The 144,179-nt window shown below is 36.8% G+C and overlaps 2 protein-coding genes and 1 pseudogene across 2 annotated transcripts; all 3 read right to left on the bottom strand.

Moving 5' to 3' along the window:
* Positions 1-21,937: 21,937 nt before the first annotated feature.
* On the bottom strand, positions 21,938-22,717 carry LOC149140351 (F-box/kelch-repeat protein At1g67480-like; annotated as a pseudogene).
* A 10,467-nt stretch (positions 22,718-33,184) lies between these two features.
* Positions 33,185-89,222, bottom strand: LOC149140352 (uncharacterized). The gene is made up of 9 exons (XM_089450960.1): positions 86,747-89,222; positions 85,976-86,506; positions 85,612-85,856; positions 66,463-66,567; positions 65,089-65,178; positions 43,627-43,722; positions 43,389-43,529; positions 33,619-33,634; positions 33,185-33,273 (listed from the first exon to the last, which is right to left on the bottom strand). The coding sequence occupies exons 1-9, from the start codon at positions 89,220-89,222 to the stop codon at positions 33,185-33,187; spliced, it is 3,789 nt and encodes a 1,262-aa protein (XP_089307086.1).
* Positions 89,223-94,537: 5,315 nt separating this feature from the next.
* LOC149140353 (alcohol dehydrogenase 3-like) lies at positions 94,538-97,629 on the bottom strand. Its single transcript, XM_089447344.1, has 10 exons — positions 97,479-97,629; positions 97,179-97,315; positions 96,640-96,686; positions 96,168-96,493; positions 95,875-95,957; positions 95,687-95,762; positions 95,514-95,575; positions 95,240-95,335; positions 94,973-95,134; positions 94,538-94,798 (listed from the first exon to the last, which is right to left on the bottom strand). The coding sequence occupies exons 1-10, from the start codon at positions 97,603-97,605 to the stop codon at positions 94,679-94,681; spliced, it is 1,236 nt and encodes a 411-aa protein (XP_089303470.1). The 5' UTR covers positions 97,606-97,629; the 3' UTR covers positions 94,538-94,678.
* Positions 97,630-144,179: the final 46,550 nt, after the last annotated feature.

Consider the following 144,179-nt stretch of genomic DNA (forward strand, 5'->3'; position numbering starts at 1 on the left):
TAAGAAAAAACAACATTCTAAATAAAGCTACTTATGAATCAGATCTTTAAAGCTGCATGTATTCATCATGGGTTTGAGGAGAGTCAGCTGGTTGACTTCTGCTTTGAGCTGGGCTGAGAAAACAGAATCTATGAGAGTTGGCACCACTTTCTCGGCCACATTTATGATACATTTCACAGTCATCTGCTGACTATGCGGCTTCACCAAGTATGCCCAGTAACACTCCCAATTTAACCTGTTTAGTGCTTGGACCTCTTTTTTCTTTTCTTGCGCCTTCTGCTTCCATTCTGCTTGTTTTGCCTCCCTGATTTGATCGTCCCACTCGTTGAAGAGCAACGCTGAGCCCACTTCTTGTGCTACCTGTGTATTGCTCACAGGTGTTTTTGGGGCTTGTCCTTCAAGATTGATCAGTTCGTTGAAGGTTTCCCATTCCTTATCTAATTCTGTTGTGACGGGTGGTGCTTCAATGACGAGAGGGGGGACATCTCTTGACGAGGAGGCGATAACTTGCTGCTGTGGAAATTCCATTGACTGAGCGGTGTCCTTAGCTGACTCTTCGCCTCTATCTTGGTTGTTTTCGGATCTTTTAGAATGCTCAGGCATCCCTTGTCCAGTCTTAGATTTAGATCCGGAAGCGCTTGAATTCCCACTAAGGCTAATGCTTGGAGTAGGTTCTCTGGCAGGTGGTTGCAGCTTTTCTAGAGGAACACTGGCTAGTCTTCTTTCCCTGTATACCATGAATCTTTGGAGGTCATCTGGAGACAAACGCGATTGAGCTTCCCGCAAAATTTCCTGGAGTGAGCTTTTACTCTGAAATAAATCATCAAATAAATCTTTCTTTCCAACGAACACTTTTATCTTGACTGTCGTTGTGAAATCCTGGGCAACCTCATTTGGGTCAAATGGCCTTGCCGGGAATTTAAATAATTGTAGACACGTCATATTCTCTACTTCGGTGAACGCATGACCTACATCGAACAATGAAAAGGCCCCACAAGTATCCGACGAAGGAATGAGCACGCTAGCTCTTCTAAGGATGCTTCGGAAGAGCCCTGTGAATCTGCGACAGTGGTAACCTTCATTATCCTGGGGTTTTCTTCTTCAAGCAGTCTGTACATGCTTTTCCACGTCAATATCCCTGCGTATGGCTTGGTATCGCCCTTTGTTCTTCGTTCCTGCAGCTCATAAATGGAAATGACTGATCAAGAAAGGTGATGGGAGAGTCTTAAATGCAGCAGATATATCAAATATGCCACCTTACGTGAAGTAATTCTTTGCAAAAGCACGCGTCTACATTTAATAGATGACAACTAATTCTTTTATTATCATTAAAAGCGCATGATCTTGAGTCAGATTATGGTAAGTGGCTTTTCTTGAATAGCGTGCCTGAAAGATTCGTGATGGAGTGATTTTGCGATTTGGTTCACAATCGTCGCAGATCGCGACATCGCATTATCGCACCATCGCGCTCTCGTACCAACTCACAAATATAACATTGCAGAGTTGATTTGGCTTAATTTCGCAACCATTGCTTTATCACGATATCACAACATCGCAGATCGCAGAAGTTTTATGCTTGCCATATTTTGTTAGCCCATTCCCTGCGATATGCGATCTTGCGATTGGGGTTATCACAAATCGGAAAATCTTGAAGTCTTTCTCATTGGCATTACCTTATTGCGATGTGATATACTGCTTAGCACGAGAATTTTTGCACATATCAGGATTATACCCAAAAGGAGGTGTTTTTCTATCATTTTATGATGCAATTTTTTAAAGATTTTTCTTATCATAAACTTAGGTTTTAAAGTATTCAAAAGATCTTCCTAAGTTTACGATGGTGTTGTGGTGAAAACACAACCCCCCCATTATTGATTTTCTCAACTCAAATAATGGGGACCCTTTCTATAAAAATTTTGGCTAAACACCTTTTTGGATTTTTATTTAGTTGATTACCCTACGCTTTCGTTAATTTTTCATTTTCTTTGGATTATTGTTTTGATTGCTTTGTTAAAATCGATTTTTTATAAGCTTCCCATTGATGCTTGTTTCCCCTCATTTGGTCAACCGGTTTGAAAATGATACTCCTTTGAAGTCTCGTCATTTATCTAGCCTGGGTTAAAATGCATAAAATGTAGAATATTGCAGTTTGTAAATAAATTAGCTCAATAATGCATTTATTTTAAATATTAACCCCTAGTTAGTTCTTATTAACATTTTTTTTTTTTTTTACTTATACAGCCAAATTATTAAGCATCGGGATTTAAGAAATTCACTTCAATTTCCGAATCAAATCCTAATCTTGAAAACCCAAACATTCAAGTGACTGTAGTTTATTTTTATTATTTTTATTTGTTTTTCAAGTGGCTGTAGTTTAGATAATTTCACAACTTAATTAAATTTCATTAAAATAAAATCAAAATAAAAAATGATATTAGATTTTAATTTAATTAAATTAAAATTTAATATATCATATATATATATATATATATATAAAACTTATTTCGCAATCGAGAGATCGCATCGGGAATTTTGACTTGACACATTTTAAAAAAAGCCTCGACACTTCAATCCTCCCGATCCGATCATAAAAAATGCACACATCGCATCGGAGGTTTTTCACTTGACATATTTTTCAAACCCCGATGGATTCATGTCCCCGATCACCGATTAACCAAAGGGCAATGCGGCATTAACCAATGTTTAAAATTCATTTGAATCGCATCAGAAGTCTTTATTTGATATAAGTTTTATGCCCCCGACACCACTCCTCCTCCGATCCGATAAGTCAAGGTTTGACTTTCAAGTTAATATCTCCATTCATGGTTTTAAAGTGGTTTATGTAATAACATATGGTGATAATAGCTTTAGTTTAAAATGTTTAAATATTTAATGGTGAGAATAGGTTTAGTTTAAAATGTTTAAATATTTAATATATTAAATTTTAAATTAAATAAATAAATTAATATTTAGAATTTAATTAATTTAATTTAATTAAAATTTAATTATTATTTTGATTAATGTTAATAATTAATTATATTAGTTATTTAGATTAATTTTAATTAATAAATAGTTTGTTAAATGAATAGTTTAATTCATAATTAATAATTAATTTATAATTAATTATTAATTAGAATTCTTATTGAGGATTAGATTTTTAATTAAAAATTATGATTTTTAGCCCAACAATAGAATTTCCAGATTTATGCCAGATATGATTCATCAGCTTTGGAAGCTCATAGAATGAGTTTTACTCAGCCAAACAAGGTCCAAGACAACTCATTGGAAAGATAAAATCAAGGAGAACATTTCTGAGGAGGTTTCATTAACAGATTTGGTCATTTATTGGGTCGAAAATCAAGCAGAAGATCAAGCTCAAAATTTCTAAAACAAAATCAATTTTTTGAGTTATTTTCTGCGTTTTCATTTGTCCAAGCTTCTTCTATTTGTAGATCCATTCGTCAATAATATCTTTGGCCAATTAAATCATCCCAGGCATCAAAGAGAAAGCTTATATTTTATTTTCAATTATTTATTTAAATATAATTTGATTGGATTTGATGATATTTTGATTGCATCTTGATTTATTTTGATTTCTTTTTGCAGGAAAACAGTGGAAGAAATATGGAGAAAAGGATCTCAATCAATGAGAATGCTCCAGCAGTTGAAGATCAGAATTTTGAGCAAGTAAAATTGGATTTAGCATATTTCTCTTCAACAAACTCTTCTCTCAAGAATTCCTTCACAAATATTATAAATAACAGATTGCAGAATGTTATTAGAGGCTGCTCTCCTTTGCAATTCTAGACTTCTAAAAAGCACTACTGTAATAGGAATTTAGAGTTGTAGGAGAGAGGAGAGAAAATCTCAGATCTGGGGATTATTGAGGTTTTTCCTTTGTATCTTGAATTATGTATGAGGGGCAGAGTTTGTACTATTGTGGCTTTAGTTTTGAAGGCAGAAGTTCAAGCAATGTAAAGGACTGTTGGAGACCAAGGTCAGAGAAATGGGAGCAATAAATTGGTATTTTTAATACTACTATTTCAAATATCAGTTTCATTTTTATGGTAACAAGAATGTGTCATTTTATTCATGCTTGTGCACTATTGTCAATATGGGTAATTTGTCTCAATGTTGTTATTATGTATCTCTGTTCTTATGGAATAAATCCTGATTTCTGAGTAACTATTTACTCAGAAATCTCTCTTATTAAAACTGATTTATTGAATGGAAATATGTTGTGAACTATTTCCACATATTATTGTTTAATTATTGGATTTATTGATTTGATAATTAATATCATTTATGTGAACTATTTCCTAGGTATTGTTGGTTTATTATTTCAAGTTAAAAGGTCTCAATAGGATGTGTTTTGATATCCATAATGTCAGTTAATTGAACTACCTCATTAACTGGATATTCATTATAAACAAGACATATTTAAATTCCAATACTTTAATTATCTTGCTCTTAGTTGGGTTAGATCTATATCTGTCTAATTAAGATAGGATTTAGATTAGTTTCTTTTGCTTGCATTATAGAATAAGCTTGCATTTAGAGTAAATTCTACATTCTTTTAAGTCCTCTCCTTAAAGAGGCAAAATTTTAGTTGTGGCTTGGCTGAACCCAAATCAGCTTAAGGGTCATTCTTTTACCTGATCAGCAAGAAGAAGTGATCTGATATCCCTTTCTATTGGTAGTTAAAGATACATTATAAACCAATAGCAATAGGGAGAAGGTAATTGGACCTAGTTAAACCAGTCGGAGCCACCACACCAAACGGAAAAGGAGCTGCTTTAAGGTCCGGACCGGGTGGTTATCCCCCAATGTTGTTGCAGCGATTTTCGAGGCATCAACATTTTTGGCGCTAGAAGGAGGGCCTGAGACTTTTTGTCTATTGGAGTCTTTTCAATTTTGATATTTTAAATCACGATGGCTCCTCTTAAGCTTCCAATTTGGAGTTGTATCCATGGACGTGCATCTTACAATACTCCACCCAAAGTGGTAAGACTCTTGTCTCAGGTAAAGTTTAATGGTCAGAGAAATTCTTCTGCTTTTAATCATGTCTTTCAATTTATTTAAAATGTTTCAAATTATGATTTTCAAGGAATTGATGAAGGCATTTTATGTAGAATTTTTACTCTCACATTTGCGGCAAAAGCCAGAAGCTGGTGTAGAACTCTTCCAGTTGCTTCAATCCACAGCTGGGATCAATTTGTTACAATTTTTCTTTGTAAATTTGACGGCTACGATTATGAACAGGTATGTGACGAAATTGAATATCTACGAAGATTTGAAAATGAGTCTGTTAATGATTTTAATATTCGATTTCATTTGAATTGCTTAAGATTTAAAGACGAAGATAAACCTACGGAAGAAGAATCATTAAATTGGTTTGAATATATTTGTTCTCTTCCAACCATTCCCAATCCATATGAAATTAATTCAAGCTTTGTTCCATCTCCTTCCAATATAAATGAGAATCCCAATTTGGATGTGCAAATAAATTGTGATGAAGTGGTTTCACAAAGCTTGAAAAATATTTCTATTCAAATGCAAAAAGGCAACATCAGCGATTTTGGAGAAAGAGCCGCATTGAAATCTGAAAATTACTCTGCGGTCAATTCGGAAAATCAAATCGCAAATCAACAAGTACAAGCAACAGTCAAAGTAAATAATAAAATGCAAACTGCTGTACAAATTTCTGAATTTTTCCATGATGAGCAAAAAAACAGCCTTCGTCAAGAAAGCATAAGCACGCAAAGGAATGATCCGCAATCTGAAATTTACAATGAGCATAATGCACAAGGGTTCTCAAACAGAGATAGTTTTAAATGCATTGTTTCAGGTTCACATTTTTCCCTTTATCCTGATATTTTTAATGATGGTAATTTTTCCCCTCTTGGTATTAATGATATTTTAGAAAATACAGAGGCTGATCTAAATGAATTACCATTAAGTTTTTATCAAGATAGAGAAGCAATTAATGATCATTCTTTTACCATTAATGAACATGAAATTCTTGTTCCTCCTTGTTTTGATATATTGGATAAGATCGAAGGGAATTCTAGAGAATCTTGTGAGGTCGTTTATGATAATTACTCTGATATTAAGGATGTTGATTTCAATTTTTCTAAAGAAAATCCTCATGGTAAAATTCAAATAACATTTGAGAATGAGGAACATTTCAATTTAGAAATTATTCCAACCTATCCTCATTTTAGAGTAACAAATTATCTTCATGATTTCACCATTCAAGAAAACATTCCAATCTATGATTCATATCATAATCAAACTCTTATTCCTACTCATAATCATAATTCGTTTTCTAGTTCACAAGTTGGAATTCGAAATTACTCAAATTCCATAATTTTGGCCAATCCTTGTGAAAAAGAAATCATTTCAAAACAATCCCAATTGTGCTGTAACATTAGTTGTACAAATAGTGATTTCATTTTAGTTTTTCTTTCACAGTTATTTTGTTTAAATTTAGATTTATTTTCTGATTTTATTTTGCAAAATTTTCACACTTTTCGTTGGCATATTGAACACCTTACTATCAAACACTCAATTGATGCATTGCCCGATTGGGAAATTGAAGTTTCATATTATAATCATGAGCATCAAAAGATATTAATATTTCAATTTCAATCAATGCTAATGTTTCATCAAAAGCTTCTATTTTTTCAAAGGCAATGTCAACAGGAGTGTATTTTTGCAATCTGGCCAGCAATTCAATTCAATTAATAATTTTCCATTTCATTTGAAAGATTTCCATCCATTTTTCATTAATTCATTTGAAAAATATTTGGAAATTTTTCTCTCAAAGGAGATTGTTAATAGCTTAACATTTGTACATAACACTAACAATTTTTTCCAGGCCTTTGAATTTGAAAGCTCATATCCACAATTCGGCCTATCATCTCCTCTTTTAAACGTTTCCCAATCATTAATGGAAATCCATCCAGATTTTTGTGATCCAATTGGTAAAGAATTGGAAAGCAAATTTCAAGAGAAAGAGATTTTAATCAACTTGCTAACATTTGAACTGTACATACATGCAGCAATTAAAATGAGAAAATGGCTCCACTGGAAATATGACTATACCTAGTCATTTTCATGTATATGATTAGAATAGGAGTAGAATTAGTTTAGTTTGTTTGTTTTATGTAGTTAATTTATTTTTAATAGTTCTGTAGATTAAAAAATAAAACAAAGCAATCAACCATTTTCATACATGTTCAGTGAAAACATTTTCTCCTTATCAGAAAGTTTTAATTATTGTTTTCCTTTTTTTTAATTTCTTACAGCAATACCTCTACTCTACCTATTCTGAATAATATCTTGATTAAATTCAATTAAGGTTGCACTTGGCATCGATCGCCTCAAAGCCACTTTTCTTTATTTCGAGATTTCCTTCTAAGATTTTCTTTTGAAATTTATATGATAAAGGTTGAGGATATAAAAGCTTCATGATCTCATTATCCCATGAAATGTATGATTGTCTATGATCAGATTAATTCTAATTCAATCATTATTAGTCAGTCAAACCTTTCACGACAATCATATGAAGTTCATATTATCTTCCTCGAAATTTGCTAAGGATGTTCATTCTACTGTGTGCACACATTCAAATCTGTTTTGACATTTTTCCTCAATTAGTGGCTTTATCCCATTCTGATCTTTAGTTTATTATTTGAAGCTACAATACGCATCATATTTATTTACTAAAGGCATTATTAAACATTCACTATAGCAATACAGATTTTTTTCAAGCTAATTCGGAATGAGCAGAGGTAATAAATTGTTGTTTCAATTCAAAAGAGAAGACTATTTTCATATTTATTATTGGTAAATTTATATTTCCTGAGCATGAATAAACAGATTTTATTTAAGCTGATTGCACACTTAGATTTAGAATAAATGATGAGATGATTTTGAACAAAGTCAAAATTTTGATAAATCAAAGGAAGAATTTGAAGATTCATAAGGTAAAATTTGCAGACAATTTCCTTCCAGGTATGCATTTGCAAGTTCGTTCTCATCTCTTATTAGTTTCTCTTTTCCTTAGTTTATTTTTTATTTGTGTTCTGTTTTATTTACAGGTTTTCATTTGTTTTCAAAACTTGAAGTAAGCAGCAAACCCATTTCAAATTTGCAACAGGTTCAGGGAAATTTTATTTCTGATTCATTAGAATTTAAGCATTTTTGTAGCTTTGCTTTCATTCATTAGAAAACCCAAGTGAGATTTAAAACATTATCGTAAGATTCACGTCTGAAATGTTTCAACCTGATTTTCATATTGCTAATAAAAGATCTCCGATGTATTACCTCACTCATATGCCATATCGCATTTCGCATATCGGAGGTTTGCAAGTGAAGTATACTTCCATGATCATGAATCGCTGATCTCCGATAAACGACTTTACCGATATTGCGATGACCACATAATTCCGGACCCGATATGAAATTCAAATCAAATTCATAAAAATATCACGTCCGTTCAATCGCAATAATGGTAGGAGCATAACTTTAAAAGGACCGATGTTTCGGATCCGATATGTTATCAAATTTTCATCATAAAATTATCGGGTCCGCTCTTCATCACATATCGGCATCGCAAGAATCATATTGTGTTACATTGGGTACCCAAAGTTTGCCGATTGCCGATTAGCTACGTCATCCATCGCATCGCCGATATTGCAATCGTTTCATCACATTTTTTAGGCTCACGTCACTTCTCTGAATCTACGATGTGCGTTTTGCGATATGGGAAGCACAATGTAAATATTCTCCGATCCCCGATATAATATTTCTTTAATGATGCGATCGCTTCATTTCATTGCACATGTTCTTATCAGCAATTTGCCATTGCAATCTCCGATGCGATAGCTTCCAATGCATGCCTTTGAGCCATTAACATTTAATCGATATATGGCATAGCAACAAAAGTGAAGTCTTGCAAATTAAAATTCAAGCATGGTGAAGAGACATGTGATGCGAATCATCCGATACAGCGATGTGTTATTTTAAAAGTGAGCTTGGGTAACCACTATGGTAAGAAAGTAGTTAATGACTAATTTGCAGCATATTTAAACCATTTTAATTTCTCATACATTTCAGTTTTAAATATATAATTCCATAATTAAAAATGGAATTCAAGACCTCTCTATCTTCATATTTAAATTTTATTATTTTGGATTTGGTCTTGATTCTGGACAATTTATAAAATCATGGAATTTATATGAAACTTATAATATTTTGAGAAACATTCATTACTGCAAATTCTCATTCTCATTTCTGATGCATTTGTTTTAATTTCAACTCCCCTGAGCACTAAGCATTCCATTTTTACATTTTACTGGTTGCTTTAGTTTAAATAAAATAAATAATGATTTTGGGTTATAGGATTTTGGTTAGTTTGACTTCTTCATGTTTTTAATGTTAATTAAAATAAGAAGTCAGCTAGTTTGGAGAAACTGATACCTTTCAGGTAAGATCAAAAGCAATTATCCAATGGTAAGATTCATGTACCCACTTTCATTAATTTCCATTTCGTTACTTTAGTTTCAGTTTTGTTTTTCTGATATATAAATCTGTTTTGCAGCTCTTCATAAAAAACTTTCAACCCTCCGCCAGATCATATTTTCGAAGTCCATACTCTTCTCCTGGCTTAATTTCAAGAAGCAACGATAGTCTTCATCGAAATAGCTACACCAGGGAATTTCTGAACCTTTAGTTTGTTTCTTTGAGCATTCATGTTATTAAAAAATGATCAAGACGATGCTTTGAAACAAGAAGATTGATATCAGATAGAAAATTTTCATTGTGGCTGAATTTTATCGTCGCTGCTATCCAAAAAATCCTAAAACACTTACAACCCTGCAAAGTATGATTTTTCTAAATCTCAACATAAGAAGGAATGATTACATGCTTATTTTCTTTTTCTTCATATTGTTGAAGAGATTGGTATAAACATTCTTGTTGGAGTTTATCTTTTGAAACTTGGATTTTCCTTCATTTTTCAAATTTCTTCATTTTAATTTTGTTTGCTGATTTATTTTCTCACTTTAGCATAAGAATTCTTTTCTTTTGGTTTTCAGTTTTGATTTTGGTGACTTTGCCATAATTTATATGGAAGGCCTACTTGTTATCTAACAATGGTCAGCGTACATAGAAAAAAATAGTTAATAGTCACCTATTAGCTTTTTCTTAAATCTCTTGGTAAAGTTTGATTTTCTTATTATAAAGGTAGACATACTTAAGGAAGATATTACCAATCAAGAGAAGTTGGCAAAGTATCATAAAATCTGAAAAATTTCTTTTTCATCAAATTGTAATCATCTTGAGATTTCAAAATTTTATTAAGATCTTTCAAAGTTTTATTATCAGTCAAGAAAAGTTATTTTTTTTTCCTCTGGAAAAGTCACTGTATATTTCATTAAATAGTGTCAAAAATATTTACATATAGAGTCTGAATATATTCAGATGCATCATCAACTAAAAACAGTTTTGTCGCACTACCACGCAGGGTATGCTATCTGTTCGCTGCACTTGCTGTTCATTTAAGATTTATAACAAAAATTTGCAGAGATATTTCTATAGAGTGCTATCAATAAGCTGTCAAAAATGTTAAGTCTAGTGATCTATATGCTGATCCAGGGTTGGGTATCCTGGATCTATATAAGGTCTGTGATAAAACTTTTGCTCCTGCTGATCAGTGATCTCTGTAATCTCCCATAGACCTCTATCCATCAACGATGCCTCCTTGGAAAGTTTGTCGGCACCCTCATTATGTTCCCTGTATATATGAGAGATGTTAATATGATTAAAAGCTGCTTTGAAATGGAGTGCTTCTTGTAATATAGCGCTGAGAGTGTGTGTGTGACAAGTAGCAGTGCCATTTATCCAATTTACAATAATCTGTGAGTCTCCAAAAATATTTATGCTCATGCAGTGATGCCTCAGTGCAAAATGAAGAAGGTGACGGAGTGTAATTAGCTCAGCGAAATTATTGGTGCCAACCCCCAGGCCAGCCTTGATTTTGTATAGGTGATTTTCAGATGTATGAAGTATGAAACCGCCTCCACAACTTTGCTGAGTTGCGGCTCCGTCAAAATATGCCCACGGCATGCTAGTGTCTATGGGAGGATGCGGAGTAGGCTGTCTTGTAGATGGCGGGGGAGGGTCGGGCAATTCCTGGAGGGCCGTCACAATACTAGTTTCAAGCAGCGTCCAGTGGATTGGCTCCTCTTTGAAGATGGCTTTATTTCGGGATTTCCATAATGCCCAGTTTACTATGATTGGTAGATTTATGATTTTCGTTCCCCTGTGTTTCTTATCCCATGCTGTCCAGGCATATTTGATGTTTGGTCCCTCCCAGGCTCCTTCGAAGTTGATGTGTGTTTTTATATTCCGCCACAGTTCTACAGTAGCTCGACAGTTCAGAAATATATGCTCAATAGATTCCGAATCCTCCTTACAAAAGACACATCGGGATGGTCCGTGGATGGCTCTTGTCAAGAAAAGTTATTTATAACCAAGTAAAGACACTTTACAGCAAAGCACCTTTAACTCTGAGATTGTCATTCTTAACTCTTAAGGAGTCAATGATTCTCCCTGTCCTAGAAAGTCTTATTTTTCTAGAGTGTGATCCAGAAGTATATTTAAACTTAAAAGATAAGAGGTCTCATCATGAGCCTGCTTACCATGATCATAGGGGAAAAATAGGCTGACATTACCAACACTGCTAAACAAACCAGGGTAATGGCTTATGATTGCCAACAATTATAAGACAAGGGGTCTCATCACGAGCCAGCTTGTTCAGTCCAATTATAACCAGTGAATGGCATTGTCAACTATCTGGCCACCAAACCAGGACAATGGCTTTTAAGATTTATAACAAAAAATTAAAAATAATAATAATAATAATACATATATAAATGGATTTATCTCTAGAGATGGGATTCTGAATCACTGATGATTAAAAGGTAACCCTGTCGAGACTATAGATGTTTGCTGGCAGCAGTGGCTCTACCTGTGGCAAATGAGTATATTTTAAAAGCTAAGCTGTAAAGTGACCCCTGCTTTATCTCTACAACTAATTAAGGACTGATATAGAGTTTTGAAATATTTTAATTTATGAGAAATTTTAAGAAAATTTACAGTTAGATGATTCTGGCTTTTATTCAGATTAATGAACCTAGTCGAACATTTCAAACATAATTCTCTCTTCTTTAATTATTTTTACTTTAATTTTAAGAAAATCTCATTCATATCAAACAGAGATAACTGGTTCTTCTCCCGTGTGTCGCCATTGTTGTGGTGAAAACACAACCCCCCCATTATTGATTTGCTCAACTCAAATAATGGGGACCCTTTCTAAAAAAAAATTTGGCTAAACACCTTTTTGGATTTTTATTTAGTTGATTACCCTACGCTTTCGTTAATTTTTCATTTTCTTTGGATTCTTGTTTTGATTGCTTTGTTAAAATCAATTTTTTATAAGCTTCCCATTGACGCTTGTTTCGCCTCATTTGGTCAACCGGTTTGAAAATGGTACTCCTTTGAAGTCTCGTCATTTATCTAGCCTGGGTTAAAATGCATAAAATGTAGAATATTGCAGTTTGTAAATAAATTAGCTCAATAATGCATTTATTTTAAATATTAACCCCTAGTTAGTTCTTACTAACATTTTTATTTTTTTTTACTTATACAGCCAAATTATTAAGCATCGGGATTTAAGAAATTCACTTCAATTTCCGAATCAAATCCTAATCTCGAAAACCCAAACATTCAAGTGGCTGTAGTTTATTTTTATTATTTTTATTTATTTTTCAAGTGGTTGTAGTTTAGATAATTTCACAACTTAATTAAATTTCATTAAAATAAAATCAAAATAAAAAATGATATTAGATCTTAATTTAATTAAATTAAATTAATATATAATTAATTTAATTAAATTAAAATTTAATATATATATAAAATATATATATATAAAACTTATTTCGCAATCGGGAGATCGCATCGGGAGTTTTGACTTGACACATTTTAAAAAAAGCCCCGACACTTCAATCCTCCCGATCCGATCATAAAAAATGCACACATCGCATCGGGGGTTTTTCACTTGACATATTTTTCAAACCCCGATGGATTCATGTCCCCAATCGCCGATTAACCAAAGGGCAATGGGGCATTAACCAATGTTTAAAATTCATTTGAATCGCATCGGGAGTCTTTATTTGATATAAGTTTTATGCCCCCGACACCACTCCTCCTCCGATCCGATAAGTCAAGGTTTGACTTTTAAGTTAATATCTCCATTCATGGTTTTAAAGTGGCTTATGTAATAACGTATGGTGATAATAGCTTTAGTTTAAAATGTTTAAATATTTAATATATTAAATTTTAAATTAAATAAATTAATTAATATTTAGAATTTAATTAATTTAATTTAATTAAAATTTAATTATTATTTTGATTAATGTTAATAATTAATTATATTAGTTATTTAGATTAATTTTAATTAATAAATAGTTTGTTAAATGAATAGTTTAATTCATAATTAATAATTAATTTAGAATTAATTATTAATTAGAATTCTTATTTAGGATTAGATTTTTAATTAAAAATTATGATTTTTAGCCCAGCAATAGAATTTCCAAATTTATGCCAGATATGACTCATCAGCTTTGGAAGCTCATAGAATGAGTTTTACTCGGCCAAACAAGGCCCAAGACAGCTCATTGGAAAGATAAAATCAAGGAGAACATTTCTGAGGAGGTTTCATTAACAGATTTGGTCATTTATTGGGTCGAAAATCAAGCAGAAGATCAAGCTCCGAATTTCTAAAACAAAATCAATTTTCTGAGTTATTTTCTGCATTTTCATTTGTCCAAGCTTCTTCTATTTGTAGATCCATTCGTCAATAATATCCTTGGCCAATTAAATCATCCCAGGCATCAAAGAGAAAGCTTATATTTTATTTTCAATTATTTATTTAAATATAATTTGATTGGATTTGATGATATTTTGATTGCATCTTAATTTATTTTGATTTCTTTTTGCAGGAAAACAGTAGAAGAAATATGGAGAAAAGGATCTCAATCAATGAGAATGCTCCAACAATTGAAGATCAGAATTTTGAGCAAGTAAAATTGGATTTAGTAGATTTCTCTTCAACAAACTCTTCTCTCAAGAATTCCTTCACAAATATTATAAATAACAGATTGCAGAATGTTATTAGAGGCTGCTCTCCTCTGCAATTCTAGACTTCTAAAAAGCATTACTGTAATAGGAATTTAGAGTTGTAGGAGAGAGGAGAGAAAATCTCAGATCTGGGGATTATTGAGGATTTTTCTTTTGTATCTTGAATTATGTATGAGGGGCAGAGTTTGCACTATTGTGGCTTTAGTTTTGAAGGCAGAAGTTCAAGCAATGTAAAGGACTGTTGGAGACCAAGGTCAGAGAAATGGGAGCAATAAATTGGTATTTTTAATACTACTGTTTCAAATATCAGTTTCATTTTTATGGTAACAAGAATGTGTCATTTTATTCATGTTTGTGCACTATTGTCAATATGGGTAATTTGTCTCAATGTTGTTATTATGTATCTCTGTTCTTATGGAATAAATCCTGATTTCTGAGTAACTATTTACTCAGAAATCTGTCTTATTAAAACTGATTTATTGAATGGTAATATGTTGTGAACTATTTCCACATATTATTGTTTAATTATTGGATTTACTGATTTGATAATCAATATCATTTATGTGAACTATTTTCTAAGTATTGTTGGTTTATTATTTCAAGTTAAAAGGTCTCAATAGGATGTGTTTTGATATCCATAATGTCAGTTAATTGAACTACTTCATTAACTGGATATTCATTATAAACAAGACATATTTAAATCCCAATACTTTAATTATCTTGCTCTTAGTTGGGTTAGATCTATATCTGCCTAATTAAGATAGGATTTAGATTAGTTTCTTTTGCTTGCATCATAGAATAAGCTTGCATTTAGAGTAAATTCTACATTCTTTTAAGTCCTCTCCTTAAAGAGGCAAAATTTTAGTTGTGGCTTGGCTGAACCCAAATCAGCTTAAGGGTCATTCTCTTGCCTGATCAGCAAGAAGAAGTGATCTGATATCCCTGTCTATTGGTAGTTAAAGATACATTATAAACCAATAGCAATAGGGAGAAGGTAACTGGACCTAGTTAAACTAGTCGGAGCCACCACACCAAACGGAAAAGGAGCTGCTTTAAGGTCCGAACCGGGTGGTTATCCCCCAATGTTGTTGCAGCGATTTTCGAGGCATCAACAGATGGTAACCTTATTTTGAAGAAAGGAAACTCTTGCTTTTCCTAAATTTTAACTAAGGGTCCCCATTCATTTAGTATTTTGGACAACACTTAAATGAAAAAGGGGGGGTTGTTGCTGGCCACAACAGAAGGAATGGAGAATTTGATCCTTTTTCTCTACCCTATCTTCAAATAATATTTGTGTTCTACTTTTTGATGTCTTCAGAAAGTTTGGGAGGGACACATCCCCTATAACAATGTCGAAATGTTAGGCACGATCCAGGGTTTGAAATACTTCACTCAAATCCCACCTAGAAACTTGTCAACAAGTCGAATCTGATCAGACTTTTGACCACTCTTTCAACCCTTCAACTCTTCAAAGGCAGTGTTGAATTTTTTTTGGTATTTTCTAATCTATTATTGTTAAAACTCTAAAATTAACAATATACTTCAAAAAAAGAAATGCCACTATCTTCCAACTTCATACATTTAAGAGCGAAAACATCAATTGAATACTTGTGAAAACTTGAAGAAAATACTAAAAATAAAGAAAACCCAAGGGGTGGGCTCTTCTGTCATGATAGGGGATGGTCCAATTAATGATAAACCCAAATACATCTACAAAAAGACAAATTTATCCACACTCAGATTGTTTTAAGCCATAAAAATATGTATCCAACAGTTTCCTTCCTTGCCTTCTATGGTGAAAGGTAGGGTTAAACAATACATAATGTTCAAAAGAAAATAAATAAACTCCTTGAATTCTATAGGCCAAAACACTCATTTTTAGATGCAAATCTGCCTTTATAAGCACATACTAGGAAAGAAAATAAACAAACTCGTGAAACTATGCAACAGAGGGAAAAATAGATAAAAGTCTCTAACTTCTAAACCAACTATCCAAGATGATGCACATAATTTAGATTTTTAAATTTTAAACCAGAAATGAAGACATGGTTTTCAAATTTTAAACCGAGAAAGAAGACATAGTTTTCAAATTCCAGAATAAAAATTTTAAATATCTAAATTATACCAAATTTTGTGTTTCACATTAGGAAGCAATATCTACACTATACAATATGTGTTTCACAAAAAAAGGCAACCACATTTCATTTTTAAATTCATTCAACATTAAGATATAAGTAGAAGGAGGAGTTACTTGGGGTTATCTCAGGTGGTTAGGTGGAACAATTATTATCGTTCTTGCCCAGGTTCAAATCCCTGCTAGTGACATGATGAGCTTTGATGTTTTTTTTTTTTGGTTATGATTATGATGTAATGGCTTTAAACCTGAGGAAAACACTCTTAAGTGAGCATAACTGTAGGTTGGCTTGGTACCAACAACCTCACTCTTGCCTTCAGGTTGAGAGCAAGGCCGATTTCTTTATAAGAAAGGAAATAAGTAGCAGAAGGAATCTGAACTAGTAATAGGCCCAATATATAATTATAGCACTCATTCACAGTCATGGCCATTCTTTGCATATTTATAACCATGAATTAGAACTCATAATGCCACAATTAGTTGCTAATTTTCCATGGATGACAACATGTGTGAGTTGCCTCATTTTGCCAAAATATGCTTACTTGACAACCACATTGTCCAAACTTAAGTTGTAAACAAAATAAAACAGTTGCACACACCTACCAGGTGCTCTTCAGACTGTTACATCATACCTGCAACCAAAAATAGGTAACCAAGTCTAAGCAGAAAAACATATGTGCATTTTGTAAACCATTTAAGTGCTCATCCAATTCATGCTAATACTTTTTATGATCAGAAGGTTTCAAATACACATACTTATATCAGTCTTCTAAGCAATGAAACTATTTGACATTTAAACCGATGCATATTTAATCTCTAATCAATGCTTATCAAAATTATAAACCATGATATCCAAAGCAATGAAGACCAATGCATATTTATCAAAATTATATTCTGTTTACTTATTTATGTTAGTCTTTAAGGTGACGAGAATATCAGATATTTGAACTCATGCATTTTTAATCTCTTATAGCTTCTCAATAAGCCAGTCTTTTTAATCTCTAATCAATACTCATCAATGTTATAAAACATGATATCCATAGCTTAAAGATCAATGCAAATTAATCAAAACTTATATTCTCTATGTAGTTCTTTTGCAAAAGGCATGAAGCACACAGATTGAATACGTATCCTAAATAACATTGATCGAAACACACAATCATGGACGTTCAAACCATCAAGTAAAATCCAAGAAGAAATCATCAAGCAAGTATTTTGGTGCATGTTATAAAATCATTAAATTGATCCAAAAATCTGATTATATGTCTGTACACAGAATATCATTGCTCAATAGAGAGCCATCAATCCTTCCAAGCCTATTCAAATGTACCAAGTCCAATGTCATATATTCTGGGGATGAATATGAGTTCAAATATCAAAAGGCACACTATAGCTACAGTAAGAAAACGATCAAGCCATTCAAGTAAACACATGCACAGAAAAGGACTGCTATGGGCAGGAAATTTAAGACCCAAAAGGCATAAAGTCCAGAAATTCGAACATATATCTCAAAGAACATTGATCTAAACTCGTAATCATAAACATTTAGAACATCCATGTAAAATTCCTACATCTGATCGAGCAAATGTCCTAGTGCAGGCTCTGAAATTATTAAATTGATCTAAAAAACTCAACACGTCCATAGACAGAGTATCATGACTGATAAGCGAGTCATCAATCCTTTCTACCCAAATGTACCAAATTCAATGTCATATACTTTGGAGATGAATATGAACTTGAATACCCAAATGGGCATAACTATAGGTGTTGTAAGCAAATGATTAATATATTCAAATGCATACATGCACAAAAAAAGGGTTGCAAAGGGGTGGGAGGTCCCAAAATAAAGAGTGAAGTTGAGTGAGGTAATTATTTATCTGGATGCAAACCCATTTTTAGGATAATAATAGCTTGTAATATTTGGATCCAACTTTGTTTGGCGTTGGCGTTGGCTAGATCCTTGATTAAGATAGATCTATACTAATAATAATAATTATACAAACCAGAGAAATGCCACACAGCAGGTAAACAACAACCCTACAGCCTACTGCCTATAACAAATCACATAGATAACAACCTCAACAAGAAGGAGCATGCTTAGCATGACACCAATTCCTAGAATGGAGAGTGTCATCAGGCATTGAGGCTTTTATATGGTTAAGACTCAAGAATCAAGAAGCTAGAAATTGTGCACCACAATAAATTTCTTCTTGAAACTATTGGGGATGTTCTTTTCTATCTAAAACCTTCGTTGTTATAGATTTTAGTTGTCACAGTTGCTTCTTTTAAACTGATGGTTGTTTGGTTGTTGTAGTTACTTCATTTAAACTGATCGGTGTCAGCATCATAATTATTTTAATAAGGTTGGTAATATGGTCAGGCCTTTTAGAGATGAATTTGAAGTATTTGGTGAACAACTACAAATTGCATAGGTACGAAAATGATTCTCAATATGTTTTGAAGAGTTATTGAAAACCATTTCCTTGAAGGAAGCACAATTTAATTAGATAAATTATTTTAGATTACAACAAATCATGTTTTTCATCTTCACTAATTTATCAGGCAGCCACTTAATGCGTTCAATTCTTTATGGGAAACCCTATACATGAGTTTGGGGAGATAGGGATTGGATAAGACTTATTGTTTCAAAAATTGATTAGGAAATTGTTACTTCTCAAACTCTTACTATGTGGAAAACTCTAACCATAAAGGATGAGAGCCTAGAGGCAATTAGTAGGCAAACCGCCCAATGTTGGCTCAGTGGATTTTTTCCTCACTTTAGACTAAGGAAATGGAAATTTGAGCCCAGTGGGATGTCCCTAAAGGTTCAATCTAGCCAATTCATTAGTGTGGGTGTGATCTTAGCTTAGGTTGATAACATATATGATCGACACAGTCAATTGATTTTCCTTTAAGAGATGTGAAGGAAGTGTGATATAATGTGCAGATAAATTATTAGACTATCCACAAGCATGAGTGAAAATCAAATACAACAAAGTCTGACATAGAACTTCAAGCTCCAAGATTTTTTTTATTACTAGCAATTGAAATGTGAAAGGATGAGTGTGTTTGAGATATAACAAGTGAGAATCATACACACAATATGTTGGAAATATAAAGTGAATTATGACAACTTTGGCATGAATTTCAATCACAAGATAGTGCTTCAAGGCTAAATGATAAATTACAGTAATACAATTCATTCATAATCAAGTTTTATTAACAAATGTAGCACTGGGTCAAGAGAGTCATCTACGTGACTGTAAAGTCAATTCCAGATTGCAAATTTCAAATTATTATGTATCCATAACTGTATGATTTGTGTGAAAAGGAAAGCATTCACATCAATGAGTCAAGTATGCCATGAACACATCAAAGATGTTACAAATGAAAACTCTGTTCCTTAGAGAAATGATGTCATTCACTATACTCATAAAGTTGCAGTGCTACCAGCAATATGAACAAAGAAAGATAGTGCACATTCCCATGATCAATCACATCAAAGAGATAATAACTTGGACAAAGAACATATATGATTATTAAGTGGGTTCATTTCTTGCTTAAACTGGTGATATGAAAACTACAAGATGAGTACTCAATGAAATTAGACGTTTCTTCCAAACATTGCAATATACAGTGGGACAAGTAGATAGTGAAGGCACAAGCCATTCAGTTGGATATGATTTTGATCAAACTAGAGGACACGATGACATGATTGATTGCCTTCCCTCTTGGCATTAAGAAGATGTAGCAGAATCAATGGAGAAGCGAGCAATTTGTTTAAGTTTGTACAAGCATAATCCACTCATAAGCAGGAATAGAGAATAGCTGACCATAGCTTACCTTCTTATAATATGATCTTCTTTGAGATGCTTCCAAAATCTAGTGCATGATCAGACCATCATATATAATTCCCTGATTTGGCTTTAAAATATTTTTTTTCGTCTTAACAGAAAACAGAGATTTCCACTCAACAAAAGATTCAACAACTTGTGACTTCACATTGCCCCAAGAAACTCAATTTATTCTGTAGGGGAGAACCCATGTCAATTAAAACAACTATAATCAGAAAGTAAGATTTAACTTTAACAAGAACTGAACTGCCACAAGTGAAACTCACAAAATTTCAGCGCTTCGTGTTAATAATTGACAGTGCTATTAATGTAGATAATGATCTTGTAATTAGTAGATATTTTTATTTTTTTGTTGAGTTAAAAGCGTTTGAGGAGCTCGTGCTCTAACTGAAATTGATAGTTGAAGGACTGTTTTCGTAGAATTGTGAGAGAGCTCAAACTTTGCAGCAAAATAACACTAGATGCCTAACATCATTCTAGCATGAAAAATCCATACCTATTGCCAACTTAGCTCAAAGGGATTCATCACTTGCAAAGGGAACATATACTCCAAAATCATGAGAATATAACCCTCATACAAGGAACATTCTAGCCTACCTAATTCCCTTGTACCTACTTGAGTCAAACTAAAATAGAAGCTTGAAAAGAGTAGCATATTAGGTAAGCAAACAATAACCCATAAGCATGGAGGAAATGAAACAAAAAAATTATAAAAGATACAATCAAATCCCAAATGATATTTAACAACTAAGGCCCAATGAGAATTTACTCATCTATACTAATGTTTTCAAATTAAACATTAGGACCCCAGGGGACTGGAAGGTCCAGTGGAGTCATCACTTGCACAGTGGGTAGATAACCCTTACCCCAGATGCATTATAGTAAGTAGAATTTCCTTGAGCATAGTGGGTTCTAAATAAAATAAAAGCTTTAGTGACATTGTATAGTACTTAAGTAGATAATAGAAAAACATGGAGGAAATGAAGAAAAAACTTTATTGAAGATACCGATCAAAATCCAAATGGAATTTTAACACTAAACCCCTAAAGAAAATTTCTTCATCCATGCCAATGGTGTCAAGTCATAATAATAGAAGAGGAGAGTTAATGTTTAGCCTAATGGCATGCTAGTGACTATGATTTTGCATGAGTCTTGCAAAGGCCGCGACCCTGCTTATGAGTGAGTCTTGCAGAGAGGTGCTCCCTATCAAGAGTGAGAACCATTTAAATGATTCCTGTGCCCTCATTTGTAAACACGATGAAGTGATGGAGTTAATAATATCTTATTCCCTTTTATATTCTATTTATACCATTCGTCAATACCAATCCGGCAATGGTCTAATCGCTCAATGGAGTGTTAAGCTCTTAACCAAGATTCTTCTCTTGTGTTCAATCATTTGCATATTGCATGAGTTTGAAAGAGATGAAGCTGGGTACCAAGTCCAAGTGAAATTTCCACCCCTCGAACTTGGCAACTACCGCTCTTTGTAAACTCAAAAGGAACTCGTATGAATGGCACACAGTAGTGAAATGTATAGTAATGTTTTGCATAAAACCAATGCACCCATTAAGAACAAAAACGGGTGAAAAAACATGAATAATATAAACTGTCATTTTAGCTTGCATGTATAACTAAAACCTAATACTAAAGGACCATGTTCTTAGCCCACCACAGTTCGAACTCTCGACCACCCATACACTATACCAACTAGTTACCAAATGCACTCTCAGTGTGCCTTATACTAATATTCTGGGGCCAACCACTGGGGCCATTGCAACCCACCTAGGATCCCACGTGTGAGGATCCCTCCTACAACATAGACCATATAATTCAATATGAAGGCAAAACAGAGATCCCTAGCCTTAATCATGTCAGGAAGGGTTTCCCACCCGTTCTTTTCAATGCTAATCTTTCAATTGTTTTGAGATTATTTTTAATGAAATCCTTGCCACCAGTGACATAGACAAAGTTTCCCAGAGTAGCACAGGCGAAGAAACACCGATTGGTGTCCAGATGAGGCAACACACTCCAATATTCAATGCAATTGTTATAACAGAGAGAATTGTAGACCTCATCGAAGAATCCAAGGCCTAACACGAAGAGATTTTTGCGGAGAGAAATTATCTAGACTCCATATTTCCCCCACTGAGAAACGGTAGATGACAGGCGGCGGTATCAGAGTTTTGTTGCGGGTTCTCTTTGGATTGAACAAGAGCCATCTGTAATCGTCCTTCCAAATGCATCCTTGAATTGCCCAGGTCTTATTGAGCACAGAAATGCAAAGCCATTCTTCTTCTTTTTGGTCATAGGTTACTGAAGAGCAAAGGAGGGCATCTCTCCAAGAACAACACACTCAAGAAGCAACAACGCGGCCATAGCGAGGCAGCTTGCACAAGATCTTCGCCGAAATATGGTTCGGAAGATTCAGGAATACCAGAGGATTGGAAGAATGGGGGGAGGAAGATCCACATGAAATTGTCACGGTTAAGTTACTCCGTTTCTTTGGTTCATCATCCTCCATTTCACCTCAAACAACAATAGCCATAAAAATTGTTGCTGCAATGGATCTCAATTAATATTTGTTCATTGTGTTGTAACTCAGAGGTACTCATATTTCAGGCAAGATGCCCAGCATCATCGCTGGAATACTAAGAGTCGGAATGTGGATTATTGTTTTGAAAGAAATAATCAGAAATTTACTTTACCCTTGGATTAATCCTACTGGTGTCAACTCTCGAAGTGTAAAGCCTGGCATTCCATATCAAGCACAAGCTATGAAACAATTTTGGATATTTTGTTTTCTTTTGCAAAAGATATATATATATATATATATATATATATATATATATATATATATATATATATATATATATATATATATATATAGATATATATATATATATTCATTTAAATTTATGGTCAATGTCATTTAATAATTTAATAATTCAATTTATTTTGGTTTCTAATATAATTAAATTTGTTTACAATAATTATTTTTTTTAGTAGGTAGGCTTCAAGGTCCATTTTGAACCTAGGCTTTGATACCACGTGTGAGGCTCCCTCCTAGGGTCCTCTAACTAAAAACTAAATTTCCCTAATTTTAAACACAATAAGATGGGAAATAACTTATTTCTATCTAAACATTTATTTCATGATAATATACCATTAAAATTTATTTACCACAAATTAATTAAGCAAGAATTTCATTGTAACCATTTAAATAAGTAATCAATAAATGAAGGAATGCCTGTTCCAATAGCTTAGTTGAGATGCTCCTGAGCTCCTGACTCTGTTGGGATGCTCCTCTTGACTACCTGACTGGATTTGCCTCCCAGCCAACTAGGAAGTATTTCCTAGCCCAGGGAACCTCCATAGGTTCCCTAGCCCTCCGAGCCCAAGTCCAACCAGATGTAGTGTGTCCAAGTTTAACCAACACTCTCCAGATCCAAGTTTGATCTCCCTCCTCTTTCTCCACATCCCTCCTCCAAAACAGAACCAAACCAAAACCAAGACCAAGGATCCCCCCTCTCCTCTCATCATCCTTCCCCTTTTATGCCTCTTCCTCCCATCCACCTCAACCACCTATCATTAATGTCATGACTACCCCCTCATCCTTTTATTTAGTATCCTTGACTTTTCTTACCATATCTTCTCCAAAGTAGATTTGAGAAGACATTTTGGGGATAAAATATGGATATTTAATTTTGAAATTAATTGAAGAAGACCATATCTTCTCCCAAGTAGATTTTTAGATGACACCTTGGGATATGGATATTTAAATTGGAATAAATGGAAGGAGACCATATCCTATCCAAAAATAAATTTGAGAAGACAAGTTGGGAATTGAATAATAACAATAATAAAATTTATATCAGTAAATAAATTTACAGTTTCACAAATGTAGGTTTGTACCAATATTTCTTGATAATTATAAGTCAATATTTTTAGGTAATTTAAACACTAATAAAATTTTCATGATAAGATTAAGTAGGGCATTACAATCACACTCATACCTCAATGTATCTTAGGGGAGGCTATCGCATCTGCACAAGTCAGTCTAGATTAGTATGACACAATATCACAAGTATATAGACTCATACCTGAATATTATAACCATAACTATCTGCACAAACCAATCCAAAGTAGAACGATACATAGTAGCATCAAAATCTTAAATGCAATGACCATAATCATCATACATATGACCGCAATGCATACAACAACAAGTTACTACCATTTATGACTATTCAATGCATGTTCATATGACCACACTGATCAACTAGAATTTATCATGCATGTAACCACAACAATAATAGAATGATAGACATGTACATAAGCATAATGCTTATAACAACCATTAACCAAAATACATGCATGCCAAACATACAACATGTATGACGATTTGCGCTTACCTCGAGGTCTAATGCTGCAACCTCGCTTTGATGATCTACATCTCCTTCTCTATCTTAGCAAAAATGTTAGCCTCATAACATACCAACAACATCATAAAAATCATAATGACCACCATGATGCATGCACAACAAACACATAACATGCATGCATGGCAAACACATTTTTCCCATCTAGTCCAAGTGTTGAACCAGGAATCTCTAATACCATCCTCGTATCATAGATCACTCAAAGAGAATGAAACTAACTCTGATACCAACATGTAATACCATCCTGGTATCATAGATCACCCAAAGAGAATGAAACTAACTATGATACCAACATGTAACACCACCCTCCCACATTTACCCACTTTCATAGATCTTCTGAGGTAAGCATGAGATGGAGAGATACTATGATATGACCCAACCTCCTAAGTCCTCCTAAGGAATTGGCATCGACTAATGACCACTAACTAGCCACTTGAAACCTCCTACAAGAGCTACATTTCACTCAGGGGATGAACAACCACCCTAGGTGGCTAAACCCTGCATCCTATTCGTCTCATGGGTGGGCCAGTGTACGTTCCGAACCTATTCATATAAGAGCTTCCTCCCAAAATATATTCGAATTGCAGATGACTAGGTCTACCTCTAGCCATCGTATCATGGATGCTGTTGGGCGCCCAGGGACTAATGATTCTGATGTGAACTTCCACAGGTCGTTCATAATCATGGATGTGTATACCCTTTAGTATTGATCATGGTTTTTCCTACCCGAAAATAAATAGGTGTTCCTACTATCTATTAATAAGGTCGATATCAATCATGGCTTTAGGGCCCAATCTCAGAGTATAACGGTATATTTCCAACCCGCCCAACACATTTCTATCTCGGACTAGTCAATCTCAACGGCTACCCCTGCTATTAAACAGATCTTGCCTTACCGTGATGGGACATATTGATCCGGCCTAGTCGCAATGTATCTTTTTTTGTAGGATGTTTGTCGAATCTGTATTGATAGGGGGAGGAGTCTATTCTAGATAGCACTCTTCATTGGGCGAGTCTATATGAATTCTCTCTTCAAATTATATCCCCTACCATTAATAACACTCACTTTCTAACCATCGGCGGTTAAGGCTCTCAACCGCTCCCACAGAAAGTTATCCATGTAGTTTGAAGCCTCCAACCGCTCCCACAATCCTGCATCCTAGTGGTTGCAGCCTAAAAATTTCAGTTCATAGCATGCTATCTCGAATTTTGAGCCTAAATTCTACGTCAGCCTCCATACCACTACCCAAAACTCAATGAGACTTTCCATAATGATAAATGAAGTCAATACAAATATATCCATATAGAATTTTCTCAAAGATTTGACCTAACAAGGCCTAACCATGACAGTCATTTCGTCAAACACATTGTGAACATGTAATCTACACGTCATGAATGCATATCTGAACATAGGGGTATGATACTTATTTGAGAATCATAAAGAAGGTCTAATGCCCTATCATAATAGTTGTAATAACAGCTATTAGGTGTAATGTCCCTTAATAATAAATAATAAATAATAAATAATAAATAATAAATAATATAATATAATATTAAAATACAAGAAAAAATAGTAATAGTAAATAAATAATAAATAATAATAAAATAATAAAAAACAATACTAAATCTCTAAATAAATATAAATATAAATAAAACAAGAAAGCAGTAAAGTTGCATGTTGACACATGGAGTGTGTGCATGTGGTTTTCCTTCCAATGTTTGCTCTATTTAATAGATGGTGAGGAAGATGAGAGGCATTCCATCATTCCATGATTCCATCATCCATTCTCTTGGGAGAGACAAAAGATCCCTGGCAGTAGTACGTTGATTGAGGGCTCGGGGGTGGCCAGTTGTAGCAATATTTTGTGCAATTGAGCCTATGGTTGGGTGGAGAGTCGTCCCCAAGACTTTGTTGCAGTTAGCAGAATTCAACTAGCATTCAACCCTGAAATCACAAGTGAGAAACATCATCACCACAAGTAAGTTGTTTCTACTCATATTTTTGAAATTTGATGTTAATTAATTGATAAATTGCGTGTTGATTTTAAATCGCTTGATTAATCTAATTAATTACATGTTTTTATTTCGAGGTTGTTACATTAGGTCATGCCTTCAATAACCATTCATTTACTAATCAAAACATGATAAGAGCCATAACTACAATCTGTCATGAAACCATGCTTATAATCGGAATAATAACAATGATAGAACAACCATCAAAGCCACATAATAGAAAGTATAAATAATGATGATATACAAGAGGAAAATAGCTCTTATTAACATATGCAAAATCCAACCAAGTCAAGGACTTCCACGTACCACCGGACCATAGATTGGGCTAAACCAAATATTTCTTTCAACCAATCACCCTCGTTCCATATTCCAAGCATGACTGTGGGATTCACAACAAAACAACCAAAGATTCCTCAGGCTTACTGCAATCCCGCCAAAATTGGTCAAGGGACTCCTAATCCCAAAACAATCACCTAAACAATCAATATTTACTGCAATCCTGCCAACACCGGTCAAAGGATTCCTAGGCCCAAACAAGAACATACACTATCAGGATTTATCGCAATCCTGCCAACACTGGTCAAGGGATTCCTAGGCCCAAACAAGCTTGTCTTCCTCTAGATTTCTTCACCAATACCTTGAGGAATTTGCATGTCTCCACCCTTAGGCTTTACAGTAATCCTGCCAAAACCAGTCAAGGGATTCCTAGGCCCTTGGGAATTTTCCTGAGACCACCTCAATTGGATCCAAAACCATCTGGAAATCCAAATCTCAACCAAATGAAAGAACCCCATCACACCATGGTTATTCGAAAATGGAAAGGCAAGGTTGAAACCACTATCGCACCTGGAAAAACACATGCCAATGACAACAAGAGAACCAAATACGTACATGCATTTACCATGCATTCACCAACCAACAAGGAAATCACACATGCAACCTATTACCTACAAGTATTCCTGTTGAAGATGCTTGATCCAAATTTTCCTTGCTTAATCCTTGCTTTCCTTTGTTTTCTTGTCCTTCCTTTGTCTTCCTTTCTCTAATGCTAGAGTGCTCTAAGAATGCTCTAAGTGTGCAAGCGTATGACAAAATATAGAGAGCTCTGAGCTAAAAATGAAAAAAGGCTAACCAACAAAATTTGTGAACTGATCCTTAGAAGTCTTTTTATTATTGAGGCTTCTATTTTCTTCAATTTTCTTTAATTTTTCTTCAATCTCCTCGTCACATGCAATTATGTGACCTTTCACCTTCCTTTTCTCCTATTTTCCATTATTTTCATAAATAAAATGTTAATTAATGCCTCTTTTCATTTTCAATGCCTTTGCCAATGTCTTTGCCAATCTACTTAGCCATAATAAAAACCGAAATGAACACCCACTAGGATGTTTTGACCAACATTTAGTGTGGAATACATGTCTAGTGACCTTGGTCTTATTTTGACTTTATTAACTTTTTACAAGAACTTTTAACCCAGGGCTGTTACAAATCCTTTCCTGTGTCTCAATTATCCTATTATTATTTTCCTTGCAACTTTTTATGCATGCCTTCAAACTTCTCAATATATTTTCTATATTAGGAGAATATTCATCTCCTTGCAGTTAAACTAATTTGTATGTAGAGTCACATGAACTATAGCCCACAATTCTACTCGTTCTCTCTGATCTTCTTCTTCCTGCAAGCATACTATGTTAGATAAACCAAATAGAAACATGATCAAACCATACCTTAGTGAAGTTCAGGGGAGGCTATCACATCTGCACAAATCAGTCCATATTAGCATGATACATATACATACATCATGATATCAACAAATAAACACCATGAATTATGACACAAGAATGCAATAATAACCTTATGCATGATAACCATAACCATCACAATGCATGTATGACGATATACATTTATCCCATCCAGTCCACGTGTTTGAACCTGAAAGCTCTGATACCAACCTGTGGTATCAAATATCACTCAAAGAGAATTATACCCGCTATGATACCACCCTGTAACGACCCCTCCCACATTTACTCGCTTTTATAAGCTCTCCAGGGTAAACATGAGCTGAGTGCTACTATGACATGACCCGACCTCCAAATTCTAGTGATGGTAGTGGGGCCTACAAACCAACAGCTTACTGGCATCCATCAGAGACTTCAAACCACTCAGGAGCCCAACAACCACCCTTGGTGATCAATCCCTGAGCTGAAACTATTTTCACTGACTTAACACCCCAACCGCACCTTTGACACACTACGCGTGTGGTTATGAGGCTCCAACCGCACCCATAAGCTTGCTTGCATGTTGTTATGACAAAAAATCCCATGTGATGTGCATGCGGTCGCAATATCTATGCCACTTTTTCATGAAAGCCTTCAGACTACTACCCAAAACTGCCTGTAAGTTTCCATAAACATAAATAACATGATAACAAAGCTAACCATTCAAAACTTGAACACAATATTGATTGGAACATGCCTAATACATGATAGACATTTCATCAAACATATAGTAAACATGAAAGCTATAGGTTATGAATGCATATTTGATCATAAACTTCTAAACTTCATCTGGTAATCACCAAGAAGGCTCAATGCCCTCTCAAGCTAGCTACAACAACACTTGTTAGCCCATTCATTCATCAACCATTCCATAAACTATCAAATCATGAATAAGATCGCGAGCTAGAGTATATCATAGAACCATGCTTATAACCAGCATATAACCATAATAGAAACCATGACTAAACAACCTTAAAATACACATAATAACAAGTACATGTACTCATTAATTACATTAGAAGAATAGCTCATATTAGCATATGAAAAACCCAACCAAGTTAAGGACTTTCACATACCACCTGACCATAGATTTGGCTGAACAAAATCTTTCTTTTAGCCACCCCTGTGCCATATTCCAAGCATGAATGTGGGATCTCATGGGATAAACCAAGACATAAGAAAACAAGGACTCCAGAGGCTAAACCACCTCCACCCTCAAGCTACTGTGATCTCACCTAAACCAGTCCTGAGATCAAAAAAACAAACCAAGTTTGGATGCCTCAAAATTTATTCAACATACCTTGAGGAATTTTCCTGTCTCCACCCACATGTCAAGGGTTTCCCGGAGAAAACCATCTCTACCCCCAACCTTTAGGATTTTCTTGAGACCACCTCACCCGGTTCCAAAACCTTTCAGCAATCCAAAGCTCAACCAAGAATGAATCCCATCACACCATGGTTATCCAAGAAATGGCAAGGCAAGGCTAAAACCATTGTCAAACTAGGAAAAACCCATGCCAATGACAACAAATGAACCAAATAAACAAATGCATGTACCATGCATTCACATCCCAACAAGGAAATCACACATGCAACCTATTATAAAATATTCTTGATTAAGTTTTTGATCCAACTTTATCCATGTTTTCCTTTGCTTTCCTCTACTTGTCCTTTCCTTTCCTTTGTTTTCCATTGTTTGCTTGCTTGCTCTCACTCTCCCTCTCTATAAAATTGATCCAAGCCAACACTGACCAAAATATGTGAAAACCTGCGATACCCATAGTATGCATATCAAATGCATAATATTGTCTTCCCCAGGAATTTCAACGACCTACCTAGTCAAAAATTCATTACTTAAGGTTTAAGGCCCCTTAATCGCAGAACGATTTAATAACTAACCCAGTCTGACCCTTTGGTAATCCTTCTCTGTGGAACCTTATAACTCACTCCTTTAACCTTTATAACAACTGTGGTTAACTCTTTAACCGTGCATATTAACCAAACCCCACCTTTACATGCCAACTCGTCCTTTATCACAATCGCGGAGTTCAAAGGACTCAATAGAATGTGCATTCAGAACTCTTGACTTGTGACATGCGATTACCTTTTCCACCATTGATTTCGTCCATCAGATTAATGACTATCGCAATATCACATCACATGACTTCATCACATTTCTCTCCTCTGGCATACGATATGCGATAACACAACCTGACTTCAAATAGCATGAAACCGTGCCTATAACCTTCTCGGGTCCGCTCCTTTCCAATTCGTCATTTGAACAACAACTGAACAACAATTGAACAGCAACTGAATAGCACTTGGTATTGAACAACACTCAGGATTGAATAGCAATCCATAATTGAACAGTGCTCGGGATTGAACAACAATCTGTAATTGAACAGCACTTCATCAATTGAACAACAATTCACCAATTGAACAACACTTCTCTGATTGAACATCAATTCACCAATTGAACAGTAGTTCCATCCCATGTTGACTTTCACTCTCCATCATTGATCTTCTCTCTCCAGATCTATCAGTCACCACTTGTCCCAATCACCAAAACAATCTGATCGCCATCCTCCACCGATTGATCAAGACATGCTTGATCTAATCATTCGATCCGACGGTCTGCGGGTCTTCAACAAGCACGCGGATTATCAAGCTCTCAACCCCCGTAGTTGATTATGATGTAAGCATTTGGATTTGTGATCGATGGCCAAAATCGATTGCGGGCCTTCAACTGCGATTAGGACATCCCGTACTCTATACCCCTGTTACGGTTACTAATCACCGTCAATCTACCAGATCTATCGATCCGACGGTCCAGATCGATTCCCGCCTTTCTCCTTCCGCAAATACTTAGATTTAATCTCTGTCGTTCATTTATTTTATTTATGTGGCATGACTTAATTTTGGTCACCCATCACCTTCAACCTCGTTCTTTGATCTATAGATCCAACGACTCCTATGCATCATTCCTCATTTCTTCGTCTTCTCTTTACTTCTCTTTTATGCCATTCTTTCAATATTCCTCGATGTTTCTGATTTTCTTCAGAGTTCTGGTCCTTTGCTCTTCTGCATCATGACTTCTGCCTAAGCTTAGTTCCGCTCACGCCTTTAGGCTTTCTTCACCTTCACTGATACATTAAAGGATTTCTCTTGTACTTTCGCCTCTGATTTTGCACATGCAACTCCTTTACATAGAACTTACTTCTAGTTCACACATAGGTTACAATTATATTACTCCATACACACGCATGCATTCAAAATTGAGTTGTTTGTATAAATGAAAATGTATTCACACAATTTATTCTCTCAGACCTGATTTCCAATATCAGTGGCCTTTGTTTCACAATCTTCCCATAGGATTACAATCAAACCTCTAACTACTAACTTGACTTGCCTAACTAGCTAACCAACCCTTGACTATGCCTTTTAGGCTTACATTTATATAAAAGGGATTCTACAAACAATTTCTGGTTTAGATCCATAATCTTCTCAACAAAATCCTAAAATCTCTTCCTTATCTCTAAGTATCCTCTCTAATCCACAAAATCATGAATTAGCTCCTAATCTAAGATTTACAATTAATTCTCAAATCTCTCAATCTCTCAACTATCCTGATTCTCTCATGTTCCCCTACATTAGAAAATATTTGCTAATATGCCTCACAATACTTAATTAAATCCCTATTCTAACTTTTCTCATTAAAATCACTCAAAACCTTAATAATTACATTAATTCAAAACATAGGAAACCAACTTCCTTGAAAACACAAGACCCCCTATGTCTACTAAGATACAATGACATTGTTGAGCTGAATGCTCCTACATCAGACTCTCAAGGTTGAAAATAATCATGATATCCTAATCATGTGCTTCTTATTTGCATCCTCCTGGATCCCATATTTTATTTTGTAGGTTGTCCTTGGTTGATGTTGTTGTTTGTTGTTGTTCTCCAAGTCTCCACACTTTATGTTGCATTTCCCCACTAGTTATGCTCTCACAGTCTGTTGTTGTCTTTTTCTTGTTGTTGCTTTGCTTTCTTTCCGTTGTCTTCTTTCTTTGAGACTCTTTTCTCATCAATTCAATTTCTATGTCCAATTCACTTCTTTGCTGGACTCTTTCCTCTTCCTCTCTTGCATATCCTTTGCAATCTTCATCAAGTTCTTTCTTCCCTACTAGTGCTTTCAGCCATTTCTCCAGTAGGTCCAATTCTTTCTCCCATTCATTGATCCTTTGATGAGAGTTTAGTCCTTCTTATTTATTTACTGCTTCAACAGTTTCCCTGGTTATCTCCACTATGCCTATCATCATGATGGAATGATGATCCCTTACTATGTTTTCAGCTAACATAGTCTCTTCTTTAAATTTGCCTTTAATCTTTTGTTGGCTACCTTCACTTTCTAGTTGTTCTTTCCTTACTGCCACCCTTACATCCTTACCCTCTGGTTTCTTTTGAACTTCCATTTCATCTCCAAATAACTTCTATTCAGTTTCTTCGATCACAGCATCACACTCATTCATTCTATTCTCTGTTCCTGCAAACAAACTATTGGTTTGTGAACCAAAACATTCTTCTGTCTCCATGTTTTTTAAAGACCCTCTGCTACTATTAAGTACTGTTGTAACCACTTCTTTTCTAATTCCATTTCCTCCTAACAACTTTTCCAGCCATTCAATTTCCTCCTTACATTTAGCAAGCATCTTATCACAATGCTCTTCATTCCCAGCTTTATCCTTTACACAGTCACTATTTCCCAATGGTTGGACTGCCTTCCATAGACAATTTTGTCTCATTCATCTCCACAGAAATAAGTTCCTGTTCAACACTTATAATCCCTGTATTCACACAACAATTGTCAATTTGAAAAATGTATGGCTCAACAGCCTCAACTAATGTTTCACATATCAGCTTTTCAGACTGATCTTCATCTCCTTCTTCCACAAGGAATTGTCCTTTTTTTTATAACAGTTCCAAATATCAATTCATCAATAATTTCTTTCTGCTGCAACAATTCAAAATTTTCCTCATTCAAGAGGCATTCTTCATCATACTCTGCTCTAGAATACTTATCCTCTGAAAGGTATTCTTCATCCTCTGTCAGTACATCAGTATGCTGATCCAAGTTCTCCTCTGAACTCTGGTAGTTCTTATCAAGTTTTGTGATAGCTTCATAAGGCTACCAATCCTCTGCAAAACCTGCACTCACAAAACAATAATTATAATTAAAAACATAATACTTCAATTTCTCTTCTTCCTTTGGCAACACTTCAATATGTTGCTCTGAACTATCCCAATACTTCACTGATTTCCATTCTTCATCTTCACCACGAATTTCACCCTATTCTGGTTCACAAATGGAAACTTCCATTTCTAACTCTTCTTCTCTGAGTTTTCCCATCAGCCACTTTACTTGCCTCTATTATATCCTTCTCTGTATCTTATGCCACTTTACTGACTTCTTCATTAATACCCAACCTAATCTCTGGTTTACCTCAAGTATCCTTCTTAATGCATCGAGTTTTTCTTTCATCTCTACGATTTCCTTGTCAAATTCCTCTTGACTCATTCTCTTGCCATTTGCCTTGGCATCCTCCTTCTTCACTTTTCTTTTGTTGTGGTCTTCCTCAGAACCTCTGCTATTACTATCAGTAGTCATTTTCTCCTCCATCTCTATGAGTTCCTCACTCATTCACTATGAGCCGCATTAAAGCCTCTGCAATAGCAAGTCCTCCCTGCTACCACTTACGTCACCAAGCTTTCCTCTATACTTGGTCTTTTGGCAAGCTCTTGGTTCTCTATCTCTGGAACCTCTTTTGAGCAATTCTCTCTACTCCTTTTAGGCTTCAACTCATTTGCAACTTCTAAGAACACAATTGTCCTCTCATATTTCAATCACAATGAAATACTTGGTTCTGACCACTTTTTCTTTCACTTAGAAAGTCTTATCAGCTTCCTTCATTACTTAGCAATTCTACTCACATCATCTATGGAATTTCCCTTATGATATTCTAATGAGTTGCAACAATACCTCCGTAGTAACAAGTCTCCTTCTTTCTACATATGCCTTACTAAGCTTCTCTCCTCTGAGCTCAGTCTTTTAGCATCTCTCTCGTTTTTTCCTTTGGAACCAATTGAGCACTCCTTGCTCTAGGTTGCTACAAACTTCTCACCTTCTTTTGTTGTTACCTGTGTATCAATATAAAGACCACACACTATCCAATCTTCAAACCAAATTAAAATAAAAACATACCATCTCACCTTCAAGACTTCTGCACGATCTTGTTCTACCATTCACCTGCACTTTGAATGGATTCTCCTATCTTTCTTTGCATCTCCAATTCTCCCAATATTCGGCTATACTTTATCTATGTGTGCTTACTATCTGTCAGATTAGAATCTAATATCCTCTTGCCTGATTTCATCATCATTTGCCTATATACACACCTTTAGAACATAACTTTGTTCTAAATTCTTTTCAAAGAAATTTTCATACAGAATTTCTTTGTGCTTTAATATCAAATGTTTCAATCACAATTCGGCTCTGATACCAAATGACGCAGGGAAAACCTGCGTTACCCACAGTATGCATAATCTTATCTTCCTCAGGAATTTCAATGACCTACCTGGTCAAACCTTCATTACTTAAGGTTTAAGGCCCCTTAATCAAATCTCATGCGGAACAATTTAATAACTAACCCAGTCTGACCCTTTGGTAATCCTTCTTTGCGGAACCTTATAACTCATCCCTTTAACCTTTATAACAACTGTGGTTGACTCTTTAACCATTCATATTAACCAAACCTCGCCTTTACATGCCAACTCGTCCTTTATTGCAATCGCGGAGTTCAAAGGACTCAATAGAATGTGCATTCAGAACTCCTGACTTGCAACATGCAATTGCCTTTTCCACCATTGATTTCGTCCATCAGATCAACGGCTACCGCAATATCACATCACACGACTTCGTCACATTTCTCTCCTCTCGCATGCGATATGCAATAACATAACCGGACTTCAAATAGCATGAAACCACACCTATAACCTTCTTGGGTCCACTCCTTTCCAATTTTTCAAGTGAACAGCAACTGAACAGAAATTGAACATCAATTGAACAGCAACTGAACAACACTCAGGATTGAACAACAATCTGTAATTAAACAACACTTGGGATTGAACAATAATCCGTAATTGAACAGTGCTCAGGATTGAACAACAATCTGTAAATGAATAACACTTTGTCTATTGAACAACAATTCACCAATTGAACAACACTTCGCCGATTGAACAACAATTCACCAATTGAACAGCAGTTCCGTCCCATGTTGACTTTCACTCTTCGCCGTTGATCTTCTCTCTCCAGATCTAACGGTCATCACTTGTCCCGATCACCAAAACAATCTGATCGCCATCCTCCACCGATTGATCAAGGCATGCTTGATCTAATCATTCAATCCGATGGTCTGCGGGTCTTCAACAAGCATGAGGATTATCAAGCTCTCAACCCCCATAGTTGATTATGAAGTAAGCATTTGGATTTGTGATCGACGACCAAAATTTATTGCAGGCCTTGAACTGCGATCAGGACATCCCGTACTCTCTACCCCCGCTGCGGTTACTAATCACCGTTAATCTACTAGATCTATCGATTCAACGGTCTAGATTGATTCTCGCCTTTCTCCTTCCACAAATATTTTAATCTTCATCGTTCATTTATTTTATTTATGTGGCACGACTTAATCTTGGTAGCCCATCACCTTCAGCCTCGTTCATTGATCTATAGATCCAACAACTCCTGTGCATCATTCCTCATTTCTTCGCCTTCTCTTTACTTCGCTTTTATGTCATTCTTTCAATGTTCCTCGGTGTTTCCGGTTTTCTTCAGAGTTCTGGTCCTTCACTCTTTTGCATCACGACTTCCTCCTGAGCTTAGTTCCGCTCACGCCTTTAGGCTTCCTTCACCTTCATTGATACATTAAAGGCTTTCTCCTATACTTTCGCCTCTGATTCTGCACATGCAACTCCGTTACATAGAACTTACTTCTAGTTCACACAGGTTACAATTATATTACTCCATACACACACATGCACTCGGAATTGAGTTGTTTGTATAAATGAACATGTATTTACACAGTTTCTTCTCTCAGGCCTGATTTCCAATATCAATGGCCTCTGTTTCAAAATCTTCCCGTAGGCTTACAATCAAACCTCTAACTACTAACCTGACTTGCCTAACTAACTAACCAACCTCTGACTATGCCTTTTAGGCTTACATTTATACAAAAGGGATTCTACAACCAATTCTTGGTTTAGATCCATAATCTTCTCAACAAAATCCTAAAATCTCTTCCTTATCTCTAAGGATCCTCTCTAATCCACAAAATCATGAATTAGCTCCTAATCTAAGATTTACAATTAATTCTCAAATTTCTCAATCTCTCAACTATTCTGATTCTCTCATGTTCTCCCACATTTGAGAATATTTGCTAATAAGCCTCACTATACTTAATTAAATCCTTATTCTAACTTTTCTCATTAAAATCACTCAAAACCTTAATAATTACATTAATTCAAAACATAGGAAACCAACTTCCTTGAAAACACAAGACCCCCTAGGTTTACTAAGATACAATGACATTGTTGAGCTGAATGCTCCTGCATCACTAAACCACCTCCACCCTCAAGCTACTGTGATCTCACCTAAACCAATCCTGAGATCAAAAAAACAAGCTTGGATGCCTCAGAATTTCTTCAACATACCTTGAGGAATTTTCTTCTCTCCACCAACCTGTCAAGGGTTTCCTAGAGAAAACCATGTCTAAACACAACCTTTAGGATTTTCCTGAGACCACCTCACCTGGTTCCAAAACCTTTCGGCAATCCAAAGCTCAACCAAGAATGAATCCCATCACACCATGGTTATCCAGGAATGGCAAGGAAAGGCTAAAACCATTGTCAAACCAGGATAAACCCATGCCAATGACAACAAATGAACCAAATAAACAAATACATGTACCATGCATTGGCATCCCAACAAGGAAATCACACATGCAACCTATTACTTATAAAATATTCCTTATTAAGTTTTTGATCCAAATTTCTCCATGTTTTCCTTTGCTTTCCTCTACTTGTCCTTTCCCTTCCTTTGTTTTCCATTATTTTCTTGCTTGCTCTCATTCTCTCTCTTTATAAAATTGATCCAAGCCAACACTGACCAAAATATGTGAATTGTTTCTCAGGTGCCTTTTTATCATTGATGTCTCCTTTCTCTTCATTTTCCTTCATTTTCTTTAATTTCCTTTGCATGCATATTTGTGTCTCTTCACCTTCATTTTCTCCTTCTTCTTCTTTTATTTCCTTAATTAAATGTCATTTATTAACTCTTTGCCTTTGCCAATGCCTTTGTCAGTTTCCATAGTCGTTATTGAACCACAAGTGATGACCACTAAAGTGTTTGCTCAATATTCAACTTGGAATATGTGTCCCATGACCTTGGTCTTATTTTTCCTTTATTATCCTTTATTAAATGAAACTTTAACCCTGGGTCGTTACAATCCATGCATCCCTATGAGGCATGGAATGGGAGGAAGCCAAGCAATTTATGTGTGGAGGTGTCTCGGCACCATGTTTATCTCCATGTACAATATGGGAAGGAGAGGCATTGGGTGAGAAAGTATGAAGTGGATTTATGGTAAAATATGATGGTTATTCAAGTATTTATAGAGTCTAAGATCTAGTAAACAAGAAGCTTATCAAAAGTAGGGAAATTGTATTTGATGAACCTACATTATTGGTTAAAGGAGTGGAAGATGTGACATGGAAAGTGATACTAAGAAACGAATGCAAATATTGGAATTTAGGGGTGACAGCATTGGTGTTAGTTCTTTTAAAACCATCAACATTGTAAGGGGAGTCAATTCCCATATGAGACACAATGGAGGAATCTATGGATACGGAGGATATTAATGGTGTAGAGGAGTTAAAACTAGGGCTTATGAGCATTGAGGAAAAGGAAAATATTAATAGTGAATCACTAATAATTAAAATAAATTTCAAAGGCCGTCACAATGGTTCCATGATTATTCTATAATGTCAAGCATACTTATTTCATTACTATCAAAGAAGCCTCGTAAGTGATGGTATAAGGCGTTGGAACAATGGCATGTATAAAAAGTTTGAATCATTGTTTAGAAAAATTAAGTTTGGAGATTTGTAGAATTGCTTCTCAAAATAAAACAATTGGATGAAAGTATATAATTAAGATGGTTCAATGATTTTGGATAAAGCACACTTTATGGAAAATAGTATGCTCAAGCTAAAGGAGTCAACTACCAAAAAAATATTTCACTCGTGGTGCAAATGTCATCAATTAAGGTGTGCTCATACTTGCTAAATTACATGGTATAAATGTGTATTAACTTTATGTAAATGCAAATTTCCCCAATGGAGAGTTAGAGAAGATATACACGTTGTAGCCTAAAGCATATGTGAAATCCTCAAGATGGCGTTTGGTTCGCAGATTGTAGGAGATTTCGTGTCGTTTAAAGCAATCTTCCAAAGTGTGTTGCAAAAGGATTGATGTGTACGTAAAGGGACAAGTATTTAATAGAATTCACCTATTGATTCAAATACTTACTTCAAGTATACATGTTAAATCTTCTAAATTCTAGCAATGATGCAATTTTTTTTGCAAACATTTGTTAATATTAAAAGTTGAAACATCACAATTAAATTTCATATGGTCAACTATCTAAAGACATGAGTCCAAAGATGTAGGTTGAGTTGCAAGAAATGAAAAAGTGTTATTTGTGAATGCAAATTCCATCATGATGTATATTATGGTATGTACAAGACTAGACATCATTTTTGTTTAATTTGATTGAGCCAATTTTCTTTAGGTCCGGGCTAACACCATTAGTAATCAATCAAGAGAGTTTTAAGATATTTTTAGGGTACATAAAACAAATATCCTACCAAGTTACTAGTGTATGGAAATGCAAAACACAAAAATGCATCAATGGATATGCTAAGACATCCCTTGCATTTTAAGATTTTAGGTTGAGTGTCCCCAGTCGGAAACTTTTCGCACCATAAGTTTTCTTTTAGGGAGAGAATGTGAAACCTTCAACATGGATTTTTTCCATCTTGAAATGGTGAGGAACACAACCCCATGTAGCACTTCTTAAAACATGGACATTACTTTTGATGGAAATTGATACATTAAATTTAGTAGAATTTTGTGATGGAGATTTGAGCAATGGATGTGGATGATCAAAGATTTAGGTCCTAAAAATGTTTCAAACTGATTAGAGGAATAATATCATGAGAAACTAAGTAGCCAAACATCTAATTATTGAAGTAGAGTGTCTCAAACAACAATGCAACCAAGGAATTGATTTGGTTTAGGAGATTAACAAATTAATTTTATAAATTGACCGGAGAAATAATATCATGAACAACCAAGAATCCAAGCATCTAAGTAGAGTATCTCATGTGCAATTCAACCAAGGAATTAATCTGGTTTAATAGATTTAATAGACAACATTGCAACACATCAAGGGTTATTATCTAGTATCAAAATAAATAAAGTTTCGTTTGAGAACGAATGACATATAATTACATTGAGAGGTGCTCTATAGCCCAATATGAGGGAGATGTTGTAAAGTCATGTAACATCATGTAATGTTATGTCTGATCAAAATTTATAATTAAAATAATAATTATAATTATTAATTAGGAAAAATGAAATTATCAAATTAAGAATTATAATAATTAAATATTAAAATTTGAAATGTTAAATATTGTGCTCACACCTCTTCATAGAATCACAACTATAATGAAAATCAACTTCTCACTTCTCAAAATGCAACAATAGTAATAACAAAGTCAACTTTTCTCTTCACGAACAATCTAGAAGGGCTTCCAAACATCCAATGATATTAGGAAAATTATCAACGACAAGGAATTTGTGTTAAGGTTTGTCCTATGTTGAGGTATTCCCTGTATTTTTTGTGTTTCTTCAAATCTACACGTGTGAATGCCAAAATTATCATATGTGTTTCTTTAAATCTATACGTGTGAATCCCAAAATTATCATAAGCATATACGTGTAATTTATCAATGTATTCTAGAGAAAATTTTAGAGTTGAAACTCTCGAGGTTTCACCTACATGGGGTGATTTGGTTTAGGAGATTAACAAATTAATTTTATAAATTCATTGAAGGAATAATATCATGAAGAACCAAGCAACCAAGCATCTAAGTAGAGTATATCTATAAAAAATGCTACCAAGGAATTGATTTGGTTTAAGAGATTAATAAACAACATTGCAACACATCAAGGGTTATTCTCTGGTAACAAAATAAATAAATATTCTTTTGAGAACGAATGACATATAATTGCACTGAGAGGTGCTCTATAGCCCAATATGAGGGAGATGTTTTAAAGTCATGTAACGTCATATAATGTTATGTGGGCTCAATAATTAAGAAAAGTGGAAATATCAAATTTCAAATTATAATAATTAAAAAATAAAATATTAAGTATTAAATGTCAACTCACACCTCTTTGGAGAATCACAACTACAATGAAAATCAACTTCTCACTTCTCAAAATGCAACAATACAATGAAAATCAACTTCTCACTTCTCAAAATGCAACGATAGTAATAAAAAAGTCAACTTTTCTCTTCATGTACAATCTAGAATGGCTTCCAAACATCCAATGATATTAGGAAAATTATCGACCACAAGGAATTTGTGTTAAGGTTTGTCCTTTGTCATTGTGTTAAGGTATTTCCTGTATGTTTTGTGTTTCTTTAAATCTACATGTGTGAATGCCAAAAGTATCATAAGAACAAAGCCAACTTTTCTCTTCACATACAATCCAGAATGGCTTCCAAACATCCAATGATATTAGGAAAATTATCAACCACAAGGAATTTGTGTTAAGGTTTGTCCTCCGTCATTGTGTTAAGGTATTTCCTTGTATGTTTTGTGTTTCTTTAAATCTACATGTGTGAATGCCAAAGGTATCATAAGAACAAAGTCAACTTTTCTCTTCACATACAATCTAGAATGGCTTCCAAACATCCAATGATATTAGGCAAATTATCAACCACAAGGAATTTGTGTTAAGGTTTGTCCTCCTTCATTTTGTTAAGGTATTTCCTGTATGTTTTGTGTTTCTTTAAATCTACATGTGTGAATGCCAAAAGTAACATAAGCATGTACGTGTAATTTATCAATGTAATGTAGAGAAAATTTTAGAGTTGAAACTCTCAAGGTTTCACCTACATAGGGTGTGATTGCTTTTTCATGCTCCACAACCAACCTGAAACTATTATTATTAGCAAGTGAAAATTAAAAATTTCTTATAGTTAAAACAATTTATTAATGTGTTATTCAAAACTAACATATATCCATCTAATTCCTCTTTGGCCTTAGTAGTAAATCAAAAGTTAAATTGAATCTAGTAGTATACTAGTTGTAATATTATTGAACCAACATAAAAAAGACTTGCTTTCCCAAATAATAGATGAGAGGTACATTCAGAAATAATTTATTTTAAAATTTATAAAAATAAAAAATAAAAATTTCTTTACCTAACAATCAACTACTCTACTTTGATTTAAAAAGCATCACAAACTTGATACCTCAAATTTACCCAATCACAGATAAATTTAGTGATTTTTATTCTATTCTTACCCAATATCTTCTGCTTATACAATCGGGGTTCATAGCTTTCAATACTAAAGTCTGTGTAATACCTAAAACAAGTGTGGATAACCACTTCGGTTCCAACGTCCGCTAAAACGTGTATATGGCAAAAAAGTGTTACTGTAGTTTTTTTTTTTAATCCATACAACTTTGGTATGCAATTTACAGTGACCTCTAGTTTATAATATTTTTTTTTTCGAGTAAGTGTCTAAACTGAACTCAACTTCAAAGACCAAGAAAGCCTAGCCCATCAAAGCATTTGGGAAGAGGATTTTTTTACTTAATGCAGCAAATTTGAATATTCCAAAGAGTGCACATCAACATTAAAATTGAACCCAGAGAATGTTGTTGAATTCAAACCTAGAGTGAAATGTGAAGCGCAATAAAAAAGAGTGCAATTCTTTGTAAATGAATTTTTGATGTTATATGTGGAATTGATAGACATGAGAAGACATTATTACAACGATTTTGACTTTGATTTCCTATAAAAGCACTTTCAAATTTTCACAAAGCCTATTTTGGTTTTTCATAACCATATGCATTAATCATAATTCCACTTTTAAATTAACAACATTTTTCAAATTTCCACATCCATTCAGACTTTCACTATATTTTTTTTATAAAGACAATTTTCAAAATTTGCACCGATTAATTTGTTATAACCAAGTTAATTATTCAAGATCAGACAATTTCAACATAGATTCTTCGTAACAATAACACTTATTCAAAGTTCAAAACTTTTAAAATTCAAAATTGTAACAATTTTTACAATACTAAAATTCTAACGTATTTCTCCAAACCCTTTCATGTATTGAATTCAGGGAACCTCTATATGTCAAGGAATTTAACTTCAAAGAAACTTAGGAGACTTAAATCAGTAGGAAACTTGGGAAAACTTAAGATATTACTGTTGACTTCCTCCCAAACGTTTAATTGCTAATCACGTTTATCACACATCTCAGACTCTCACATTTAATCATGTAATCAAATGCCTTGTTGATATCAGCAAATGAAACCTCATGTGTGATAAATTTCTCCAATTCAAGCTTCTCCAAAAAAATAAAGAAGTTAGCTTGAAAGAATAATTACATGGAGATCAAAGTGGAGTGATGTTTGCCAGGAAAGGAAAGTAGCCAGCATGGCCTGAGAGAGCCATTTCTATCCTAAAATCTAAGCAAATGAATTAATCTTCTTAGAATAAAAAGTGAAAGAAAGTCCTAAAATATAATTCTACAAGGCCTGGCAAATCGGTACGGGGCTTGTAGTTTCCAAAGAAAGTTCCTTTCAATGTCCTTTCGTTTAGAAAATTCACGGGGCTGGTTGCAAATACTGTGTCTGAATGAGGGACACCCACTAAAATGGATACACCCCAACCCTGAACAAACACATGCCCATATGATCAGCATATGCATAGTTGCTAAAACTGAGCGCATATTTGCAATTTCAAAAGAAAGGGGAGGCAGAGAAAATACGTCATGGCAGGATTCGAAGGCTTGAATCATGGCCTTGACATTCCATGTGCACTCGTTGCTGTAATCCACCCCTCCATCAGTTTTCTCGGCAATAACCTAATAAGCTCCCAAAATTTAGTTTTAGTTTAAAACATTTCTCCAAATACAACACAAAATTGAATTGAGCTTTAACATAAATTCTTTTACACATCTATTAAGCACCAACAAAGAGAAATAAATTTGAAAGAGACAAAGGAAAAGAGAAGTTGAAATCATTTTAGGCAACTCAACCAACCTCTTGAATAGGCTTCTTGTAGTCCAGTGGGTTTATAAATTCCGTTACACCAAAGAGCTTTTCTCAAGAGATGGATTCGTCAAGGGAATTGAAGCCCCTTAAGAGATGGCATGGACGTGTTCAGTTACAAGGCAATGTTATTGGCACAACAGGGTAAGGTAACTAGTTTGTTGTTATGTTTAGTTATCCACTGCCAATTATGCATTCATGGAAATATGATGCAAGGGATTGCATGAAAAGAGACTGCCATGAAATCATGAAGAAGGCTGAGGTTGAGCTTTCCTTTGGAAGCACTAGGAACCATGGGGGTTGAGTCATGGTTTCTATTGTTAGTATTGTGCTTTTGGTCTTTTGTGATTTGCTTGTGCTTGATTTTTTAGTTTTGTTATGTCTAGTGCATGATCATGCCACTTTGTTTGTGGTGTCATATTGTTAGTAGTTTTCATGGTTTTCTACTTGTTTGTTTCTTGTTCTTTCCTTTTAAGTTTTGAGTCTTGGAAATTGGTTGTGAAAGAGGAAATTTAGTGGAGCTCACAGAGAGATTAATGAAATCCAGTAGGCAATGTAAGACTTAGATGAAGTCGATGCATGTGTAGAGGAAGTTGAACGCAAGAGTATGACAACCAGTTGGACTAGTTGGGTCGATTGGTGTAAATGGATGATGGCAGGAGAGTTATTGGAAAGGTAATCAAGAAAGGGTAAGGTGAATGGATTTGAGGTGGAATATGCCCTGGCTATGTTGGGAATTGTTGTTCTCAATGTTGTGCTTGTTGTGAACAGATAAAGGGAGTTCTCTTAACCTTGACCTTATGATATCTGGTAATTATGTTAGGATCATGATTATGTTGATGTTTATATATGTATAGATGTATGCATGTATGTATGTTGTTCTCTGACATGGTCATCTTGGATCATGGTTGTTTAATGCTAATTTATATATGTATAAATGTGTGTGTATGTTGTTGTCTCACATGATCATGATTGTTTTATGCTAGTGTTTATGTATATTTATATATGTATCCATGTATCTATGTCACTATCTGACAGGATTATCAGGGATCACTCATGTGGAGGAATGATTTCTTATGTAGGTGAATGGCATGAAGAGGTTCCTGGTATTAAATTGGGAGGAGTAGCCCTGACAAATCTATGAGGTCAGTATGATCTGGTTATATGTTGATATTATGTGATTATATTATGTCTATATTATGGACAAGCTATACCAAGGGATACATCAGTGAAATGAAAGCAATATGATCTGTGACATGCTAGAATAACCATGGATGGCAGAGAGACACTCGAAGCAAGGTTGCTTGGTAGAGACAGTGTAGATTTGAATGTGTAGTGCTACTATTGTGCATATGTTGTATATGTTGTACATGTTTCATCTGTGATGTTGTGCACATGCGGTGCTATGTATATATAGTGTGTGTGTCCATGTTGTTTATGCAATGTTATGTACGGGGTGTACAAATAAGGTTGTGTGAATATTTCACATTCAGTGATGGGTATAGATAATGCTATGTACTTGTTAGATACGTGGTGATGTGTGCATATGGTGTTGTGCGCCTATTGGATATGCATTGTTGTGTACAGATGATGTTATATACATGTTGGATATGCAGTGCTATGTACATGTGGTGTTGCGTGCATGTTGTACATATGGTGCTATTTACGTATGTTGTTGTGTGCATGTTGTACATATGGTGCTATTTACATATGTTGTTGTGTGCATGTTTGTACAAGTGGTGTTGTGTACATGTTGTACAAGTGGCACTGTGTGTGGGTGCTGTTGTGTACATGTCATGCATGTGATGTTGTGTACATTTGGTGTCGTGTACATGTCATGCATATGGTACTATGTACATGTGGTATTGTGTACACGTTGTATAGATGGTGCGATGTACATGTGGCATTATGTACACGTTGTGCAGGTGGTGTCGTCTACATGTGATGTTGTGTACACGTTGTGCAGGTGGTATGGTGTACCAGTGGTACTGTGTACATGTGGTATTATGTGCATGTCATACATGTTGTGTTGTGTACGTGCGGTACTATTTAAGTGCATTGTGTAGTTTTGGTATCGTGACATGTGTACTCGTTATGTTGTACTCGGTACGTGTACTCATTATGTGTACTTTACGTAATACATGTAATGTGTTGTGTGTCAGGAGTAGATGCATGTATTTCATGGTGTTGTATGTCGTGTGTGGTTGTATATGTGTGATGCACACTAGGTGTATGTGCACATGGTTGAGGAGAAGCCACTGGGTGTTTGTCGGGTGTGGCAACCGATTCGGTGTGCGTACAAAATAAGGACAAAGGTAGAAGCTAAGAGTTGACTAAAGGATAAGTATCTATATTTTATTTCAGCTTTATTATGCATGTGATTTATGGTTCTAGTCTATGATTATTACAGGTGATCTATGATTCTGGTTTATGATGGTTACATGTGATTTATGATTTTGATCTATGATGGTTGTGTTTTGAGCTAACCTAATGTGATATGTTTATACATAATAATTGATCAAAGATGCTAGTTTGACTTGTTGTGATAGGAAGTAAACACGATTACAAGTGTATCTTATTAACGAGCTACAAATGAGGTATGATGTGAATTTATTTCAATTTATTTTGAATCTAATGGAAGTTATGTGCTTGGTACAGGAAGCATGAAATGCCTGGTTGGGTGGTTGAAACTACCTACAATAATTAGCAACAACATCAAAAGAAATTGGAACAAGCAGCAGTATGTTGATAAAGCACTTTAGGAGTAGGGCCATTGTGGGACATTGGTATCCAATAGTGTCCATTGATTTCCATGAGCATGTTATGACCGGTATGATGGTTTTGAGACAAGTATATGCCTTGGTTGTTTAACCTTCCAATGTGAGGAAGCCTTGCCAAGGGATGGATCGCTCGAGATAGAGGATATTGGGAAACTTGGAAGGTGAATGACTGCACGGAAGGGGGTGACCGGATTGCCCGAGGGACTGTGTAGATGTCCCTTCCTAAATTATTTCGGAACATGAATAATTTCTATATTTTGGGGTCAATTTTGGAGGTGATGGGGCCCATTCGTTTTTTATTATGAGAAGTTATTTTGTTGTGGTTAAGTTAGACATGGTGGCCATCCACACTAAGGAAAGACACACTTCCTAGTTCGGTTTGCATGAAGGTGGTTAAGTTTTGCATTTAGGTGGTTAAGTGAGGGCCCACGATGGAGATAAAATTGGAGGGAAAAGTGTTCCACGAAATCTATATAAGGAAGGTAGCTCTCCTCATTTCTTTCATCTTATTGGAGTATATTGATTTCTCTTTGGTTGCTCGAGCTGCTTAGCCAAGTCACTGGTTGTTTAACACAAGTTCCTTAGGTGAAGAGCTCACCCTTTCTTCGGGGAAATTCGAGTGCCACCCTAGGAAGGTTTTCTTCATTTCTTTAGGAGGAGGATCACATTGTGATTCCCAGCAGTAGAATTCCCTTCCAGGCTGTGCATATTACTAGGGGATGCAGTGGAGAGGAGGTTGAGTTCATTGGTGGTGCTTAGCTGTGGAGATTTGACGTGAGATTTTCCGGATAGGAGGCTAGGGATGATTTTCAGCATCTAGGAGAGTTTGGGAGCTGATTGAGCTTTTGGCTTGGCACTGTGACTTTCGCACTACCTGGGCTAGTGCAGAGGTAGTGTGGGAGCTCATTTGGTGGGTAGAGTATCAGTCCTTGAGACTGAGATTTGCTATGGAGGTTAGAGGAGATATTTGGAGTGGTGTTTTCTTCCATTTCAAAGCTTAGAAGAGGACTTTGTGGTCATTCGTTGCAAGCCATATTTCTAGAGTTGTTTGGAGGGTGTGAGCCATAGAAGAGGTCGACTTTGGGAGGTCAAAATATTGCCAAACCATTTCTAGGTTTTTCTGGATTTTTGACAAGGATCCCAGATATAAAGTTTTAGAATTTTTGAGCACCAAAAGTGGGGTTTTCAACCATATCTTTGCAGCAGACAATGTAGAATTGTTGGGGATTGCACAGTGCCTTTGGGGGTCGATTTTGGGAGGTCAAAATCAGGCCAAACCATTTCTGGGTTTTTGTGGGTTTTGACCAAGGAGTTTGTGGTTGAATTTTCAACACTTTTTGAGCATCTGAGGTAGGGTTTTTGTAGATCCTTTCCAACCAACAATTGTAGTTAGTAGGAGACAATGCAGATCATTAGAGCAGTTCTTTCCAAAATTGAGATTACGGTTTGACACTTGAGTTCTGTCAAGCTTGCCCTTGAGGTAAGCCCAGGTACATTTTCCACACTATTGTACTTGCTCCACTCTATTAATAAAATGGCTCAGCTGGTTCACATTTCTATTGTGTTTTGAGCATTTGTTGTTCATTTAATTTTTCTATGTATGAATCACATTTTCTTTCCTATATCACTATTTGTTCCAAATTTTCTACATTTGGGACATTACAGGGGATGTTGGGGAACGTGGAAGGTGAGTGACTGCACAGAAAGGGGTGACCGGATTGCCTAAGGGATTGTGTAACAGAGAAGGGAAGGTTTCCTGTTTTGGTTATTAGCATTGCTATATGGAATCATATGCACATTGGGTGTGCGCCATGGAACAATGAGTCAGTAATTGTTCGCTGTGAAGAATGTGGCGCAGTATTGTAGCACTGGACATTGGATGTAGACTTTGACTTTTGTAGTGGATTTTGGACTTCTTAGGAAGGAGGTGAATCCTGGTACTACTTTGAGGGTGGAGGTGTGAGCCTCTGGATTCCCTTGTTGTGGATGCAAGCATCATATCCTTTTATTTGTTGGTTGAGAAAATGTGCATATGTGTATATTATTGTAAATATTGTATCGAGCTGGTTTATAAATCTCCATAGATAGTATGGTTATTTGTTGGTTGAAGCAAATGTGCTTAATTATATGTGGTTGTTAATATAAATAATGTAATGAGATGTGTTATAAATCTCCAGTAAATGGCATGTTTTTCATGTTCTAGTAGATGGTCATTGTAAATAGTGCAACGAGATATGTTATAAAGCTCCATGGGTAGTATGTTTTGTTTTCAGTGGTCTTGCTAGTTATAGGTGTCATTAAACATCGAGGACGGTGTTTCCCCAAGGGGGAGGGTTTTGTAACATCCCTGGTTAAAAATCCATGTAAAATATGCAAGACCACGGTCATGTGACACGTATTCCAAGCTGAATGTTGGGCAAAAAATCCTAGTGGGTGTACATTCGGTTTATTATGGCTAAGGAAATTAGCAAAGGCTTTGGAAAGGCATGAAGCATTAATTGGCATATTATTTATGAAATAAAGAAAATTAGCAGAAAAGGAAGGTGAAAGTTCACATGTTGCATGTGAGGAGGAAAATGAAGGAAAGTAATGGGAAATGAAGAAAATAGAGGCCTCATTAATAAAAAGGCTTTTGAGGATTAGTGGTCAGACTTGGTCAGCGTAAGCTTGGGCAGTTCAGTTTTGGAGCTCTCTCTCTATTCTCTCTCTCTCATACTCTTGGATACTTAGAGTTTTCTTGGAGAATTCTTGGATGGTGTGCCATACTTTTTTTAGAGCAAGAAGGCAAAGGAAGAGCAAGAAAGTGCAAGAGGACATCAGGATCAACAACTATAGCGGGATTTTCTTGCAGGTACCGAGTTGAATGTATGTTTTTCTCACCAGTTTTGGCATGCATGACATATGCATGTGGTTTCTTGGTTATGATTTGTCATGGGCATGGAGGATTTATTGGATTGAGAGTGGATTTTCCTAGCCTTTCCATTTCCTAGATAGCCATGGAGATTGTTGGTTTATTTCCTTGTTTTGTTTTGGTTGGTTCTCATGTTTCCTTAGCTTGGGTTGAGTTATTAGTTCCTGGAAGCCCTGGTTGGACAAACACTCTAGAAGCCCTGTAACAAATTGGGTTGAGTTACTAGTCCTGGAAGCCTTGGTTGGACAAACGCTCTAGAAGCCCATGGTGGGTTCAGTTACTAGTCATGGAAGCCTTGGTTGGACAAACACTCTGGAAGCCCGACGACAACTGTGGGTTGACTTACTAGTCCTGGAAGCCTTGGTTGGAACAAATGCTCTAGAAGCCTTGGAAGGCTTGTATGGAGACCAATCTAATGAAGGTTTTGTGATGTTCAACCATGAGGTGGAATCATTGTTTGATGGGTTGAGGTGGTTTGGCCTCTAGAAGCCCTGGATGGTTTTGATTGGTGAGTTTTATGAGATCCCACATTCATGTTTGGAATATGGCATGGGGGTGAATGAATGAAGAGAGAATTGGTTTAGCCATTCTACGGTCGGGTAGAACATGCTAGTCCCATACCAGGTTGGATCTTGCATCCTTAATATGAGGTTATTTCTCATTTTTATCTCATAAGTATTACACTGGTTTATATGTGGATTCTATGGCTATTGTCTCCTTGGTATTTCTGTTATTATTATGTTGGTTATGAATATGTATTATGATTGTGGCTATGTATGGCTTCCATCATGTTTTTACTTGTATATGGATGAACAATGTAACTATGGCATAATGTATGAAATTGCAGCTAAAATGATAAGGAAACAATGCCTCATAGCGAATCTCAAATAAGTAAGACCCCTATGCTTATATATGTTGTTTACACCTGTAGATTACATATTTATGATATGTTTGACAAAATGCTTGTCATGGCTAGTAGGGGTCCATTTAAGGTCTTATTCAAGTAATTGCATTAGTACTATTATTTCCATGTTATCTTATTGTTATGAAGATATCATTCAATTTTGGGTAGTGACCTGGACTCTGGTCCTGAAAAAGTGGCTCAAATCTTGGGGATGCTGTCATAGCACTGTACAAAATAGTCTCTAGACGCTGGCTTGTAGGAATGTGAGAGCATTCAGAGGTCTATGGACGCTGGCATGCCCATAGCATGAGAGCGTTTAGAGGTCAAGTGGTCAAAAATCTTAGTGGGACCCAGGGGCTGGCTGGCAGAAAGGTTGGGTTGGTTCCTGAGGGTCCTAATGTTGATGTTGAATGTTTGTATGGTGTGTTTTCATCGGTTCCACTTCTTAACGTGACTTAGGAGGTCGAATCATATCATAGTGGCCTCTCGTCACATGTTTACCTTGGCTGGCCGGTTGCTTGGGTAGATGTAGGAGGAGGGTGTTGCATTAGAGCTCTGGGATTGGGCGGGACCCACACATGTTTAGAAAGGCTCATACATTATAATACATAAATGGGGATTCTTGTTGTGTTTGATAATATGAATACATATCATCCATACCACATATGGTGAGTGGGGTTGAGTCATTTGATTCTCACGTCACATGGTGAACAATCATCCGAGCAATCATGCAAGTGTACACTTGTACACATGCCCCATCGCTACTCGCCTTGGTTGGTGCGCTATTCTAGTTTGAAATTTGAATTACATTGAGTGGATGTGATGCCTTTTTCTATTTGTTTGCTTTCACTATAATTGAGAGTTGTGTTCTCACCTTTATTTAGAAAACGAGCAAATAATAACTTCTTTGTGGCTATACCCCAGCGCACTCACTGCCATGGAACTCGCTCACAGAGTGTGAAGTTCTGAAAATGGAGTTAGTGGAAATCATAAGTGTAATGACAAATGTCACGAGAATAGAGCTAGAGCTATTATATAGGTTTCACGAGCTAGTAAAAATGGTAGACGAAATTGCCAGGTTAACGAATTCAAAAGAAAGGCCTATCAACCTAAATATAAACATGATCTCATCATTCAAATGATGAAGCTTAAAATACAGAAAAATAAAAATCATTAATACTTTGGCTAAAATATTTATGATAATCGTTGTCATGCTCTTCACACCTTCTCGCAGTTACTGTTTCTTCTCTTTTGAATTAGATGTAGTGCACACTGAAACCTTTTGAATTTTGACTTGTACTCAATATAATATATTTCCACATATATGCTAAAATGATGATGTCATTGCTCAGAAATGGAACCGATGTAATGCTTTGGTATTTTTGGCTAATTATTGTAAATAAACCAACAAATATTAACCAAGTCCATTCAATAATAAAAACTAGTAAGAGAAAAATATGAAGAAAATCACCAAAGGAGAAATCATTGTAATAAAATAAATAAATTTTTAAAAAACTAATTATTATAACAAACTATTTATTCAACTTTAAATTTATACTCATCTAAATTCAACAAGAAATAAATACTTTATGGCAGAATTTCTATGTCGAATATTCAAATTGATATGAAGTATCTTGTGTCATCTTAGTCATGTGGCTAAAAATTCAAATGTACTAAAATATGTCTAGTTAAAAAAAAAAAAAAATAGTTACACAAATGCTTAAGTGTGAGTGCAAAAAATTCCTGAAATTTATTTTATATTTTTAAATAATGATTAAAATTGTGAAGAAAAAAGAGAAAATCTTATTTATTGTAGTGTTGAATTAGATTTTATTTTTTATATTGCATCATGAGTTAAAATTGAATTGTGAAAATATATAATATAGGTAAGGTTTATTGAGGAAAATGATTGAACCAAGTCCATTTAATAACAAAAATGAGCAAGGGAAAAAATTAAGGAAAATCAACAAGGATAAATCAGTATAATATGCAAGTTGTTGCTTTTGTTTTTCAAATTGGTCATGGTTATTAAAAGCTTGAAACATAATGGCAACAAATTATTATTTTTTGAAAAGAAAATGTTAATTATGGAAAAATCTGTAAATTTGGATTTGTTTTTTGAAAATTAATTTATGAGGACACTTGTCAATTGGAGATTTTTTTTTAAAAACAATTTTTAATTATGAAATTTTTATTTTAAACCACATAAAATTAGAAATCCACCAATCAAAAATTAGAAATTCAAATTTTAAATTTTCAAAAAATAATTTTCAATTTCTAAAAAAATAAGTTGAATATTTATTTTTACAAAAACTTTAATAAACTTTGGAAATAGTTTCTAAAGAATTGCAAATTAATTAAGAGTCAAAGCATTTTGACCCAAACTGATTACAATATACCTATTTTTAAAAATATATTTTAAATATATTCGATAAAAAATTATTTCAAAATTATATTTCCATAAGAATTTTTATAATACAATGTTGTTCATGATGATGATTAATGTCCATTAAGACTAATATGGTTTATCGGACCTTAAGAAAGTAAGTGATTAACTAAGACTCTTTCATTTTTTATTTCTATGATAAAAAAAAAGGAAGAGAAGCATCCTAAGATCGTTATAGTTTTGTTGACTTAATAGGTCAAGAATATTGGTAGTATGGAAAATGTTTTGAAAAGAATGGATGAGTCATAGTCAGGCAATCGAAGAGAAAGTGTTTTTAACCTTCAACTCTCTTAGCATCGCAAAGGGGGGAGATTCTATTGTCATGAGGTGTTTTAGGAATAGACCAACACTCTATTTGACTTCAAAGCTCATGAGAATTAGTTCTTATCTTTACAATGGTCATTTTATTCTTAGCATTGATCAATAGAAAAAGATAATTATAGTTAGCAAGAGTGGGGTTAATCAACTCCTTATAATACCTTAGCTTCGATTTTCCCTCTAGCTCTTTATCATCCCACAACTTATCCTTAAATTTGGAAAAAATAGTGTTTTTAATATTATCCTTATTTTCCAAGATGATCTCCTCCTTTATCCCCCAATGGTTGAGCCAGAATTGAGCATCCTTATGCCAATCTCGCTTGAGTCCGATGGGGGGGTTTTGGCAAGAGTTATAAGAAATTTTGGGGAACTTCTTGGCTTCCATGTTGTAAAACTTCTCATACATCAAATACCTAAATATAGTCATGCTTTCAATAGGGGAAATGCTAGCTTCTATCAAGAGAATAGGGTAGGGAGTATTTCATTTAATCTTGAGGTTGTAAGTTATAAATTGTTTTTGGATCAGCTCATTCTTCCTCCACGATTCTCTAGATATGCTACAACCCCAAACCTCATATTCATATAAAATAGCGAGGGTGACGAAAGTCTTAAAGATGAACATTTTTTATTCCATACCCAAATATCAGTCGACTTACAATTGTTCTCATGATCATAGTAAGATTTCTAGCCTCCTAAAATTCTTTTCTCAATGCTACAGTGCTGATTGAGCTTGTTGTCCCTTAAGAAACCAATTTCTTGGTTGTGTAGAAATTGTGCTTAAGACATTAATGTTTATTATTCTTGTCACTTATTTGTATGATGTATCCTCAAGTGAAGGACCTGAAGGGCCTGACTTTTAACCCTTAATTCTTAGCTGATATGAAAGTCTCAGAATGCCATATGATTGCTGGATATAATGCTAAGTGAAGAATTCTTTGAGAAGTTAGAGACAATATGCTGTTTTCCACAAAAACTATTATCTGTAATGCTTTGAGAAGTTAGAGACAATATGTTGTTTTTTCATAGAAACTATTATCTGTAACTTAGAAGAAATGTAGAAGTAATAACTTTAAGTACAGGAGCACTCTTTTAAGGAATTTTAACTTCATTCACATAAGTAAACACAGACCTACAGCTTCATTACCATACTTAAAGAAAGGAAGACACGTGATGGCACATAACATAGAATTTACGAAATCATACCCAACAATGTGTGGAAAAGTCTTGATTCTTTCATTAATCATCAATTTTATCAAGAATACAATAGCATAGCCTCTAGGCACTTCAAAATTCGGACCCTTTTTCTATAATTTTGCCTGTTCTTATACATCATGGGACAGTTGGTAACCACCAAAACTGTCAAACTTCTTAACTATCTCCTAACTGTCTAAAATAATAGTCTTTACAGAACATTACATTGGAGGGTAAAAGAGACCTCATTCTTCTCAAGAAAACAAAATAACAGGAAGTAACAGAAATTAGAATATGAGTGGTGATGGTTTCTCACTTTTCGAATCTATGACTTGAGTATGTGGTCTTGTATTCTACAAACTGTAATCCTGTAGATGTCCTGATGACAGCTAAACTGCTTTAATGTAGCAAAGCTGCACCTTTACAAAATTTTGTACGTAGACCTATGGGTTATGGGCCCACATATATATCAAAAGTGTTTTGATTGGCAGAAACACAAAGAAATCCTTATGGCCCACGTATATATCGGAAGCATTCTAATTGGTGGAATCACAAAGAAACCCGACCAATCACCGTTGATCCATTCTTAAACGCTTATGGCAGGAACCCCAAAAAAAAAAAATCCGATTCAAAACATATCGGGTCTGCCTTTTCCACAAACCTTTACCTTCCCCACGGAAATGAAAGGAAACAAAGTTGCAGTTCATATACTTCTCGGGTCCGAAATTTATAATAAAACCCATGCACTTTTTGACGCAATATCCGTTGGATCTTGTCCCTTCTTGATGAGCGGCTGTGATCCATTTGGACTTCAACAGATTAAATCACATTCCATAAACCATCTTGCCCATTTTTTGGATTAAACTTCGTCCTTGTTAACCACACGATTACGTCAGATTTGAATCCTTCAAGCAGACGGCCCTGATTAACTGAGGTTTTAACTCAGTTTTATAATTTCTTGCATTCGATTTTGGAGTTATCCCCTGCGCTTGTTAGCACGTGAATACCATTAGATCTGTTGCCTGTCGATCGAATGGCTCAGATCTCCTCTTGGGTTTCTCACGTTCAAAAGCCATCAATAATATAAAATAAATCACTTCTTTTGGATTTCCACATTTTCTTTTAATTCCACTAGAACATAATATTTGATTTTTTTTATTTTTGCGATAAAACTGAAAATAAAATTAAAATGACAATGGATGCTACAACATCTGGCTCCACCTAGGGATAGTGCTTTTGCCACAGAAGCGCTAAGAATCACAGATTAGTGCCTTTACCTCAGGCATGGAGTCACATATTGCTTAGCCAATTTAAATTTTATGGAATTTGTACAATGAATTCACTCCAGTATCTACAATGATAGGATGCTTGTGCTTCAGAAATGAAAATAACGTTTGAGGTACTACCCATTGACAGGCAGCTATAAAGTTTCACCATTAAGATTCTTCAGGAAGAATGTATTATTTGCCCTTGCTTCTATAATTCTAAATGGGCCATACCAGAGAGGATCAAACTTCCCATTTTTGCCCTTATCTTCTCTTCTAGTATCCCACCTTAATACCAGGTCTATAACTTTAAAGTCAATTTCCTTGGCCTTTCTATCAAAAATACCCTTCATCTTTGATTGATACATAATCAAATTATCTCTTACCTTATCCCTACTTTCACTCAACTCCACTAAATTATGCATTCTTCTTATCAGAGCATTGGGCTCTTATTTTGCTTCCTGAATCATTGCAATCACAGGCTTCACAAACTGACTAGGAAACAGAACTTGAGTTCCATACACTAACTCAAAAGGTGATTTTCCTGTAGACCTTCTTGTAGTCACTTGAACAACCCATAGAGAAAACGTTAACTTTGAATCCCAGTCTTTCTGATGCTTTGCAATAGTTTTCTTAAGAATTCTCATCAATGTTTTGTTAGTGGATTTGGCCAATCCATTTCCCTGTGGATGATAAGTTGTTGAATGAGATAAAATAACATTATACTTCTGACAAAAAGTAAAAAACTTACTTGAATTGAACACTTGAGCATTGTCTGTTATGATTTTGACAGGGCATCTAAATCTGCTGAAAATATTTTCCTATGAAAACTTCATCACCACCTAGTCATTTACCCTTTTAGTGGGTATAGCTTCTACCCACTTGGTGAAATAATCAATAACTATAAGAACCCACTTGTGCTGTCCACTTGAAGGTGGGTTAATTTCTCCAACAAAGTCTAGTCCCCGTTGCCTGAATGGTCCTTCTATGAAGACTGGGATCAAAGGCAAGGGAGCTAACCTTTTCTTCTTAGCAAAAATCTGACACTTCTGACACCTTATGAAAAAATTTTATATATCACCAAATAGGGTGGGCCAATAAAACCCTGCCTGGAGGATTTTATGTGCAGTATCTTTCCAACTATAATGTCCACTACATAACTTCTCATGATAATCTTTAATGGTCTCTGTAGACTCATCCTATGTTAAACATAATAATAAAATTCCCACAGGATCCTTCCAATACAATCTGCCCTCTACAATCACATATGGTTGTGCTTTGATTTTTAATGCTCTATATCTTGTTCTATCCAAAGATTGAGGACAAGAGAGAAAACATAAATAATGAACTATGTGCTTGTACCATTCTGAATATAAAAAATTATATCAGATCTTCATATCTAGGCTTGATTTTTCTTCACCTTCTTTAATTATTTCCTCACTCATAGGTATTAGCAAGTTGATTCCCAGTGCTTGTAAATTTGACTCTCTGATCTGAAAATCGGGCTCTTAAGCTTCATGTTTAGCTTACAAGAACCTCTCACACTTTCAAAGCTTTAAATCTTCTCAAGTCTTATTGATTAACCAATTTGGAATTAATAAGTGCTTGATAATATGGGTGTATGCTTGTACTTGTTTTCAACTAATTACTTGCTTTAAAATCTGTTGTTTTAGCTGATATGTAAATGTGCTTGAACATAATATATAAATGCATATAACAGTAAACAATGTAGCAATAATCAATCACACGGAAACAACGATTTAATTAGGATTTCACCCACAACTCTTGGGCTACATCTCCGTGAGCTCTAGTCAACTCAACTAGGATCTTTGGGATTATGGTATAAGTCCTTTTTACAAGCTCTTGGCTCAACTCCTAGGTTTTACATAGAAACAGTGGATTCAGACACCATTTTATCCCCTGACTCTTGAAGCTCTCGGCTTTCTGGCCCTCGGCTCTGGCTCTGGCTCTTCGGCTCTGGCTATGGCTCTTCAGCTCTCGCTACTTGGCCCTCTGCAACCTTCAGCTCTCTGGCTTTTCACTTGAACTTCAAGTGACCCCAAAGGCTCCCTCAGCTACCTGTGCAGTAGCTCTTCAGCTCTCTCTGCTCTCTCTTTCGGCTCTGCTACTACTTTCAGCATTCATCTTTTTTCACTTCTTTGAGCTCTCTACCTCCTTTGAGGTGAGATTCCGGCTTTTTGGCTACCCCAGCCATTTCTCTGTGTGCAATCATCCTTCTGTTGCTCTTTGGCTTCCCTGCACGTTTTGTTCGACTGCCATCTAGCTCTCGGCCTCTGCCCACTCAAATGCCTTCTTCTAGCATTTCATAACGCACTCAGGGGAGGTGACCACCTATTCTGCAATGGATGAGTGCATTGGTGCTTGAAATTCCTCATAAATAATCATTCCCTGTTTACACAGAGAACGTTGTAAAACACGGGAAAAACCTGCAAAATATTTGTTTATCGGACTTCAAAAATCCTTAAATCCCGCCTTATATTTCTATCGGGTCCGCCCACAATTCGTTGTCGCAAGTTGCCATGCCCCTCTCTATGGCTTCCCTTTGTATTACATTAAAATAGTGCAAATATCGCAGAAATGGCTTATGGCGGATTTGAAATATTATTCGTTTTCATTCCAAAAAACTTTCGGGTCTGGATTTCATCGCATCGTGCATATACATGTGGTCCACTCTGTCGCATGACCCTGACGCGATATTGTGATATTGCAATCGCGCATCGCATTGGCCTGGGGTTCCCATATGGCATGACTAGTGCCGACGCCGATTGCGATCCGCCAATATCAGAAATAGGCACATCACGCGTCGTGGGGTCCCACTTTTGCTTGTGGCATCGTCGATTGTGATCCGTCATTTTCAGCAATCGCACCATCGCATCAGCTCGGTCCTATCACGCGCCTGCCTCTGATATCCTCCGACAGCCACTGCCGATTGCGATTGCCGATCGGATCTGGACCGTTGATCGGCTAGATCTGACGACTCTTGTTTATTGTTAACTTAAGCCTCCGATAGGCCTTATTTCTTCATATTTTCACTGTTTTCTCATGTTTTTGCCTCTTTCCCAAAGAACAAAAGGGGAACTTCTTTTTATGATAACTTCTTCATCTGAAGTCTGTTTTCACCCATTCAAGTTGCGTTGGATTTAGAATGAGGAGATCTCTACAATGAGAATATTTCTGAGAGCAGCCTGCGATTTTCATTTTCCTTTTATTTACAAAGGATTTATGCCATTTGGCACCTTTTACCTCTTATATGAAGTCTTTTAGACTTAGAGGTTTATTCAAGATCCATTTTTGGATCAAGCCTTCCCACTAAAAGAACTTTTGGTCTCCAAAAGACTGATATATTGATCTGAATAGTAAATGAGAGTGACTCACCCTCTTATTTCAGCCTGTCTACACTTGCCTTTGCATAGTGCCTCTGCACCAATAGTTTTTGACCACTTCCCTTCTTGGATGGGCTAGTCTTCTTGGGAAGAACTGTCTTCCTCCTTGCCTTCTTGCAGAACTTCTACTGAAATGGTCATAGAAGGTAGTTTGAGCTCCTCTGCCTTGATCATTGATCCAAGGTGGCTCAACAAACGTGAGGTACATCTTCTCCACAAGAATTTCATTTGTACCTATTTGAAAGGCTGCCAACAACAATTGTTAACAACAACATGCATACAGACAACAACTGGATGGACTAACTCCTGCTTCAACAAAAGAAATAGATTTCACATCTTGTGAATGCCTCCATGTCTTGTATCTGCATACAAATGATGGACTAGACAACAAGCCCACAAAACATGTCTTTAAATAAATGACCCTTCAAGTCAAGCATGTAGAAAAATACCATTAGGACTCTTTTTCAAAAGATGAAACACTTCATCATTATCTCCATTTGGAGACCAAGTTAACTTCTCCCACGTCAACATGGCATCACATGCATGTCAAAGCAATCAACCTTGCAAGTTAATTACACATACATGTTCAAAAACAAGGAAATCATCAACATCCCTGTGTTCGTGCATCTCACGCTTATGCATGCATCTCATTCTTCAACTTTCACTTAAGCACATTATACTTTCGAAGCTGAAACGAAATATAATGTAGATGCATCAATAGACATGCAATCTTAATTGGATAAGAACTCTACCCGTTTCTTACCAATCCCTTTCAAAGGTATTGCCTTTATCTGCACATCAACATCATCATGTGAATAATTCTGAGACACATTATTCATGGAATCTTCACTTCCATTTCTGCCATCTTCTCTTTCCACTTTCTTCAGCTTTGGTGGAAGCATTGTTGGATTCAGTGTCCAACATTTTGTAGCAAGATGTCCTTGCTTATGGCAGTAAGTGCATTGCATGTGCATCCTCTTGACAGCATGATTTGCCTTGTCCAATGGACCTTTGGCTTCTTGCTTCTTTTCCTTTTTCTACTTCCTGTATGTGGCCATTTTCTTCCAACATCTAGAAACATCATGGTTATACAAACCAAAAAAGGAACATGCAATTCTTTTCCCATACATATGTGGAAATTTATCATGCTTTGCACAACCAAAAGGAAAATGTTCAGAACCAGATTTATACCTTTCTCTTTCACCTTTATTTCCTTCATGCGGAGGTGAAGCAAATGAAAAAGTGGCTTCCTTTGGAACACCATCAATCTCTTCAAGGTTTTTGGAGTCTCCCCAACTCTCTGGTTCAAGTGTGTGCTTCTAAACACCTGCATCCTGCAAATGATGTTTCAAGCTATTGCATTCTTCCTGAATACAATCTTCACACTCTGTTATGCAACCCCTTCTTGGAGTTGTTTCAATGGCCTTCATGGCAGCTTTGGAACTTTCTCCATGAGCTTGTCCATAGCCAATACCCAAATACTTAGGCCTTTCCTCTATCATTATTGGCTCAACAATACCTTGTGCATGTCTACCCAAGCCTTTTCCTTCATAGCCCATCTTGAAAATAACCTTGGAACCTATGCCTCTAGTATGTTTTTCAAAAGAACCAATATAAGCATCCTTAGAGGAATTTGAAGACAAACTGGAATGGTTTACCTCTTCTTCAAGCTAATACTTGACTAAGGCTTCTTGGGAAACAAAGAGTTGTGTCTCCAACTCATGCATCCTTTTCAGGTTCATATTTGTAATATGAAGTTGCCTCTCCATTTCCTGCAATTTGTCAGCAAGCAACTGCTTCTCTTCCTTCATGGAATTCAACTGCTCTCTAAGTCTGTTGCTCTTCCTTCCACCCTCATACATTTCTCTCACCATATCCATCATGGTGTACAATTCTTGCTTCATGTATTCATCAAAGAATCTTGTGAAGAGAGCAGAATTTGAGGACCCACTTGTAGAAGTTGTCATTATGCCAATGAACAAAAAAACTTCAACAAGATAAATAAAGAGCTTGTTTAAGCAACCTCTTGCAATAAACCTCTTGTGCTTTAGATTGCCTTGAGGTACTTTGGGATAGAAGAATGCCTTCAGCCCTTCTTCCTTCTTTTCCTTCCTAGACTAAGCTATCAATAGCTTTCCCTTCACCTCTGCAAACTCGGAAAATAGTCAGTTTGCAAACAAGCACACATCAATCAGACAATCAATCCTTGACTGCCCAAACACCTTTCAGATAAGAAATCTTTGCTCTGTCAATCAAGCATTCTTATATAACCTTCCTTGAAGGTGGGATTAATCAATCTTTGGCTCTGATACCACCTGATCTGAAAATGGGTCTCTTAGGCTTCTTGTCTAACTTACAAGAACCTCTCCCACTTCCAAAGCTTTAAATCTTCCCATGTCTTATTAATTAACCAATGCGGAATTAATAAGTGCTTGATAATATGGGTGTATGCTTGTACTTTCTTTTTGGTAGGTAAGCACCCATAGGGGATTTGAACCGATGACCTATCGCAAGGAGTGCCTTAACAGTGCACCCATTCACCATCAATCCAAAGCCTCGTGGGAAGGTGTATGCCTGTTCTTATTTTCAGCTGATTACTTGCTTTAAAATCTATTGTTTTAGCTGATATGTAAATGTGCTTGAACATAATATATAAATGCATATAATAGTAAACAATGCAGCAATAATCAATCACACAGAAACAACGATTTAATTAGGAGTTCACCCACATCTCTTGGGCTACATCTCTGTGAGCTCTAGTTAACTCAACTAGGCTCTCTGGGATTATGGTATAAGTCCTTTTTACAAGCTCTTGGCTCAACTCCTACTATTTTACACAGAAACATTGGGTTCAGACACCATTTTATCCCCTGGCTCTTGAAGCTCTCAGCTTTCTAGCCCTCGGCTCTGGCTCTGGCTTTGGCTCTTGGCTCTAGCTCTAACTCTCTAGCTCTTGATTTGGCTTTGGCTCTTCAACTCTGGCTTCTTGGCCCTCTGCAATTTTCAGCTCTCGGGCTTTTCACTTGAACTTCAAGTGACCCCAAAGGCTCCCTCAGTTGCCTGCGCAGTAGCTCTTCGGCTCTCTCTACTCTCTCTTTCTCTCTCACCTCTACTACTACTTTCAGCATTCAGCTTTTTTCACTTCATTGAGCTCTCTACCTCCTCTGAGGTGAGCTTTCGGCTTTTTGGCTACCCCAGTTGTTTCTATGTGTGCAATCATCCTTCTGTGGCTCTTTGGCTTCCCTGTGCATTCTGTTCGACTGCCATTTGGCTCTCGGCCTCTGCCCGCTCAAATCCTTCTTCTAGTGTTGCATAAGGCATTCGGGGGAGGTGGCCACCTATTTTGCAATGGATGAGTGCATCGGCGCTTGAAATTCCTCAGAAATAGTTGTTCCCTGTTTACACAGAGAACACTGTAAAGCACGGAAAAAACGCGCCAAATCTCTATTTATTGGACTTCAAAAGTCCTTAAATCCTGTCTTATATTTCTATCGGGTCTGCCCACAAGCCGTTGTCACAAGTCGCCATGCCCCTCTCTATGGCTTCCCTTTGTATTACATTAAAAGAGTGCAAATATCACAGAAATGGCTTTTGGCGGATTTGAAATATTATTCGTTTTCATTCCAAAACCCTTTCGGGTCCGGATTTCATTGCATCGCAAATATACATGTGGCCCGCTCTGTCGCATGACCCTGATGCGATATTTTGATATTGCAATTGCACATCGCAGTGGCCCAGGGTTCCCATATGGCATGACTAGTGCCGACGTCAATTGCGATCCGCTGATATCGGCGATCATCACATCGCGCGTCGTGGGGTCCCGATTTTGTCCCATGGCATCGCCGATTGCGATCCGCCATTTTCGGCAATCGCACCATCGCATCAGCCCGGTCCTATCGCGCGCTTACCTCCGATACCCTCCGACAACCAACCTGATCTACAAATGGGGCTCTTAGACTTCTTGCCTAACTTACAAGAACCTCTCCCACTTCCAAATCTTTAAATCTTCCCAAGTCTTATTGATTAACCAATGTGGAATTAATAAGTGCTTGATAATATGGGTGTATGCTTGTACTTGTTTTCAACTGATTACTTGCTTTAAAATCTGTTGTTTTAGTTGATATGTAAATGTGCTTGAACATAATATATAAATGCATATAATAGTAAACAATGCAGCAATAATCAATCACACAGAAACCGCGATTTAATTAGGAGTTCACCCACAACTCTTGGGCTACATCTTCGTGAACTCTAGTCAACTCAACTAGGCTCTTTGGGATTATGGTATAAGTCCTTTTTACAAGCTCTTGGCTCAACTCCTACTGTTTTACATAGAAACAGTGGGTTCAGACACCATTTTATCCCCTGGCTCTTGAAGCTCTCGACTTTCTGGCCCTCGGCTCTCACTCTGGCTCTTCATCTCTAGCTTCTTATCCCTCTACAACCTTCAGCTCTATGACTTTTCACTTGAACTTCAAGTGACCCCAAAGGCTCCCTCAACTGCCTGCGCAGTAGCTCTTCGGCTCTCTCTACTCTCACTCGGCTCTGCTACTACTTCCAGCATTCATCTTTTTTCACTTCATTGAGCTCTTTACCTCCTTTGAGGTGAGCTTCCGGCTTTTTGGCTACCCCAGTCGTTTCTCTGTGTGCAATCATCCTTCTGTGGCTCTTTGGCTTCCCTACGTGTTCTGTTCAACTACCATCTGGCTCTCAGCCTCTGCCTGCTCAAATCCTTCTTCTAGCATTGCATAACACACTTAGGGGAGGCGGCCACCTATTCTGCAATGGATGAGTGCATCGACGCTTGAAATTCCTCATAAACAGTCGTTCCCTGTTTACGCAGAGAACACTGTAAAACACAGGAAAAACTGCCAAATCTCTGTTTATCGAACTCAAAAATCCTTAAATCTTGCCTTATATTTCTATCGGGTTCGCCCACAAGTCGTTGTCGCAAGTTGCCATGCCCCTCTTTGTGGCTTCCATTTGTATTACATTAAAATAGTGCAAATATCACAGAAATGGCTTATGGCGGATTTGAAATATTATTCGTTTTCATTCCAAAACCCTTTTGGGTTTGAATTTCATTGCATCGCACATATACATGTGGCCCACTCCGCCGCATGACCCCAACGCGATATTGCGATATTGCAATCGCGCATCACATTAGCTCGGGGTTCCCATATGGCATGACTAGTGTCGACGTCGATTGCGATCCACCGATATCGACGATAGGCACATCGCATGTTGTGGGATTCTTCTTTTGCTCTGTGGCATCGCCGATTGCGATTCACCATTTTCGGTGATCTCACCATCGCATCGGCCCAGTCCTATCACGCGCCTGCCTCTGATACCCTCCAACAGCCACTGCCGATTGCGATTGCCGATTGGATTTGGACTATTTATCGGCCAGATCCAATGGCTCCTATTTATCGTTGACTTAAGCCTACGATAGGCCTTATTTCTTCAGATTTTCGCCGTTTTCTCATGTTTTTTCCTCTTCCCCAAAGAACAAAAGGGGAACTTCTTTTCATGATAACTTCTTCATCTAAAGTTCGTTTTCGCCCATTCAAGTTGTGTTAGATTCAGAATGAGGAGATCTCTGCAATGAGACTATTTCTGAGAGCAGCCTAAGATTTTCATTTTCCTCTGATTTACAAAGGATTTGTGCTATTTGGCACCTTTTACCTCTTATATGAAGTCTTTTAGACTTAGAGGTTTATTCAGGATCCATTTTTGGATCACTATGTCAACATCTTTGCCAATCCATACCCTTTCACCAGCTTTGTGGGCTTTATGTCTAGGTCATACTCTTGAATCTTAGCTATCCATTTTCCTCTTTTGCCTTCCACATCACTCTGGACTAAGACATCCTTTACTGCAGCATTTGGAACATAAGAAATGATCTGTGACTGCAACACATAAGTCCTGAAGGCCTTTAGGGATTTTACCAAAGAATATACCTGTTTTTCAAGAATATTGTACTTTAGTTCAACATCTTTGTTAATCTTGCTAGAGAAAGCAACTCGCTGCTCCTTTTCTTCATCATTTTTCTGTAACAAAACAACAACTATTGAATTAAGTGATGCAAATGAAAAAATTTGAAAAGGCTTTTGATAATCGGGGCTAATTAAAACTAGAGCTGCTTGTAATGCTTCTTTAATCTTGGAGAATGACTCTCTGTCTTCCTTGGTCCAATGTACTTCATTTTCTTTGTTCAACATATTGGTAATCTCTTTTACAATTTCAGCATAATTGGACACAATCCTCCTTAAAAAAAAATATTTTTCCCATAAATTTTTGAATGTCTTTCTTACTCCTGGGCAGGGGTATTTTCTGCACAGCTTACACCCTTGCTGGATCTATCTTAACTCCATCTCTAGAAACAATGTGCCCCAGCAGTTTTCCTTCTTCTAGAGAAAAATAGACTTCTTAGGATTCAAAGAAAGCCCAAATTTTCTACACTTCTCAAAAGTATTTTTAAGATGGTCCAGATGCTCCTCATCAGACTTAGAGAAAACAGTGATGTCATCCAAGTATATCACTACAAACTTCTCACCTACAAATGCAATGTCCATTGCCCTCTAAAATGTTGCACCTGCATTCATCAACCCAAAAGGCATTCGAACATACATAAAGGTTCTCCAAGGAGTTGTGAATGCAGTCTTTTTCTATTCTTCTTTATCATCAACCACCTGGTTATACCCAGAGAACCCATCCAACATGGACATTCTGAATGACCCAGTTACCTTTTGCAGCACATGATCCATTTTAGGTAACAGATAGTTATCTTTTAAGGAAGCACTATTTAGATTTCTTAAATCCACACATAATCTTATTTCTCCATTTTTCTTCCTTACAGGTACTAGATTGGCCACCCAGTCAGAGTACTAGAGTGGAAGTATTATCTTGGCATCAAGCAGCTTTTTGACTTCTTTCTCAGTCAATGGTAAAAGCAAAGGGTTTATCTGCCTGAGTTTCTGCTTAAATGGTTTAATCCCTTCTTTCAAGGTAATCTTGTGTTGAATAATAGTTACATCATATGTTTTGAGATCCTCATAGGACCAAGCAAAAACATCAATATAGTCCCTAAAAAGCTCAATATATCTCTCCTTATAATTAAGTGTAACTCCATTAAATAATTTGACTAGCTTGGGCTCCTTCTGGGTTCCAATATTGTGATCTTGAATATGCTCATCCTGTGGAATTTTCTCTGAACTAATAGCTACAGCAACAGAGTTAAAAATTCTTTCAAGAGGGACAAGCCCCCTTGGAAGAATATTATCTTTCAATTGAATAATTTTTTGTTTAACTATGGAATTTTTCAAACCACTTACTTCTGCACCTTTTGTTGTTGCATCTTCATCCTGATCAATCTCGGTGCCGTGAAAATCTTCAATCATAGTCAATAATTCCTTAATTCGTTGATCATCCTCAAAAATCTACCAGTGTTTTATATTATCCGGAATAGAAGTCCTATGCCTCATTTCAACCTCATATCTTAGCTTTGGATTTATAGGAGGCCTAAAAGTACTGGCAACCATAGCCAAAGAATTTGTTAATCTATTTCCATCTCTTGGAATGAACTGTATGTTAAAAGCCTCAATGAAGTTCTCAACTAAATCCCACACTTCATTTCTATATGCCCTAAGCCTAGGGTGTTTTGTTTGACAATGGTTCTTTATTTTCTTTATAATCAGCTCTGAATCTCCAAAAACAGAAATAACTTGGACTCCCATTTGTTTTGTTGTTTGCGGAGCAATGATCAAGGATTCATATTCTGCCACATTATTAGTCACTTCAAAATCCAATTTAAAATAAAAAGGGATCATATTACCTCCGGTGTAATTAAAAGGAAACCAACACCTGTTCCTTCTTTAGAATAAGCTCCATCAAAGAAGCACTTCCACACCCCTTCTGTTTGTAGCTCTGTATTTACACTGGTTGAAGTAAGCTACCTCTCGTTATCTTCAACCAACTGTGCATTGTCATGCAACATGAAGCGAGAAAAGTCATCTTTCTCTTGGCTATATATAGGTGAATTATTTGCTTCGTTCTTTGTGATTGTTTTTACAAATCTTGTTTCTTTGTATAGTCTTCTTTCTTCTCCACCAAAAATTGGTATGATAGCATAAGTAAAATCCAGTTTCAAAACACCACCCAATTTAGCCCCCCATGACCTAGATAGAAACATTCCAAACCTAGCAGGGATATCTGCTACCACTACATCCATTACCAAGCTTCTAGCTAGGATCTGGGCTAGTGACACCACCATATCTTTAATGAACCCCAGACACTTGACTCTATTTGAGTCAAAAGAATACAAGTCTCCATAAGATTTAGTAACTTATAAGTTTAGTTGTTTCATCACTAACAGTTGCATAAGGTTATGTGAAGCTCCTGAATCAAACATACGATTATGCAAGAGGAAATCATGAATCAATAAAAAAATGTAGAAAGGAGGTGTTGAAGAATCTACCTCCTCCACATGTGGACCAAAAACCACTACTGGTTTATCTTCGTGTAGATTCACAGTGTCATTTATATTCACATTCTGAGATAGATTGATAAACTCTCCAATCTCTCTTTGGGAAACTGGTGTTTTTACCAACTCTGTGAGGGGCACCTGAATTCTTATTTTTTATAACTCTTTAGTAAGACTAAACACGTGAACCTGTTTAGTATTCCTTTCATTTTCATCTTCACTTTTCTTCATCACTGAAATCTCCTGTGGAATGGAAACAATTCTTTCTAAAGGAATTTTGTCACTTTTATCTTGAGAAGACTCACCTTGAAGTATTTGAGTCTTGCTATTTGTATTTTGTTGTTGGTTTCCTTTATTTAATTGTTTTGCAGGCTGTGGTTCTTGTGGAGTTGCCTTTTGTAAGGGAGCTAGAACTTGTTGCTCACCTTCATTTTCTTGAATTCTAAATCTTTTCCTTGATCTCAAGTCATATTTCTTATGTAATTCTGCCTACATAAAACCAGTAAACTGCTTCCAATATTCATCAATTTCATTCTCATCATAAATTGCATCTGTTTCAGTATATTCTTCTCCCCCAACACATAGTTCATCTTCATCTACTACATACAATGTGGAAATATGATCATCATGGTCCCTGGAATGCTCTAGTACTTCATCAGGATCTGCCTCTAAGTAAAGTGGTGCTTGAACCTGATCTTGGTCTTTTCTCTCCTTCTGCAAAATTTGTAGAGGTTGTCTTCTATATTGAGGATTAAAGTTTCTATTTTGTTGTGCTTTCCTCTGAGAATTCTTACTCTCCAATTCCAATTTAATAAATTTATTAGACAAATTTTTAATTACATTATTCATATCCTCTAATGTTTGACTTTGAGAGGATTCCTCTTTAGCCTTTCCCTTATCTTGAGTAGGTTGTGTATCTGGTGCTTTACCTGCAACCACCAGATTTTCTTCTATTTCTAAGGAATCAATTTGGATCTGATCAAGGGTTTTGGATCTTCTCTCACTCAATGTGAACCCAAAATCTGATTCAAATTCCTCTGCAAAATTTATTTTTGCACCAGCAGGAGGGGGCTTGATCTCCACTGGAAGACTGTTGTATAGTTTATTGAACCTTCTGATGAACTCAACAACACTTTCATCAGATTTCTTCTTAATAGAATTAAACTCTGTGAGTGAATACCCATGGTCTCTTTTCTCTCCCTATCTCTGGGTGAACAGGCACTCCATCTCTTCCCTTGTAGGAATAAAGTTATTAGGAAGCCCTTTAAACCACTTTCTTTCTTCACCATCCAAGGATTGCACAAAAAGTCTTAAAACAACATCCATGTGTTCAACATTGAGGTTTTCTGCAAAATTACAAAACACTGCTATATGCTTCTTTGTTGTTTGTTCATCCTCCCCTGAGAAACGAAGAAGAATTTTTAAGTATTCTTGAGGCATTTGATTCAACCGTTGTGGCCACTGAATAGATGCATACCTATTCAACAAGAATGTAGGTGCTGCCATGTTTTCTCCTAAACTTACTGAACCTTGAGTATCAATAGATGTAGAACTTGCCTGAGGAGTAAATGAAGTATGAAAAGGTGGCAATGTAGTTATAGGTTCAGGTTGAATAACTATAAGAGATACTGAGAAAGAAACAAACTCTAAAGACTGTTCTTGACAGTTGGGTTCTTGAAATGAAGTGGATGTAAAAGGTAGCTCTTGGTCAAACAAAGGTGAATGTTTGGATGAAAGATGTGTTGAACTGCTGTCGGGTTCTTGAAATGAAGTGGATGTAAAAGGTAGCTCTTGGTAAAACAAAGGTGAATGCTTGGATGAAATATGTGTTGAACTGCTGCCAGGTGTAGACAGTGTAGGAATTGGTGTAACTGGAGTTTTTGGCCTTCCAACCCTCTTGGAAACTAGTCTCTCAGGGTTTGAAAGGGCTTGAAATTTTTGCTGTGAGGTATATGACCTCGTATGAGGCCTCTTTGAAGCCAGAGTTATTATTTTTTGTTCAATACAGCCAAATATTTCCTCCTCACTGAACAACCATAGGAAAATATTAAAAACCCAGGGAAAAGTGTTCTTGACTTCGTTCCCTGGCAACGACGCCAATTAATGTTGTCCCTTAAGAAACCAATTTCTTGGTTGTGTAGAAATTGTGCTTAAGACATTAATGTTTATTATTCTTGTCACTTATTTGTATGATGTATCCTCAAGTGAAGGACCTGAAGGGCCTGACTTTTAACCCTTAATACTTAGCTGATATGAAAGTCTCATAATGCCATATGATTGTTGGATATAAATGTTGAGTGAAGAATGCTTTGAGAAGTTAGAGATAATATGATGTTTTTCATAGAAACTATTATTTGTAACACTTTGAGAAGTTAGAGACAATATGTTGTTTTTTCATAGAAACTATTATCTGTAACTTAGAAGAAATGTAGAAGTAGGAACTTTAAGTACAGGAGCGCTCTTTTAAGGAATTTTAACTTCATTCACATAAGTAAACAAAGACCTACAACTTCATTACCATACTTAAAGAAAGGATGACACATGATGACACATAACAGAGAAATTATGAAATCATGCCCAACGATGTGTGGAAAACTCTTGATTCTTTCATTAATCATCAATTTGATCAAGAATAAAATAGCATAGCCTCCAGACTCTTCAAAATTCAGATCCTTTTTCTATAATTTTGCCTCTTCTTATACATTATGGGACAGTTGGTAACCACCAAAACTATCAAACTACTTAACTATCTCCTAACTGTCTAAAGTAACAGTGATTACAGAACATCGCATTGGAGGGTAAAAGACACCTCATTCTTCTCAAGAAAACAAAATAAAAAGAAGTAATAGAAATTAGAATATGACTAGTGATGGCTGCTCGCTGTTTGAATCTATGACTTGAGTATGTGGTCCTGTATTCTGCAAACTGTAATCATGTAGATGTCTTGATGATAGCTGAACTGCTTTAACGCAACAAATTTGCATCTTTACAAAATTTGATGCATAGAACTGTGGGTTATGGGCCCATGTATTTACTGGAAGTGTTCTGATTGGTGGAAACACAAAGAAACCCTTATGGCCCACGTATATGCTAGAAGCATTTTAAATGGCAGAATCACAAAGAAACCTGACCAATCACCGTCGATCCATTCTTAAATGCTTATGGACGGAACCAAAAAGGAAATAAACTCCAGTTCAAAACATATAGGGTCTACCTTTTCCACAAACCTTTACCTTCCCCATGGAAATGAAAGGAAACAAAGCTACAATTCATAGACTTCTCAGGTCCGAAATTTATAATAAAACTTATGCACTTTTTTACGCGATATCCGTCGGATCTCATCCCTTCTTGATGAGCGGCTATGATCGATCCAGACTTCAACATATTAAATCACATTCCATAAACCATCGTGTCTGTTTTATGGATTAAACTTCGTCCTTGTTAACCACGCGATTACCGTCGGATCTAAATCCTTCAAGCGGACGACCTCGATTAACTGAGGTTTTAACTTAATTTTATAATTTCTCGCGTCTGATTTTGGAGTTATCCTCTGTGCTTGTTAGCACATGATTACTGTTAGATCTATTTCCTATCAATCAGATGGCTTAGATCTTCTCCTAGTTTTCTCACGTTCAAAAGCCATCAATAATTTAAAATAAATCACTTCTTTCAGATTTCCACATTTTCTTTTAATTCCGTTAGAACATAATATTTGATTTTTTTATTTATTTTTGAGATAAAAATGAAAATGGATGCTACAACAGAGCTAATGATGAATGTCAATATATAAATATTTGTATGAGGAAACCTTCTCCAAGTAATTTTTATCATAAATTAAATTATCATAGTTGATCTTTTTGGGTTTAATTATGAGGAGTTTAGTCTTTGTTGGTATTAACAATCATACCCATCTTGGATCAATTATCATCGAGGGTTGTAAGTTTCTTGTCAAGATCATCAGGGCTTCTAGCTAGAAGAAATATATCACGAACATAAAGGAAAAGAGTAATGACTATACCAATGAGCTTGCATCCATAAAATTCTACAGCTTCTAAACGCTCTTCTAGCTTATTAAGGTAAATGCCAAAAATTATAGGGGATACGGGACATCCTTGATTAACTTTTATATTGCATTTAGTCTCCTCAGACCAACCCTTGGTGGTCTTAACCTTGCAAATATCATTCTCATATAACCTAGTTACAACAACCCTCAACTTGAGAGGAACCATTATCTCATTTAGTCTATGCCATAACTTCTCCCAAGGAATTATGTCGAAGCCTTTTCTAAGGTCAACAAACCAACATAATTAATCAATTTTACTATTGCGACACTCCTCGACAATGGCCTTAAGAGTGAAAAGGTGGTTAGTAGTAGAGTGTCTCCTAAAACCAGCTTGCCCTTTAGCTCTTTTACCATGGATTTCAAGCCAGAGGCTAATCTTCTTTTCCTAAATGAGACCATACAATTTACCTAAAATGTGGCTAATTATGATAGTCCTATAGTTAGAGGGAACATTTTTGTCCCCACGTTTAATGATAGGCACAATAAGGCTTTGGGTCCAAGGCTTAGGGAAGTCGTGTTTCACCACCAAATTAAAGAGTTGGTGTATATGAGAGATAAGAATTGACCTTCCCTTTTTGAAAATTTCAGCTTGGTAACCTTTAATACCCTTCTTAATCGTGAACTCCACGTCTACCAAAGAAAATATGTCTTCCTCTATAGGATTCTTTATGATGTTGTCCATGGTGTCCAGGGAGTCATAAATGTTCTTAAGCTAGATATCCATTCCTTTAAAGGGATCAAATTATTTTCTTCTATTTTACAGGTAAGAATATTCCTCCAAAACTTGTTAGACTCAACTTTAGAGAGATTAAGAAGACACTCTTGCCTCACATTTATATAGTACTTTATCTTCTTTTTGATAAGATCTTTGTACACACTTATTTTTTCAAGATTTATAGTTTTGTTAGGAGCATCTCTAATTGTTTTCTTTGCAATATTACAATAATTATCATACCCAAGGGTTGGAAGTCCTATTGTTGTTTTTATATGATACCTCGATAGAGGATCTATTAATGGTATTGGAAAGGGTTGTAGTAAAATTGTGGTATATTTAATCAATGTTACCATTATACATTGAGAGATCTAAATCTCTCGTTAAATCCTTTAAGAAGAGATCCATTTTTTATCTATGAGATCAAAAATATGCTCAAAATTCCTTGAAACTAATGCCAAATTGTAGTGCTCATTGTCTTGATTCCAACGTTGCTTGAAGCACCTCAATCCGATGTCGTATGAGAAAGTTATGATGTTTTGAAGTTTTTTCCCAACATCTAAAAAGTTAACTTGCAGGGTTGACTTTGTTGTTGACTAGGTAGGTCGTACAATTGACGTCATCATCTAACTATGCATGGTAATGTGTCAGATGGGCCAATTCTGTGCTGACACATGGCAGGTTCATATAGGTCAGGTTGGCATTTTGTGATTGGTTGTTGATTGATCAGGTGACCCAATCAATAAGTGCCACAGGGCCTAATGAGATGGCACCACATGGCCCTCTATTATTGGAAAAAAAAAACGTAACAAGGTTGAAGGGCCTCGATGGGGTTTGACCCCTAAAGCTCCTATACAGTAATACCATTGTTTACCGTTAAACCACAACAATAGTTCTTAACTGAAATGGAACTCTAGTTATATTTGAATTGAAGTTGTTGGCACATTGGGGGAAGGGAGTGGTGCACTTGGCCCCATCCCCAGGTTTTTATGCATTGACATGTCTAGGTTAACAACATAGGGGGTGGGCGGATAGGCCTCGGCCCTCGGTTCCAATAGACCAACGTAATTGTTGGCAGGAGTCATGGCGGAGGGGGCGAGCGGATAGGCCCGACCCTCAATTTTATTGTTGACACGTGACCACTACCCAACGCTTAGCCGAAGGGGCGAGTGTGTAGCCCAACCCTTGGCCACATGGCCCATATAACTAGGACTAATGCCAAAGAAATCGACACTTAAGGCCTTATGAGAGTGGTTAAGTAGGCAACAAATTGCATCAGTTGTGACAAGAATCTCGTTGATCGCAAGTGAAATTATGGCTTGGAGGTCAACGAAAAGGTGGATTCCATAGAATAGTTAGAAAATTGTATCAATTTTCGGGGTAGATGATAGAGAATTGGAGAAAGAGGCCTAACTTGGTCATTCTTCAGCCTTTTTGAGCCCAAAAAGAGCCTAGGCATGGGTTTTTGGGTGTTCTGAACTCAATGGAAATATCATTTTTGCAATTTGAGATATGTAAACTAATTTAATTTAAAATTTGAGAATATAATCTAAAGGCCCAACATTGGAAGTTGAACCTGCAGACATATCCCAGGAGGGGTGAATTCTTTCATCAAATTGTTGTAATACTACCAAAATTGGTCAAGGGACTTCTAGGCCCAAAACAAGTGCCCACACAAACAGGATTTACTGCAATCCCGCCAACACCAGTCAAGGTATTCCTAGGCCCAAACAAGAACATACACTACCAGGTTGTACCACAATCCTGCCAACACCGGTCAAGGGATTCCTAGGCCCAAACAAGCTTGGATGCCTCTATATTTCTTCACCAATACCTTAAGGAATTTTCTCATATCCACCCTAAGGTTTTACCGTAATCCCGCCAAGATTGGTCAAGGGATTCCTAGGCCCTTGGGAATTTTCCTGAGACAACCTCACCCGCTTCCAAAACCATCCAGCAATCTAAAGCTCTACCAAATGAAAGAACCCCATCACACCATGGCTATCCGAAAATGGCAAGGCAAGGATGAAACCATTGTTGCACTTGGAAAAATCCATGCCAATGAAAGCAAGAGAACCAAATACATACATGCAGGTACCATGCATTCACATACTAGCTAGGAACTCACACGTGCAACCTGTTGCCTGCAAGTATTCATGTTGAATCTTCTAGATCCAAATTTTCCTTGCTTGATCCTTACTTTCCTTCGCTTTCTTGTCCTTCCTTTGCCTTCCTTTCTCTAATGCTAGAGTGCTCCAAGAATGATCTAAGTGTGCAAGAGTATGAGAGAATAGAGAGAGCTACAAGCTAAAACTAACAAAAGGTTAAGTAAAAAAAGTTGTGAACTAATCCTCGGAAGTAGTATTATTATTAGGGTCTATATTTTCTTTAGTTTCCTCTAATTTTACTTCAATTTCCTCCTCACATGCAATTTTTTGACCTTTCACCTTCCTTTTCTCCTATTTTCCATTATTTTCATAAATAAAATTCCAATTAATGTCTCTTTTATTTTTCAATTCTTTTGCCAATGCCTTTGCCAATTTTCTTAGCCATAATAAACTGAAATGAACACCACTAGGATGTTTTGTACAACATTTAGCTTGGAATGCATGTCTCGTGACCGTGGTCTTATTTTTCCTTTATTAACTTTATTACATGAACTTTTAACCTGGGGTTGTGATAGACCCCTCCCCCTTAGAGGAACACCATCCTTGATGTTCTATGACACTTATGACCAGTAAACCACTGAAAATAAAAACATACTACCCATGGAGCTTTATAACCCAGCTCGTTGCAGTATTTACAATGACATCATGTTGAAAACATGACAATCATATTGTTTATTGGAGCTTATAACACAACTCATTATAGTCTTTACAATAATAACCATACATAAATATGTACATAGACCAAAACTCCTTTGCCTCAACTGATAAATAATGAAGGATACATAGTCTGCATCAGCCACAAGGGAATATAGAGGCTCACACCTCCACCCTCAAAGTAATACCAGGATTCACCTCCTTCCCAAGAAGTCCAAAATCCACTGCCAAAGTCAAAGTCTGCATCCAATATCTAGCACTATAATCCTTACGCTACGTGTTCTCTCAGTGAATAGTTATCGACTCATTATTCCAGGGCACACTCTCAATATGCATCTAATTCCATCTGGCAATGCTAATGACCAAAACAAATCCATCCCCCAGCCTTCCCTTCTCTACTACTCAATCCCTCGGGAAATATGGTAACCCCCTTCCATGCATTCACTCATCTTCCAAGTTCCTTGGCATCCCCTTTCTCGGGAAATTCATCCCTTGGAAAGGATTCCTCACGTCGGAATGCCCAAAAAACCAAGGCATATCCCTACCTCAAAACCATCATATCGGTCATAGAATGCTCATGGTAACCAATGGACACTATTGGGTACCAATGTTCCACAATGGCCCTGCTCCTAAATGCTTTAACAATACATTGTTTCTTGTTCTAATTCCCTTTTTTTGTTTCTGTTTCTCTAGCATTAATCCAACCCCCCAAACCAGGCATTTCCATGCTTCCCTGTACCAAGCACATAATTCTCATTAGACTCAAAACACATTGAAATAAATTTAAATCATACCTCATTGGTAGCTTGTCAATAAGGTACACTTGCAATTCTATTTACTTCATGTCACAATAAATCAAACTAGCTCTTTGATCAAATCATCATGTATAAGAATATCACATCAATTGAGCTCAAAACACAACCATCATAAATCAAAATCATAGATCACATGCATAGTAAAAATTGAAATAAAATATTCATACGTATCCTTCAATCAGTTCTTTCCTCCTGCCTTTGTTCTTTCCATACACACATCGGATTAGTTGCCACACCCAACAGACACCCAATGCCCTTGCTTCTCTTCAATTGCGTACACATACACCTGAGTTTACACCACACGCATACAACCACATACAACAAACAACACCTCCCAATACATGCACCTAGACCCGCCATATAATACATACACCTACACTCGATGTACAACACAACACATACACCTATACCTAGTTTACAACACAACACATACACCTACACCCTATGTACACCACAACACAATGCATACACCTACACATGGTGTACAATGAATAACATATACGTACATAGAGTACAACATAATGAATACACATGTCATGATACCATGACTACAAAATAACACATGTACACAACACAACATGTATGATGTGCACACAATACCACATGTACCACATGTACACAATACCACCTATACACAACACCACCTACACAATGTGTACCAAAAACCACATATACACGGCACCACCCTCACAACGTGCACACAACACCACATCTACACATCATTGTGTGTACACGTCACCACTTGGACAATGTGTACACAACACCACATGTACAACATGTACACAACACCGCACGCACACAACACCACATGTATAACATGTACATAGCACCACATGTATAACATGTACATAGCACCACATGTATAACATGTACATAGCACCACATGTACAACATGCACACAACACTATATATACACAACATTGTATGTACAACGTGACACTGCACCTCATGTACACAACACCACATATACAATATGTACACAACACCATTTGTACATAGCACTACATATACGACATGTACACAACACAATGTGTTTACAACAATGCATATACAACATGTACATAACACCATATATGCACAAAACCACATATGCAAGATGTACGCAACACCATATATACATAGCACACAATACCACATGTACAACATGTACACAACACCGCATGCACACAACACCACATGTATAACATGTACATAGCACCACATGTACAACATGCACACAACACTATATATACCCAACATTGTATGTACAACGTGTACACTGCACCTCATGTACACAACACCACATATACAATATGTACACAACACCATTTGTACATAGCACTACATATACGACATGTACACAACACAATGTGTTTACAACAATGCATATACAACATGTACATAACACCATATATGCACAAAACCACATATGCAAGATGTACGCAACACCATATATACATAGCACTGCATGTACACAACATTACAAGTACAACATATACACAATAATAGTATTGCGCATCCATAGACCATGTTGTCTCTACCGGGAAACCTTACCTCTAGTGTCTCTCCACTATCCATGCTTGTCCCAGCATGCCACAGATCCCACCGCTTTCATTCAGTTGATGTATCCGTCAGTATTACTTGCCATAACATAAACATAGGCATAGTATAAACACATAATATCGATTCACATCCACATGATACTAACCCCATAGATTTTTCAAGGCTACTCTTTCTACTTGATTCCTCATAAAATTAGGAACCTATTCATACCATTCACTTGCATAGGCAATCATTCTTCCATGAGAATGATCCTTGACGACCCTGACAAACAAGGACATACATACAAACATACATATAAACATTAGCATAAATCAATCATGATCCCTGATGACCCTGTCATATAATGGAATATGTACATACATATATACATATATAGGCATTAGCATAATCATCAACACAATTACCATATATCATAAGGTCAAGGTTAAGAGAACTCCCCTTATCCATGCAACATATGCACAACATTGAGAACAACAATTCCAAACATAGCCAAGGCATCTGCCAACTCGAATCCATTTACTTTACCTTTCTCATGACTCTCATGTCACCGTCCATTTATCCCAATGGACACAACCAACATAATTGGTTGTCATAATCTTGCCTCCAGCTGCCCTTATACATGCACCAGGCTTTATCTGAGTCTTATATTATCTATTGGGTTTCATTCAACTCTCCTCGAGCTCCATTAACTTTCCTCTTTTGCCAACCAATTCCCAAGACCTTGAAAACATAAAAGGAAAGAACAAGAAACAAACAAGAAGAAAAACATGGAAAACCAATTGCAATACTACATCACAACAAAGTGGCATGGTTGTGCACCAGACATAAACAAAACTGCAAATCAAGCGCAAACAAGTCACAAAGCACCAAAAGCACAAAACTAGTAAGAGACACCATGACTCAATCCCATGGGTTCCCAATGCTTCCAAAGGAAAGCTCAACCCGGGCCTTCTTTAAGATTTCATGGCAGTCTATTTTGTCATGCAATTCCTTGCATCATTTTGCCATAAACACACAATTGTTAGTGCATAAATAAATATAACAATATATTAATTACCTTACCTCGTTGTTCCAGCACACTGTCTTGTAACTAAACATGTACATATATCATCTCTCAAGGAACTCCAATTCCTCGACAAGTCTAATCATAACTGAAAATAAGTTGTTATACCTGTCAAATACATGTCCATGAATCTAGCACATATCCACATAATGTCAGAAAAAATCAAGGTTAAGAAGACTTCATGTATTCATGCAAAGCACTCATTCATTTGGAATTGTGGTTTCCAAACATAGACAAAGTAGTTATCACCCAGTTCCTTTCTTTTACCTTTTTCATTGCTGCAATTGAGTCTTATTAGATGTTATCACATCACCCAACTATTAGTTATATATACAAATCAATTGTTACCTTGTCATGTTAATACGAAGCATGTTGCCCTGCAATTTTTCACACATGTCAATCACACATTCCAAATATCAAGACATCATGTCTATTAATTTGAAATCATCCTTTACCAAGACTAACAACCATGTCATAATCAAAAATCAACTCACATTCGTTAGTCATACTACTACAATTAGCACTCGTTTTCACTCAAGTGCATATTAGTTGCCTCAGCGCATATTGTGTTAGTACAATTGTCTTAAAACAAGATCATTCCTTCATGCAGTATTATAGACACATACTGATATCATGCAATTAATAAAACATTCAACCAACCTGTAAACATACCATGTTAGAAAAAAGAAACAGATGATGTAATCACACCCATACCTCAATGTATCTTAGGGGAGGCTATCACATCTACACACGTTAGTATAGATTAGTATGACACAATATCACAAGTATATAGACTCATACATGAATATCATAACCATAACTATCTGAACAGACCAATCCAAAATAGCACGATACATAGTAGCATCAAGATCTTAAATGCAATGACCATAATCATCATGCATATGACCACAATTCATACAACAACAGGTTACTACCATTTATGACTATTCAATGCATGTGCATATGACCACATTGATCAACTAGAATTTATCATGCATGTAACCACAACAGTAATAGAATGAAAAACATGTACATAAACATAATGCTTATAACAACCATTAACCAAAATACATGCATGCTAAACATACAAACATGTATGACGATCTGTGCTTACCCTAAGGTCTAGTGTTGTAACCTCTCTTTGATGATCTACATCTCCTGCACTATCTTAACAAAAATGTCAACCTCATAACATACAAACAACATCATAAACATCATAATGACCACCATGATGCATGCACAACAAACACATAGACAGCTAACATGCATGCATGACAAACACATTTTTCCCATCTAGTCCAAGTGTTTAACCAGGAAGCTCTAATACCAACCTGGTATCATAGATCACTCAAAGAGAATGAAACCAAATCTTATACCAACCTGTAACACCACCCTCCCACATTTACCCACTTTCATGGATATTCTGAGGTAAACATGAGATGGAGAGATACTATGATATGACCCAACCTCCTAAGTCCTCTTAAGGATGTGGGGCCAACTAATGACCACTAACTTGCCACTTGACACCTCCTACAAGAGCTACAGTTCACTCAGGGGCTGAACAACCACCCTAGGTGGCTAAACTTTGATCTAGACCTCTTTTTCATAGCCCTGAGCTCTTAACCGCTCCCACAGAAAGTTATCCATGTAGTTGGAAGCCTCCAACCACTCCCACAAGCTTGCATCCCAACGGTTTCACCCCAAAAAGTTCATTTCAGAGCATGTGATCCCATATTTTAAGCCTAAATTTTAGGTCAGCCTCCATACCACTACCCAGAACTTAGTGGGACTTTCCATAATGATAAATGACATCAATACAAAGACATCCATATAGAATTTTCTCAAAGACTTGACCTAACAATGCCTAACCATGACAGTCATTTCGGAAAACACATTGTGAACATGTAATCTACAGGTCATGAATGCATATATGAACATAGGGGTCTAATACTTATTTGAGAATCATAAAGAAGGTCTAATGCCCTCTCATAATAGTTGTAATAACATCTATTAGGTCATGCATTCAATAACCATTCATTTACTAATCAAAACATGATAAGAGCCATAACTACAATCTGTCATGAAACCATGCTTATAACCAAAATAATAGCAATGATAGAAAAACCATCAAAGCCACATAATAACAAGTATAAATAATCATGAAAGACAAGAGGAAAAGAGCTCTTATTAGCATATGCAAAATCCAACCAAATCAAGGACTTCCACATACCACCCGACCATAGATTGGGCTGAACCAAATCTTTCTTTTAGCTAATCACCCTCATTCCATATTCCAAGCATGAATGTGGGACTCACAACAAAACAACCATGGATCCCTCAGGCTTACTGCAATCCCTCCAAAACTGGTCAAGGGACTCCTAGGTCCAAAACAATCACCTACAAACTCAAGATTTACCGCAATTTGCCATCACCGGTCAAGGGATTCCTAGGCCCAAACAAGAACATACACTATCAGGATTTACTACAATCCTGCCAACACTGGTCAAGGGATTCCTAGGCCCAAACAAGCTTGGATGCCTTTAGATTTCTTCACCAATACCTTGAGGAAATTTTCTATCTCCACCCTTAGGCTTTACCACAATCCTACCAAAACCGGTCAAAGGATTCCTATGCCCTTGGGAATTTTCCTGAGACCACCTCAATCTGATCCAAAACCATCCAGAAATCCAAAGCTCAACCAAATGAAAGAACCCCATCACACCACGGTTATCCGAAAATGGAAAGGAAAGGTTGAAACCACTATTGCACCAAATATGTACATGCATTTACCATGCATTTACGATGCATTCACCAACCAACTAGGAAATCACGCATGCAACCTATTACCTGCAATTATTCCCATTGAGGATGCTAGATCCAATTTTTCCTTGCTTGATCTTGCTTTCCTTTGTTTTCTTGTCCTTCCTTTGTCTTCCTTTCTCTAATGCTAGAGTGCTCTAAGAATGCTCTAAGCGTGCAAGTGTATGATAGAATATAGAGAGCTCTGAGCTAAAATTGAAAAAAAAAAAAAAAATTAACCAACAAAAGTTGTGAACTAATCCTCAGAAGTATTTTTATTATTGAGGCCTCTATTTTCTTCAATTTCCTTTAATTTTCCTTAAATTTCCTCCTCACATTTAATTATGTGACCTTTCACCTTCCTTTTATCCTATTTTCCATTATTTTCATAAATAAAATGTCAATTAATGCCTCTTTTCCTTTTCAATACCTTTGCCAATGCCTTTTCCAATTTTGTTAGCCATGATAAAAACACAAATGAACACCCACTAGGATGTTTTTCCAAAAATTCAGTGTGGAATACATGTCTAGTGACCTTGGTCTTGTTTTCACTGTATTAACTTTATTACATGAACTTTTAACCCGAGGCTGTTACAAATCCTTTCCTGCGTGTGAATCATCCTATTATCATTTTCCTTACAACTTTCGATTTATGCCTGCAAACTTCTCAATATATTTTCTATATCAAGAGAATATTCATCTCGTTGTGGTTAAACTGACTTGTAAGTAGAGTCACATGAACTATAGCCCACCATTCTACTTGTCATCTCTGATCGTCTTCTTCCTACAAGCATACTAAACCAAATAGAAACATGATCAAACCATACCTTAGTGAAGTTAGGGGAGGTTATCACATCTGCACAAATCAGTCCAAATTAGCACGATTCATATACATACATCATGGTATCAACAAATCAACATTATGGATGATGACATAAGAATGTAATAATAACCTCATGATGATAACCATAACCATCACAATGCATGTATGACAATATACATTTATCCCATCCTTTCCACATGTTTGAACCTGAAAGCTCTGATACCACCCTGTGGTATCAAATATCACTCAAAGAGAATGAAACCCGCTTTGATAGCACCCTGTAATGACCCCTCCCACATTTACCCGCTTTTACAAGCTCTACAGGGTAAACATGAGTTGAGTACTACTATGACATGACCCGACCTCCAAGTTCTAGTGATGGTAGTAGGGCCTACAAACCAACAAATTACTGGCATCCATCAGAGACTTCATACCACTCAAGATCCCAACAAACACCCTTGGTGATCAATCCTTGAGCTGAAACTCTTTTCACTAACTTAACACCCCAACCGCACCTTTAACACACTATGCATGCGGTTATGAGGCTCCAGCGGCACCCATAAGCCTGCCTACATGTTGTTATGACAAAAAATCCCATGTCATGTGCATGCGGTCATGAGATCTATGCCACTTTTTCAGGAAAGCCTTCATACCGCTACCCAAAATTGCCTGTAAGTTTCTAGAAACATAAATAACATGATAACAAGGCTAACCATTCAAAAATTGAACATGATCTTGACTAGAACATGCCTAATACGGGATAGACATTCGTCAAACATATTGTAAACATGAAAGCTATAGGTTATGAATGCATATCTGATCATAAACTTCTAAAATTCATCTGATAATCACCAAGAAGGCTCAATGCCCTCTCAAGTTAGCTACAACAACACTTGTTAGCCCATTCATTCATAAACCATTTCATAAACTATCAAATCATGAACAAAATCCAAAAATAGAGTATATCATAGAACCATGTTTATAACCAGCATATAACCATAATAGAAACCATGACCAAATAACCTTAAAATACACATAATAACAAGTACATGTACTCATTAATTACATTAGAAGAATAAATCATATTAGCATATGCAAAACCCAACCACGTCAAGGACTTCCACATACCACCCGACCATAGATTTGGCTGAAAAAATCTTTCTTTTAGCCACCCTTGTGCCATATTCCAAGCATGAATGTTGGATCTCATGAGATAAACCAAAACATAAGAAAATAAGGAATCCAGAGGTTAAGCCACCTCCAAGCTCAAGCTAGTGTGATCTCACCTAAACCAGTGTTGAGATCACAAAACCAAACCAAGCTTGGATGCCTCAGAATTTCTTCAACATACCTAAGGAATTTTCCTATCTTCACCCACCTGTCAATTGTTTCCCAAAGAAAACCATCTCAATCCCTAGCCTTTGGGATTTTCATGAGACCACCTCACCTGGTTCCAAAACCTTTCGGCAATCCAAAGCTCAACCAAGAATGAATCCCATCACACCATGATTGTCCAGGAAATGGCAAGGCAAGGCTAAAACCACTGTCAAACCAGGATAAACCCATGCCAACGACAAAAAATGAACCAAATAAACAAATACATGCACCATGCATCCACATCCCAACAAGGAAATCATGCATGCAACCTATTACCTACAAAATATTCCTGCTTAAGTTTCTGATCCAACTTTCTCCATCTTTTCCTATGCTTTCCTCTACTTGTCCTTTCCCTTCCTTTGTTTTCCATTGTTTTCTTGCTTGCTCTCACTCTCTCTCTCTATAAAATTGATCCAAGCCAACACTGACCAAAATATGTGAATTTTTCTCAGGTGCCTTTTTATCATTGATGTCTCCTTTCTCTTCATTTTCCTTCATTTTTCTTTAATTTCCTTTGCATGCATATTTGTGTCTCTTCACCTTCATTTTCTCCTATTTTCTTTATTTCCTTAATTAAATGTCATTTATTGCCTCTTTGCCTTTGTTAATTTCCATAGCTATTATTGAACTACTAGTGATGACCACTAAAGTGTTTTCTCAATATTCAACTTGGAATACGTGTCCCATGAGCTTGGTCTTATTTTTCTTTTATTATCCTTTATTACATGAAACTTTAACCTAGGGTTGTTACAATCCATGCATCCCTATGAGGCATGGAATGGGAGGAAGCCAAGAAATCTATGTGCGGAGGTGTCTCGGCACCATGTTTATCTCTATGTACAATATGGGAAGGAGAGGCATTGGGTGAGAAAGTATGAAGTGGATTTATGGTCAAATATGATGGTTATTCAAGTATTTATAGAGTCTAAGATCTAGTAAACAAGAAGCTTATCAAAAGTAGGTATATTGTATTTGATCAACATACATTATTGGTTAAAGGAGTGGGAGATGTGACACGGAAAGTGCTACTAAGAAACCAATGCAAATATTGGACTTTAGGGGTGATAGGATTGGTGTTAGTTCTTTTAAAACCATCAACATTGTAAGGGGAGTCAATTCCCATAAGAGATACAATGGAGGAATCTATGGATAAGGAGGATATTAATGGTGTAGAGGAGTTAAAACTAGGGCTTATGAGCATTGAGGAAGTGGACAATATTAATAGTGAATCACTAATAATTAAAATAAATTTCAAAGGCCATCACAATGGTTCCATGATTATTCTATAATGTCAAGCATACTTATTTCATTACTATCAATGAAGCCTCAAGGAGTCAACTACCAAAAAAATATTTCACTCGTGGTGCAGATGTCATCAATTAAGGTGTGCTCATACTTGTTAAATTACATGGTATAAACGTGTATCAACTTTATGTAAATGGAAATTTCCCCAATGGAGAGTTAGAGAAGATATACATGTTGTAGCCTAAAGCATATGTGAAATCCACAAGAGGACGTTTGGTTTGTAGGTTGTAGGAGGTTTCGTGTGGTTTAAAGCAAACTTCCAAAGTGTGTTGCCAAAGGATTGATGGGTACCTAAAGGGACAAGTATTTGAGAGAATCCGCCTATTGATTCAAATACTTACTTCAAGCATACATGTTAGATCTTCTAAATTCCAACAATGATGCAATTATTTTTTGCAAACATTTGTCAATATTAAAAGTTGAAATCCAACATCACAACTAATGTTCATATGGTCAATTATCTAAAGACATGAGTCCAAAGATGTAGGTTGAGTTTTTTTTTTTTAGACTTTAACGGGTATGGATTTTATTAAGCGGCAAAACAGCTGCCGCGTACTGAAATTACATCACATAGGTAATTCGATCCACATATTTAGTGCTTCATCAGATCTGAGAGCCTGTGTGTTTTTACTATGCTGGAGTGGGATAAGAGGGTGAATCAGTCCTAGAATTTCCATTGCCCAACCGATGACGCTTCTGTTCCTCTGCCCGGAGTCCACCTTATGTTCGCCCATCTGTTGGCTTGACAGTCCAGTGAGACCTGGAACCCAATCATCAGCTCGATTTCTGCTGTTTGCGGTGAATCCTTTACCGCTTCTGGCTACCAGTCTTTGAGCCCAAGCATCCAGATGGGTAGCAATGTTTATGAATCTGATTATAATGCCTTTCTCAGGGACAGAAAGCTCTCCTCGTTCGTATCCCGCCCCTGCAGATTTAATTGGTTCCTTAAGCACGCTTTTTTGGAGGCAGAATCCCTTCCATTCGACAGTTAAGGGATAATGCAAGTCGATTCTTCTGAGTTAACTAGTAGTGATCTTCTGCAACGGGTAGAGCCCAGGTTGGCTTCCAGGTCGGCTTGACTGTTCAGATGTCTCAGAATGTGAAAGAAGGATATTTTCCGGAATTGGAGCAGCTTTAACTTGATTTTCTTGAATATGGAGGCTAATTGAATCTGCGAAGGAGTTGAGTTGAGGTTCAAAGCTTGTATAATCAGCCTGGAGTCTCCAAAGACCGACAAAGTCAGCAGATTCCTTTTGATAGCCAGCTTGAGCCCTTGCCACAGAGCCAGAGCTTCTGCTCTGTTATTGGATTCGATGCCCAGCCCCCAGTGGAACCGAATTTCAGTTGAACCATCCGGGTTCAGAATAACCCCACCCCCACCTGCAGCTCCGGGGTTGCCTTTAGAGGCCCCATCGAAGAAAAGACAGTGTTCCCCCAAAGCAGACCGCCATTTGATAAACTCCTGTTCTTCCAGGCGAATTTCCCAGTTAGCTTGATGGATAGCTGGAGGTATGATTTTGGGATCGTAGTTTGGAACAAGTTCTTTGAACCAAATCTCTTCCGTATTGTCCAGAGCTGCTTCATTCTTTAAACCATGTTTGGTGTCCAATGTCTCTCCCAGAAAAGCTTGGATTTTTATGATGATTTTGCTAGAGTTTCATTTTTCATCCCTGAACAGCCTATTGTTCCTCTCCAACCACAGTTTCCAGCAGGTAAATTTAGGAATCCAAATCCAGGCTGTTTTGAGGAGGCATTTTTTTGTAAGATTGAACGGGGACAATTTGATCCAATTGTGAAGCAGGGCAGGAATGTTACCAGGAAGCTCCACATCTCCTGATCTCAGGACCCCCCTCCAGACCTCACGGGCAAAGGGGCATAGTAACATCAGGTGGTTAACCGACTCTTCCTCTGACAAACACAAAGGGCATCTGGATGGCCCTTCCATTCCGCGTTTTCTCAGATTATCTCTGGTGAGAATGCTGTTATGGGCTAACGTCCAACAGAAAAAGTCGATTTTGGGGAGCGAAGGAAAGGCCCAAATAAATCTCCATTGAGTAGGATCAGGGGGGACATTAGTAGTAGCTGTTATGCTTTTGTATCCTTCTGAAACTGTGTAGCTGCCTGAGGTGGAGCCCCACCCTCTTTTGTCTTTAACTGTTGCTTTGATTGGAGATTTTCCTTGAAGATTGTCTATAAGAAGTGAAGCTTCAGTCTGCAGCCTTTGGGGGATCTCTCCCAAGTACCAGCTATCCCACCGTCGTCCATTGTCATTTGTCCAATTTGAAATGTCCCACAGGGTGTTCAGGTTATTGGATTGTAGCCAGTTTTTAATGTTTGTCAGTCCTTCAACCTGATTCAGAGGCTGTTCACCTAGGATTGGATCTTCCCAGATTCTGATTTTTTTCCCATTACCTGGTATCCAGTAAAGTTTGTGACTGAAATGTTCCATAGCAGTAAGACAGAGTTTGAAAATCGGAGAACCTTTGCTGATTTTTGGAGGCTGGTCCAAACACCTCAGCCGCTGTCCTTTGAAGTATTTCTTCCACAGCACTCTCTTACTCCAGCTCACCTTTCCAGCAACAATATTCCAAAGAATTTTGGTGCCCAGAGAGAGATTCTGGGCACCCAGATCTCTTAATTGAAGACCTCCTTCCAGCATTGGTTTTTTAATAGTGTCCCATTTAACTAAATGGAGTCTTTTTTCATTATTTTCCCCCCCTTCCCATAGAAATCTTCTCAGCAGACAATCCATTTTACTGATGAAGGTTTTGGGAGCCAGCATAATGGAGTGTTGATAAAGGGGCATGCTTGTGAGAACGGATTTCATCAGGACAACCTTCCCCGCATTGTTCAGCCAAGTGGCTCCCCAAGCTTGAATTCTTAATTTTAGTTTGTCAAGCATGGGCATCCAATGAGAAACTTTGGGAATGGATTTGAAGATTGGTATCCCCAAGTATTTTAGAAACTCCCAGGTCTGAATTCCTTTCATCTCTAAGAGCCTGGCAATATCAGCCAGTTCCTTGACTGAACAGTTCCATCCATAGATAGTGCTTTTGCGATAGTTTATCTTGCTGCCCGAGACCTCCTTGTAAATGTCTAGCTCCTTCTTAAAGGATCTGGTAGAGTTTATGCTCACTCCTCCAAGCAACAAAGTATCATCGGCAAATTGGGCATGGTTAATGTCTTTAACATTGGAAGCCATTCTGAGTCCTGGCAGAGTCTGGATTTGTTGACAGCTATCAAGTTGGAAACTAAGCACAGAGGCTTGAATAGCGTAGAGGAGCGGGGACAGCGGGCAACCTTGTCTTAATCCCCTTGATGCGTTGAAGAACTTTGTTGAGCGGCCATTGACCAGCGGCGCAATCCATGGAGAGCCGATGCAGGCTTTCACCCAATTTATGAAGGAGGGAGAGAAGCCCAATTTCCTCATAACAGCATAGAGGAAATCATGTTTCACCCTGTCAAAAGCATTTGCTAGATCAAGCTTTATCACCATGCCTTTTTCTTTTCGCTGGCAACTTGAATGAACTGCTTCTTGCACCAGCACAATATTGTCCAAAATCTTTCTCCCCTTGATGAAACCTCCTTGATTTTCCGGAATGATATCTGGCAAAACATTCTTGAGACGGTTGGCTATTGTTTTGGTGATCAGTTTGTAGCTGGTGTTACATAGTGAAATGGGTCGAAATCTGCCAAAATCCGTAGCTCCTTTCTCTTTCGGGATCAGGGCCAAAAAGGCCGAGTTGGTGCTGCCTCCGATCTTGGAACAGGCTTGAGATTTCCTGATCATTCTCAAAAGATCTTTATTGATAGTAGACCAGCAAGATTGAAAAAATCTGGCATTGAACCCATCAGGCCCGGGAGCTTTATCTGGCTCCATGCCGTCCAAAGCCTTCTTGAGCTCATCCATGCTGATCGGAGCCGTCAGCATAGCGTTGACAGATTCATGAACACAATGAGGGATTCGGTCAAAGGGGTAGGCTTGGAGGTCTAAAGGAGGATTTTCAGGAGCCGTATAAAGCTCTTTGAAGAATGTGTAAGCAGCACTTTTGATGCCTTCAAAATCTTTGACCACTGTGTCTTGGGATCGAATTTCTGATATAGATTTAAATTGCTTGCGAGCTTCGGCTTGCTTATGGAAGAAACTGGTATTCTTGTCGCCAGCCTGCAGCCATAAGTTTCTGGATTTTTGTCTCCAGTACTCCTCTTCTTCCCTACTGTCTCTGTGGAGAGTTTTTTGCAGCTCAACTTCTCTTTGAATCAGATTTTGAGATATAACAGATTTCTCCATTGCAGATTGATGGGCAGCAAGGTTTTCTAAGGATTCTTTTCTCTTGGCAGTGGGTGTTTTCAGGTTTTTAGCCCACTCCTTGAGTTTTCTTTTAAGGCCCCTCAATTTTTCTTCCCACACATAGAAAGGAGATCCCAGGATCTGTCGATTCCAAGCTTCAGAAACCACGTCCTGGAAACCATCTTGCTGAGTCCACAAGGGACTGAATCTAAAAGGTATTGGGCCAAGGTTTCCATCAAGGGATAGCTCGAGACTGATGGGTTTATGGTCAGATGTGCAATTTGGGAGAATCTTAGACGAGGCAGTTAGGCCACATGAGAGGAAAGAGGATTGGACAAGGAATCTGTCCAGACGAGCAGCTATGTGGTTGGGCCCTAATCTTTTATTGGTCCAGGTATATTTTCCGCCAGAAGGCTTGATATCCTCAAGATCCCAATCTAACATTACGTCTTCCACCCATTCTCTAGCTGGATCCCTTACTGGGGAGCCCCCCTTTTTCTCATCAATGGTAAGAGTGACATTCAGATCACCTGCAATAATGATATTTCCTGGCTTGTGCAGTAAAAGAAAGGACTGAAGCGAGTCCCAACAAAAATTTTTCTCAACTGGAAGGACCGGAGCATAAATATTAAACATACTTACTTGTTGCCCAGACTCTTTGTGAAGGAGCTGGATGAAAATCCAGTGAGAGCAGATTTCTTCTTGAATCAGTTCATATTTTGAGCTGTCCCAGAAGGAGGCAAGCCCACCAGAGGCTCCCCTTGCGCTGACAGCTCTTCCGGGACCTTTGTGCCAGTATGTCTTACTAGTTTGGAGGAGCGTAATATCCTCCATCTTTGTCTCCTGGATGAGAAGGATTTCAGGCGAATGAATCCTAACAATGTCTTTCAGGGCTTCTTCTTTCAGTCTGCTGCCTAACCCTCTGCAGTTCTAGGAGATGTATTTCATTATTTACTGCCTTGGGAGGAGGTGGCTCCTTTTGGAGCCCTGCTCTGCTTGCGCCCGGATCTGGTGTTCATCATTCCTTTTAGAGTTTTCTGGGAGCCTTGAAGGACATCCAGATACGTTTTCTCCTCTCTCTGTTTCTTCTTGGATTTTCGTCCCCTAGTTGATTTGATAGGAGTGATTTGTGATCCATCTGATTCGGTGTCTCTCTCTTCCGACTCTTCCCCTGAATCAAAGGCTGGGCTGATGTGCTCCTCATTCCCTTCGGTTCCCCTTTGTTCAGCATCTACTAGGGGATCCGGAGAGTTTTCTTCGGTTTCTTTCATTTTATTCGATTGGTCTTCAGTTTCTTCCTGATTCTCTGTTACATTCACCTTTTCAGCTGAAGGGGGGCCTTCTTTTGTGATTGGTTTATTCTGAGAATTGGCCTGGGGGTTCCCCATTGTCCCAGATTTTGTCTGTTCAGTGGCTTTTGAGATTACTTTGCCCTTTTTTATCTCTTTCCATCCTTCTTCTTCCGCCTTGTCCCTTGGTGGGGCTTTAGGGCAGTTTCGTTGGAAGTGACCATGCTCATGACAGGTTCTGCACTTGAAGGGCAGTTGCTCGTAGTCCAGTTTCTGGTAGTGCTGCCAATCTCCCACTGTGAGTTTAATGGCTTCCGGTAGACCAGCTTCCAAGTCAACTTCCACGCAGATTCTTGCGCAGGTGTATTGGCCTTTATTATCAGCTTTGTCAATGAATCGACCCAACCCGTTTCCAATCTTTTGAAGAGATTGGTAGCTCCAGCAGTGGATCGGCAGGTTGGGGAGCCGGACCCAAACAGGGACCTCCTTTGGAACATCGACTGAAGGATCGAAATCAGGGGTCCATTTGTTCAGGAAAAGGCCTTGGTTTCCCATGAAATACGGACCGTTTCTGAACACCAGATCACGGTCTTCCTTGGTAGTGAATTCGAAGATGAAAAATCCTCGGCCGACAGCATAGCAGATCACGTTGTTCTTCAGCAGAGGCCTCCAATTTCGTTGAACCCATTCATCTGTCGATTTTGTTGATGGCCAGCGACCCATAAATTGCCCGACCAATCCTCTGTCCGCCAGTGCAAGAGCTATTTTGATTGGTTGTTCTTCAGGCAGCGCGATCTCTGGTATTTCTTCAAGCTTTTTGATAAACGTTGGAACTTCAGGGTTTGGCCGTTTTTTCCCTTTCTGGGTCAGAAGCTTTTTGAATGCGATTTCAGCAGATAATGGAGGGGGGGGAGAGGCCTCTCCGCCCCCTGGAGCGTCCATGGCGGCGGTTCAACCCGCTGCGTTTCTTGCCCTAATCGGTGCGTGCGCAGCTCAGAGCCAGCTTTTTGAACTTATGCATTTGTTAGAGATGCAACCCAAAGATGTAGGTTGAGTTGCAAGCAATGAAAAAGTGTTATTTGTAAATGAAAATTCCATCATGATGTATATTATGTTATGTACAAGACTAGACATCATTTTTTTTTTATTTTTTTTTAAATTTGATTGAGCCAATTTTCTTTAGGTCTAGGCTAACACCATTATTAATCAATAAAGAGAATTTTAAGATATTTTTAGGGTACATAAAACAAATCTCCTACTAAGTTTCTAAGGTATGGAAATGCAAAACACAAAAATGCATCCAAGGGATATGCTAAGACATCCCTTACATTTTAAGGTTTTAGGTTGGGTGTCTCGAGTGGGAAACTTTTCACACCATAAGTTTTCTTTTAGGGAGATAATGTGAAACCTTCAACATGGATTTTTTCCATCTTGAAATGGTGAGGAACACAACCCCATGTAACACTTCTTAAAACATGGACATTACTTTTGATGGAAATTGATACATTAAAGTTAGTAGAATTTTGTGATGGAGATTTGAGCAATGGATGTGGATGATCAAAGATTTAGGTCCAACTAATGTTTCAAACTAATGAGAGGAATAATATCATGAGCAACTAAGTAGCCAAACATTTAGTTATTGAAGTAGAGTGTCTCAAAGATAGATGCAACTAAGGAATTGATTTGGTTTAGGAGATTAACAAATTAATTTTATAAATTGACTGGAGGAATAATATCGTGAACAACCAAGAAGCCAAGCATCTAAGTAGAGTATCTCATCTCTAATGCAACCAAGGAATTAATTTGGTTTAAACGATTTAATAAACATCATTGCAACACATCAAGGGCTATTCTCTAGTAAGAAAATAAATAAAGTTTCTTTTGAGAATGAATGGCATACAATTACATTGAGAGGTGCTCTACAACCCAATATGAAGGGGATGTTGTAAAGTCATGTAACATCATGTAATGTTATGTTTGCTCAAAATTAATAATTAAAATAATAATTATAATTATTAATTAAGAAAAGTGAAATTATCAAATTAAGAATTATAATAATTAAAAATTAAAATTTGAAATGTTAAATGTCAACTCACACATTTTCAAAGAATCACAACTACAATGAAAATCAACTTCTCACTTCTCAAAATGCAACTACACTAATAAAAAAGTCAACTTTTCTCTTCAGGTACAATCTATAAGGGCTTCCAAACATCCAATGATATTAGGAAAATTATCAATGACAAGGAATTTGTGTTAAGGTTTGTCCTTTATCATTATGTTGAGGTATTTCCTGTATTTTTGTGTTTCTTTAAATCTACACGTGTGAATGCCAAAATTATCATATGTATTTCTTTAAATCTACATGTGTGAATGCCAAAATTATCATAAGCATTTACATGTAATTTATGTATTCTAGAGAAAATTTTAGAGTTGAAACTCTCAAGGTTTCACCTACATGGGGTGATTTGGTTTAGGAGATTAACAAATTAATGTTATAAATTGATTGAAGGAATAATATCATGAAGAACCAAGAAGCTAAGCATCTACACGTGTAAATGCCAAAAGTACCATAAGCATGTATGTGTAGAGAAAATAAGTACCATAAGCATGTATGTGTAGAGAAAATTTTAGAGTTGAAACTTTGTAGGTTTCACCTACATAGGGTGTGATTGCTCCTCCTGCTCCACAACAACCAACCTGAAACTATTATTATTAGCAAGTGAAAATTAAAAATTTCTTATAGTTAAAACATTTTATTAATCCGTTATTCAAAACCAACATACATTCATCGAAAATTAAATTGAATCTATACTAATTGTAATGTCATTAAACCTACAAAAAAAAAACAACCTGCTTTCCCAAATAAAAACTTGCTTTCCCAAATAATGATATTAAACCAACATAAAAAAAGACTTGCTTTCCCAAATAATGATATTAAACCAACATAAAAAAAGACTTGCTTTCCCAAATAATAAATGAGAAATGAGAGATACATGCAAAAATAACTTATTTTAAGATTTATAAAAAATATGAGTTTCTTTACCTAATGATCAACTACTCTACTTGGATTTCAAGAAGCATTACAAATCTGATCGCTCAAATTTACCAAATGACACATAAATTTAGTAATTTTTATTCTATACTTACCCAATATATTTTACTTATACCATCGGGGTTCATAGCTTTCAATACTAAAGTCTGTGTGAAAACCTAAAACGAGTGTCGATAACCACTTCGGTTCCAACATCCACTAAAACGTGTATAAGGCAACAAAATGTTATTGTAATTCTTTTTAAAATCCATACAACTTTGGTATGCAATTTACAGTGACCTCTTGTTTATAATATATATTTTTTCGAATAAGTTTCTAAACTGAACTCAACTTCAAAGACCAAGAAAGCCTAGCCCATCAAAGCATTTGGGAAGAGGATTTTTTACTTAATGCAGCAAATTTGAATAGTCCAAGGAGTACACATCAATATTAAAATTGAACCCAGAGAATGCTGCTGAGTGCAAAGACCGGACTGTTGAAATATTGCAATCCTAACATATTCAAAAGAATAGAAAGCACTTTTGGGAAAGATAATGAACTAAATTTCTTTGTAAATCCTAACATATTCAAAAGAATAGAAAGCACTTTTGGGAAAGATAATGAACTAAATTTTTTTGTAAATGAATTTTTAATGTTATATGTGGAATTGATAAACATGAGAAGAGATTATTACAAAGATTTTGACTTTGATTTTTTATAAATAAAAAACACTTTCAAATTTTCACACAGCCAATTTTGGTTTTTCAGGTTAATCATAATTCCAACTTTGACTTAATAACATGTTTCAAATTTCCACATCCATTCAAACTTTCACTATAATTTTTTAATAAAAACAATTTGTTATAACCATGTTGATTATTCAAGTTCAGATAATTTGAACATAGATTCTTCGTAACAATAACGCTCGTTCAAAGTTCAAAACTTTTAAAATTCAAAATTGTAACAATTTTTACAATACTAAAATTCTAACATATTTCTCCAAACCCTTTCTGTATTGAATTCAGGGAACCTCTATATGTCAAGGAATTTAACTTCAAAGATGCCATCCACCACAAAATCTGTAAGAAACTTAGGAGAACTTAAGATATTACTGTTGACTTCCTCTCGAACGTTTAATTGCCAATCACGTTTATCACACATCTCAGACTCTCGCCTTTAATCATGTAATCAAATGCCTTGTTGATATCGGCGAATGAAACCTCATGTGTGATAAATTTCTCCAATTCAAGCCTCTGCAAAAAAATAAAGAAGTTAGCTTGGAAGACTAATTACATGGAGATCAAATAGTAGTGATTTTTGCCACGAAAGGAAAGCAGCAGGCATGGCGCCTGAGAGAGCCATTTCTATCCTAAAATCTAAGCAAATGAATGAATCTTCATAGAATAACAAATGAAAGAAAGTCCTACCTTATCCATATACAATTCTACAAGGCCTGGCAAATCGGTGCGGGGCTTATAGTTTCCAAAGAAAGTTCCTTTCAATGTCCTTTCGTTCAGAAAATTCACAGGGCTGGTTGCAAAGACTGCGTCTGAATGAGGGACACCCACTAAAACGGCTACACCCCAACCCTGAACAACAAACACATACCCATTTGATCAGTATATGCATTGTAGCTAAAACTGAGCGTATATTTACAATTTCAGAAGAAAGGGAAGGGAAGGCAGAGTAAATACATCATGGCAGGATTCGAAGGCTTGAATCATGGCCTTGACATTCCCTGTGCACTCGATGCTGTAGTCCACCCCTCCATCAGTTTTCTCGGCAATAACCTGATAAGCTCCCAGAATTTAGTTTTAATTTAAAACATTTCTCCGAATACAACACAAAACTGAATTGAGCTTTAACATAAATTCTTTTACAGATCTATCGAGCACCAACAAAGAGCAATAAATTTGAAAGAGACAAAGGAAAAGAGAAGTTGAAATCATTGTAGGCAGCTCAACCAACCTCTTGAATAGGCCTCTTGTAGTCCAGTGGGTTTATAAATTCCGTTACACCAAAGAGCTTTGCTGAAAGAGGACAGATAACAAAAACGATTCAGACAACGAAATAGAAAGGAAATTCTTGAGTCAACATACATACAGTGATTAACAAAAGATGGAAATGGGGCATTTTACAACCTTTTTCAAATCTGTCACTGTTTAAATCGATTCCAATTATTCGAGAAGCTCCTGCAATTCTTGCCCCTTCAGCAGCCTGCGTGCGTAGTTAAGCCCAGGTCAGATGTCTAACAGAAAATTAAACAGTAAACTCATCATATTGATTCCATAAAAAGAAAAATTCAGAAATGAAGCTGAATTTTACTTACGGCAAGCCCAACACCCCCAAGGCCAAATATTGCTACTGACGAACCCTTCTTGGGTTTGGCTACATTCAAAGTCGCCCCCATCCCTGAATCCACAATAAAATGAATTTTGAATTTGAATTCCAATCAAGGAAACGATCATGGTGATTTTATTAACAGTCCAGCAAGCAGAACTCTAAGAATTCAATCATCCACTTTATAAATCAATATACAGTGTAAACTAATTCAATAATATCATTGTGATCTTTCACAATCATCAGCAATTTAAGTTTCGAAAACCCCAGAAAATAATTTACCTGTTGAGACCCCACAACTCAGAATACAGACTTTGTCCAGAGGAGCCTCTGGATTAATTTTGGCAAGGGAACCGACATGCGTAACCGTATACTCGCTGAAAGTCGATGTACCAACGAAGTGGTAAATGGGTTTCCCATTGATTGAAAACCTCGACTTCCCATCACTTATCATAACCCCTCTGTCGGTATTAATTCTTAGAAGATCGCACATGTTGCTCTCCTCTGACTTGCAATGTCTGCATTCTCCACATTCTCCAGTAAATACGGGAAGCACAGTGTCACCCTCCTTGAGTTCAGTCACCCCTTCTCCAACACTCTCAACAACTCTGTGTCAACCAACTTATGATTAGTGAGCAATAAATCACAAGAAAATTACTGTCCCTTCTGCCCTTTTTGAAATTCTATGTGCCTGCTAGTATGCCTAATTAACTTTGTTGAATTATCGATTTATAGACAAGAACAGAGTGTATACCCAGCTGCTTCATGTCCCAAGATGCGGGGAAAGAGAGGAGTTTGGCCCTGCAACGGAAGCATTAACAGTCAAGAAATTTTTATAATAAATATTTGAAGTAATTTAATGGTATAAAGAGATGTCAGTGTGTTATACAGTATCCAATTTTAATTTTTCTGTATGTTTAATAAGTTTAGTTTTTTTTTTTGAAGATCTTTTGGCGAAAATTACATAGAGAAATTTTTGTCGACGCGTTTCGAACCAGCGAGTGTGGTTCATCGTCAGGACAAGTGGAATGAGCAGATCTCGCTTTGCGCATTAAATATATAGGGCAGAATACCCAATTGGGTAATTGGGTATTCTGCCCTATCTATTTAATGTGCAAAGAGAGATCTGCTCATTCAACTTGTCCTGACAATGAACCACACTGGTTGGTTCGAAATGCGTCGACAAAAGTTTCTCTATGTGATTTTCGCCAAAGAATCTTCAAGAATTTGATATGAATCACAGAAACCTCCATTCAATAAGTTTAATTCTAATGATAATTATAGATAGCATACCTTTGCTTCCCAGAAATAAAGGTCTGTATGACACAAGGCAGTATAATGAATTTTGATTCTGACTTCCATTGCCTGTGGGGGAGCCACCTCCACTTCTTCAATCTTCAGAGGCTCTCCTGCTGCCCATGCAACAGCAGCTGCAAAAAGTACAAATATCAAAATATATCAGATTTCAAGAAGCACACATACAGTTTGCATAAATCCAGTTTAACCGTGAAAATCAATTTTGCCCAGAAATGATATACATGAAAGAAATATAGAATGTGGCCATGACTCCTTGCACTGAACTGAAGTAGTTACCTTTGCATTTGATAACCTGGCCTGCAGTAGAGCTCGCCATTTTCCTTTCTGCGCAGATGGTATTTTCTTTTGCAATCGTAGTATGATGGTGAACAAACAAACTTTCGCATTGGTGTTGCAGGCACATAGGCTTCCTGAATTTATATTCCGACTTCCCTTTGGTATTAATGGGCATCCAGCTGTGATATTCATTTATTTAATTGACCATGGGGCTTCCATCTCATTCTGCACATGAATTTGATTTGTTGAGACCATGGATTATGTAGAAACCACCCTATTTACCTTAATACTGGCGGCCGACCAAGGTTAGATGCAATATGTTTGGAATTCGAGTCTTCGTTTTGCCAACAAAGCGTCATAACTAATTTACAGTGTCCAAGAGCGCGAGAGCTGCGAAGTTAAAATTAAAAGTCTCCTTTTTAACCTTTGATGGTTTTGGCTGAACCGCTGTTGTTAGTTGACCATTATGGGGCCCTACTCGGGTTCAAAACCGTTGTTTGTGGGCAGATACCGTGGGTTCAGATATACAGGGGCAGCCCGTCTCACCGCCTGCGTGGAGAATGTGTGATTTATCAAATTTTCTATTAAAAAATAATTTAATAGGGGCGACTTTTATGTTGTGAACACTTTTTATTAGATTTGAACTTGAAATTGAGTGAAGACCGGATACTATGCAGTTTTTATCATTTGGTCCTAAATTCTAACAATATCATAAAATAGCTTTACCTAATTAATTATTTACCTATTAATTAAATTGATTTTCTGGCTAGTTTATGTTATTTTAAAGATGAATAGTATGATTAATTTGTGGTTTGAATTACATGATTTAGAAACATCTTAATAATCAAAATCACTTAGGGATGGCCTAGGCCACACCAGCCCTTAGTCTCGCTAATTAGTAATCAAAATCCCTTGGGGATAGCCTAGGCCACCCTTGCCCTCATGGCTAAATTTTTGTGAGTTCCCAACCCATAACCTTTACACAATAAAATATCTTAACAAAACACTTGTCAGAGAGCTATGCCCCATAAATTTAGTGGAATAAATTAGACTTTAATTTTAATACTTCAATTATTTTTAAAATATATTAAAACTTTAAACATAGTATTTTATTATAAAAATGGAAAGATTTACCACTGAGCTTACCAAAAAAAAATTTATTAAAATAAATTTATTAACTAAATGAAAACATCATTAACTTTAAACATTTTTAAAACTAAATAAATTAAAAGGTGAATGAATTCAATTTAAATAGGCATTTATTTAAGATTCTGAGTGTGCTGTGAACAATTCAGAGATGAGGCATTGCATTGTAGTTATTTCTATGTGTGTCGAATTCTATAATATGTGGATTCTCTGAATTCTTAATGCTTTAAGCTTGGAGAGTAAGGTTGTACCAACATTTTGGATTTCAGAATCAACGTTTCTATGGGTTTGTATTGCTAAGGAATATTCGATTTATTGAAGTCTTCCCTTGTCGAGTCAATTCACATCAGAAACGTGAATATGGTAGCCCCAACCGTTGTGTGGTTTGTTCACGGTTCTTTTATGTTTTGGTTCAAATCCCCGTGGGAGAGTTGTTATAGAGGTACCTGTACATTCTGGGTAGTAAGTGTGTGGGTTCTGTGATGTGAAACCCATCAGCCAAAATATAGCACTCTATTTTGTTTTAATGCAATCCCAACCCCTTTGCATTTGGTTACTCTTATTCTCAAATTTCAGTTAATTTTGCAACACCCAGTGAAGAAGGGCATAATAATTCGATGGTTGTGTTAAGGAGAAAGCAAGACCATGGAGAATTGACCTTGCATAGGAGCTAGTTGTTTTTAAAGCTTCATGGAATATGAAAAGGCAGAGTTTTTAGGGTGCTACGAAAATATTTTGTAGTGCCTACAAGATTTTAACTGCACTGCAAAAATATTTTGCAACGCCTACAACAAGCATTTTCTACAACTGCGATTTTGGGCTTTTGAAGCCTATTTGGCCCACTCGGTTTATTATTTGATAAATGGACCTCATGTGAGTTGGGTGAGGTAAAGAAAAGTGTTGGAAGACTTGAGAGAGATCTCTCATGGAAATTAGCAAAGGAAACCTCCATGCTTATTTTGACTGCATATTTTTATTAATTCTTGAAATTCCATAATGTGTTAAAATACAGAGTTGTGGGTTCTTGTGTTGGAGTATCCTAGGTTATGGGTAGTCGGGGCAACCTGGTTTGTCCCCCATCAAGTAGTATCAGAGCTCAACTATGTTTTTAGAGAATGTTAGAGCCATGGAAAGCTTTCAACTTTACAACTCTTGGAGAAAGCAAAGTTTACAATAGGTTGAGGTAAGTCTCTGTTGAATTGAGATTTGTTGAGTGTGAGGTGTTGTGCAAACATAGTAGAGAGTGTCTACCTTGAAGTAGAACCGATTTCTCTTCAGTGATGCAGTCATAATAACATAGATTAGAGAGTGGATATGCTTGGATGTTTGAAGACAACTTAACAGTGAAAAGAGGCTGAAGAGAAAATGAACCTTACAACAGTAAGTGAGGTGATTGCAGGGAAGTGAAGAGTTGATATGCTCTTGAGAAAGAACAAGTGCATTGGTTGGAGAGGAATTGATTCAACAAGTAGTGGAATATGAGATCTTGTTATAGATCTTATAAAATTGAACATGGTGTTTGTGCTAACATTGTCCTTAAAAGAATTGTGTTTGCAGGCATGAATTGGTAACATTTGGCATAGCAAGTAAGCTATGTCAAAGGAGAAGGAGCAAGAAAAGCACTTGGATGAAGAAATGGTGACAGAAATCGAAACTAAAACTAAGAAGAGTGAGTGGTTGAAGATGCAATAGCCAACAACTTTGAAAGATGAGGAGCAAGAGTGCTCAAGAAGAGGTTCTACTGCATAGAATCTAGAGAAGAGAATATACTAGGAGTAAGACTTGGTATGGGTGACAAGTAGCAGACTTGTTACAAAGAAAAGAAGGGCTTGTTGCAACTCACTAGTATACAAGGAGAATTCAACAAGAGGAAGAGATGAGCATGACAATTATTGGTCATAACATGGGTTCAAAGGGAAGTCACAAGTAGTAGAAGAAAAGTGCCAAGGCAGTTGGCATCAAAGGAATGAGTGATGAAGGATTTGAGAAGGAGATGGTTGAGTCAAGAGTAGAACTCAATCATATGAAACAATTTCTACAAGAAATTCAAGATGATCAGAGTTATGAGCAGGAAGAATGGTGTTGAACAGGAAGGTCTACAACATCAAAGGGATGACAACAGCAAGAATATTTCTGCAACAAAAGTTGTGTGTTCAAGTGAAGATTGAACAAGGAGGTAATGGTATTTTTTTCAGTTAATTGTGGATTAATTTTTTATTACAGGTAGCAGTGATGAATGCTTGCAGCTGAGGATGATGGCAAGGAACCTTGTGGTAGAAAATGAGAAATAACAACAAAGCTCTCAGATGAAGAAGGTAAGTAAATTGCATGCAGAAGCCAGAAGAGTAGAGAGTGTTCAGATGAATATTCCAAAGGAAGGAGTCAACATAAATACCAGGATAAGAATAGGCTCGGAGGAGCTTTGTATGGTATTTACAAACAAGTTGATGGAGTCAACTTGTTGCAGTGGCTTGTGTGCAATTCACAGTGAGCAGGGAAGAAGCTCATGGAAGAAGGAGATTTTTTACTATTGAAAGGCATAATGAAGGTTCATAGAGAAGCCATAATAGATCAAGTCAAGACAAACTTGATAGAGAAGTGGCTAAAATCAAATTACAACTAGAGATAATGAAAGGACTGCTACAGAAAGATGAGGAAGAAGAGGCTTATAGATGGACCCTCCAGAAGAGAGTGAAATAGAATTTGTTGCAAGTGAATCCAAGACAAAGATAGATTCTAAGTTGGAGGAGAAGCTCAAGGGAGTTGAGTTGCAACCATGGAAGAACATCCTAAGGGTGATGGACACATTTGATGAAGTAGATGAATATTTGAGGAGCAACTTGGAGACAAAAAATTTCAGCCAAGGACTGACTTAGGAAGATTTAATTGACAAAAGTAAAGCAAGAACGCATAGTTGGTTGTATGAAGAGACAACCTATGATTCTGAGGAAATTTTTAGCAAGTTTGGATAGTTCGACAACAAGTAAAAGTTTAGAGTTCACAGTGAAAGCGGTAGAAGAACATACAAGTTGATTAAGGATATGGTAATATATTATTTTCACTGTGTAGGTGACAGTGGAGGAAGGTGAGGAGATTTTCAACAACCTAGAGCAAGGAGTGCTTGAAGGGTTCCAGAGAAGAGAACAAGGAATATGCCAAAAGCCCAAACTCAGGAGAAATTTTGGTGAGGTATCATGTAGAAAGGTGGAGATGTGTTACTGCATAGGCGTGTTGCAACTCATGAGTTGAGGTTGTCACGAGAAGACTAGATGCATATGACTAGGAGTTCACATATTTTCGTACCTTGGGAGTTTGATGTAGGTGCGTAGATGGAGCACAAAGTTCAATGAAGACTGGACCAGAGCTTTCCAATTTGATGGGATGGTCACATGGTGATGTTGGGAGAGATTTTAAATGTTTTGTAGATATTTGCATTAGGATGTGAGTTTTGTTTTTAGAATAAGTTGGAGGAAATATTTCCTAATGTAAATGTAATTTCAGTTTCTCTTATTTGTGAGAAGGGTAAACAAATCATCTCTTGTGACTCTTGGTTTCCCAGGTTATATTTCTTTATAAAGAAATGAGTGTTTAAGAAGAAGAGACTATGCAACAATGGAGAGGAGAAGCTCTAGCACTAGGAGAAGAGGCAGAGGATGAGAGGCCTGGGTTGCACATGCCCACATTGTATATCTGGCTAGTTTCATGCATAGTTGAATTTGATTAATGAGAAAATATGTTTATGCATCTTTATGGTTGTTAACTTATCTGTCTATCTATTGTTAATGAAATCGTTTGTCTGCACTTTTTGAGCAATGTGGTGGTTGTATGTGTTATGAGCAAGTTGATTCCAATTGCACGATGTAGGCTTTTATTTAAGATTTTGAGTGTGTTGTGACCAATTACAAAATGTTACATGCCTGTCAGAAATGAAACATTGCACTGTAGTTATTTTTGTGTGTGTTGATTTCTGTAATTTGTGGATTCTCTAAATGCTTAATGCTTTAAGCTTGGAGATCGAGGTTGTACCAACACTTGGGATTTCAGAATCAATGTTACTATGGGTTTGAATTGCTAAGGAAGATTTGATTTATTGAACTTTGCCCTTGTCAAGTCAATTCACATTAGAAATATGAATATGGTAGCCTCAACCATTGAGTGGTTTGTTCACGGTTCTTTTATGTTTTGGTTCAAATCCTTGTGGGAGAGTTGTTACAAAGGTACCTATATGTTCTTGGTAGTAAGTGTGTGGGTTCTTTGATGTGAAACCCATAACCCAAAATAGAGAACTCCATTTTGTTTTAATGTAGTCCCAACCCCTTTCCTTTTGGTTACTTTGATTGTCAAATTGGAGTTAGTTTTGCAATCCCGATGAAGAAGGGCATAATAATTTGATGGTTGTGTTAAGGAGAAAGCCAAGACCATGGAGAATCAACCTTTCAGGGGATCTAGCCATTTCAACTTCTTCGAATATGAAAAGGAATATTTTTTTGGGCACTACGAAAATATTTTGTGGCGCCTACAAGATTTTGACTACGCTGCAAGCATTTTCCACAACTACGAGTTTGGGTTTTTTGAAGCCTATTTGGCTTGCTCGGTGTATCATTTGATAAGTGAACCCCATGTGATTTGGGTGAGGTAAATAAAACGGTTGGAAGACTTGATAGAGATCTCTCATGGCACTTCGCAAAGAAAACCTCCATTCTTATTTCGACTGCATATTTTAATTAATTCTTGGAATTCCAAAACATGTTTAAATATAAAGTTGTGGGTGCTTGTGTTGGAGTATCCTGAGTTATGGGTAGCCGGGGAAACCTCGTTTATTCCCCATCAGAAATGTACTAGATCAACAAAAAATGTTGTTTAGCCAAACATATCTATGGCTAAAAATTAAAAAGAATGTGACTCTGAGGGGAGCAAGCTCAACTCCAACAAGTTTTGGCATCAAAACATAAAGCTTCAAAGATACTCCTAAACATATGAAGGAAGACAAAAAGAGAGGAAGGAAAAACAAAAAAGTGTTAATACAATAGATTGGGGATGCGCTTTTTAATTCTAGACAAGTGTCATTTAACTAAGGTGTTTTCCTTTTCCCAACATCATTATTAATGCAAATAATTATAGTGGTTTTCCTACTTCACCTGGAATTTACTAGTACCATGGAATAATGTATTGCATGATGAAGTCTTGGTCAATAGATATTTTTGTATGTCTTTGGTTATTATATGGACATTTGGGATAAAATACATTAACTTTTTCCATTGGCTTAATTTCCAATTAGGAGAACCACAACATAAGGATTATGATATTATTTAATCTAATATCAGTTTAATAAAAAAAACTTAGTTACCACAAAAAAAACAACAACAGAAACCAAAAGTATCCCATAAATATTAAATTAAATCCTCATAAATTCAATAAAGATAAGATAACAAATATTATCATAAAATAAATAAAAAACAAGATGAATTTTTAATTTAGAAACCACTTAGGTGGGCTCTTTTTTTTTAACTACAATATATGTAGCTTCATTAATACCCACTTAACTTGTGGTCATGAAGGTTGATATGGGAAAGTTGACGAAAATAATGGATTGAAGAGGAAAAATTAACCTTCCATTAGTGGTGAATGTTACATTTCTCTATAGGAACAATTGTTGGATTAACAATTATATTGAGAGGGGGGTGAATTAGTAGGATATAATTTAACACTATTTAAAACATTCAATTACAAAAAAATATACCAATTACATAAGAGCACTAAAGATCAGATATACATGGAAACCCATCTGGGAGAAAACCACAAAAATTCTTTTAATTATTTGATTGAAGTAGGAACCAATCTACTGTAACAATATAGGTAGGCACCAATATACAAGAGACACCAATTCCCTCAGTTTTGCAAGCAGCAACTTGCAGGAGACACTGATCCATTAATATTTGAAAACACCAACTTTTAGGAGACATCAATCCCATTGATTTGAACGCACCAACTTGTAGGAGACACCAATCCCCTTTGATTAGCAAGCACCAACTTGCAGGAGACACCAACACCATTTGATTAGAAAGCACCAACTTGCAGGAGATACCAATCCCCTTTGGATATGCTGATCCAATTCCTTTACCTTATAGATCTTGTTTCATCACATTTTCACAGTGGATCTAGAAGCACCATTCTACCATTCTTATGCTTCAACAAACTTTAATTCATATATACTTCAATTTTTTCTCCTCAACAACAAATCACTCCCCCTAGTTCACTTATAGCCATTTAACATACTGCATAGTGTTGCACTCTTCTCGACACCCTCTGCATTGGCTTAGATATTAGACAGTTATATTCTACTTATGATCTATTCACATATGTGCTTTCTCAAATCTACCAATACACTCTCTATGTGGTCTCCGTGCCTTCTCTTACATGATCAACTATCTACAATCCTATATTGATCTCACATAGTTTACACACCCACTCCACACCTGTGATTTACATGTGCTTATACTCTCCTTGCACATCTGCTCACCTTAGTCATGCTCTCTGATGGCATATATGCTCTGTCATATTATTTGATCTTACTAGTAGAGTGGTGCTCAAATAATATCACATAGCATGTATGCCATCAGAGAGCATGAGTGATATGAAAACATGCGCAAGGATAGTATATATATATACATATATATAGAAATAGCGCAATAAAATTTTAGCTCATTTAGCTCTGAGGGTTAGCTTAATTGGTTGATTCCTTGTTGTTAAAGCACATTTTCTATTGAGAGGTCATAGGTTAAATTCTCTTGACAATCTCGGGGTTAGGCTCTGTGGTTGAGCCAATAGGAAGTGATCCCTTTGTGTGACTCTTCCTATTAAAAATATTTTGTGGACATAGCAATCACAAATCTATAGGGTCTATGAACCACATCGAAGAAAAACACATTTTAGCTCATTTTCTTAGCTTGTTTTCTTACCCGCGTATCTTATTTACTTTCAGCTCACTTCGTCATGACCACACATTATGACCATTGGTTTAATTCATTATTGCAGTGAATCCAATATCTATGGATTTGTAATCAATAACGTTTTCAAATTGAGTGGATCATTGAATGCCAATATTTCCCTTTTATTAGCCTTTGGCTTCGAGTGTTGAGCACTTAGCCCCTTGTGACCTAGGGCTGGGACCCTGGTATTAATTTCTTCCCTTTCTTATTGATATGGAGTATGGGCACTTTTTAATTGAACACGTTGTGTACACAGGTGGATTATTGGATGCCTGAATTCACTTTCAAATCCTCTAGCTCTAGGTGTTAAATACAAGCTCTTCATGGCATGGGGTTGTGACCTTGGTCTTAAGTCACCTCTCTAATGAATCTGAAGTTCAAAATATTGTGTTGGCTTGTTGGGTCTTGGGGGATTCCACGCCCAACATATTGTCTAATCGAAAACACTCGGTTAACGCCCAAATAACCAGATGCTTAGATGAATTTTCATATACCTTTCAGTGCAAAATCTTGACAGCCAAAACCTTGACCATCTCCTTTGCTTCACTTGAATCTAGAGTCCAGGATAAAACGTTAAGCATTTAACTTTGTTCACCATCAAATGGCCAAATGTTGGATAGCTCTTTATTTCCTCTATCTGGAGCCTTGACCACCGAAACCTGGACCATTTCCTTTTCTTCACTTGAATCTAGAGTCTAGGCCGAACAACCAAATGCTTTACCTTAGTGCACTCCCCCATGGCCAGATGGTCGAATTACTTCAAAAAAATTTAGCTCTGAAATGATACTAACGATTTTCCATGTCAATTTCTAGATAACCTACGAATTCATTTTTCAAGTCACCTTTTGTAATCAACCTTCGCTTTCCACGTGTCTCGATGTTAACGGTACCTGCCACATTTCATACAATACTTCCACCATGTCATCACCTCTACCACTTGTTTACCACATCACTTCCAACTTTTATCCATGTCATACAATCACCTGTCCACTACTTAGGGTCAATTCACTAGCCAAGACAAAAATTTGGAATTCGAGTACTTTGTTAAGATGTTACTTTGGTATGTAACAACCATTTTTCATTACCCCTACATTTTGTATACATAACTATGTACTACTAATGTAAAGTGGTTGGACTGTAAACTCGTGAATTAAATGTAAACTTAAATCATTGTACTAAGAAGAGGATGACATGGATCCCTAGTTCTAAGGGAAGAGGGAGCTCACTTGTTTGAAAAGTCATGAAACTTCCTTGGAGTTTTTCTTGGTGTCGGTTCTGACCCAATCAAGCTACCACCGCCTAACAATAATTATGATATTGGACAAAGTGGTGAAGGGCATAGGATGATGCCCATGTCCCCTCGAAGATCGACGAGTGAATGGATGGATCTTCAAGAAATAAAATAAGCGTAGAAGAGATGGGCTGGGGGGAACATATGTTAGGAAAAGAAAGAATCACCTTTTAAGAAGCTAAGAGAGAATACACCTTTTATGAAAAATGAAGGGACGTAGAGGAAAGTATAATTACACATAACAGAGAAGTGCATGAGTTTCTTCTTCTAGATTGAGTTCTCCTTCTACATTTTCTTGGATGGTTGTTCGTTGTTCATGGAAGTGTCCAAGACTAGTACTATCAGTGCAGAGGTATGGAGCACAATAGAAGGAAGCCAAGGAAATCATGGAGCTAATTGTTGAGCCTTGTGACCTGTGAATTTTAGGTGTGAATTCATGTGTTATGTGTTGAGGAAACTAGATTGTGTGTCTATGCATGTAGAGCTAGTGAGAATCTTAGTGGATGATTGAATCACTGTGGTGCTTGTTGTATAGTTGATAAAGCACATGGACATGGAAATATGAGTCATTGTGGTACTTGCTAGAGAGTTGTTAATCACCTAGATAGTGGAATGTAGATCCTTTGGTGCTTTCTATGAAAAGATAACTGATAAACCACCTAGACAGTGCATTCAATCTCTTACACTGAGAAATACCCCATCTAGGCCTTGGATGAAACTCTATGATTGGACTTATGACAGTAATTGAGTCACTATGGTGCTTACTATAAGAGGATACTTGATAAACCATATGGATAGTAAAATCCATCTATGAGTGCCTATTAAAACTATAGGTGTGAAGTCCCTTAAGAAATCATTCCCTCAAATTGTGGATCTGGCTTAGGGGTGGTTAGCTACAAGAAAGGTTGTAGTGTAGTTTGCATATGGTTGATTGGAGAGTTTAATTCCTTCCTTCGGTTGCCATCCATTACAATATATTCAAATAAGTATAAAGTTGTGCATATTTGGATCAATAGTCTTGTTATGTTAATGATTGTTAAATGATATTGTATAGTCATATGTGAATGCCTGAAAATCGTTATTACACTTATTGCTAGCTATCTTGTATATTATTGTTTCAATGACTAGTAGCACTATGGAGTTGCTTCCATATTCATGATTGATAGGCTATTCATATGCTATGAGAAGAGTGTATAAATGACTGTGTTGGTAGGTGCTCATCCTATGCATGTTTTTATAAGTTGTGAGTTTATGCACACTTTCATTGATGTTGTTTGGATTGTAACTCCATTTAATTAGCCATAAATTCATTATGTTAAGAAATGAATGATAAATTGCTTAAGAGTGGGTTGAAAGCATGTGTGAGTCAGCTATAGACCTGTGTGATTTTTCAAGGGTTCAAGTTCAACCTTAGACTAATTTTTTTAGGAACTATGGCTTTAGGGCTATTGCCTTAGAAATTTTTTCATATTCCTTGTTCCTTAGCACGTCAGAAGAATCTGAAGATCTAGAAGTATGGGGTTGTCACAGATAGCTACTATGAGAACTATTTGGATCTATCTACGATTATATTTCCCCATTTTCTTGCATGAGAATCTGAAACTAAAGATGTCTGGAGGTTTGGGCAAAGGTTGTGCCTTTTCATAGGTTGAATTCATCCTGAACTCCGTTTTGTGACATATCTGGAAGTTAGGACATTTAGGGGTGGAAAGGGTTGAATATCTCTTAGGAGCCTAGATTTCCATAGGTCTAGATAACTCCCTCTTCACTTTTTGTGTGCAGTCCATAATGCATAAGTTATATCGGGGCCCACATAACATTGTTGTGTTGTATCAGTTTGAATTTGGTATCTGAGGGTTGAAAAAAGGTACACACTATTCTATAGTTGAAAAGGACCTTAATCAGATATAAGAGTTAGGTGTTATAAGACTATCCTGTTAGGGAACCATGCCAAGCATTACCCTTCACTATGTTATTCAAAGATTTGGTGAATCTGGGGGGTGACAAAAGGTTGCACAACTGTACAAGCCCAGATTTAATTAGATCCAGATACACTGATACCATGGTAGAATTCTAATGTGAAAATTCCACGAGGGCCAAATTAGAGTACTTGTGGATGCCACATGGTAACAAATTGGTGGCATAGTATGGTTTGAATGGATAAACTTATAGAGGACATAACTTGCAATCCCGAGGTCAAATTGTGGTAAAATTTATATCACCAAAATATCTCGATGAGCTATGTACGATGGTGATGTCAAAATATAATACTGCAAATTTGAAAGGAGAGGAAATTTGTAAGCCCATATTCATCACAGACCTTGGAGGTTTGGTTAAAGAAAGCAGGCAACACCTTCCACTGCTCGAGATGAGATCAAGGGGTGGGAGTGTGGTTACAAAGTGGTACCAGAGAAAAGGCTCAACATTGGAGCTTTGGGAATAAATTTTGGAGCCTTGTTATAGAGTGATATTAAAGCAGAGGTTCAGCGTTGGACCTTTGGGAATGAAATTGAGATAGAGAGGTGGACACAATTTAAATTTTTATTTTGATTGTTGTATTTGTGTTGATTTTATACTTACAATTGATATGGATACTAACTTTGATGGAATGTTGATTTGTTATTTTGTTTTCTAAGATGCATACTAATATGGATTTTATTTTGCAAATAACTTAAGATTAGTATGCTTAAGTGCAAATATGCCAAGGTGATGAGTGAATATATTTATTTTTGTTTGACTTAGCTAAAATTTGTGTGTGTGACACACATTTACAACAAGGAAATAAAGGAATGATCAACAAAATGGTAGAGTACAACATGCCTAAATCCTATCATCATCAAGAAGAGGAATTAGAGAGAAAAAGGTTAGAGAAAAGTTCCTCTAATTGGATGGAGACCCTCAAGAGTTTAAGAGATAAATTAAGAAGTTGCAATGAAGATAATGTAAAAATTGTCAGAGCTCAAAAAATGAAAGTAGGAGTAAATGTAGTGATTTTGCAAAGATTATCATATATGTAAAGGAAAAATGAACATGAACTTGGTGCTAGCTATGTAGGAAAGAAAAAATCAAAGAAAATTCCATCTAAAATACAGAAACATGGATTGGAGACTAATAGGGAATAAGGAAACAAGTCAAATAAAATACATAGATAAGCAAGTGAAGACACAATGAGGGGAGAAACCCCACTCAACGCTCCATAAAGAGAGTCAAGCAACCATGACTAATTGTCTAGTGCTACAACTAGGAGACACCATCAACAAAGAAGGCATGAGAAAAGCTTATTGTCGAAGGAGTTCAAGAAAGAAAACCCCCCTAAATTTGATGGAGAAATTAAGAAAGTTGAAGAGGTAGAAGCTTAGTTGTTGGGAATGAAGAAATACTTTAGAGTCCAACACTACTCTAAAACATGAAGGCTAAAGGAGCCACTTTTAGCTTGAAAGGAAAAGTTAACATATGGTGGGATGACTTGAGAAATGTCAAGGGAATTAGAGAAAAAGAACTATCATGGAGGAAATTATAGAAATATTTATGTGATAAGTACTTGTCTGAGATGTACTGTGACAACAAAATTAAGGAGTTCCATGAACATAAGTTTGGCAAAATTACTTAGGACGCTTATACTAACATATATTTGGAGTTGCTAAGCTATGTGCCATACATCAAGGATGAGAAGGAAAATATATAGAAATAACTCAATGGGTTATCATAGTCCTACCAGGACAAAATTAAGTTTGATGAGCTAAGAACTTTGAAGGACACCATTTGAAAGGATAAGTATTTCTATGATTAGTCTAAGCATAAGGTTGAGTTTCAATTAGAATGGAGAAAGAAAGATAAAACTCGTTTGAAGGGGTACGGAAGAAAATTCTTAGGATACAAGAAAATGGGAAGGATGTTAGGATCACCACACCCACTAAAGGTGAATTCTAGTGGATGTTCCTTACTTAAAATAGATATCATCCTATTAGATCAACAAGAGAATAGGTTGAGGAGCCTAAGAGAAATCCATTGCAATTTTTGGGATGTGAAGAGAACCACATGTTGAAGGATTTCTCTCACTAACAACAAAATAGTAAGAGGTTGTACAATGTTCAAGGGGTAGAAACGATGAATGATGTGGCTCAGAGTGTGCATCCAATTTATGTCGCATTGGACAACATGAAAGTGGATCATCAAACTTCAGTAATTGAAATGGCTTTAGTTTACTTGCATAATAGACTATTGAACCAAGACCCCTTTATTCTCTTTTTACTTACATGACAATTGGAATGCAATAGAAACCTAACTCATAATATTCCATGCACTCCTCTCATTAAGATGTCCTAGGCACTGGTCTACAATCAACCCAGAGGTTGTTTCTAGGAGGCTTTCTATGTCCCCTGAAGCACTTGTTGCTACAGGTGACATTAAAAGCGATAACAGAGGCCAATATTTTTTGGAGAGACAAAATATTTATTGCTTAGTTAAGGACTAATTTTCATCAACTCCATTGTGAAAAAAGGCGCTGAAAAAGGCCAAAATAAGTGTGGGAGGAAAGAGAATGTATTTTTTGTTCTTCCAGAAAAGTGGAAACATAAAAGCATTTCATTTTAGAATGTGAGGCCTTTAAAGACAACAGGGAAATTTATGCAGATATTCTAGCAAGCTCTTGGGATAATCTATTTAGCGAGGGGTTTTTTGAGAAGTTGGGAACGTTTATTGTGAGGCTTCACAGGAAAAGAGTTGAATACATCAACCAGATGAAGAAGAAATCTATCCCATAGCCTATTTTTAGTCTCGTGGACGTTAAAATAATTTTCTTTCTTCTTTCTTTCTATTGTAAATTTGTAGAATATATTGACCAATAGTCACATTCCCTGATAAATTGTCCCTAAATCGACAAATTTTGTCCTGCTTCGTTCAATAAAAAATAAATAAATAAAATCAAAGGAGGTCTAAAGTTAACGGACGAAAACCAAACGCACAAAACATATTTCCAAGAAATCTTCCAACCTTTAATTCAATGATCTTAAGCACGTATTTAGATTTTCTCTAAGTAAATGTTTTGAATTCACTTTATTCTGTGCAGTCTTTTCTTCAAAATTAATGTTTGCATGTAGGTAAAATAGTCAAGTAAAGTAGTGCAACATGTTCAATTGCTCAAAAGCCTAAATTCTCTAACGAAGTGATTTAAATGCATCTCTTGGTTCATAATTTCTTGAACAGGGCATGTTCATGTAGTTAAAACTGTCAAAGTAAAAACTTCAATAGGTGCAGTAGCTTGAAAGCCTTCACCTTCACTCCAAATGGCACAACTGCTGAGAAGATTTCCATTTTGGAAGGACTTTCATCCATTGGAGTGCATTTTTTTTCTAGAAATCACAAAACAGAAAATAAAGAAACATTTTGAAAGTAAACTATATTTTGAAAAAAAAGTAGAGGTGGCCAACCTTAGGAAGTAAGGTTCAAATGCATTTTAGCGCTCAAAACATAAAACATAGTTGAGTTTAGTAGGAACTTAGAGATCTGCCCATGGAAGCCATGGCAACCAAGTCTACATTTGTTGATAAGTGATCACATAAATCGTGATCAGTCACGCGGGTAGGAGAATTCTTCTATTTGTTAATAAGGATAAATCTTATTATCTTGCATCAAGGTTAGTTGTAACAACCCTAGTTAAAAATCCATGTAAAATATACAAGACCACAGTCATGGGACATGTATTCCAAGCGGAATGGTGGGAAAAACATCCTAGTGTGAGTTCATTCAATTTATTATGGCTAAGGAAAATGGAAAAGGCAATGGCAAAGGTTTTGGAAAGGTATGAGGCATTAATTGGCATATTATTTATGAAAATAATGGAAATTAGGAGAAAATGAAGGTCAAAGGTCACAAGTTGCATGTGAGGAGGAAAATGAGGGAAAATAATGGAAAATGAAGAAAATAGAGGCCTCATTAACAAAAAAGCTTTTGAGGATCAATGGGCAGACTTGGTAAGTGTAAGCTTGGTCAGTTCATTTTTGGAGCTCTTTCTCTATTCTCTCTCTCTCTCATACTCTTAGATACTTACATTTTTCATGGAACACTCTTGGAAGGTGTGGCATACTTGGATTTTTGGAGAAAGGGGGCAAAGGAAGAGCAAGAAAGTGCAAGAGGACATTAGGGTTAATATCTATAGTGGGATTTTCTTGTAGGTATCAAGTTGCATGCATGTTTTCCTCACTAGTTTTGGCATGCATGACATGTGCATTTGGTTTCTTGGTTATGATCTATCATGGGCATGAAGGATTTCCTGGATTGATAGTGGATTTGCCTAGCCTTGCCATTTCTTGGATAGCCATGGAGATTGTGGGTTTATTTCCTTGTTTTGTTTTGGTTGGTTCTCATATTTCCTTAGCTTGGGTTGAGTTATTAGTTCTTGGAAGACTTGGTTGGACAAACGCTTTGGAAGCCCTGTAATAACTTGGGTTGAGTTACTAGTCTTGGAAGCCTTGGATGGAAAAACGCTCTAGAAGCCCATGGTGGGTTGAGTTACTAGTCCTGGAAGCCTTGGTTGGAAAAATGCTTTGGAAGCCCAACGGTAGTTGTGGGTTGAGTTACTAGTCCTAGAAGCCTTAGTTGGAACAAATGCTCTAGAAGCCCTAAAAGGATTGGATGGAGACCAATATGATGATGGTTTCACGATGTCCGACCATGAGGTGGAATTGCTTTTTGATGGGTTGAGGTGGTTTGTCCTCTGGAAGCCCTGGATGGTTTTGATTGGTGCGTTTTATGAGATCCCACATTCATGCTTGGAATATGGAATGGGGGTGAATGGTTGAAGAGAGAATTGGCTTAACCATTCTACGGTCAGGTGGAACGTGGTAGTCCCACACTAGGTTGGATTTTGCATCATTAATACGAGGTTATTTCTCCTTGTTATCTCATGAGTATTATACTGGTTTATATGTGGATTATATGGCTATTGTATTCTTGGTATTTCTGTTGTTATTATGCTGGTTATGAATATGTATTATGACAGTGGTTATGTATGGCTTCCATCATATTTTTTACTTGTATATGAATGAACAATGTATCTATGGCCTAATGGATGAAACTGCAGATAAAGTGATAAGGAAACAATGCCTCATAGTGAATCTCAGATAACGCTTAGATTTGTTGGTTACACCTGTATATTACATATTAGTGATATATTTGATGAAATGCCTATCATGGCTAGTAGGGGTCTAGTCAAGATCTTATTCAAGTAATTGCATTAGTACTGTCATTTCCATGTTATCTTACTATTTTGATGATGTCATTCAATTTTGGGTAGTGACTTAGGCTTTGGGCCTGAAAAAGTGGCTCAAATCTCGGGGATGCTGGCATCACACTGTGCAAAATATTCCTTGGGCATCGAATTGCAGGCCCGTGAGAGCGTCCAAAGGTCCCTAGAAACTAGCATGCCCATACCATGAGAGCATCCAGAGGTCAAGTGGTCCAAAATCTCAGTGGGACCTAGGGGCAGGCTGACAGAAAGGTTGGGTTGGTTCCTGAGGGTTCTAATGATGATGTTGAATGTTTGTATGGTGTGTTTCTGTCAGTTCCACTTCCTTAACGTGACTTAGGAGGTTGAATCATATCATGGTGGCCGCTCGTCGCATGTTTACCCCAGTTGGTTGGTTGTTGGGCTAGATGTGGGAGGAGGGTGTTACAGAGTGGTATCAGAGCATGGTTCACCCCTCAGACTAGATGGGTTGTGTGTTGGTCATACATTCATGTCGGTTTCATATGTGTTCCTTATTCTTGTAGTGCTTATGCTTGTTGCATTTGCATCACTGTTGATCATGGTTGTAGTGATGTCACCATGTGAAGGTTGATGGTGTTGTTGTGGGATGTGTCATAATGAGTGTATGGCTATATATGCATTGTCATGCATGTTGATGTCTATATGCATGCATTCTCATGGTTATAGTTATGCACGTATAGTAGGTCAAACATGCATTGTGAGGTCATTGCATGCAATTAGGTCATCATGATGATATTGGTATGTTATGATGATAATGTGTCGGTTGAGATAGAGCAAGAGATGCAAATCATCAAAGTGAAGTTGCAACATTGGACCTCAAGGCAAGAGCATGTCACCATACAGGTTTGTATGTTGGGCATGCATGTATGTAGGTTAATGATTGTTATGTGTATGTCTTAATTATATTGATGTTATGGTTACATACATGATAGATGCTAGTTCAATAGTGTAGTCATATGCACATGTGTCAGATAGTCTTGAATGATAGTAACCTGTGGTTGTATGCATTGTTATTTGTTTTATGTTAAATAACTTGATGATTATGTTATATGTTGTTGATGAGTATGTTATAGGTTAATTTGTTGTTATTATATGATAATTAGCGTGCTAATTAGGTTATATGTTGTTGATGAATATGATATATAACTTGTTTTTTTATATGATACTTAGCTTGATGATTAGGTTATATGTTGTTGATGAACATGATATATAACTTCTTGTTGTTATATGCTAGTAACTTGATGATTAGGGTTATTACATTAAGATCTTGATGTTATATGTATCATAGTAAGTTCCATTGGTCTATGCGAATGGTTAGGGTTATGACATTAAAGTATGAGTTAATATGTTGTGATATTATGTCATACTAATCTAGATTGATTGTGCATATGTAATTGCTATGCATGAATGACAGTTTTTTATGAATTTCTAACTTGAACATGTTAACTAGTTATTGTTATGGATTTCATGATCTTATTTATGATTGAGTTGATATGTTGTGAAGTTATATCGTGCTAACTAAATTGATTATGCAGACAAGATAGCCTCCCCTGAGATACATTAAGGTATGATCTTGCTTATGTCATCTACTTTGTGTTTGAATGTTTGATTATGATGTATTTTTGGTGTTTGAGTGTTTGGTGTCTATTATGTCATCTAGTTTATTTATTTAACATGGTATGTTTGCAAGTTGGTTGAATATTTTATGAATTTCATAATATGAGTATGTGTTCCAGTGATCTTGTTTTAAGATGATTGTACTAATACATATGTGTTGAGATAGTTCATATGTACTTGAGTGTAGTAGGTGATAGTTGTAGCATTATGTCTAATGATTATGAGATAACTATGGATTGTGACATGATTGTTAGTCTTGGTAAGGGTTGATTCAAAATTGATAGATATGATTGTCTTGATATTTGGAACGTGTGGTTGACATGTGTGAAGAGTTGCAGGAAACATGCTTGGTGTTAGCATGACAAGGTAATAGTTGATGTGTTTATATAACTAGTAGTTGGGTGATGTGACAACAAATAGTAAGCCTCGATTCCAACAAAGTAAAAGGTAGAAGAAAGGAATTGGCCAAGAATTCATTTGGCTATGTTTGGAAACCCTAATTCCAAACGAATGAGTGCTTTGCATACTGGAAGTCTTCTTAACCTTGATTTTTTTTTACATTATGTGGATATGTGCTATAGTCATGAACATGTATTTGACAGGTATATTAGCTAGTTTCTAGTTATGGATGGATTCGTCAAGGGAATGGAAGCCCCTTAAGAGATGGCATGGACGTGTTCAGTTACAAGGCAATGTTCTTGGCACAATAGGGTAAGGTAACTAGTTTGTTGTTATGTTTATTTATCCACTGACAATTATGCATTCATGGCAATATGATGCAGGGGATTGCATGAAAAGAGACTGCCATGAAATCTTGAAGAAGACTCGGGTTGAGTTTTCCTTTGGAAGCACTAGGAACCATGGGGGTTGAGTCATGATGTCTATTGTTAGTATTGTGCTTTTGGTATTTTTTTATTTGCTTGTGCTTGATTTTTTAGTTTTGTTATGTCTAGTGCATGATCATGCCACTTTGTTTGTGGTGTCTTATTGTTATTGGTTTTCATGGTTTTCTTCTTGTTTGTTTCTTGTGCTTGCCTTTTAAGTTTGAGTCTTGGAAATTGGTTAGGAAAGAGGAAATTTAGTGGAGCTCACAGAGAGCTTAATGAAATCCAATAGGCAATGTAAGACTCAGATGAAGTCAATGCATGTATAGAGGAAGTTGAATGCAAGAGTATGACAACCAGTTGGAGTGGTTGGGTCGATTGGTGTAAATGGACGATGGTAGGATAGTCATTGGAAAGGTAATCAAGAAAGGGTAAGGTGAATAGATTTGAGGCAGCATATGCCTTGGCTATGTTGGAAATTGTTGTTCTCAATGTTGTGCTTGTTGTGAACAAATAAAGGGAGTTCTCTTAACCTTGACCTTATGATATCTAGTAATTATGTTATGATCATGATTATGTTGATGTTTATATATGTATACATGTATGCATGTATGTATGTTGTTCTTTGACTGGGTCGTCTTGGATCATGGTTGTTTAATGCTAATTTATATACATATATATGTGTGTATGTATTTTGTTGTCTCACATGATCATGATTGTTTTATGCTAATGTTTATGTATATGTATATACGTATCCATGTATCTATGCCACTATCTGACAGGATTTTCAGGGATCACTCATGTGGAGGAATGATTACTTATGTAGGTGAATGGCATGAAGAGGTTCTTGGTCTTATGAGGAATCTATTGGGAGGAGTATCCCTGAAAAATCTATGAGGTCAGTATCATGTGGTTATATGTTGATATTATGTGATTATATTATGTCTATATTATGGACAAGCTATACCAAGGGATACATTAGAGAAATGAAAGAAATATGATCTATGACATGCTAGAATAAGCATGGATGGCAGAGAGGCACTCGAAGAAAGGTTGCTTGGTAGAGACAGTGTAGTTTTAGATGTGCAGTGCTACTGTTGTATATGTTGTACATGTTGCATCTATGATGTTGTGTGCATGTAGTGTTATGTATACATATAGTGTGTGTGTGTGTGTTCATGTTGTTTATGCAATGTTATGTACGGGGTGTACAAATAAGGCTGTGTGAATATTGCACATGCAGTGATGGTTGTAGATAGTGCTATGTACTTGTTAGATATGCGGTGATGTGTGCATGTTGGATATGCATTGTCTTGTACAGATGATGTTATGTACATGTTGGATATGCAGTGCTATGTACATGTGGTGTTGCGTGCATGTTGTACATATGGTGCTATGTACATATATTCTTGTGTGCATGTTTGTACAAGTGGTGTTGTGTGCATGTGGCGTTGTGTACATGTTGTATAAGTAGCGTTGTGTGCAGGTGGTGTTGTGTACATGTCGTGCATGTGATGTTGTGTACATGTGGTGTTGTGTACATGTCGTGCATATGGTGCTTTGTACATGTGGTATTGTGTACACGTTGTATAGATGGTGCAATGTACATGTGGCATTGTGTACACGTTGTGCAGGTGGTGTCATGTACATGTGATGTTGTGTACACATTGTGTAGGTGGTGTAGTGTACCAGTGGTACTGTGTACATCTTGTACATGTGGTATTATGTGCATGTCGTACATGTTGTGTTGTGTACATGCGGTACTATGTAAGTGCATTGTGTAGTTGTGGTATTGTGACATGTGTACTCGTTATGTTATACTCGGTATGTGTGCTTGTTATGTGTACTCTATGTAATACATGTATTGTGTTGTGTGTCAGGTGTAGATGCATGTATTGCATGGTGTTGTATGTCGTGTGTGGTTGTATATGTGTGATGCACACTAGGTGTATGTGCACATGGTTGAGGAGAAGGCACTAGGTGTTTGTTGGGTGTGGCAATTGATTCGGTGTGCGTACAGAATAAGGACAAAGGTAGAATCTAAGGGTTGATTAAAGGATAAGTATTTGTATTTTATTTCAATTTTATTATGCATGTGATTTATGGTTCTAGCCTATGATTATTAAAGGTGATCTATGATTCTGGTTTATGATGGTTACATGTGATTTATGAATTTGATCTATGATGGTTGTGTTTTGAGCTAATCTAATGTGATATGTTTATACATAATAATTGATCAAAGATGCTAGTTTGACTTGTTGTGATAGGAAGTAAACAAGATTACAAATGTATCTTATTAACGATCTACCGATGACGTATGATGTGAATTTATTTCAATTTATTTTGAATCTAATGGAAGTTATGTGCTTGGTACAGGAAGCATGAAATTCCTAGTTGGGTGGTTGAAACTACCTACAATAATTAGCAACAACAACAAAAGAAATTGGAATAAGCAACAATATGTTGGTAAAGCACTTCAAGAGTAGGGCCATTGTGGGACACTGGTACCCAATAGTGTCCATTGATTTCCATGAGCATGTTATCACTAGTATGATGGTTTTGAGGTAGGTATATGCCTTGGTTGTTTAACCTTCCAATGTGAGGAAGCCTTGCCAAGGGATGGATCGCCCGAGATAGGGGATATTGGGGAACTTGGAAGGTGAGTGACTACACGGAAGGGGGTGACCAAATTGCCCCAGGGACTATGTAGATGTCCCTTCCTAAATTATTTTGGAACAGGATTAATTTCTATATTTTGGGGCTGATTTTGGAGGTGATGGAGCCCATTTGATTTTTGTTAGAAGAAGGTATTTTGTTGTGGTTAAATTACACATGGGGGCCACCCACACTAGGGAAAGATGCGCTTCCTAGTTTGGTTTGCATGAAGGTGGTTAAGTTTTGCATGTAGGTGGTTAAGTGAGGACCCACAATGGAGGTAAAATTGGAGGGAAAAGTGCTCCATGAAATCTATATAGGGAAGGTAGCTCTCCTCATTCATTCATCTTACTGGAGTATATCCATTTCTCTTTGGTTGCTCGAGCTGCTTAGCCGAGTCACTGGCTGTTTAGCACGAGTTCTTTAGGCGAAGAGCTCACTCTTTCTTCGGGGGAATTCGAGTGCCACCCTAGGAAGGTTTTCTTCATTTCTTCAGGAGGAGGATCACATTGTGATTTCCAGCAGTAGCATTCCCTTCCAGGTTGTGCGTATTACTAGTGGATGTAGTGGAGAGGAGGTTGAGTTCATTGGTGGTGCTTAGCAGTGGAGATTTGACGTGAGATTTTTTGGATAGGAGGCTAGGGAGGATTTTCAACATCTAGGAGAGTTTGGGATCTAATTGAGCTTTTGGCTTGGCAGTGTGACTTTCACATTACCTAGGCTAGCACAGAGGTAGTGTGTGGGAGCTCATTTGGTGGGTAGAGTATCAGGTTCTTGAGGTTGAGCTTTGCTGTGGAGGTTAGAGGAGATATTTGGAGTGGTGTTTTCTTCCATTTCAAAGCTTGGAGGAGGATTTTGTGGTCATTCCTTGCAAGCTGTATTTCTGGAGTTGTTTGGAGGGCATGGGCCATAGAAGAGGTCGAATTTGGGAGGTCAAAATATTGCCAAAACAATTCTGGGTTTTTCCAGGTTTTTGACAAGGATCCCAGATATAAAGTTTTAGAATTTTTTGTGTGCCAAAAGTGTGGTTTTCATCCATATATTTATAGCAGACAATGAGGAATTGTTGGGGATTGCATAGTGCCTTTGGGGGTCGATTTTGGGAGGTCAAAATCGGGTCAAAACATATCTAGGTTTTTGTGGGTTTTGGCCAAGGAGTTTGTGGTTGAAGTTTAAACACTTTTTGAGCATTTGAGGTGGGGTCTTTTTGTAGATCCTTTCCAACCAACAGTTGTAGTTACTAGGAGACAACGCAAAGCATTAGAGGAGTAGTTCTTTCCAACATTGAGATCACTGTTTGACACCTAAGTTTTGTCAAGCTTTCCCTTGAGGCAAGCCCAGGTTCATTTTCCACACTATTATACTTGCTCCACTCTATTAAGAAAATGGCTCAGCTGGTTCACATTTCTGTTGTGTATTGAGAATTTGTTGTTCGTTTAATTTTTTTTTGTATGAATCACATTTTCTTTTCTATATCATTGTCTGTTCCAAATTTTCTGCATTTAGGACATTACAGGGGATGTTGGGGAACTTAGAAGGTGAGCGACTGCACGGAAGGGGGTGACCGGATTGCCCGAGGGACTGTGTAGCAAAGAAGGGAAGGTTTCCTGTTTTGGTCATTAGCATTGCCAGATGGAATCATATGCACATTGGGTGTGCGCCCTGGAACAATGAGTCAGTAACTATTCGCTGCGAGGAATGTGGCGCAGGATTGTAGCGCTAGACATTGGATGTAGACTTTGACTTTTGCAGTGGATTTTGGTCTTCTTGGGAAGGAGGTGAATCCTGGTACTACTTTGAGGGTGGAGGTGTGAGCCTCTGGATTCCCTTGTTGTGGATGCATGCATCATATCCTTTTATTTGTTGGTTGAGAAAATGTGCATATGTGTATATTATTGTAAATATTGTATCGAGCTGGTTTATAAAGCTCCATAGACAGTATGGTTATTTGTTGGTTGAAGAAAATGTGCTTAAGTATATGTGGTTGTTATTATAAATATTGTAATGAGATGTGTTATAAATCTCCAATAAATGGTATGTTTTTCATGTTTTAGCAGATGGTCATTGTAAATATTGCATCATGATATGTTATAAAGCTCCATGGGCAGTATGTTTTGTTTTCAGTGGTCTTGCTGGTTATAGGTGTCATTAAACACCGAGGACGGTGTTTCCCTAAGGGGGAGGGTTTTGTAACAGTCTTGGTTAAAAATCCATGTAAAATATGCAAGACCACAGTCATGGGACACGTATTCCAAGCTGAATGGTGGGTAAAGCATCTTAGTGGGTGTTCATTTGGTTTATTATGGCTAAGGAAATTAGCAAAGGCTTTGGAAAGACATGAGGCATTAATTGGCATATTATTTATGAAATAAAGGAATTTAGAAGAAAACGAAGGTGAAAGGTCACAACTTGCATGTGAGGAGGAAAATGAAGAAAAGTAATGGGAAATGAAGAAAATAGAGGCCTTATTAATAAAAAGGATTTTGAGGATTAGTGGTCAGACTTGGTCAGTGTAAGCTTGGACAATTCAGTTTTGGAGCTCTCTCTCTATTCTCTCTCTCCCATACTATTGGATACTTAGAGTTTTCTTGGAGCATTCTTGGAGGGTGTGGCATACTTCGATTTTTAGAGCAAGAAGGCAAAGGAAGAGCAGGAAAGCACAAGAGGACATTGGGATCAACAACTACAATGGGATTTTCTTGTAGGTACCGAGTTGAATGTATGTCTTTATCAGTAGTTTTGGCATGCATGGCATATGCATGTGGTTTCTTGGTTATGATTTGTCATGGGAATGGAGGATTTATTAGATTGAGAGTGGATTTTCCTAGCCTTTACATTTCCTGGATAGCCATGGAGATTGTTGGTTTATTTCCTTGTTTTGTTTTGGTTGGTTCTCATGTTTCCTTAGCTTAGGTTGAGTTATTAGTTCTTGGAAGCCCTGGTTGGACAAACACTCTAGAAGCCCTGTAACAGCTTGGGTTGAGTTACTAGTCCTAAAAGCCTTGGTTGGACAAACGCTCTAGAAGCCCATGGTGGCTTCAGTTACTAGTCATGGAAGCCTTGGTTGGACAAACACTCTGGAAGCCCGACGACAACTGTGGGTTGAGTTACTAGTCCTGGAAGCCTTGGTTGGAACAAATGCTCTAGAAGTCCCAAAAGGCTTGGATGGAGACCAATCTGATGAAGGTTTTGTGATGTTCAACCATGAGGTAGAATCATTGTTTGATGGGTTGAGGTGGTTTGGCCTCTAAAAGCCCTGGATGGTTTTGATTGGTGTGTTTTATGAGATCCCACATTCATGCTTGGAATATGGCATGGGGGTGAATGACTGAAGGGAGAATTGGGTTAGCCATTCTACAGTCGAGTAGAATGTGGTAGTCCCATACCGGGTTGGATCTTGCATCATTAATATGAGGTTATTTCTCATTTTTATCTCATGAGTATTATATTGGTTTATATGTGGATTCTATGGCTATTGTATCCTTGGTATTTCTGTTACTATTATGCTGGTTATGAATACGTATTATGATTGTGGCTATGTATGGATTCCATCATGTTTTTACTTGTACATGAATGAAAAATATATCTATGGCATAATGTATGAAATTGCAGCTAAAAGGATAAGGAAACAATGCCTCATAGCGAATCTCAGATAAGTATAAGACCCCTATGCTTAGATCTGTTATTTACACCTGTAGATTACATATTTATGATATGTTTGACAAAATGTATGTCATGGCTAGTAGGGGTCCATTCAAGGTTTTATTCAAGTAATTGCATTAGTATTGTTATTTCCATGTTATCTTATTGTTCTGAAGATGTCATTCAATTTTGGGCAGTGACCTGGACTTTGGGCCTGAAAAAGTGGCTCAAATCCCGGGGACGATGTCGTAGCACTGTACAAAATAGTCTCTGGATGCTGGCTTGTAGGCATGTGAGAGCATCCAGAGGTCTGTGGATGTTGGCATGCCCATAGCATGAGAGCGTCTAGAGGTTAGGTGGTCCAAAATCTTAGTGGGACCCAGGGGCTGGCTGGAAGAAAGGTAGGGTTGGTTCCTGAGGGTCCTAATGTTGATGTTGAATGTCTATATGGTGTCTTTTCATCAGTTCCACTTTCTTAACGTGACTTAGGAGGTCGAATCATATCATAGTGGCCTATCATCGCATGTTTACCCTAGCTGGCCGATTGCTTGGGTAGATGTGGGAGGAAGGTGTTGCATTAGAGCTCTGGGATTGGGCGGGACCCACACGTGTTTAGAAAGGCTCATACATTATAATACATAATATGGGGATTCTTATTGTGTTTGATAATATGAATACATATCATCCATACCACATATGGTGAGTGGGGTTGAGTCATTTGATTCTCACGTCACATGGTGAACAATTATCCGAGAAATAATGCAAGTGTACACTTGTACACATGCCCCATCACTTCTCGCCTTGGTTGGTGGGCTATTCTAGTTTGAAATTTGAATTACATTGAGCGGATGTGATGCCTTTGAAAACTTGGTTTAAAATTCTATTTGTTTGCTTTTAAATATAATTGAGAGTTGTGTTCTCGCCTTTATTTAATGAACGAGGAAATAATAACTCTTTGTGGCTATACTCTGGTCCACTCACTGCCTAGAACTTGCTCACAGAGTGTGAAGTTCTGAAAATGGAGTTAGTGGAAATCATAAGTGTAACAACAGATGTCACGAGAATAGAGCTAAAGCTATTATATAGGTTTCACGAGCTAGTAAAAATGGTAGATGAAATTGGTAGGTTAACGGATTCAAAAGAAAGGTCTATCAACCTAAATATAAACATGATTTCATCATTCAAATGGTGAAGCTTAAAATACAGAAAAATAGAAATCATTAATATTTTGGCTAAAATATCTATGATAAAATAATTAAAGTAAAAACTGGGCTAAATACAATGTTGTTCCAGTCACTCATATTATAATATGCTGTGAGAAAGTAGTTCAAATTGTTGCAATTAAACACGAAATGTCAAAATGGTTTATATATAGTTTATATATATATATAATTTACCAGAAAATATATAAATAAATATGTAATAAAATAAATATTCAACAGTTTCATCTAAAAAGCGTTAGGGTAAATGTAACGAAATTACTCATTGCTTTTCGTGATTTAGTAAAAAGTAAATAATCGTTGTCACGCTCTTCGCACCTTCTCGCAGTTACTGTTTCTTCTCTTTTGAATTAGATGCAGTGCACACTGAAACCTTTTGAATTTTGAATTGTAATCAATGTAATATATTTCCACGTATATGCTAAAATGATGATGTCATTGCTCAGAAATGGAACCGATGTAATGCTTTGGTATTTTTTTGGCTAATTATTGTAAATAAACTAACAAATATTAACTAAGTCTATTCAATAATAAAAACTAGCAAAGGAAAAATATGAAGAAAATCATTCAATAATAAAAACTAGCAAGGGAAAAATATGAAGAAAATCACCAAGGGAGAAATCAGTGTAATAAAATAAATAAATTAAAAAAAAAACTAATTATTATAACAAACTATTTATTCAACTTTAAATTTATACTCATCTAAATTCAACAAGAAATAAATACTTTATGGCAGAATTTCTATGTCGAATATTCAAATTGATATGAAGTATCTTGTGTCATCTTAGTCATGTGGCTAAAAATTCAAATGTGTATGAGTGCAAAAAATTCCTGAAATTTATTTTATATTTTATATTTTTAAATAATGATTAAAATTGAAGAAAAAAGAGAAAATCTTATTTATTGTAGTGTTGAATTAGATTTTAGTTTTTATATTGCATCATGAGTTAAAATTAAATTGTGAAAATATATAATATAGGTAAGGTTTATTGAGGAAAATGATTGAACGAAGTCCAACAAAAATGAGCAAGGGAAAAAATTAAGGAAAATCAACAAGGATAAATCAGTGTAATATGCAAGTTGTTGCTTTTGTTTTTCAAATTGGTCATGGTTATTAAAAGCTTGAAACATAATGGCAAAAAATTATTATTTTTTGAAAAGAAAATGTTAATTATGGAAAAATCCCTAAATTTGGATTTTTTTTTTGAAAATTAATTTATGACACTTGGCAATTGGATATTTTTTTTTAAACAATTTTTAATCATGAAATTTTTATTTTAAACCACATAAAATTAGTTATCCACCAATCAAAAATTAGAAATTCAAATTTTAAATTTTCAAAAAATAATTTTCAATTTCTAAAAAATAAGTTGAATATTTATTTTTACAAAAACTTTAATAAACTTTGGAAATAGTTTCTAAAGAGTTGCAAATTAATTAAGAGTCAAAGCATTTTGACCCAAACTGATTACAATACACCTATTTTTAAAAAAATATTTTAAATATATTTGATAAAAAATTATTTCAAAATTATATTTCCATAAGAATTTTTATAATACAATGTTGTTCATGATGATGATTAATGTCCATTAAGACTAATATGGTTTATTGGACCTTAAGAAAGTAAGTGATTAACTAAGACTCTTTCATTTTTTATTTCTATGATAAAAAAAGAAGGGAGAGAAGCATCCTAAGATCGTTATAGTTTTGTTGACTTAATAGGTCAAGAATGTTGGTAGTATGGAAAATGTTTTGAAAAGAATGGATGTAAGTCATAGTCAGGCAATCCAAGAGAAAGTGTTTTTAATCTTCAACTCTCTTAGCATCACAAAGGGGGGAGATTATATTGTCATGAGGTGTTTTAGGAATAGACCAACACTCTGTTTCGCTTCAAAGCTCATGAGAATTAGTTCTTCTCTTTACAATGTTCATTTTATTCTTAGCATTGATCAACAGAAAAAGATAATTATAGTTAGCAAGAGTGGGGTTAATCAACTCCTTATAATACTTTAGCTTTATTTTTCCCTCTAGCTCTTTATCATCCCACAACTTATCCTTAAATTTGGAAGTAATAGTGTTTTTAATATTATCCTTATTTTCCAAGATGATCTCCTCCTTTATCCCCCAATGGTTGAGCCAGAATTGAGCATCCTTATGCCAATCTCGCTTGAGTCAAATGGGGGGGTTTTGGCAAAAGTTATAAGCAATTTTGGAGAACTTCTTGGCTTCCATGTTGTAAAACTTCTTATACGTCAAATACCTAAATATAGTCATGCTTTCAATAGGGGAAATGCTAGCTTCTATCAAGAGAATAGGCTAGGGAGTATTTCATTTAATCTTGAGGTTGTAAGTTATAAATTGTTTTTGGATCAACTCATTCTTCCTCCACGATTCTCTAGATATACTACAACCCCAAACCTCACATTCATATAGAATAGAAAGGGTGACGAAAGTCTTAAAGAAGAACATTTTTTTATTCCATACCCAAATATCATTCGACTTACAATTGTTCTCATGATCATAGTAAGCTTTCCAGCCTCCTAAAATTCTTTTCTCAATGCTACAGTACTGATTGAGCTTATTGTGCCTTAAGAAACCAATTTCTTGGCTGTGTAGAAATTGTGCTTAAGACATTAATGTTTATTATTCTTGTCACTTATTTGTATGATGTATCCTCAAGTGAAGGACCTGAAGGGCCTGACTTTTAACCCTTAATACTTAGCTGATATGAAAGTCTCAGAATGCCATATGATTGCTGGATATAAATGCTGAGTGAAGAATTCTTTGAGAAGTTAGAGACAATATGTTGTTTTTCACAGAAACTATTATTTGTAATGCTTTGAGAAGTTAGAGACAATATGTTGTTTTTTCACAGAAACTATTATCTGTAACTTAGAAGAAATGTAGAAGTAGGAACTTTAAGTACAGGAGCGCTCTTTTAAGGAATTTTAACTTCATTCACATAAGTAAACAAAGACCTACAGCTTCATTACCATACTTAAAGAAAGGAAGACACGTGATGGCACATAACATAGAAATTACGAAATCATACCCAACAATGTGTGGAAAAGTCTTGATTCTTTCATTGATCATCAATTTTATCAAGAATACAATAGCATAGCCTCCAGGCTCTTCAAAATTCAGACCCTTTTTCTATAATTTTGCCTCTTCTTATACATCATGGGACAGTTGGTAACCACCAAAACTGTCAAACTGCTTAACTATCTCCTAACTGTCTAAAATAATAGTCATTACAGAACATTACATTGGAGGGTAAAAGACACCTCATTCTTCTCAAGAAAACAAAATAACAGGAAGTAATAGAAATTAGAATATGACTGGTGATGGTTGCTCACTGTTTGAATCTATGACTTGAGTATGTGGTCTTGTATTCTGCAAACTGTAGTCATGTAGATGTCGTGATGACAACTAAACTGCTTTAATGTAGCAAAGTTGCACCTTTACAAAAAAAATTACGTAGACCTATGGATTATGGGCCCACATATATATCAGAAGTGTTTTGATTGGCGGAAACACAAAGAAATCCTTATGGCCCACGTATATATCGGAAGCATTCTAATTGGTGGAATCACAAAGAAACCCAACCAATCACTGTTGATCATTCTTAAACGCTTATGGAAGAAACCCAAAAAAAAAAAACTTCGGTTCAAAACATATCGGGTCTGCCTTTTCCACAAACCTTTACCTTCCCCACGGAAATGAAAGGAAACAAAGTTGCAGTTCATATACTTCTTGGGTCCGAAATTTATAATAAAACCCATGCACTTTTTGATGCAATATCCGTTGGATCTCGTCCCTTCTTGATGAGCGGTTGTGATCCATCTGGACTTCAACGGATTAAATCACATTCCATAAACCATCTTGCCCATTTTTTAGATTAAACTTCTTCCTTGTTAACCACACGATTACGTCGGATTTGAATCCTTCAAGCAGACGACCTTGATTAACTGAGGTTTTAACTCGGTTTTATAATTGCTTGCATCTGATTTTGGATTTATCCTCTGCGCTTGTTAGCACGCGAATACCGTTAGATCTGTTGCTTGTCGATCGAATGGCTAATATCTCCTCTTGGGTTTCTCACGTTCAAAAGCCATCAATAATTTAAAATAAATCACTTCTTTTGGATTTCCACATTTTCTTTTAATTCCATTAGAACATAATATTTGATTTTTATTTTTTTATTTTTGCGATAAAACTGAAAATAAAATTAAAATTACAATGGATGCTACAACATCTGGCTCCACCTGGGGATAGTGATTTTGCCACAGAAGCGCTAAGAATCGCATATCAGTGCCTTCACCTCCGACATGGAGTCACATATTGCTTAGCCAATTTAAATTTTATGGAATTTGTACAATGAATTCACTCCAGTATCTATAATGATAGGATGCTTGTGCTTCAGAATTGAAAATAATGTTTGAGGTACTGCCCATTGACAGGCGGCTATAAAGTTTCACCATCAAGATTCTCCAGGAAGAATGTATTATTTGCCCTTGCTTCTATAATTCTAAATGGGCCATACCAGAGAGGATCAAACTTCCCATGTTTTCCCTTATCTTCTCTTCTAGTATCCCACCTTAATACCAGGTCTCCAACTTTAAAATCAATTTCCTTGGCCTTTCTGTCAAAAATACCCTTCATCTTTGATTGATACATAATCAAATTATCTCTTACCTTATCCCTGCTTTCACTCAACTCCACTACATTATGCATTCTTCTTATCAGAGCGTTGGGCTCTTATTTTGCCTCCTGAATCATTGCAATCATAGGCTTCACAAGCTGACTAGGAAACAGAGCTTGAGTTCCATACACTAACTCAAAAGGTGATTTTCCTGTAGACGTTCTTGTAGTCACTTGAACAACCCATAGAGAAAACGTTAACTTTGAATCCCAGTCTTTCTGATGCTCTGCAATAGTTTTCTTAAGAATTCTTATCAATGTTTTGTTAGTGGATTCGGCCAATCCATTTCCCCATGGATGATAAGTTGTTGAATGAGATAAAATAACATTATACTTCTGACAAAAACAACAAACTTAATTGAACTGAACACTTGGCCATTGTCTGTTATGATTTTGACAAGGCATCCAAATCTGCTGAAAATATTTTCCTATGAAAACTTCATCACGACCTGGTCATTTACCCTTTTAGTGGGTATAGCTTCTACCCACTTGGTGAAATAATCAGTAGTTGTAAGAACCCACTTGTGCTGTCCACTTGAAGGTGGGTTAATTTCTCCAATAAAGTCTAGTCCCTATTGCCTGAATGGTCCTTCTATGAAGACTGGGATCAAAGGCGAGCTAATGTTTTCTTCTTAGCAAAAATCTGACACTTCTAACACCTTATGACAAACTTTTATATATCACCAAATAGGGTGGGCCAATAAAACCCTGCCCGGAGGATTTTATGTGCAGTATCTTTCCAACTATAATGTCCACTACATAACTTCTCATGATAATCTTTAATGGTCTCTGTAGACTCATCCTATGTTAAACATAATAATAAAATTCCCATAGGATCCTTCCAATACAATCTGCCCTCTACAATCACATATGGTTGTGCTTTGATTTTTAATGCTCTATATCTTGTTCTATCCAAAGATTGAGGACAAGAGAGAAAACATAAATAATGAACTATGTGCTTGTACCATTCTGAACACAAAAAATTATATCATATCTTCATACCTAGGCTTGATTTTTCTTCACCTTCTTCAATTATTTCCTCACTCACAGGTGTTAGCAAGTTGATTCCTAGTGCCTGAAAATTTGACTCTGTGATCTGAAAATTACTTACAAGAACCTCTCTCACTTCCAAAGCTTTAAATCTTCTCAAGTCTTATTGATTAACCAATGCGGAATTAATAAGTGCTTGATAATATGGGTGTATGCTTGTACTTGTTTTCAACTAATTACTTGCTTTAAAATCTGTTGTTTTATCTGATATGTAAATGTGCTTGAACATAATATATAAATGCATATAAAAATAAACAATGCAACAATAATCAATCACATGGAAACAACGATTTAATTAGGATTTCACCCACAACTCTTGGGCTACATATTCGTGAGCTCTAGTCAACTCAACTAGGCTCTCTGGGATTATGGTATAAATCCTTTTTACAAGCTCTTGGCTCAACTCCTACTGTTTTACACAGAAATAGTGGATTCAGACACCATTTTATCCCCTGGCTCTTGAAGCTCTCGGCTTTCTAGCCCTCGGCTCTGACTCTGGCTCTTCGGCTCTAGCTATGGCTCTTGGCTCTCGCTCTGGCTTTGGCTCTTAAACTTTGGCTACTTGGTCCTCTGCAACCTTCAGCTCTCTGGCTTTTCACTTGAACTTCAAGTGACCCCAAAGGCTCCCTCAGCTGCCTGTGTAGTAGCTCTTCAGCTCTCTCTGCTCTCTCTTTCGGCTCTGCTACTACTTTCAGCATTTGTCTTTTTTCACTTCATTGAGCTCTCTACCTCCTTTGAGGTGAGATTCCGGCTTTTTGGCTACCCAGCCATTTCTCTGCATGCAATCATCCTTCTATGGCTCTTTGGCTTCCCTGCGCATTTTGTTCCACTGCCATCTAGCTCTCGGCCTCTGCCTGCTCAAATCCTTCTTCTAGAATTTCATAACGCATTCATGGGAGGTGGTCACCTATTCTGCAATGGATGAGTGCATCGGTGCTTGAAATTCCTCAGAAACAATTGTTCCCTGTTTACACAGAGAACATTGTAAAACACGGGAAAAACCTGCTAAATCTCTGTTTATCGGACTTCAAAAATCCTTAAATCCCACCTTATATTTCTATCGGGTTCGCCCACAAGTCGTTGTCGCAAGTTGCTATGCCCCTCTCTGTGGCTTCCCTTTGTATTACATTAAAACAATGCAAATATCGCAGAAATGGCTTATGGCGGATTTGAAATATTATTCGTTTTCATTCCAAAACCCTTTCGGGTCTGGATTTCATCGCATCGTGCATATACATGTGGTCTGCTCTGTCGCATGACCCCAACAGGATATTGCGATATTGCAATTGCGCATCGCATTGGCCCGGGGTTCCCATATGGCATGACTAGTGCCGGCACCGATTACGATCCGCCAATATCGGCGATAGGCACATCGCGCATCGTGGGGTCCCACTTTTTCTTGTGGCATCGTCGATTGCGATCCATCATTTTCAGCGATCACACCATCGCATTAGCCCAGTCCTATCACGCACCAGCCTCCGATACCCTCCGACAGCCACTGTCGATTGCGATTGCCAATCGGATCTAGATCGTTGATCGGCTAGATCTGACGGCTCCTGTTTATCGTTGACTTAAGCCTCCGATAGGCCTTGTTTCTTCATATTTTTGTTGTTTTCTCATGTTTTTGCCTCTTTCCCAAAGAACAAAAGGGGAACTTCTTTTTATGATAACTTCTTCATCTGAAGTCTGTTTTCACCCATTCAAGTTGCGTTGGATTTAGAATGAGGAGATCTCTAGAATGAGACTATTTCTGAGAGTACCCTGCGATTTTCATTTTCCTTTGATTTACAAAGGATTTGTGCCATTTGGCACCTTTTACCTCTTATATGAAGTCTTTTAGACTTAGAGGTTTATTCAGGATCCATTTTTGGATCAAACCTTCCCACTGAAAGAACTTTTGGTCTCCAAAAGACTGATATGTTGATCTGAATAGTAAATGAGAGTGACTCACCCTCTTCTTTTAGCCTCCCTACACTTTCCTTTTCATAGTTCCTCTGCACCAATAGTTTCTGACCACTGCCCTTCTTGGATGGGTTGGTCTTCCTGGGAAGAATTGTCATCCTCCTTGCCTTCTTGCAGAACTTCTACTGAAATGGTCATAGAAGGTAGTTTGAGCTCCTCTACCTTGATCATTGATCCAAGGTGGCTCAACAAACGTGAGGTACATCTGCTCCATAAGACTTTCATTTGTACCTGTTTGAAAGGCTGCCAACAACAATTGTTAACAACAACATGCATGCAGACAACAACTGGATGGACTAACTCCTGCTTCAACAAAAGAAACAGATTTCACATCTTGTGAACACCTCCATGTCTTGTATCTGCATACAAATGATGGACTAGACAACAAGCCCACAAAACATGTCTTTAAATAAATGACCCTTCAAGTCAAGCATGTAGAAAAAGACCATTAGGACTCTTTTTCAAAAGATGAAACACTTCATCATTATCTCCATTTGGAGACCAAGTTAACTTCTCCCACATCAACATGGCATCACATGCATGTCAAAGCAATTAACCTTGCAATTTAATTACACATACGTGTTCAAAAACAAGGAAATCATCAACATCCCTATGTTCATGCATCTCACGCTTATGCATGCATCTCATTCTTCAACTTTCACTTAAGCACATTGTACTTTTGAAGCTGAAATGAAATATAACGTAGATGCATCAATAGACATGCAATATTAATTGGATAAGAACTCTACCCGTTTCTTACCAATCCCTTTCAAAGGTACTGCCTTTGCCTGCACATCAACACCATCATGTGAATCATTCTGAGACACATTATTCATGGAATCTTCACTTCCATTTTTGCGATCTTCTCTTTCCACTTTCTTCAGCTTTGGTGGAAGCATTGTTGGATTAAGTGTCCAACATTTTGTAGCAAGATGTCCTTACTTATGGCAGTAAGTGCACTGCATGTGCATCCTCTTGACAACATGATTTGCCTTGTCCAATGGACCTTTGGCTTCTTGCTTCTTTTCCTTTTTCTGCTTCCTGTATATGACCATTCTCTTCCAACATCTAGAAACATAATGGTTATCCAAACCACAAAAGGAACATGCAATTCTTTTCCCATACATATGTGGAAATTTATCATGCTTTGCACAACCAAAAGGAAAATGTTTAGAACCATATTTATACCTTTCTCTTTCACCTTTATTTCCTTCATGGGGAGGTGAAACAAATGAAGAAGTGGCTTCCTTTGGAACACCATCAATCTCTTCAAGGTTGTTGGAGTCTCCCCAACTCTTTGGTTCAAGTGTGTGCTTCTAAACACCTGCATCTTGCAAATTATGTTTCAAGCTATTGCATTCTTCCTGAATACAATCTTCACACTCTGTAATGCAACCCCTTCTTGAAGTTGTTTCAATGGCCTTCATGGCAGCTTTGGAACTTTCTCCATGAGCTTGTCCATAGCCACCACCCAAATACTTAGGCCTTTCCTATATCATTATTGGCTCAACAATACCTTGTGCATGTCTACCCAAGCCTTTTCCTTCATAGCCCATCTTGAAAATAACCTTGGAACCTATGCCTCTAGTACGTTTTTCAAAAGAACCAATATAAGCATCCTTAGAGGAATTTGAAGACAAACTGGAATGGTTTACCTCTTCTTCAAGCTAATACTTGACTAAGGCTTCTTGGGCAACAAAGAGTTGTGTCTCCAACTCATGCATCCTTTTCAGGTTCATATTTGCAATATGAAGTTGCCTCTCCATTTCCTGCAATTTGTCAGCAAGCAACTGCTTCTCTTCCTTCATGGAATTCAACTGCTCTCTAAGTTTGCTGCTCTTCCTTCCATCCTCATACATTTCTCTCACCATATCCATCATGGTGGACAATTCTTGCTTCATGTATTCATCAAAGAATCTTGTGAAGAGAGAAGAATTTGAGGACCCACTTGTAGAAGTTGTCATTATGCCAATAAACAAAAAAACTTCAACAAGATAAATAAAGAGCTTGTTTAAGCAACCTCTTGCAATAAACCTCTTGTGCTTTGGATTGCCTTGAGGTCCTTTGGGATAGAAGAATTCCTTCAGCCCCTCTTCCTTCTTTTCCTTCCTGGACTAAGCTATCAATAGCTTTCCCTTCACCTCTGCAAACTCAGAAAATACTCAGTTTGCAAACAAGCATACATCAATCAGACAATCAATCCTTGACTGCCCAAACACCTTTCAGACAAGCAATCTTTTCTCTATCAATTAACCATTTTGATATAACCTTCCTTGAAGGTGGGGTTAATCAATCTTAGGCTCTGATACCACCTGATCTGAAAATGGGTCTCTTAGGCTTCTTGTATAACTTACAAGAACCTCTCCCACTTCCAAAGCTTTAAATCTTCCCAAGTCTTATTGATTAACCAATGTGGAATTAATAAGTGCTTGATAATATGGGTGTATGCTTGTACATTTTTTTTTGGTAGGTAAGCACCCACTGGGGATTTGAACCAGTGTCCTATCGCAAGGAGTGCCTTAACAGTGCACCCATTCACCATCAATCCAAAGCCCTATGGGTAGGTGTATGCTTGTTCTTGTTTTCAACTGATTACTTGCTTTAAAATCTGTTGTTTTAGCTAATATGTAAATGTGCTTGAACATAATATATAAATGCATATAATAGTAAACAATGCAACAATAATCAATCACATAGAAACAACGATTTAATTAGGAGTTCACCCACAAATCTTGGGCTACATCTCCGTGAGCTCTAGTTAACTCAACTAGGCTCTCTGGGATTATGGTATAAGTCCTTTTTACAAGCTCTTGGCTCAACTCCTACTATGTTACACAGAAACAGTGGGTTCAGACACCATTTTATCCCCTGGCTCTTGAAGCTCTCAGCTTTCTGGCCCTCGGCTCTGGCTCTGGCTCTTGGCTCTAGCTCTAACTCTTTGGCTCTTGCTTTGGCTCTGGCTCTACAACTTTGGCTTCTTGGCCCTCTGCAATTTTCAGCTCTCTGGCTTTTCACTTGAACTTCAAGTGACCCCAAAGGCTCCCTCAGTTGCCTGCGTAGTAGCTCTTCGGCTCTCTCTGCTCTCTCTTTCTCTCTCAGCGCTGCTACTACTTTCAGCATTCAACTTTTTTCACTTCATTGAGCTCTCTGCCTCCTCTGAGGTGAGCTTTCGGCTTTTTGGCTACCCTAGTTGTTTCTCTATGTGCAATCATCCTTCTGTGGCTCTTTGGCTTCCCTGCGCGTTCTATTCGACTGCTATTTGGCTCTCGGCCTCTGCCTGCTCAAATCCTTCTTCTAGTGTTGCATAAGGCATTCGGGGGAGGTGGCCACCTATTCTACAATGGATGAGTGCATCGGCGCTTGAAATTCCTCAGAAATAGTCATTCCCTGTTTACACAGAGAACGCTGTAAAGCACGGCAAAAACCCACCAAATCTCTATTTATTGGACTTCAAAAGTCCTTAAATCCTGCCTTATATTTCTATCGGGTCTGCCCACAAGTCATTGTCGCAAGTCGCCATGCCCCTCTCTGTGGCTTCCCTTCGTATTACATTAAAAGAGTGAAAATATCGTAGAAATGGCTTTTGGCAGATTTGAAATATTATTCGTTTTCATTCCAAAACCCTTTCGGGTCCGGATTTCATCACATCGCGAATATACATGTGGCCTGCTCTGTCACATGACCCTGACGCGATATTGCGATATTGGAATTGCACATCACATTGGCCCGGGGTTCCCATATGGCATGACTAGTGCCGACATCGATTGCGATCCGCCGATATCGGCGATCGGCACATCGCACGTCATGGGGTCCCGCTTTTGCCCCGTGGCATTGCCGATTGCGATCCGCTGTTTTCGGCGATTGCACCATCGCATCGGCCCGATCCTATCGCATGCCTACCTCTGATACCCTCCGACAGCCAACCTAATCTAAAAATGGGGCTCTTAGGCTTCTTTTCTAACTTACAAGAACCTCTCCCACTTCCAAATCTTTAAATCTTCCCAATCTTATTGATTAACCAATGCAGAATTAATAAGTGCTTGATAATATGGGTGTACGCTTGTACTTGTTTTCAACTGGTTACTTGCTTTAAAATCTGTTGTTTTAGTTGATATGTAAATGTGCTTGAACATAATATATAAATGCATATAATAGTAAGCAATGCAACAATAATCAATCACACAAAAACCGTGATTTAATTAGGAGTTCACCCACAACTCTTGGGCTACATCTCCGTGAGCTCTAGTCAACTCAACTGGGCTCTCTGGGATTATAGTATAAGTCCTTTTTACAAGCTCTTGGCTCAACTCCTACTGTTTTACACATAAATAGTGGGTTCAAACACCATTTTATCCCCTGGCTCTTGAAGCTCTCGACTTTCTGGCCCTCGGCTCTAGGTCTGGCTCTTCGGCTCTGGCTCTGGCTCTTGGCTTTGGCTTTTGACTCTGGCTCTAGCTCTCTGGCTCTGGCTTTGGCTCTGGCTCTTCATCTCTGGCTTCTTACCCCTCTGCAACCTTCAGCTCTCTAGCTTTTCACTTGAACTTCAAGTGACCCCAAAGGCTCCTTCAGCTGCCTGTGTAGTAGCTCTTCGGCTCTCTCTGCTCTCACTCGGCTCTGCTACTACTTCCAGCATTCGTCTTTTTTCACTTCATTGAGCTCTCTGCCTCCTTTGAGGTGAGCTTCTGGCTTTTTGGCTACCCCAGTCGTTTCTTTGTGTGCAATCATCCTTATGTGGCTCTTTGGCTTCCCTACGTGTTCTGTTCAACTGCCATCTGGCTCTCAGCCTTTGCTCGCTCAAATCCTTCTTCTAGCATTGCATAATGTAGCTAGGGGAGGCGGCCACCTATTATGTAATGGATGAGTGCATCAACGCTTGAAATTCCTCATAAACAGTCGTTCCCTGTTTACACAGAGAACATTGTAAAACACAGGCAAAACCTGACAAATATCTGTTTATCGGACTAAAAAATCATTAAATCATGCCTTATATTTCTATCAGGTCCGCCCACAAGTCGCTGTTGCAAGTTTCCATGCCCCTCTTTGTGACTTCCCTTTGTATACATTAAAACAGTGCAAATATCGCAGAAATGGCTTATGGCGGATTTGAAACATTATTCGTTTCATTCCAAAACCCTTTTGGGTTCGGATTTTATCACATCGCGCATATACATGTGGCCCACTCCATCGCATGACCCCGACGCGATATTGTGATATCGCAATCGTGCATCACATTGGCCCGGGGTTCCCATATGGCATGACTAGTGTCGATGTCGATTGCGATCCGCCGATATCGACGATAGGCACATCATGTGTCGTGGGGTTCTGCTTTTGCCTTGTGGCATCGCCGATTGCGATCCGCCATTTTCGGTGATCGCACCATCGCATCGGCCCAGTCCTATCGCGTGCTTGCCTCCGATACCCTCCGACAGCCATTGCCGATTGGATCTGGACCGTTTATCGGCCAGATCCAACGGCTCCTATTTATCATTGACTTAAGCCTACGATAGGCCTTATTTCTTCAAATTTTCATTGTTTTCTCATGTTTTTACCTCTTTCCCAAAGAACAAAAGGGGAACTTCTTTTTGTGATAACTTCTTCATCTGAAGTTCGTTTTCACCCATTCAAGTTGCATTAGATTCAGAATGAGGAGATCTCTGCAATGAGACTATTTCCGAGAGCAGCTTACGATTTTCATTTTACTCTTATTTACAAAGGATTTGTGCTATTTGGCACCTTTTACCTCTTATATGAAGTCTTTTAGACTTAGAGGTTTATTCAGGATCCATTTTTGGATCACTATGTCAACATCTTTGCCAATCCCTACCCTTTCACCAGCTTTGTGGGCTTTATTTCTAGGTCATACTCTTGAATCTTGGCTATCCATTTTCCTCTTTTGCTTTCCACATCACTCTGGACTAATACATCCTTTACTGCAGCATTTGGAACATAAGAAATGATCTGTGACTGCAAAACATAAGTCCTAAAGGCCTTTAGGGATTTTACCAAAGAATATACCTGTTTTTTAAGAATATTGTACTTTAGTTCAACATCTTTGATAATTTTGCTAGAGAAAGCAACTCGTTGCTCCTTTTCTTCATCATTTTTCTGTAACAAAACAAAAGATATTGAATTAAGTGATGCAAATGAAAAAATTTGAAAAGGCTTTTGATAATCGGGGCTAATTAAAATTGGAACTACTTGTAATGCTTCTTTAATCTTGGAGAATGACTCTCTGGCTTCCTTGGTCCAATGTACTTCATTTTCTTTGTTCAACATATTGGTAATCTCTTTTACAATTTCAGCATAATTGGACACAAACCTCCTTAAAAAAATTATTTTTCCCAAAAAATTTTGAATGTCTTTCTTACTCCTAGGCAAGGGTATTTTCTACACAGCTTGCACCCTTGCTAGATCTATCTTAACTCCATATCTAGAAACAATGTGCCCCAGCAGTTTTCCTTCTTCTAGAGAAAAAATAGACTTCTTAGGATTCAAAGAAAGCCCAAATTTTCTACATTTCTCAAAAGTATTTTTAAGATGGTCTAGATGATCCTCATCAGACTTAGAGAAAACAGTGATGTCATCCAAGTATATCACTACAAACTTATCACCTACAAATGCAATGTCCATTGCCCTCTGAAATGTTGCACCTGCATTCATCAACCCAAAAGGCATTCGAGCATACATAAAGGTTCCCCAAGGAGTTGTGAATGCAGTCTTTTTCTAGTCTTCTTTATCAGCAACCACCTGGTTATACCCGGAGAACCCATCCAACATGGACATTCTGAATGACCCAGTTACCTTCTGCAACACATGATCCATTTTAGGTAACAAATAGTTATCTTTTAAGGAAGCCCTATTTAGATTTCTGAAATCCACACATAATCTTATTTCTCCATTTTTCTTCCTTACAGGTACTAGATTGGCCACCCAGTCAGAGTATCGAAGTGGAACTATTATCTTGGCATCAAGCAACTTTTTGACTTCTTTCTCAATCAATGGTAAAAGCAAAAGGTTTATCTGCTTGAGTTTCTGCTTAAATGGTTTAATCCCTTCTTTCAAGGGAATCTTGTGCTGAATAATAGTTAACATCATATGTTTTGAGATCCTCATAGGACCAAGCAAAAACATCAATATGGTCCCTGAAAAGCTCAATATATCTCTCCTTATAATTAAGTGTAACTCCATTAAATAATTTGACTAGCTTGGGCTCCTTCTGGGTTCCAATATTGTGATCTTGAATATGCTCATCTTGTGGAATTTTCTCTAAACTAATAGCTACAACAATGGAGTTAAAAGGTCTTTCAAGAGGGACAAGCCCCCTTGGCAGAATATTATCTTTCAATTGAATAATTTTTTGATTAACTATGGAATTTTTCAAACCACTTACTTCTGCGCCTTTTGTTGTTGCATCTTCATCCTTATCAATCTCGGTGCCCTGAAAATCTTCAATAATAGTCAAGAATTCCTTTATCTGTTGATCATCCTCAAAAATCTGCCAGTGTTTTATATTATCCGGAATAGAAGTCCTCTGCCTCATTTCAACCTCATATCTTAGCTTTGGATTTATAGGAGGCCTAAAAGTACTGGCAGCCATAGACAAAGAATTTGCTAATCTGTTTCCATCTCTTGGAATGAACTGTATGTTAAAATCCTCATTGAAGTTCTCAACTTAATCCCACACTTCATTTCTATATGCCCTAAGCCTAGGGTGTTTTGTTTGACAATGGTTCTTTATATGCTTTATAATCAGCTTTGAATCTCCAAAAACAGAAATTGATTGGACTCCCATTTGTTTTGTTGTTTGCGGAGCAATGATCAAGGATTCATATTCTACCACATTATTAGTCACTTCAAAATCCAATTTAAAATAAAAAGGGATCATATTACCTTCAGTGTAATTAAAAGGAAACCAACACCTGTTCCTTCTTTAGAATAAGCTCCATCAAAGAAGCACTTCCACACCCCTTCTATTTGCAGCTCTGTATTTACACTGGTTGAAGTAAGTTACCTCTCGTTATCTTTAACCAACTCTGCATTGTCATGCAACATGAAGCAAGAAAAGTCATCTTTCTCTTGGCTATATATAGGTGAATTATTTTCTTTGTTATTTGTGATTGTTTTTACAAATCTTGTTTCTTTGTACAGTCTTCTTTCTTCTCCACCAAAAATTGGTATGATAGCATAAGTAAAATCCAGTTTCAAAACACCACCCAATTTAGCCCCCCATGACCTAGATAGAAACATTCCAAACCTAGTAGGGATATCTGCCATCACTACATCCATTACCAAGCTTCTAGCTGGGATCTGGGCTAGTGACACCACCATATCTTTAATGACCCCCAGACACTTGACTCTATTTGAGTCAAAAGAATACAGGTCTCTGTAAGATTTAATAACTTATAGGTTTAGTTGTTTCATCACTGACAGTGGCATAAGGTTATGTGAAGCTCCTGAATCAAACATACGATTATGCAAGACGAAATCATGAATCAATAAAGAAATGTAGAAAGGAGGTGTTGAAGAATCTACCTCCTCCACATGTGGACCAAAAACCACTACTGGTTTATCTTCGTGTAGATTCATAGTGTCATTTGTATTCACATTCTAAGATAGATTGATAAACTCTCCAATCTCTCTTTGGTAAACTAGTGTTTTTACCAACTCTGTGAGGGGCACCTGAATTCTTATTTTTTCTAACCCTTTAGTAAGACTAAACACATGAACCTGTTTAGTATTCCTTTCATTTTCATCTTCACTTTTATTCATCACTGAAATCTCCTGTGGAATGAAAACAATTCTTTCTAAAGGAATTTTGTCACTTTTATCTTGAGAAGACTCACCTTGAAGTATTTGAGTCTTGCTATTTGTATTTTGTTGTTGCTTTCCTTTATTTAATTGTTTTGCAGGTTGTGGTTCTTGTGGAGTTTCCTTTTGTAAGGGAGCTAGAACTTGTTGCTCACCTTCGTTTTCTTGAATTCTAAATATTTTCCTTGATCTCAAGTCATATTTCTTATGTAATTCTGCCTACATAAAATTAGTAAATTGCTTCCAATATTCATCAATTTCATTCTCATCATAAATGGCATCTATTTCAATATATTCTTCTCCCTCAACACCTAGTTCATATTCATCTACTACATACAATGTGGAAATATGATCATCATGGTCCCTGGAATGCTCTGGTACTTCATCAGGATCTGCCTCTAAGTAAAATGGTGCTTGAAACTGATCTTGGTCTTTTCTCTCCTTCTGCAAAATTTATAGAGGTTGTCTTCTATATTGAGGATTAAAGTTTCTATTTTGTTGTGCTTTCCTCTGAGAATTCTTACTCTCCAATTCCAATTTAATCAATTTATTAGACAAATTTTTAATTACATTATTCATATCCTCTAATGTTTGACTTTGAGAGGATTCCTCTTTAGCCTTTCCCTTATCTTGAGTAGGCTGTGTCTCTAGTGCTTTACCTACAGCCACCAGATTTGCTTCTATTTCTAAGGCATCAGTTTGGATCTGATCAAGGGTTGTGGATCTTCTCTCCCTCAATGTGAACCCAAAATCTGATTCAAATTCCCCTACAAAAGTTATTTTTGCACCAGCAAGAGGGGGCTTGATCTCCACTGGAAGACTGTTGTAAAGTTTATTGAACCTTCTGATGAACTCAACAACACTTTCATCAGATTTCTTCTTAATAGAATTAAACTCTGTGAGTGAATACCCATGGTCTCTTTTCTCTCCCCATCTCTGGGTGAACAGGCACTCCATCTCTTCCCTTGTAGGAATAGAGTTATTAGGAAGCCCTTTAAACCACTTTCTTACTTCACCATCCAAGGATTGCACAAAAAGTCTTAAAACAACATCCATGTGTTCAAAATTGAGGTTTTTTGCAAAATTACAAAACACTGCTATATGCTTCTTTATTGTTTGTTCATCCTCCCCTGAGAAATGAGGAAGAATTTTTAAGTATTCTTGAGGCATTTGATTCAACTATTTTGGCAACTGAATAGATGCATACCTATTCAACAAGAATGCAGGTGTTGCCATGTTTGCTCCTAAACTTACTAAACCTTGAGTACCAATAGATGTAGAACCCACCTGAGGAGTAAATGGAGTATGAAAAGGTGGCAATGTAGTTATAGGTTCAAGTTGAATAACTATAATAGATACTGAGAAAGAAACAGACTCTAAAGATTGTTCTTGACAGTTGGGTTCTTGAAATGAAGTGGATGTAAAAGGTAGCTCTTGGTCAAACAAAGGTGAATGTTTGGATGAAAGATGTGTTGAACTGCTACCAGGTGCAGACAGTGTAGGACTTGGTGTAATCAGAGTTTTTGGCCTTCCAACCTTCTTGGAAACTAGTCTCTCTGGGTCTGAAAGGGCTTGAACTTTTTGTTGTGAGGTATCTGACCTCATATGTGTTGAGATTGCAACAAGATGATGGAGCTTAGTGAAAAGAGTCGCCTTCTCTAAGTGGGCCCGCAGGAAAATTATGGCGCAAGTTCTATTTTTGGATCCCAACAGGGATGATCACAGCAGGAGTGACCACAATAGGGATGATCACAGCAGGAGTGACCACAGTAGGAGTGACCACAGCAGGAGTGATCACAGCAGGAGTGATCAAAGTCTATTTTTATACTGGCTGTCTAAAATGGAAAAGTCAAATATTATTGTCTCATAATAATATTTGGACTATAAACTTGATCTTATTCTCTTGGAGCACTTCAGTTTGAGCTACAGATGTGGCCCATGCAGCTGTCAAAAGGAAGTACGCTTTTCTTATGAGTTAGTTGAGTTGTTGCATGCATGACTTCAGTTAGAACTCAACCAGTTGAGTTTGGTGGAGTTGATTGTGGAGTTGATGGAGTTGTGTTTAGTTTGACGTGGTTAAACTAGTTGTAGTTAGTCTAACTGCAAATAGACTAATGATGAGTTGTTAAACTAATTATTAACTCATAATGCAATTATAGAATACATCAGTTAACTCAGTTGCATGTCAGTGCATGTTCAGTTCAACAGGGACAGGTGTTAGAGAATCAGATTGCTATCAGTTGTGACTATAGTTGTGCATCAGATCTTGTACAATCAAGGGATTGAGTATGCCAATGAGTTTGCTCATGTATTTTCCCAATATTATAGCCTCTACTCACGTCTAACATAGTGTGAGTGATTCTTCGGAGGTTAAATATGAGTTTGGTAAACCATTCTCATTCATTCTTGAGCAGGTATTGAGCAGTGGAGGCACGCAAGAAGTGGAATAGATTTGGAGATCAGATCTTAGTTGTATTGTGTGTAACAGGTGGAGCTGGTACTGGATTGCTTGTGATAAGCATTGTACTTTGTAATGTTACATGGTCTCAATCATTAATATACAGATAGTTGGGGTTTTTAGCGAGATTCTTTCCCCGGGTTACATACTGTGTTAATGTGTGAATGCTCTTGATGTTTTATTGTTATTGATGCTGCTATATTGATGATCAACATAGAGGAGCTTATGTATTGCGTATGTATTCCGCAATAGTACATGATCAGGATAATCTCTGTTGAATATGTGTTAAATTATTCAAAATTTCTACATGGTATCAGAGCTGTTGATCATCAGATCTACTATTCAGGAAGTGTTTACATTCTATTTCTTCAGGCAGAGTCTGTAATCGGGCTAGGTAGCCTCTGGATTCATCCTTCCTTTGGAAGGTGAGATATCCGGTGAATGCCCATACAGTCAATCTCTGTACGAGAAATATTGTGTTCTCACGAATTCTAGATCGGAAGCAGTTGAGTTTGAGCTGGTGGAAATCGAATTTGTAGCAGTGTTGTTGAAATGTCTTTCAACAGATTGCAAATGTTATTCCAAAGCAAGAGCAACCTGGCACTCAAGGATAAACTCAGAAACAATAAAGGTGAGAATGGATCTTCATCAAAGGTATCTGATGAAGAGAATTGCGCTTTGGCTACCAAAGCAAAGAAGGGGAAGAACAAGAAAGCTTCTAAGTCTGGTGTGAAAGGCAAGAAGCAAGACATGTCCAAGGTGAAGTGTTTTCATTGTCACCAGCACGGACACTATGCCACTAATTGTCCGCAGAAGAAGAAGAACAAGCAGGCTACTGGATCGGCAGTAGGAGAGGCTCTAGCCTCGCAGTTTGACCTTGCTTTTTCATTGATCGCATGCTTGGTTTCAAGTGTGATGGGATCGGTGTGGTTCTTGGACAGTGGTGCGTCTTTTCACATGACGGGAGATAGAGATTTGTTCTCTGATCTGGAGGAAACAGATCTTGGAGTGCACATCGAAATGGGCGATGATGGTAGATACAGTGCGACCGGTATCAATACCATTTCCTTT

Source organism: Pinus tabuliformis, chromosome X (assembly GCF_031772625.1).
Source record: "Pinus tabuliformis cultivar Carrire ecotype Pingquan chromosome X, CPIR1, whole genome shotgun sequence".
Lineage (NCBI taxonomy): Eukaryota > Viridiplantae > Streptophyta > Pinopsida > Pinales > Pinaceae > Pinus > Pinus tabuliformis.

Excerpts from the sequence above, each read along its gene's own strand:
- LOC149140352 (XM_089450960.1), bottom strand. The coding sequence starts at position 89,222 with ATGGAGAAATCTGTTATATCTCAAAATCTGATTCAAAGAGAAGTTGAG. Across the intron at positions 66,568-85,611 it reads ACAGAAGCGTCATCGGTTGG|ATTTTTGAGGATGATCAACG; the intron begins GCAATGGAAATT and ends AAACACTGGTAG. Across the intron at positions 65,179-66,462 it reads CAACAACAAAAGGTGCAGAA|AAAAATGATGAAGAAAAGGA; the intron begins GTAAGTGGTTTG and ends GTTTTGTTACAG.
- LOC149140353 (XM_089447344.1), bottom strand. The coding sequence starts at position 97,605 with ATGTGCCTGCAACACCAATGCGAAAGTTTGTTTGTTCACCATCATACT. Across the intron at positions 97,316-97,478 it reads CCAGGTTATCAAATGCAAAG|CTGCTGTTGCATGGGCAGCA; the intron begins GTAACTACTTCA and ends TACTTTTTGCAG. Across the intron at positions 95,135-95,239 it reads CCTTCGAATCCTGCCATGAT|GGTTGGGGTGTAGCCGTTTT; the intron begins GTATTTACTCTG and ends TTTGTTGTTCAG.